Below are 144,179 nucleotides of genomic sequence, written 5' to 3'. Positions count from 1 at the left end.
GGGTGCACTGTGAACAAACCTGCTTTAGTTCACCAAAACATATCAGCAGAGAAGGTGCTCATCGACCAGCGATTCAAACCTTTGCTCTCTAATTCAGGCCTACACAAACTTCTGACCAATGACACAGTCTTCTCAGCACTCAAGGCATGTGCTGCCATGGGATATCTAGCTCCCGAGTACACCAACACAGGCCGGTTCACAGAGAAAAGCGACATTTATGCTTTTGGTGTACTTGTCTTACAGATCCTATCAGGGAAGAGGAAACTTGTGAGCTCCATACGAGTTGCTGCTGAGTTATGCAGATTTGCTGATTTCATTGATCCAAATCTTCATGGCCGGTTCTCTGAATACGAAGCTGCAAAGCTTGCGAAAGTTGCTTTGATGTGCACCAATGAATCTCCAGATCAGAGGCCGTGTATGGATGCAATCGTAGCAATCATTCTTGAACTAGGTAACTGCACTAACTGTTTCTGATTTTTGTGACCGACTTGATTTGATTATTCAGCGATTGCCTGAGAACTGGGTAACTGCACTAACTGTGTCTTCATCACTTGTTCGCGATATTGTTGTTATTTGCTGTGTCCTTTAGCTGAGGACTGAGCTCTGTTGTGAAATGTCTTTATGGTCTAGTTTGTTGTAGCTTAGGTATGGAAGTTTATGGTAGATTTTCACATGTAAACACTTGTATTAATCAAATATTTGCTTTTTTAAAGTGGTGGTTTTCCTAAATTAGTGAAACTGTTATATGATAGATCTTTTTGAATCTTTCAAGGATGTAGTTGTTCCATTCATGATGTTGTTCTTGCTAGATGACATTCTAGTCACAGAACGCTGTGAGGCAGATCATCTAATGTTTTGTGATTCTGTGAAAGAAGTCTGCACAAGTTGTTCGTATTTGACCATCTGATTTAATGTTTAACAGTAAAGACACCTTGAGTTTGTTCCACTTGAGTTGGAACAACCTTTTTTTCTTTAATTTTTTTTTCCCTTTTTTTTTTTTTGGTGATTTAGAGGAAGGTTCAAAACAGAACAGAAAAGCAAGAAACACCACAGGAAGATTGGGGGGTTAACAAACACCAGTCATGTCAGCAACTGGTGAGAGGTGAGGGTCTTTTCACACTCATATGCTCAACGGCGATGTGGGACTTCATTTTACAGCCTCACCCCTAGCGTGCTCAATCGGCAACACATACAGGCTAACAACACGTATCCTATCCATTCCTAAGGACTCCGACTCTCATACAATGTTACATATTTTTGGGTAGAATATAACTCAAAAAACTAGCTTAAGAGATGCGACTGTCTTTATATTTTTGTACTTAACATTACATTAGGATTCAGATGAGGGATTTCTTTTCACACGATTCAAAAATTCGCGTCTTGTTTGGATTCTTTGAACCCCATTTGCTGCCATGGTCAATGGTCGCCGTGCAGTGCAGTTGAGTGATGTTGCCATCACATGTTCACAGATAGAGCAGAGAGTAGATAGGACATGCTATCATAAATTGTCATGAGAACAATGGGAAAGACCATTTATGACTTTTAGACCCTACTGAGCCCATCACATGCCAACTATAATAATAGACAAGGCCAATAGTTTATATCAGTTACATGTGGCTTTGATTATTTCTCAAGGCAACCAATGGAATCCTTTAGTTATAGCTCCATTTAAATATTTGTATTTTTTTAATTTTTGATATGATGAAAAATAAATTCAATGAAAACTTTCTTCTTGTGTCAAAGAAAACAAGTTTGTTAATGTCCTCACATTACTATCGGCATTGCCAACGCCACTACCACAAGTTTGGATCCTCGGATGTCCTCTCTTGCGGCCCTTCTAGTGGCGCTCCAAAACGACGTCGTTTTGGAGGAAAATTTCAATTAAAAAAAAAAATGCAAAACAGAGCAAACCAGAGAGGGGAAGAAGAAAGAATGGAGAAGGAGGAAGGCAGCAGAAGAATGAAGGGATTAGAAGGAAGGTAGTCGTCGTGGCCCAATCATCTGTTACCTGTGTATGTTCAATGGGTCGAATAAACAACAAAGATGAATAGAACACAAAATTTCCTCAACAACAAATTATCAAAATTCCAAATCATCAACACTTCATAAACATATATAAGAAAAACCCACAAAATTAAACACACAAAAAAAAAAAATTGAAAACCCACCAACCATTCAACAAAGCCAAAAAGGACAAAAACCACAAATGCAAGCAAAAGTATACACTGTACCTGAAGAAACCACCAATCAGTAAAGGAAAAAGAGGATCCAGAATTTGAGTTAGCATCAAATTCACCTTCTCATCCAAATCTATCAAATACCCACAACACCAAATCATTCACCGTCCATTTATATCAATCAACCACCATAACCCACCTCCTCCACCACCAGCGTTGCCATCAACCCATAGTTCACTAGCAAAACCCAGGAAAAAAACCTGATTTTTTAAAGAAAACCGGCCACCTGGTGGTTCAGTTTGGCGGTGGTGGAGGCCTGCGAAACCGGGTTGGTTCTTCAATTGCTATTGCGTATGTTTGAGAGATAGAACGAGGAAGAGAGTGTGTACTTATACAATGAGGTGATTGGGCGACGGCGGCGACTAGGGAGTGGAAGCGGCCAAACCCTAGATCTAGATCGAGATGGTGGGAAGAGACCAAGGGTCTGCCGCTACCTTCCTTCTTCTCCCTTCTCTGGTTTGCTCTGTTCTGTCTTTTCTTTTCTTTTTAATTTTTTTAATTAAAATTTTGTCCCAAAACGACGTTGTTTTGAGACACCGCAGGAGAGGGCCGCAGAGAGGGCGACCGAGGATCCGAACTCCATTACCACCATCTCTTTCTCTCCGAAACCTAGCCTCTACTTCTTTCACTATTGCTGTCATTCTATCACCACTACTTCCACCACCTTCACGGTCCAACTAATCTTTAGTGTGTTAGTTTCAAAGTTGTAACTAAGGGTTTGTTTGAGATAATTTAAATAAGTATACTTTATAATTTTTTACGAAAAGATGTGTAGAAAAGTAAAGAATTAATGTGAGATAATTTATGTCAAATAGTGCCTAAACATAAAAAAATAAAAAAATTTATACGAAAATTTTCTAAAAAAGTTTTTCGTTAGAGAATTTTTCTACGAAACAAACGGCACATTAGTGTTGAAATGAATTCAGCTATGTCTACATTTGTCTCTTTCCCTGAATCAAGAATAGATCACTAAAAACCCAAATGAGAAAATATTGAAAACAATACAAGAACTAAAAAAAAAACTTGACTTTGTTAGGTAGCATTTGGTAACGTTTACGTTTTTTATTTATATTTATAAAATTTTTATAAATTAATTTTTGTTTATTTTTAGAAAAATATAAACTACAAATACGTTTGATTTGAACAAAATATTTGAAATTTTTTAAAAACATAAACTAAAAAATATGTTTATCCAAACCTAAAATATTTATATTTATTATTTATGATTTATGACAATGGAATCCTACATATTATAATTGGAAAAAAAAATATTTGAAAAACAAAATTATTTGAGAAAAAAATTGAAAAAAAAAATAATTGAAAAAAAAATTGTTAGTTAAAATTTTAAATTTGTGTTTAAAAACCAACGTAAATTCATTTTTTGAGTTTACGTTTTTTCCTTAAATTTACAAATTAAGACAACTATTTATAAACCAAAAAAATTATCAAAAAAATTTTTATGACAATTTTTAAAATTTTTATAAATATAAATTAAAAACTAATAATGAAATTGTTACAGACCTATTTGGGGTAAACGTTTTTAGTCATTTTTTTGACCTGGCTCGATCTGAAGTCCATATATTATATTTTAAGCCCTAGTCTAAAATAATATTACCATTCTAAATTGTTGTAGTTATATGTAATTTTTATAGTTTAGTTGACGCGATCACTTTAAATATTTATATTAAAGTAATATTTGCAAGTGCAATGAAAACTTCATCATAATATTTATTTTCACGTTTTATTCAATAAAAAATAATTAAAATATATATTATGAATAAAATTATTATTCATTATAAAAAAATATTATTTCATAAGAAATCTAAAAAAATAAATATTTTATTCTATTCTAAACACAACTTAAAGTTTTAATCTTGGTGGATGAATTTCCTTAAATATATTTTCTTTACTTAAAAATTATAAAACTACATAAATTATACATACACTATGGTATATACCCATATATATATATATATATATATATATACATATATTTTATATATAATATAAGATAATAATTGGACTAGGCCAAGCTGCAAGGACTATTTCAAAGTCCGAAGGGCCAAATATTCAACCCAACCCCCTTTTGTGTTTTTGATCCATGTGTGGTGTAGAGCGGTGTTTTGGAAAGTTAGTAAAAAATTAATTTTTTAATTTTTTTTTTTTGTAATTTTTTGACTTTTTGTGTTAAAAAAGTTGGGTTTTTTAATGATATTTTGTGATTTTTTTGTATAAAAAAATTAAAAAATCAAAAAATTGACTTTTTATTGTCTTCCCAAAACAACCCAGATTACTTTTAAGCATAGATTTTATTATACAAAAATACCTTTGAATCACACAATACATTTCTAAGGCATAGTTCTGGAAGTTGGTTTTGGTGGGTTAGGGGTTAAAATAGTCACAAAAAATAAAATAGGCTATTTTAGCCACAAAAAATAAAGCATCAAATCTAATCCATAATCATTACACTCTTCTCGTACAAAAAAAAAGTCAAAAAAATTAAAAAGTCAAAAAATCTTTTCCAAACTAGACTTTTTAACCTGAGGCTAAAATAGCCAAAAAATCAACCCACTTCTCAAACGGAGGCTACGTAAATTTTTGAACACATTATGTGTCTCTAACTTTATGCTTACAATTTTTTAAGCAAAAATGAAGACTTATCTATCCACACCATATGAATACTGGTAGAATTCTAATAATCTTTTCGAGTCCAGAATGTTGTTTATTTTTTATAGCATGATTTTTTTTTTGGTTTGCGACTTGCGAGTTTGCGGTCTTTGTCTTTGTACTCTCTCCGTTTCAAATTATTTGTCCGGCACAAAAAATAATAATTTTAAAAAACATATATTTTCATATTGAAAGTTTTAATTTTTTTCACTAATTAAAAGATTTTATTAAGTACTTTCAATTTGTGAAAAAAAATCTAAAAATTTTGACACAAAAAATACATTTTATTTTAAGTTTTCATTTTCTATACCGGTCAAATAATTTGAGATCGAGATAGTAGATGTTTTCCCTCAAGAATTTGTATATTTAGTTGTATAATAAAATGAAAATAAAAGAAGAGTAATGTTAGATCTCAAAAGATTTATTAAAATTTCTACTAAATATCTCATATGAATGTGAGTGTCTAATATTTTTCATAAAAAGAAAAAAAGAAAAAGTCCCATTTTGAGAAGCGACTTCCAGATTCCGGTCCAGATTAATCCTAAAATCTGATCCTCTTTTAGAATCGGCTTATTTTTTAAAAATCACTCTAAACCATGATTAAACCGGTCAACCCGCTACAAGTTCAAACAAACCGCAGTCCATGCACGGCTTCAAAATGTAAAATGCTACATTAAAATGTTCATGGGAAACCCAATCCATTATGGGAATGTAAGTACAACACAACCACCAAGCTAACTTTGTAATTATGCCGTACATATGAAAAGTTTAATATTTGTGTCTAATTTTTTTAAACATTTTTAAATGCATAATAATATTAAATTTAAAATAAATAAAATATATGTGAATTTAAAATTATATATATTTTATAATTATTTTTGATGTAATTATGACGTCACGGTTTGATCATGTTCAACCCGATGGTTGAACCAGTGATCTATCCGTCCAGTCCCCTTTCTAGTTCGCTCACTAATCCGGATTTTAAAATGGGTGATTCTACTTACACTACTATTTAACATTTTTACACCCTCCATCTCATTACACCACTAAAAAAAAATGTAATTCTCATTACACCTCCAACATATTACCAAAACTAACCTTAAATTAACTATTTCATCTCTTTACACCACTAATTTTGGTAATACGGTACTAAATAATTTACATTATTCCGGTGTTATGTTGCCGGAAAAAATAAATCTCTCTAGCATTTTGTTATTATACATTTACAAAGTCACTTTTTTTTAAACAATGATTTTTTAATTTGTGGTGGGCCTGATCGGTAATACAACGCTAATTAATTTGAATTACTCCAGTGTCATGTTACCAGACAATATTTTTTTCCCTAACATTATGTTGCCGTCCAATTAGATGATAACAAGAAATTAATTTGGATCACTTGTGAAGTGTCTGTTCTGTGATACATTATTATACAAATGGGATTACTCTAGTGTCATATTACCAAACTATGATAGAGTTGTGTAAGCCCCATTCGCTATACATTGAAAGATTACTTTTTCCTTGAAGCATTCATAAAAAAATTCATAAATTAAACACACATCCATAAAATCATACATAAAAAGTATTCATAAAATTTCAAGTGTACAAATATCCATAAAGTATCCACAAAATCTGCCATTGTTTGCATCCATTAATCAAAAATGTTATCACAATTCGTCTTGGTAATTTCTAGGCAATTTTTCTCCCCTTAATAGAAATAGACATCCACATTTTTTAGAACCTGTCAATCTCAAACGTTCCCCCTTGATCTTCCTGTTGTCTCTATAGTAACCACTTTTTACAAGCAAGTGTAAGTCTTGGTTTTCTGTCATTGCTTCCCACATCTGATGTCTTTATAACAATGACAAATCTAGTCTTCTCCCCAACGTCAGAAGCTCATTTAATTAATGATTCACAACTACTAAAAATCTAAAGATAATAAATACATTTATGCGTCAAATTATTAATAAAACTCAATACAAATTAAAAATAATATTCGTAAAAAAAAAAAAACTTAACAAACCTCGTCTATAATGAATTCATGACTAGAGTCCACTAATATTGCAGTACTTGCGTTGTTACAATAAGTATAAGTATAATCATTCTAAGCAAAAAATAAAAAATATAAAAAAAAAATAAAACTGAAAATACATGGTAATGAGAAGCCGAACAAATTAAAAAAATTCGGTTTGGGGTTACCGAAAATATATATATATATATATATTTTATTTGGTAGTTGGTTACCAGACTTATATCTTTTATTCAGCAATGTGATGCCGAACTATTTTATTTTATTCGACTTTAAACCACCGAACAAAACTCGAACACCAGCCCAAAAAAAGAAACAAAAACCTACCAAATAAATTTTAAAAAAAAAACTCACAATATCACCTTTTTGATAATTCTTCACCACCGTTTCTTCATCTATTATTTTTTTTAATGATCAAAATACTATGATTCTTACTTTTTGAAAAGAGATGTGTAAGAGAAAAGAAAAATTAAGAAAGGAAAAAGAGGAGTAAGGATTGAAAACTAAGGGGTGTAAGAAGATAACAAAATATATTTAATTTTAATGTTTTATCCTTAAAGGTAATTTCACACATGAATAAAATTAGGAGGGAAAAAAAATTTTCATATAGAGAGTATAAAGTGATAAAATAGTAGTATAAGTAGAATCATTCTTTTAAAATATTGATATAACTCATTATTACCAATCTTAACAACTTGACTCTAACTAATAAATAAATTAAAATTTTAAATATTAGTATCACATTAACAAAAAATAATATAATATGTTTTATGAAAATTGACACAAGCAAAAAATGGACAAGATAGATAATTTGTAAGCAAATGGATAATCATCAATGACAAATTATAAATCTAAATTGAAAAAATATGATAATATCATTTTTTTAAAATTTATTTATATAAATAACAAACTACTGATCAAAGTTAGGTTACATGTTAATTAATTAAAATATTAAATGTGTATAATATAATTATATCAGCTTTATAAGATTTAATATAATTTTTTTAAACTTTAAGAAATATTAATGTAATTTATCTTCTTTAATGATAAAACATGCTCGCTTATCACTAAAAAGTGTAAATTACATTGATCATCCTTGATATTTAGCAAAATATAACAAGTCCCCCAAAATTTGATATAATTACGTTGAATTTTTTGGATAAATTACACAAACCTCCCTTGAATTTTTTTTTTTAAATATAGTAAGTCTCATAATTTTGATATAATTAAACCAATCTCATTTTTAGTAAGGTTAAATGGACTTAAATTAGGACTGCACAAAATACAACCCAATCCGCTAAAATAGCCCAATTAGCATTGATCAACTTACTAACCACGGATTAGTTTGATCCGCAGTTTGAAAACGACTCACCTCGCTATATTTATATATATATATTTTGTCTCCAATGAAATATCAAAGAAAAAAAAAATCAGTAAACGAGAGATTTAAGATATGAATTTGTTGCAAATTAATATTATATATATGAAAAATATCATGTAAAATCAGTAGGAAAAATTATTCATAAATTCCATTTAAAGAAAAGTTATTCTATTTAGTCCTGGAAGTTTTCTTTCAAACCAATTAGTTATTTTAATTTTGGGTATGTTATTTCCTTGATTTGGAGATTTGGATGTTTACTTGTTTGCCCTTGTATGTGATTTTGTTTGGATTTTTTTTCCTAATGTTGGGTGTGCGTGGGTAAAGTAGGTTTTTATGTTTCTATTTTTTTGTAGGGATTTAGTGGAGTGATTTGTAGGTAGAAGATGTTATCCCGTTTGTAGTGTTATTGATGTGGCGTTTGTTTCTTTTTGTGGTGTTCGTCTCTATTTGTCACGACCCAAACCCGCCCCTATGTGTTTAGCACCGTAACCGACCAGTAATTCGTGATTACCAAAGGCCTGCTTAACAGTAAAGACAGTAATACAGAGTACAGGGGCTGGCGGAAGCCAAAACAGTAATAATAAATGTTCAATGAGTTATGACAGTCTGTATGCAAAAGACTTTTCCGAACATATTCACATTCATAAGCAAAACATATATACACCATATGTACAAACATTCAGGTTAGGGACCAAATCTCTAACTAGCACAGTACAGTACAAGTCTTAAACAGTATTACAAAACAGAGACAGAAGGGTGAAACTGAGACACCCTAAAATAGCCTTAGCTCGGTCAGACTTGGAACCTCGAGGTGAGGCACAATGGTTGGCTTGACGAAAAGGGAGTTAACCCGATGCTCCTAGCATTGATCTGGTGCCTGAACACCCACATATAAATATAAACAGTAAGCTAAAGCCCAGTGAATAACAATTGTATAAAGAGGTTAAGAATGAATGTCCTTTCAGTAAATAAACAGTCATATCAGTCACTTAGAAAACATAGCAGTCACATGTGGTGCATCCCATAGCAAAACAGTACAGTAGGTCTTAACAGACCGAACAGTCAGTTAATGGCCATTATAATAGTAAACAATAGTGGTTCCAAAACATGGGAACCGACAGAGATCTCTATAATAGTAGCAGTAACAGTACAGTAATAGTAGATTGCTATGGATGCCACGAATTCAGTGCACAAATAGGACAAACATTCATTTAGTAAGAAATAGCATTTTCAGAAAGCAGTACAGTAGATCATTCAAAAAATATTCATGATTGAACATATCTTTACAACATTGTTACTCACAGAGCACTGGGCTATAGGCAGCTAATGAACGTCCTCAGATGCCAACCCTACACAGTTACAGAACGGACACACACTAAGTTACACACTTGGGAATCAACAACTTAGTCCCTATCTTGACTTGATGTGGTTCTGCATCAATAACCTCATTAAGATGCCTTAAACTAGGCCTATGAATGCCTAGGATGAAATGAGGATGCAAAGATATACTTTAAAACACTTTTCAAAATTTTCAGAAAACAGGGGTCTCGCTCGAGCGTGACTTTCTTCCCTCGAGCGAGCTTGTCAAGACAGTGGGGTCGCTCGAGCATGGACTTCCTCGCTCGAGCGGTCTGTAAAAATGCAAAAAGTGCTGGATGTTGAAAATCTCCACTCGACGCTCGCTCGAGCGTGAGACACAGTCCTCGCTCAAGCGTAGGTTCTCTCGCTCGAGCGTGCGTCTGCGTGCACCAAAAACCTGAGAGCTTGCAATCTACGCTCGAGTGAGCATTCCTTCGCTCAAGCGGAGCTCTGAACAAAAGACGGTCGCTCGAGCGTAGAATCCTTCGCTCGAGCGTGGAAACCAAAATCTGGGATTTCCAGATTTGCCTCCCAAGCTCAAACCAAGCATTCAACACATCAAAACTCAATCTTTTGGGCCAATTTTCTGGAAAACACTTGGAAACCTACAATATAACATGTTTTGAAGATCAATTTGTAAGATCAAAGCCCAAGGGTGAGTCAATTGAACACCATTTCAAAGAAGTTTTCATGAATTATGTAAAAACATAACATGCAAGAACTTTTATGAACTCTAGTGCTCTAAAACTTGATCAAATACAAGATTAGGCTCAAAACTATGGTGAATTCATGGACTATAACATAAACATGAACATGCATGTGGAAATTCATGAAGAACAACCTCAAAATACAAGAATATGTATATGCATGTATGGATTAAGCCTCAATTCAACACTTTAATTTAATTCTTGACCTTAAGCTCCTATTCCTCCATGAATCATGCAAGAAATGACTTGAATGCATAAACAATAAGGTAATATCCTACCTTAGGTCTTCAATTTTAGGTATAGAAGCTCAATTATGCAATCTCTCTTCAATTTCTTCTAGTTCCCAAGCTAAATTTGATGAACTCAAGTTTTCTCCTAACTCTCTAGCTCTCTCTCACGTTTTTAGCCTAGGAAGTGGCTGAAGTAAAGATGCATCAATTGGTATGAACTACACTCCTACAATGCTTCTAAAGTGGTCCACTTAGTGGCAAAAATACAATTAATTCAAGTTGATGTATTTTAACTTTATTTATCTAATTTAATCATACCAAATCAATTTCAAATTAAATTTACCATAAAATCACATAAAGTCTAATTAGCATAAAATACCAAACAATTTCTGAATCGGCCGCCGATAAGGCCTTCAATTCGCAATTCGAAATTAAAAACAGAAATAGATCAATTTATGACAAACAGATAGAAAATGCAATCAAGCAACCTACTCATGCATTCAGTTCAGAATTTCAGTCTGTTCAATTATTTATCATGCTTAATCATCGATTAGCACTAATCAGAGGTGAGAGTTGTCACACTATTGTAACATTGACTTTAATTAACATCCAAACGTAACACTAATGTAACACATAAAAAAAAAACTCCTTATTGTATTTTTCTCAAACGTAATACTCCAAAAAAAATTCCTTAGTATAACACTCTAAAGTAACACTCAAAAAAATTTCTTATTGTAACACTCTAATATAACACACAAAAAAATTTCTTAGTGTATTTTTCTCAAACGTAACACTAATATAATACACAAAAAAACTCCTTAATGTAACACTCTAATGTAATACATACAAAAACTTCCTAGTGTAACACTCTAACATAATACACAAAAAAACTCCTTAGTGTATTTTTCTCAAACGTAACACTCTAATATAACACACAAAAAAACTCCTTAATGTAATACTCTAACGTAACACACACAAAAACTCATTTGTGTAACACTCTAATGTAACATACAAAAAAAACGTATTGATATACTTTTTCCAAATGTAACATTCTAATATAATACTCTAAAAAAACTCCTTAGTCTAACACTGTAATGTAACACACAAAAATTCCTTAGTGTAACATTCTAATCAAAAAAATCCCTTAGTATACTTTTTCTAAACATAATATTTCAATATAACACTCCAAAAAAATTCCTTAGTGTAACACTTTAATTTAACACACACAAAAAAAAAAAGCTCTTTGGTGTACTTTTTCCAAATGTAACGTTCCAATGTAACACATAAAAATAAAAATAAAAACTTCTTAGTGTATTTTTCCTAAACATAATACTCCAATATAGCACTAAAAAAAGAAAAGAAAAGAAAAGAAAAGAATGTGAGATTCTTCAAACCATTCCAAAAGAAAGTACAAATATTCCTTAATAAGTTTTGAACAAATGTATAATTTCAAACTGTGAGTGTCACGTTTGAAAAAAGTACACTAAAGAGTTTTTTTTGTTGGAATATATTACATTGAAGTGCTACGTTGAGATTACACTGATTGAAGTGTTACATTTGGAAAAAGTACACTAAGAATTTTTTTTACATTGGAGCATTACATTTGGGAAAAGTATATCAAAGAATTTTTTTGAGTGTTACGTTATTACGGTTGAGAAAAGTACACCAATTTTTTTTTAATGTGTTATATTGAAGTGTTACGTTATTAGAGTTTTATATTAGAATGTTAGGTTTTTTGTTCATAATGTGGGATTGGTTCTAGAATGAGGGAAAATCCAAAACTTCTATAGTTCAAATTACCCAAATGTGTAATTTTACATTTTGAGAAAATCACTTTTATTTCTAAAAAATTAAACCCAAATATATAAGTGACTACCTTTTTATGTAATTTTCACTTTAATGGGACTTTTGAGTTTATAAGAAAAAAGAGAGGAGTAAACCGTTCACAAGATCACATTTTGGGATTTATTGGTGCTTCACCAAAATTAGTATTATACTATGCAAATTCTTGACAATTGTTTAAATTTATTCTTCAATCAACTAATAAGTTGAAATCTCTCAAACCATGGTTTGATTATTTGTCAATCCGTCATTCATGGTTTGATTTATAATTTTACCCTTAAACGGCACCGAACTTGTAACAACCCTCACCTTACTCTTGCCATATTTGTGTACATTCTTGCATGGTCTTGCTTGTTATGTTAATTTGAAGGTTTTATCTTGCCTTGGTTCGCTTAAGTTGTTTTCGCGATTTTGTTCCTTGCTTAGTGTGTGTGCGTAGCCGAGATCATCTTGAGCTTAGTCCGCCTTTGACCCTTGTACTTAGAACCATCTTGAGGTCTTGTTCAACCCCATCTTCACATCGGGCATTCTTTGCCGAGATGTTTCGCACTTGAACCTTGTCCGCAGGCAGGTATGGCCTAGGCCGAGATGTGGCGCACCCCGGCCAAGGTGTGGCACAGCTTAGTCAAGTGTCGTCCTCCCTAGCCGATGTTTTTCTATCCCGTTGCTGGACCCTTGTTTTGAGCCGATGTCATCTCTTTGCCGATGTGTTCTACCCGAGCTTGCTGCATACGTTTTGTCAGAGGCTGTCTTGTCTATCAATCACCTTTTTGGAGCTGAACCAACCCGATAATGCCACGTGTCCGAGCTGTTTGTTAAAGCAGCCGACAGACCTTGAAACAAATCATTTCTTATCTCAAATCTTTGTTTTAGAGAGAGAAGCTCTAGAAAGGAGGAAGAAGAGTTCTTGAGTGAGAGTAGTCTTCCAACCTTGATCTTTGTGGCTTGAACCGTTAGATCCGAGTTTTGAGGTTAGAATCTTGATCTCCTTGGGTCGTTCTTGCTGAATATCTAGCTGCATTGCATGATCGGATTTGTTTTGCATGTCATGCATCGTTTTGAAGTTGGTTTGGAAAGAGAAAATGGTTTTTCATGTGTTCTTGAACAAAGTCTTATTTTGATCGAAAAGTTGGAACGAAAACCATGCTTTTGCGTTTGTTCTTGCATGACTTTCTTTAATGGGTACCCAGGTCCCTATTTTGCACTCTTGGCATGAAAACTCAGATTTTTATAACAAGTTGTGAACTTGCATCCATCTTTCAAATGATCATGTTCTTCATATTCTTCAAAGGGAAACCCAGGTTTTTCTGACTTTGTTTAGCGGGACCTCGGCGTAGTCCTGGACGGTACCCAGTGTGTTTTCTTGAACGGGAGCAGTGTCTAAGCTCCCAGCTTGTTTTGTTTTGTCCTTGACTTAGACCTGGCATGAATGCCGAGATCATTTGCATGTATATATAGAGCTTGCTTTGAGAATGTGACTTGCCATGTGATTGTAGGTCCTTGATATTGCTTTGAGTCTGCACCTGAAGAACTAGGTGAGTGGTATTATTGATAAAGCTATGTTATACTTGTTTTGATAAACCTTGCTTGCCTTGTTTTGACAAAAGTATTTTGTTAGCATGAATAAATAGCTCTTGTTTGATGTGCCAAGTATACTCCTTGTTGATGCCACCTTTGAAAAGGATACGGTCCTTGTTAAATCGAGCTACGGGCCTAAGTAACACAAGTCCCTTGTGCTGGAGGACTCTAAACTTTCGCAGTACTATGTGTAAAGGATACGGTCCTTGTTAAATCGGGCTACGGGCCTAAGTAACACAAGTCCCTTGTGCTGGAGGACTCTAAACTTTCGCAGTACTATGTGTAAAGGATACGGTCCTTGTTAAATCGGGCTACGGGCCTAAGTAACACAAGTCCCTTGTATTGGAGGACTCTAAACTTTCGCAATACTTTTGACCAAACGATTACGGATCGTACAGCCCTTGATACTTGACTGATGAATACGGTTCATCCCTTGCTTCGCCGATGTTATGATAATTGACTGATGAATACGGTTCATCCCTTGCTTCGCCGATGTTATGATAATTGAATGATGAATACGGTTCATCCCTTGTTTTGCCGATGTTATGATAATTGACTGATGAATACGGTTCATCCCTTGCTTCGCCGATGTTATGATAATCGAATGATGAATACGGTTCATCCCTTGTTTTGCCGATGTTATGATACTTGACTGATGAATACGGTTCATCCCTTGTTTCGCCGATGTTATGATACTTGACTGATGAATACGGTTCATCCCTTGTTTCGCCGATGTTATGATACTTGACTGATGAATACGGTTCATCCCTTGTTTTGCCGATGTTATGATACTTGTATGATGAATACGGTTCATCCCTTGTTTTGCCTATGTCAGTGAACACCCTTGGATACTTGTAATATTTGATTGATGAATACGGTTCATCCCTTGCCTTGCTAAGTTTGATGTGTTTCGTTTTGAAGGACTCCGGCTTTATTCATGCAAACCTTTATTTTTAGTACCATTCACTGAGTTTTGTACTCACCCCTCTATATATATGTAGGTGATGAGCAGGACGGCGGCGACGCCTAGATCGTTTGGATGCTTGTTTTGGATTTGTACTTATGTCGGCTTGCTTTTGCATTTACGTCGGCGATGCCTACCTTGCATGTCGGCAAATCTTGAAAATCATGCTTCTTGACTTGTATTAGCTGTATTTTGTATATGTCGGCTCGAGAAGCCTTTTGATCAAGATGTAACATGTAATTTTACCTTGTTGTATTTAAGTTGTGAAGTTAATTGGAATGTTTGGCATTGCTTTGATCTACGCACAGCTCTTACGGACCACTTGTATTTGATTTATTGCTTCCGCATTTGTGAGCCCCCTATATTCATACTCTGATTGTGTTAAGTTTCGAAAAGTTGGCCTTCGGTAATTACGAATTACTGGCCATCACGGCACCAAACTACTAGGGGCGGTTTGGGGTCGTGACAGAACTATACCACGCACGCCTATAATTGAAACTAATGCAGATGGTACGAAAATACAAAATAAATAACGCAAAGCATACAATTTTATATAAAAGATATAACATTATTTTTTGATCTATATAACTAACAAATTATTAACAAAAATAGTTTAAGTGTTATATGAATTAAAATTTTAAAAGAGCTCAATTTAATTATGTCATAACTATGAGACTGATTATATTTCTTTCAAATCTCAATAGAAGTCAATATAATTTATCTTTTTATTTAATAAAGACAAACAATTAAAATTGTGTTGGCACCAGAATAAATAATAGTAAAACATATATTTTAATATAAAAAAATATTTTTTAATCAGTATGGCTAATAAATTATTAATAAAAATAAATTAAGTGTTATGTGAATTAAATTTTTATAAGGGTATATATACATATATTATGTCAAATTAAAGGGGGCTAAATATATTTCTTGAAATCTGAAGGGATATTAGTGTAATTTAACCCAAAATTAGTATCTTCTTCTTCTTCTTCTTTTTTTTTTTTTTTTTAATTTTTTTTTTTTTTTAAGATGGGCCCAAAATAAATATCTTTATATATAACAAATAACCTTGAGGACCCGCGAAGTCGGTTTGTGTTTGAGTTGGATTGAAGAAGAAGAAGAAGATGGGGAATACGTTCTGTCTGTTTTGTGGATGCGTAGACCAAGCGAACATCGGCGTGGTGGAGAGTTGGGGAAGATTCCAGAAGCTAGCCCAACCTGGTTTCCACTTCTTCAACCCTTTAGCCGGCGAATGCCTCGCCGGCGTTCTCTCCACCAGGATCAGCTCTCTCGATGTACGCATCGAGACCAAAACCAAGGTCTATACTATACTAAACCCTACTTTTTTCAATTTTACTTTCATTTTAATCCAATCCACAAACATTTTCATGAATCTTCGCAATATTGTATTTTTTTATTGAAACCGATGGAGATCGGAATTCGCTTTATCTTAATTCCGATTTATTTTAGCAATTTATGATTGTTGCTTTGGTCTCGTGATCGTTGTTTTCGTTGTTGACTCACGATTCTGCTTATGATTGCTGTGCTGTGCTGTGCTGTGCTGAGTTAAGAAAATTAGGTTGCTTTTGGATGATGGATTTGGAATTAATGAATTTGAGGTCGAATTTTATTAAAATATATGGAGATTAAACTATTAGAGGTTTATTTTTTGAGAAACTAAAGGGAAATAAATTAGAGTTAGTAGAAGAGAATTATTTTATGAAATCCTTGTTGAATTGGAACCCTTTGTATGTAAGACTTTGAACAACCACTTTTACATTGTTATTTCAAATACACCAAGACCGAGCTCTCAAATTCAGTCTCGAAATTCATATCAAAACTATAAAATATAAATTCAATTCATTCTCCTAGAATGATTAGTGTCAAATCTTTTTGTTTCAAATCCTTAAATCCGTACATAAATAGTGTTATGGTTGATAACTGAGGCAAGTAGTGCCCGGCAAAGTTGAGTAAAGAAAAAAAAGAAAAAGAAAGAGTGCAATTGTCTAATTATAACTCAGATGAATTGAAATGTTTTCTGTTGTCATCTTTTCAACAGTATTCATTGTGGCCTTTCTGTGTTTCAAAATTGTTAAATTAACATTTACTCTGTTATTCCTCTAGGCAGCAGTGTATGCCCAAGAAGTAGGCTGTCTGTCTGATTCATATACATCTTATCTTTCGTTTGAACCTTAACTCGATTCATTGGCAACTAGATGTAAAGGGACATCATTGCTTAATTAAAATATAATTTCATAAAATCCACACTCAAGCTGAAATCGTATGATGAATTTTTAGGAGATGGTGCCGTAGTTGTTGATAGGGTTATTGATTTATTTTTTTCCTCTGCAGGACAATGTCTTTGTGCAACTGCTTTGCTCAATTCAGTACCGAGTCATTAAAGAAAATGCTGATGACGCATTTTATGAGTTGCAAAATCCCAAGGAACAGATTCAAGCTTACGTCTTTGATGGTAATTTACATTATTCAGCAAACATATTCCCAATTTTATATTTTTCCCTTTTTCCTTCCCTCTATTCTGATGGTGCATCTATTTTTTTCTTCAGTGGTTCGAGCTCATGTTCCAAGAATGACTCTTGATGAGCTCTTTGAGCAAAAAGGTGATGTCGCTCAAGCTGTTTTGGAGGAACTTGAGAAGGTTGGTTGTTGCTTACGCTGTTATTGGATTGTTATGACTTGTTAGAAATTACTCATTGTTTATGGGAAGAAATTATTTATTTATTTATTTATTTATGGAAACTGTCATTTCGATTGCTTAGTTATGTTACTTGTTTTCAATTGTCCATTCTGGTGACTGGGATTTGAAAGATTATAAGGGTATAGGTATATGCTTGTTTTGATAGATTTCACTAATTATTCCCACATCCAGAGTTGTGAAAGTTATTTGCAAAGCTGGTGTTTGGGAACCAGAATTTCTGTAGTTTATATTTTGGAATCTTAATTATGTGAAGGTCTGAAGGTAGATGCACATCCACCATTAAGTAAATTTTGTGTAATGAAACCTTGTAAGGTTGATTAGATAGGAAGCAGAAGGAAAAACTGGTGTCTGGGTCCACCGGCTACCCAAAAGCTCAACAGTACAACTTGTATATAAAGACATTGCAACCCCGAGCTGTGATTAGGCAGAAGAACCAAACCTATTATATTGTTAGGGGCATTTGATGTATGTCAATCATGTTTCGACTATTTTAAGTTTTATATGCTAGTTTCAAATTTCAACCAATTCCCCATTAATTTTTGGGATGGTAGTTTTACCCCTCAATCCAGTTTGGTTTCCTATTCTTAGTTGCCTGCTTCTATTGTAGCATTATGTCACTTATCTTCACAGACGACTTGAGTTAGTTCTGGTTCCCAGTTGGGTTTGCAGATAATTGTGTAATATATGAACTTTTTACTAATATGATTAGTTATTTTGCGAGAGCTGTTCTGGCTCTTTGCAATGACCACTCATTTAAAAATATAGTGCTTGCTAGGTTCAGTAATTGACCTTTTTGTATAACCCAAAAAATTCATTCAGAAACCTCGTATTGGTGCTGTAAGTGTCCAACATGTTGCAGAAAGGTCTTTCAGTATTATGTTAGTTTATGGTAAGAGTTATTACGCTTTCAACAAAGTATGCCTTTGTCATGTAATGAAATTAATCTGAAATTCAGTGAGTCATATCATGTAAGTATTGTGCTCTGTCCAGGAGATGGAATGTGTAGATTGGAATGGTCCTGAGTATTTTCCAGTAACCTTTATTATTCCATCTGTTTATCTGACATTCATCCTATATTCCTACTAACAAGGTCAGCTTGTGTGTATGTCAAGATTTGACACTTTTGTATGTTGCATTCTGTATATTTGAAATGTCAACATCTCAGAGATCTCATATCTATTTTGATTACGAACACCTGTCTTTCAATCTCTGATCCATAACCTTAATAAATGGAGCAACTGACAATTCAAAAATAAAGATCTCGCGCAAATGATTGATTGGGTTTTGGCAAGGGTAAATGATATTTGCTAGCCAACTTTATCATCTCACCACATGGAAAAGGCCAGTGATCTAAACACTTAATTTGTGCGGCAATATTATTGAACTTGTGATATTTGTTTTGTCTCCCTTTGATACCTCAAAAGGTCCCCTACATTCAAAATGAATAGACTTACAGTTTATCTGAGTTCTGCCATTCTCATTTTTATACTGTCTGCAAATTCTGAAATGGGCCTGGTTTGGGTATGTGGTAAAAAGCAGCGTTTGTGCGTTTTGGTAAAAAGCCAAACGTTGGCTTTTTTGTCCAGAATCCCATTTGGAAAGCAGCTTAAAGACAATATGGCAATTTACAAATATACCCTCCCCGTTCACTTTAGGTTCGCAGAAACACTTCACCAAATGGGATTGGGGTATTTTGGTCAATTTATAGTAAGGCATGGTGATGTGACAACATAAAAAAATATTAAGCAAAAAGCCAAAAAGTAACTTTTTACCATCTTCCCAAATGACTTTTTGAAAAAGCCAAAAAGCTTGGTTAAAAGTCAAAAAGTCACTTTTTATCATCTTCCCGAAACACCCCATGGTTGCATAGGTGTATCTATACATTCTTTTACATATATTGCCTGTGTGTTTTCCCCAAAAAAGTTCTTATTCTGACTAAATTCATGTTCGGTGTTATTTGTGTATGTAACTTGGAGAAAAAAGGGAAAGAAATGAGGAATTTTGGATTGCATTGTTTCATGTTTTCAAACAGATAAATACATTGTTTGGTCAGTATGGATTGTAAACTAGATTTTACTCCAGTTTCTTTTGAACTCCCAGATTTGTTGCATCACTGTGCGCGCGCAAGCACACACACACATATAATAGCAATTGTGCACACATGCGATGCATGTGCAAAAGCGAATGATGGTTACATCCATCTAGAATGTGGCCTTATTTTGGGGCAAATTGAGAAATCAAAAAAGCATGACAACTTTGGGTGTTCACTTTATATAATAGTATATATATGTATATAAATATTTGTAGGTTTTACTTCTGGATATTCTTTTTTGGATAGCTTGAGATGGTTTCACTTTGTAAACATGACATTAGTATCAAGCTTGTGTAGCTTAACTTATGTGTTTTTTGCATCAGGGAACCTTGTTTTGAATGTTAGTTTAAAGTTTATTACATGGATCAGGTGATGGGAGCATATGGATACAACATAGAGCACATACTGATGGTTGATATAATACCTGATCCCTCTGTGCGCAGGGCAATGAATGAGATCAATGCAGGTTAGGAACTTTCGGACAGTAGACTTAGCACTTTCATCCTCATAAAACTATTATATTTTCACTGGAATTTAATTTACCATTTATTGATGCATTTGTAATTAGTTTTGAATTTTAGAATATTGCAAATCTGTGAATAATCCCCAAATTTGGCTAATTGATTCTATGCCCTATCATTCCACGCTAAGAAACACACACTTCGAAATGGGGTGTTCAGTCTGTGCCTGACTCGTATTGGACACCATCACGCCATGTGTCGGACACGGAACGTGACATGTTGAATTTTTAAATATTATTTTTTACAGACACGTTGGGGACACTTCACAAGCATGTGTGTGCTATGTTTCGACATGCCTCAAGACACTTCACAAACACGTGTATACTATTATTTTTTACTGTATTATCCGTATCCTTATCCTAATTTTCTTCAAAATCATTGTTTACCGTGACCGTGTTTCTTAGACTCCAAGGGATGAGTTGACCTGGACATGACTAAGCAATGCCTTCTATTTTATTACAGCTCAACGGCTTCAGCTTGCAAGTGTGTACAAAGGTGAAGCAGAGAAGATTCTCCAAGTTAAAAAAGCAGAAGCTGAGGCTGAAGCCAAGTACCTAGGTGGGGTTGGTGTGGCAAGGCAGAGGCAGGCAATAACAGACGGCTTGAGAGAGAACATCTTGAACTTCTCTCACAAGGTGGAGGGCACGTCAGCGAAGGAGGTGATGGATCTTATAATGATCACCCAATACTTCGACACAATCAAGGATCTCGGGAACTCATCAAAGAACACAACTGTGTTTATACCACATGGTCCTGGTCATGTTAGGGATATTGGGGATCAGATACGCAACGGTATGATGGAAGCAGCCAGTTCTCAAATCAATGAAGAGTGATTTATCTGATTTTATGGGTAACTTCTGAAAGTATCTTCCCTCATTTGGTATTTGAATACGCGTATATGTGGGAAATAAATTCAAACAAAGGACGAAAATATTTGAGTTGAAATAGTACGTTTATTATTTTTGTGTAAAGTTTTTATTTGCTTATGCTATATTTGATTGAGAAATTTGAGAATGAATTTGCAAAAGGAAAAGAGAAAAGGAAAATATGTGTGAAACTAGGTAAAATATAGACATTTTGTTCACATTTTATTTATCTTTTTCTTTTTCCTTTCTAAATACCTTTTTAAATTACTCAACCAAACACAGCGTTTGTGAATTGCGATGAAATAGATTTTATGCAAAAAGTTTCCCGTTATGTGGCTTCCAAGTTACGTTATTTTTTTATTCTGTTATGGAAATTGCAGTATGGAATATAGTTTTGATAAGGGAGTGAATGTGAAATACTGAACCACAGGGTAGAAGAAAGATTGATTCATTGGAAGCCAGGGATAGAATCAAGCCTGAGTTCTTGGGTTGAAACGAGCCGAGTCAAGTTAAGTAGTAGGTTGTTCAAACTTGTTTTGACAACTTAAAAAGCTTAAAGTTATGTTTAAGTTTGGCTTGTTTATATAACAAATGAATTACAAATAAGTTTTTAATGAGTTGAGCACAAATCGAGTTCAAATAGCTCGATTTTTTACAGTGCATATAAACTTATCGAGCTGAGTAATATATTATTTAAGCTCGGCTTGAAAATTTATCAAGTTTAAAATTGTGTAATAAATTTGACTTGTTTATATAACGAGTCAATCTCAAACAAATTTTTAATGAGTCGAATACAAGTTGAACTCAAACTTCATTCACAAAATGGCTTTCTAGATTATATTTTATTTTATTTTTTTGGTATTTGCCTTTTGGGTTCTTTTTTTTTTATTAATATTTTACTGATCTGACTATATTGTGTTAAGAAGTGGATCCCACTTTGCTATGTTGTACATCGACCCCGCTACGTAGTTCGAAATCCGCTTGGCCCGACTGACTCGAAAATCAAAACGACGTTGTTTTGATATATATATATATATATTTTTTTTTTCTGATCTGTGTCTTCTCTTCTTCAACAAAGAAGAAGAATAAGAAGAAGAAGAAGAAAGAAAGAAAGAAAGAAAGAAGAAAGAAGAAAGAAGAGGAAAGGGAGAAGAAAGAGAGAATTTAAACCAAAACATCATCATCATCAAAACCAGATCTATATATATATATATCCACATATATGATCAAAAGTTCAACACAGAAAACTAAAAATAATTTAAAAAAACACACACACAAGAATCACAAATGAGACGGAAAATTTGGGACATTGTGAAGAATATCTATACTATTACAATATCTAAACACATACAGAGAGAAGACTTTTTCAGTCCAAATCCAAAGAGAAGAAAAAGAACACAAAAGAAGTTAAAGGGCTGAATCTTCATCAACATCATCATCATCATCATCATCAACACATTATCATCATCAACAATTTTATTTTATTTTTTTTCAGATCCAGATCTGCCTGAAGAAAAAAAAAAAAAAAAAAGTCTGATCAACAACAACTCACTCGATTGGGCTTAGCAGAAGGAAGAGCGACTACCCTCTCTCGATCCAAAGTAGGCAAGGGAGCAAATGGAACCAGTCCTACCTTTAAGTCGCCACCGGTATCACCAGCATCACCGCCTCACTCGATTGGGCTTAGCAGAAGGAAGAGCGACTGCCCTCTCTCGATCCAGAGTAGGAAATTGAGCAAATGGAACCAGTCCTACCTTTAAGTCGCCACCGGCATCACCGCCATCGCCTCTTCTCTCTTCCTCTTCTCTTCTCTCTCTCTCCCTCTCTCTCTCTCCCTCCTCTTCCCTTCCCTCTGTGTTCGAAAGAAAAGCAAAAACAAAAAAAGAATACCCAAAACGATGTCGTTTTGGGTATTCGAGCCACTATTCGAGCCATCAATTTCGAGCTACGAAGTATTTTCCGTTGTACATTTTGGCTGTGTTTGTTTTCCAAAGTGGACCTCCGGACTGGATTGTTAGTCGATTGGAGAGGAACAATATCATGTTTGTTTGTAAAATGAAAGTTTGTATTGAGAGCCTGTTCAGACTATAAAAGTGTTTGGATGAGCGAATTAGTAGTTTGAATAAGAAGATAATATTCAGAAATAATCCGTATGGATTATAGGGATTGAACATCTAGGTGGATGTTTTGTTGAGTCGTCATGCTAAGTGCACATCAATAAACATTATTCAGTGTGTTTAGTTTCAATTTTTTAAATTCAGTTTTTTAAAAATTGAATATTTTGATTTTTATATTTTTTTTTGTTTTTAGTGAATATTTTTTAATTTTTATGCAATTTTTTTACTTTTTTAGACATACCTTACTTAGATATGTCTAAATAGTAAATTATTTGTAAAAAAAATATTTTAAAAAATTAATAAATACACAAATATTTATTTATTTATTTTTGTATTTTTTGTATTTAGTGAATTTTTTAAAGTTTTTTTTTCACAAATATTATACTTTCTAAGTGTATTTATGTTAGGTGTGTCTAAAAATTAAAAAAATTGCTTAAAATATTAAAAAAAAATTTAGTGAAAACAAAAAAATACAAAAAACGAAAAAGTAAGGCTCCGTTTGGCACAATTCTCAAATTATAGTTCCACCCATTGATTTGAGCGTATTGTTTGTTTTGAGCTTTCAAATTATAATTCTACACTTATTTTTCAAAACTCAATTCAAAACATAATCATTACTTTTCAAAACTCATAACCAAACACATAATTCAAAACTCTTTTCAAAACTCAATTCAAATCAATATTTTAATTTTTTAAATATTTTAACATTTAAATATGTTACGATTTTTTTAATTTTTTAATTTTTTGAATATTTTTAAATATTTTAATTTCAAAATATTACGATTTTAATTTTTAAAATTTTAAAATATTTTATAAAAATAAATTCAAACTCTATTTTATAAAAATATTTTTATATATTTTAATTTTTTTGTTATGTATTTGGTTACGATTTAAGTGTAGAGTTGTGAAAATAATATGGAGTTTCGAGTTATGTGTTTGGTTATGAGTTTTAAAAATAATTTATTAATTGAGTTTTATTTTATGTGTTTGCTTACAATTTGAGTGTAGAGTTATTTTTAAATTTAAAATATTAACATTTTAAATTATTTAAATTTTTTCAATATTTAAATTACTTAAATTTTTACGATTTAAATTTTTTGAATATTTATTTTAATTTTTTACTTATTAAATTTTTTAGATTATTTAAATTATTTAAATATTTATGATTTAAATTTTTTGAATATTTATTTTGAAAAAAAATTATTTCCTTTGTAGTATTTTCAATTAAAAAATTGATTAATGTTATTTTCTGTTAATAATAATTTTTTTAATTGAATTTTAAAAATAGTTTGGTTATGAGTGTTAATCAGAATTTTCAATAATGTGAAAGTAGTGTGTTTTGTTATGAGTTACAACAATTTGAATTAAGTTTTGAAAACTCTTTCCAAAACTCATAACCAAACAAATTTTCTTACTTCACATGTCAAATCAAACATTCAAAACTCAATTTCACACTCAATTCAAAACTCAATTCAACACTCTATTCAAAAATCATAACCAAATAAATTTTTTACACTCAAATCATAATTCCACAACTCACAAACTCAAAATACAACTCATACTTTTAAATCATATTTATAAAACTCTACCAAACGCAAACTAAAATTTTCTAAAAAATGAATTTTGAAAACTGAAAACAAACAAAGTGATTTTTATTATTATTTTGGCAAGTAAAAACCATGATTTCAAGTGAAGAAACCTAACAAAAATGTGACTGATTTCTTTTTTCTCTCTCTAGGATGAGAGCGTCTCTGTCCTAGGACGGTCTCTCTGGGCTCATCCCAGGTTGCCGGTATCTTCATCCCTGTTTACCAAGCTCCATTCTTTCATCCCACTCGTTACCCACCTTAGCTTCCCTTTCTCTCTATCTTAGTCTAACCCTAACCTTCCTCTACCCCAACTCCCTATTCATCCAATCTCTACCCGCTCTCTCTCTATCCTTCTTCTCTCTCCCGTTTATCACTCTGCCACCCACCTTTCCCTTTTCAACCCAAATACTGTCTGCTCCTACCCTTTCACCATTACCTCTATCTTTGCCTCTCTATGGCGTCTACCACACTGGAGACCCCAGAGCTCAACGGTCTGTCCCTTGAAGGATCGGGCGCAAGGTTTTAAAAAGCGGCCGCAACCGTTACGTAACGCCGTTACGTAACGGTTTTGGCGGTTACCGCCACCCGTTACGGCCGCTTTTGCAGTGTGATTGAAATTCACAGGTATGTCGGCCGTAGTGGCTGCCATAGCGGTCGTAACGGCCTGTTACACACCGTTACCTAATAGTTCCAAACTGTTTCTTTCGAAAAAACACAAAAAAATTGAAAATGGGAGAAGAGGGATAAAGAGAAGAGGGAAGATAAAAGAGAAAATAGAGGAACAAGAGATAGAGAGAGAGAGAGAGAGAGAGAAGAGGGATGATGAAGAACATGTTATTGATTTGTTGAAACTATAAGACCTATGCTATCCTATTCAGCTGCTATCACTAAACCATTTTGTTTGTGTGTGTCTATCTATATATTGTTTGAAAATAATAATAATAATAATAAGTGTGGTCATTATCTATTTGGCTTGGTTAATATATATATATATATATTTAGGCTCTTATTTATTCTCTTACTTTTGTCATTATTTATCTTATATATAATAGTTAGTGATTAATTTTTTATAAAATATAAAGTCATTAATTTTTAAAATAAAATGTAAAAAACTCAGTTTATAATAATTTAAAAATATGAAATATATTGGATCATACTTAAAAATTTATAAAAATTGATCAATATTTATTTTTAACCCAATAAATATGATCATGGGAAAAAAATATGCGTATCGGTAAGTTTTTTTCAAATTGTGCGAAAAATAAAAAAATTCACGGTTCCGGTTATCGCAACCGTTACACTACGGCCTTTACACTCCACAACCACAACCGCGTCACCGCCACCGTTACGGCGACCGCAACCGCTTTTCAGAACCTTGATCGGGCGAGAATGAGGATCTTTCCCACTTCTATCTCCTGGGGAAGGTACTGGCCCCAAAACCATTGAATCGGAATGCCGTCACCAACATTATCCATAACGCTTGGCGAAATTGGGGTGAGTTTTCGATTTCCCCATGGATGGAAAACGCCTTTCGCTTCCAATTTACTGATGAGGAAGATCGTAATAAAATCTTGAGGTATAGCCCCTGGTCTGTCATGGGTTTTCTGTTAGCTCTTTAACCATTAGTCGTAGGATAAACCATGGAAGAAACTGATTTCAAGTGGGTCCAGATCTGGGTTCAAGTTCATAGGCTACCTTTTAACAAGCTCACTAAGAAAAATGGCGAGATCATTGGTAACCACGTGGGGCGATTGGTTCGGGTAGAAGCTCATACAGAGGGGTTGTTATTGTATCGCAATTTTTTGCGTATCCGAGTGGAAGTTGACTCAACGAAGCCCTTACCTCAAGGCTTTTGGCTTAAACGACCATCAGAAGGCAATGATATCTGGATTTCCTACAAGTTCGAAAAACTTTCGGACTTTCTGTTATGCGTGTGGAAGACTAGGCCATGATCGTAATGGATGTAAGTTTGTGTCCAAAAAGGTAAGGGAGCAATCAAGGTATGGTCCAGACTTAAGAATAGGACTAGCTCGGCCTACAGGCCTTCCCGTTGAACACTACCGTCGGCAAGTTAATGAGGCGAAAAACAGACTCCAGGGTTTGCTTCATTGCCAGCCACCACCTTGTGAACCACATCCAATAGTACCACCGATGCATGATCCTCCTACAGTCGTGGTACTGAACCAATCAGCCTCGGGATCGCACACTCCACCTGCTTGTTCAGACAAGGATATAACCCCACGTTTTTCTGAAACCTCTGTTGCCATTGGATCGTATGAACACTCAACACGTGGAAACCCACCGTTGCATCCAGCTCCACACCTAGGGCTGGCCCAATACCCACTACAGCCCACCAAATACTCTGACCAAACCTTCTCCACCACCATAGGCCTAGTGGTTACCTTTACCTACATCAGCCCACCCCCCAGCCATACCCACACTGAAATTGCCCCTGCTTTATCCCAGATTGGGCCCACTTATTTTGTTACCGAGCCCCCAGATAGCCCCAAAGGAGGCCTTTCCCATGAAGCTAATGAACTATCCAGTAGGCTTCTCCTGGCTGATATGCTGGACCCATCTACCACCCCCCCAGTAGCCTATCCCACCCAACTTATGGATGTCGGTCTCTCCAAAGCCCTTCAACATCTGACTTTGAAAAGAAAATCTCTTGAGGATGATGACCTACCCACTCGCTATCCAAAGCTTTTGAAATTAGAGGAAACTGCAGACCATGGCACTCAGATGATCACTACCAATCCTCCTCTCTCTTCAAAGGCCCCAAGTAAGAATTCGGATCCTCGGCCGCCCTACCCGGCAGCCCCCAAAACGACGTCGTTTTGGGGGTTTTTTGTTTTTGTTTTTTTTCTTTTCTTCTTCTTCGTTCTGGCTTTCTCTCTCTTCGAAACCAGAGGGGAGGGGAGAGGGAGAAGAGGGAGGAAGGAGGAGGGAGGAGGCTGCGAGCTCGCCATTGCAGCTCGTCGCCTCGCCGCCGGCCGTCGCAGCCGTCCGATCGTCGCCCGATCCGGATCGTCGCAGCAGTTGCACCGCCGTCGCCTCCGCCTCCTCCTCCTCCTCCTCCCCCACTGGTTATGGCCCCCTCCAGTCCGGCCCTTCCCTCCCTCCTCCTCCTCCTCCTCCCTCTTCCTTCCTCCCTCTTCCTCTCCTTCCTCCCTCTCTTCCTCTGCGTTTTTTTTTTTTTGAAAATTTGCCCCCAAAACGACGTCGTTTTGGGGGCTGCCGGGTAGGGCGGCTGAGTATCCGAACTCCCCAAGTAAGTGCAAATATATTCGGAAAAAAGGTAAGTTTTCAACCACTCAAACTCTCATAGTCACTCGAGAACCTCTTAGCACCGGCTCTAGTCCGGTTGATATCCCCATTCAGCAGTCTGCTGCCTATGAGGTAGCTGGGAGTATATTTCCTGCATTTGTAAGCCCTCTGCCTAATGCTGATGATGAGTTTGAGTCCCAAGTTCCCAGTACCTATCCCGAGGTGGATAATGGCTCTGTTACAAGGGCGTTGGTGGCTGGCCCTAAACAACCACACTCTCCATGTTGATTTTGAGCTGGAATTGTCAGGGGATGGGACGTCCCCTGACAATCCAAATCCTCCGAGGGTTGTGTAATATCCATTGTCCTGCAATAATCTTCTTAATGGAGACAAAAAATAAACAGCCCATGCTAGAGAGAATCAAAAGACGCTTGGGTTTTCCTAATACTAGCTATGTGGATCCAGTGGGTGTTTCTGGGGGCTTAGCATTGTGGTAGAGAGAGGAAGTGAATTTACAAGTCCGTTACAAATCCACAAACATCTTCAAGTGTTTTGTTACTTTGGGCACTGTTCTTGATGGGTGGATAGCGGCATTTGTCTATGCCCCTCCTAGATGGCCTGACCGAAATTTTTTTTGGCAACACCTCAAACCTTTAGCTGCTGCAAACTATTATCCTTGGGTTTGTTTAGGGGACTTTAAGGAGGTTGGAAGCATGCAAGAGAAGCAAAGAGCCGCGGGCTACAACTTTTCTAGAATTCAGCAATTTCAGAATTTGCTTTCCGAGTATGAGCTCATGGACCTAGAGTTTAAGGGTCATCCGTATACATGGACCAACAATCAAGATGTCATTCATAATGTCTGCGAAAGGATTGACAAAGCCTTAGCTTCGGTAGAATGGAGGCAAAAATTCCCCTATACATAAGTTATTCATGAAGTTTAATTGGTTCCAATCATTGTCCCTTACTTCTTCAGTGTCATGTGCCTCCCAAGAAAACACCACGTTTGTTCAAGTTTGACTCAATGTGGACCACCCATTTGAATTGTGTTGAAGTTATCAAGTCCAATTGGTTGCACTGTACAGTGGGCTCCTCCATGTACAACTTAGTCCACATACTCAAATTGTGTCAACGTGGGCTTTCTTCGTAGAGCAAAACTGAGTTTGGAGATAATCGCATCAAGCTTGCAACCCTTAAAGCAAAACTCTTAGACGTTCAAATGCTTCCTTTCTCCGATGACAATATGAGTCTTATCCAATCTCTGCAAGCTAATATTGAGGAAGTCTTATTGAGAGAAGAGATGTTTCAACACCAACGATCCTGGATCAATTGGTTAACATATGGGGACACAAATTCTACCTTTTTCCATGCTACGGTCACCCAACGCATACAAAGGAATCAGTTGATCAAACTTCAAACAACAAATAGGGAATGGTTAGAGTCAGATGAGGCTATAAATGGGCATTTACGAGACTACTTCCAAACTCTCTATCAAGCCCTACCAAATAGGGACTTGAGTGAAGCCCTGGAGGTGGTCCACACTACCGTCAATGCAGATATGAATAGAGCTCTCACTTGCTCTGTGACTGATGATGAAATTAAGGCAGCAACCTTTCAACTAGGGGCCTTAAAAGCCCCTGGACACGACGGCTTTCCTGGGATTTTCTATCATAAGCATTGGGAGGTGGTAGAAGGGGCTGTGTGTGCAGCAGTTAAAATATTTTCCTATAACAGCTTTGTGCTCCGAGAATTGAATCATACCAATCTAGTGCTTATCCCAAAAACCGCGGCCCCAGTAAAACTCACACAGTATCGACCCATTAGTTTGTGTAATTTCTCTATGAAAATCATCACCAAAGTGCTGGCTAACCGCCTTAAACATATTCTTCGCAGTCTTGTCACTCCTAATCAATCGGCCTTTGTGTCGGGACAACTGATCCAAGACAATAGTTGTAACGCCCTCAAAATAATACATAAACCTAACATTCAAGATATCCATAGACATATGAGAATGAAGCATATTTTCATTTATCAGAGTATTCATTACAAAAGTATTACATGTTGACAACAAAAGTAAATGCCCTACGGGCTTATAACTTTCCAAGCCAACACTTGGTTACAAAAAGAGAATACTAACTCAAATAAACATTAAGCCCTTGGCTTGAATTTACATGTAATACCAAAAGAGAACAACAAAAGGATCTATCAGCCTCAAAGTCTCCTAAGCTACGTCTTTGGAGGTAGCATATCACCTGAACCTGAAAATGATGTCCTATATAGGGTAAGCCAAAGCTCAGTAGAGATATACTAAACCAAATATGAGAAATAACTAAAATATTAGCATTCGTTAAATAATTAACACTTGTAAATCAACTTACAACATATCCCAGTTTCATGACAAGTACGTACGTGTTCCATTCCACTTTCCTTTATTCATCCAATTCAAGTATATAAACATGGCTCATTATCTAGCCAACAATTAAATGAGCCTACAACTCATATTAAAGCACTTCCATTTTTTCACAATTCCAATGAGACAACAACTCATATAATAACACTTCAATACTTCAATTATCTACGTTATGCAAACACAATTTGGATTTTGGGACTTTCACCTTGGACACTCCGGCCAACTTAGTTATCAATGGAGTCCATCCCCTATCTCCTCCCAAATAGGTTTGAGAGTGCATCCCCTATCTCCTCTCAAACCATGGAGTAAATCCCCTATCTTCTCCCACACAATATACATATATAATGTATTTAAACACTTATCATATACAATGATCAATCAATACACATATTCGATGTATTATTCCAACTGTCATATTCAATGTGATTAGTTTCAGTTTTCTCTAATCAACATACAGTGTCTACAGCAATCAAGACTATCCTCCACCGATAGCCCAAAGCAGCTATCTCTAAGCAGATAATAAATTTATCAAACAGATAAAATATCAACATTGTAATAAGTGAGTGATTAATCAATCCGACTACACCATTCAATCTCATAAATTTCCAATTTCATTTCTAACTCAATTCCATATTTTCCCAAATTAATTATTCAAATTAATTATTCAATATAATTAGGGCATTCTCCCCCCTTTTTCAAATATTAACCCTAAGGTTCAATTTCATCAATTTAACAACAATAATTCCATTTTCCAAGGTCTCATTTACACATGGAGTTTAACAATTTAAAACTCCTTTTTATGACTTTAAAACAAACCCTAACTTTTCCAAAATTACCATAATCCACCAACTAATCAAAATGACTAAAATTTATGTCAAAACCCATAATAAGGAGTAGGGTATCCCTACCTCAAATGAAGAAACCAAATAGAGAAGATGATGAAAACTCAAGATGCTCCAAACTCAATAATTTTCAGATTAAAATGTAGCCCACACCAAGCTCCACCTTTCTTACAAAGGGATTAGGGTAGGAGACTCCTAGAACATGGAGTATTTGTAGAGAGAAGGTATGTGTAGAGAGAGAGGAAGCCAGATCTAGGGTTTGAGATGTAAAGTGGATCAAGAAGTGGTGAAGGAGACTATTGCTGCGAACTGATATTTTCGAGGCTCACTCGAGCGAAGAAGTGGTCGCTCAAGCGACCAGACACAAAGAAACCTCGCTCGAGCTAACAACACAAAGCTTCAAGTCTGCAACCCAGAAGCACGCTCGAGCGCAAGAATGCTCGCTCGAGCGAAGAAACCCAAAACACAGTCCTCGCTCGCTCGAGCCAAGAAATGCAACCTTCAGGTCCAAAACTAGACGCAGACGCAAGCTCGAGAGCAAGACTTCTCGTTCGAGCCAAAAGACACACCACTCAACTCTCACTCGAGCGAAGTAACCCTGGCTCAAGCGAAGAAACTAAAACACAAAGCTCGTTCGAGCTAAGACACCATAATCTGGGCAGTAACACTTTGTTTCTAATCCCAACCAACCTGTTACAAACCTGCCCAACATATCCTAAAACTCATATACAAAGAATTAAAGGACGAAAATGAAACATATGCAACAACCGACATCCACAAAACCAAGTCCGGAATACAACAACCAATGGAGGGAAAACCGGGATCGCTATAACCTCCCCCCTTAAAGAATTTCGTCCCCGAAATTAGATATAAGTTTCAAAAACATGATTTCTCAATTCTCAACAATGTTACCATTTAATGTTCAACATCCCGACTCATTACCGGTCATCCCATCTCTTTTTAAGAGGCAATTCACAATATAATTCAATATGCATTAACAACATGCTTTTCTTTGAAATTCAACCATTTCCAATACCATATTCCATCATTCCATAACATACTCAATGTTAATGATATATTTGCATTTCTACAATACATTTAATATATACAATGTCAAATTAAACTTCCATTTTCAAGGCATATTCAATATACTTCCATAAACTGAAACATATACAACGTTTTACAACTTAAGACATATTCAATGTTCTTAAAGTTTATCAATACAACAAAATATCCAACATATGCTCAAACATCCACAAATAGATCCGGATACTTCTCTCGGACCTCCAATTCACGTTCCCAAGTGGCTTCCTCCACCTCGTGATGTTTCCACAAAACTTTTACCAAAGGTATCGTCTTGCCTCGCAAGACTTGGTCCCACCTATCCAAGACCTGCACCGGTCTCTCCTCATACGAGGCATCCTCATCAACCTCTAAGTCTGTCCAATCCAATACATGCGACGGATCTGGTTCGTACTTCTAAAGCATACTAACATGAAACACATCATGCACTCCGGACAACTGCGGCGACAAGGCTAAATGATAGGCAACCTCGCCAATCCTCTCAAGGATCTCAAAAGGGTCAATAAACCGAGGGGACAACTTCCCAAACCTCATCAAACCCCGCCTAGGTGATATTTTCAGAAAGACGTGATCGCCCACCTCAAATGACAAAGGCCTCCTCCTACGGTCGGCATAACTCTTTTGGCGACTCTGGGCTGTAACAAGTCTCTTACGGATAAGCTCAACTTTCTCCGTCATCTCTCGAACCAACAACGGGCGCAACAAAGGTGCATCACCCACCTCGGCCTAACACACTGGAGACCTACACGGTCGACCATACAAAGCCTCAAACGGTGCCATACCGATACTCGATTGGAAACTGTTGTTGTAGGCAAACTCCATTAAGGGCAAGTGCCTCTCCCACGACCCACTAAAGTCAAGGACACAGCCTCGAAACATATCCTCAAGGATCTGAATAGTACGCTCGGACTGCCTGTCAGTCTGAGGATGATAAGCCGTGCTAAAGGTCAACCTAGTGCCCAAGGTACTCTGCAAACTCTGCTATAACCTAGCAGTAAAACGTAGATCTCTATCTAAGACGATCGACACTGGGACCCCGTGCAACCTCACTATGTCCCGAATATACAAGTCGGCAAGATGATCTATCGAACCTCTCACGCGCATAGGAATGAAGTGCACCGACTTAGTCAACCGGTCTACAACTACCCAAATAACATCACTACCCCGTTGAGTCCTCGGAAGACCTACAACGAAGTCCATCGTGACATCCTCCCACTTCCACTCGACTATAGGCAAGGGTTGCAACAAACCCGCTGGCCTCTGATGCTCGGCCTTCACTTACTGACAAGTAAGGCACTTAGACACAAAAACAACCATATCTTTCTTCATACCCTGCCACCAAAATTGGTGACCCAAATCACGATACATCTTAGTGCCTCTCGGATGCACCGCAAGGCGTGAATGGTGAAACTCTCGGAGTACTTCCTCTCGGCAAGACTCTGGCACAAACAAACGGTCTCGGTACCTCACACTTAGGTCGGGATATATAATCAAACCCTTCTCAACTTTCTCACTGGAGATCTTCTCCCGGAGGGATTCTACCTCATGGTCACCCCTTTGTGCCTCTAACACTCGATTCACAAGTGTAGGCTGCGCAACTACTGAAAACAAGGCCGCATACTCAACAGATTCGCCCAGAAGCAAATCAAACTCGCCAAATGCACCCAATATTTCCCACCCTCGGATGGCTATGCAAGCTACATTACTAATGGATTTCCTGCTAAGGGCATCGGTCACAACATTGGCCTTCCCCGGATGGTAATGCAACTCGAAGTCGTAATCCTTAATAAACTCCATCCACCTCCTCTGCCTCAAATTCAAGTCTTTTTGTGTAAACAGATATTTCAAACTCTTATGATCAGAGAACACCTCGAACCTCTCACCATAAAGGTAGTGCGTCCAAATCTTCAAGGCAAAAATCATAGCTGCTAACTCTAGGTCATGTGTAGGGTAATTTCTCTCATGTGTTTTCAACTGCCGTGAGCCATAGGCTACCATTTTCCCCTCTTGCATCAACACACAACCCAAACCCTCTCGTGAAGCATCACAGTACACTACATAACCCAAACCTCTCTCCGAAATAGTCAAAATCGGAGTGGTGGTACGTCTAACTTTCAACTCTTGGAACGACTTTTCACAAGTCTCACTCCATACAAACTTGACCCTTTTCCGCGTCAATCTAGTCAACGGCGAAGCTAGCTTAGAGAAATCTTTCGCAAACCGACGGTAATACCCGGCCAATCCCAGAAAACTGTGGATCTCAAAAACACTCTTAAGCTGTGCCCAATCTTGCACTGCCTCTATCTTGGATGTATCAACAGACACCCCTTCCCTAGAGACTACATGGCCTAAGAACTTAACCTCTCTTAGCCAAAACTCACATTTCCCAAACTTAGCATACAGCTTATGGGCTCTAAGCAACTCAAGCACCACTCTCAAGTGTTCCTCGTGCTCCTCCTCCTCCTCCAAAGGTGAATAAATTAGAATGTCATCCACAAAGACGACCACAAAGCAATCTAAGAACTCCCGGAATATCCGGTTCATCAAATCCATAAACACTGCCAGTGCATTGGTGAGCCCAAAAGGCATCACCAGAAACTCATAATGACCATACCGCGTACGGAATGCCGTCTTTGAGATATCCTCCTCCCTGACCCTCAACTGATGGTAGCCCAATCTCAAGTCTATCTTAGAGAAACAACAGGACCCTTTCAACTGATCAAACAGATCATCTATACGGAGCATAGGGTACTTGTTTCGGTAATCAATATAAAGTCTCAAAGCCCCATCTTTTTTTTTAGCAAAAAAAGGCTGGTGCTCCCCACGACAAAGTACTAGGGCGGATAAAGCCCTTATCTAGCAACTCCTGGAGTTGAATCTTCAACTCACTCAACTCGGCTGGGGCAAAACGATACGGTGCCATAGAAATCGGTGTCGTGCCAAGCACTAAGTTGATAGAGAACTCGACTTCTTGATGGGGTGGTAAACTAACAAGATCCTTAGGAAAGACGTTCGAGTACTCACAAACCACTTTCGGCAATACAGTCTGGGTCTCATCACACTCACTACTCATATAGCTAGCGAGAAGACAACTAAGCTCACTCCGCCCTCGCGGATCATACACTGGTGGCAAAACTCTTCTAACTCGATCCCCGCAGAAATGAAAACAATCCCCGCTCAAAGTACATACAGTAACCCTCTGGTGGTAACAATCAATAACAGCCCGGTATGACGATAACCAGTCTATATCCAAAATCACATCAAAACCCGACATAGCCATAATTACAAAAGAAAATAGAAGCCGGCGGTCGGCGACCTCAATATCACACCCTCTACATCCTTGCTTCAAAATCATTTCACCCTCAACAGGTGATACAACACAACTAGGAGATGCTAACTGCGCCAACTCCAATCCCAAAATAGATGCAAATGCAACAGATATAAAGGAATGGGATACACCTGTATCAATCAACACATTAGCAACAAAGTTGCAAAACAAAAAGGTACCTCTCACAACAGATGGAGCCCGTACAAGATCCTACGCTGTAACAGCATACACGCGCCCTGAAGGTCTTTGATCTACCTGCTCACCTCTCGGAGCATAAGACTGCTGCACCGACTGAGACGAAGAGGCTCCCTGATTGGCCCTCGAGGCCTGAACTGACTGAGCTGGCTGATGGCTCTGAGTCTGTCTCGAACCAGATGCACCAGATGTGCCACTCAACTACAGGCAAAACCTCTTCAGGTGTCCCGCCTGACCACAATGGTAACAAGAAAACGGCTGACCTCTGCCCTAACTCTGGCTCTGAGGACGAGCCGAAGATGAAGCTGGTCTCTGCCCTCCTCCCCTCTACGGGCAAGCTGGAGACTTGTGGCCTAGCTGACCACATTTGTAACAAGTAAAGTCTCCCTAACTGCCTCTCCCAGAACCTTCACTCAGCACTGGAAAGGTAGATCTCGCAAATACACCCTGGGACTGCTGAGGATTAGAACCCCTCTGCCTCTTACCATCCCCCTGGCCATCCTGACTCCTCTTGGAGCCCCTCATCCTCTCCTCCTCCTCATGCATAATAATCTCAAGATGCGCTGCAGCATCCATAAGGCGCCCATACTCCCGAGTCATGGATGCTGCAACTCTAAGCTTAAGCCTGGTCCTTAACTTCTTCTCGAACTCAAGACAACGGCGTTCCTCAGACGCCACTAACTCAGGGGCAAACCTCGATAAATTTGTAAATGTGGCCTCAAACTCGGCCACTGGTGCATTCAGCTGCTTGAGCCGACAGAATTGATCCCTTAACTTCTCCTTAACAGCGGGAGGCAAAAACTTCTCCTGGAAAGCATCTACAAAGGCCTCTCAAGTTCCACCAATACGGCCTCGAACAAACTTCCACCACTGACCTGCGTCTCCCTTCAGCAGGAAGGACGCCAAGGTCACCCGTAAACCTCTGTCTTCGATGCCAAGCATCTCAAACGTCTTTGTCATCTACTTAAGCTACTCATCAGCCTTAAGTGGCTATTTTGGATCACCCACAAACTTGTCTGGATTTGACCGGAAGAACTCCCTTTTTAGAAAAGAAGGCCCTGCCTCAGCAACATGGGCCTGGACTTGATTCTCAGCTCTGAGAATGTCCATGGATTCTCTCAATGCTCCTGTCATCTCGCAGGCTAAGGCGTCCATGGCCTGCTGACCTACTGGCTCGGCCACATTGGCCTGACCAACACCCTCCTGCTGCGCCGGAATCTCATCCGATATAGGTATCTCCTGCCTCCCAAGCCTACCATGCCTACCACCACGTCTTCGTCTTGACATCCTAATAAAGGTAACAAGAACATTAGCACATTTACAAATGTGCCGAAACTATTTCACTCGCGTCCTAGTGCATTGGATAACAATAATTCATTCCATGTAAGCACATAATCACATAAGCACTTACGAATTTCGTTCCCAGATAATGATAGTCTCGAGGCGTTGCTAGAGTTCCGGTTAAAAACAGCATTGATCAAGTGCTTTTCCAACAGGACTCCCAGAAACCCAAGGATCCAATCAACATCCTAAAAACTAAACTTCATACCCATTTAGTCACATAAACATGTTATCAAATAAATGCATAACATTACACATAAGTCTCTAATAAGCGAGACAAACCCATTGTGGTACTAACCACTTCCCACGTATCCAAAGTATTCAAAACCGGTACGCTCTGATACCAAGTTGTAACACCCTCAAAATAATACATAAACCTAACATTCAAGATATCCATAGACATGTGAGAATAAAGCATATTTTCATTTATCAGAGTATTCATTACAAAAGTATTACATGTTGACAACAAAAGTAAATGCCCTACGGGTTTACAACTTTCCAAGCCAACACTTGGTTACAAAAAGAGAGTACTAACTCAAATACACATTAAGCCCTTGGCTTGAATTTACATATATTACCAAAAGAGAACAACAAAAGGATCTATCAGCCTCAAAGTCTCCCAAGCTACGTCCTTGGAGGTGGCATATCACCTGAAGCTGAAAATAATGTCTCATATAGGATGAGCCAAAGCCCAGTAGAGATATACTAAACCAAATATGAGAAATAACTAAAACATTAGCATTCGTTAAATGGTTAACACTTGTAAATCAACTTACAACATATCCCAGTTCCATGACAAGTACGTACATGTTCCATTCCAATTTCCTTTATTCATCCAATTCATGTATATAAACATGGCTCATTATCTAACCAGCAATTAAATGACCCTACAACTCATATTAAAGCACCTCTATTTTTCCACAATTCTAATGAGACAACAACTTATATAATAACACTTCAATATTTCAATTATCTACGTTATACAAACGCAATTTGGATTTTGGGACTTTCACCTTGGACACTCCGGCCAACTTAGTTATCAATGAAGTCCATCCCATATCTCCTCCCAAACAGGTTTGAGAGTGCATCCTTTATCTCCTCTCAAACCATGGAGTACATCTCCTATCTCCTCCCACACAATATACATATACAATGTATTTAAACACTTATCATGTACAATGATCAATCAATACACATATTCGATGTATTATTCCAACTGTCATATTCAATGACATATTCAATGTAATTAGTTTCAGTTTTTCCTAATCAACATACAGTGTCTACAACAATCAAGACTATCCTCCACCGATAGTTCAAAGCAGTTATCTCTAAACAGATAATAAATTTATCAAACAGATAAAATATCAACATTGTCATAGGTAAGTGATAAATCAATCTGACTACACCATTCAATCTCATAAATTCCCAATTTCAAGATTTCCAACTCAATTCCATATTTCCCCAAATTAATTATTCAATATAATTAGGGTGTTCTCCCCCCTTTTTCAAATATCAACCCTAAGGTTTAATTTCATCAATTTAACAACAATAATTCCATTTTCCAAGATCGTACTTACACATCGAGTTTAACAATTTAAAACCCCTTTTTATAACTTTAAAACAAACCCTAACTTTTCCAAAATTACCATAATCCACAAACTAATCAAAATGACTAAAATTTATGTCAAAACCCATAAGAAGGAGTAGGGTATCCCTACCTCAAATGAAGAGACCAAATGGAGAAGATGATGAAAACTCAAGATGCTCCAAACTAAATAATTTTCAGATTAAAACGTAGCCCACACCAAGCTCCACATTTCTTACAAAGGGATTAGGGTAGGAGACTCCTAGAACATGGAGTATTTGTAGAGAGAAGGTATGTGTAGAGAGAGAGGGAGCCGGATCTAGAGTTTGAGATGTAAAGTGGATCAAAAAGTGATGAAGGAGACTGTTGCTGCGAACTGATGTTTTCGAGGCTCGCTCGAGCGAAAGAGTGGTCGCTCGAGCTACCAGACACAAAGAAACCTCGCTCGAGCGCAAAAAGCCTCGCTCGAGCCAACAACACAAAGCTTCAGGGCTGCAACCCAGAAGCACCCTCGAGCGAAGAAACCCAAAACATAGTCCTCGCTCGCTCGAGCCAAGAAGTGCAACTTTCAGGTCTAAAACTAGACGCAGACGCAAGCTCGAGTGCAAGACTTCTTGCTCGAGCCAAAAGACACACCACTCAACTCTCGCTCGAGCAAAGTAGCCTTGGCTCGAGCGAAAGAACTAAAACATAGAGCTCGCTCGAGCGACAAAAGCCTTGCTTGAGTGAAGACACCAAAATCTGGGCAACAACACTTTGTTTCTAATCCCAACCAACCTGTTACAAACCTGCCCAACACATCCTAAAACTCATATACAAAAAATTAAAGGACGAAAATGAAACATTTGCAACAACCGACATCCACGGAACCGAGTCCGGAATACAACAACCAATGGAGGGAAAACCGGGATTGCTATAATTTTAGTGGCTCACGAAGCTTTCCACTTCCTCAGGCACAAGAGGGAAGGGAGAAGAATGGATATTGCTTTGAAACTTGACCTTAACAAGGCATATGATTGAATCCAGTGGGATTTCCTGGAAGCAGTCCTTCATAAAATGGGGTTTGACTGGCGATAGATTCAGTGGGTCATGCAATGTGTCACTACAGTTCAATTCTCCATTTTTGCGAACGGGGCAAAGCATGCGTCAGTCTCTCCTTTTTGTGGCCTCCGCCAAGGCAACCCTATCTCCCCATAGCTCTTTCTTCTTATGGTTGATGTTTTATCTAAATTATTGCTTCGGAGCCTCTATCGGAGAGATATCTCGAGCCTTCGGATGACGGGAACTTGTCCCATCTTATCGCACCTATTCTTTGCTGATGATGCTATTCTTTTTCTTCAGGGCGAGCAAAGGGAATGTCAAGCTTTACTGGCCATTTTGCGACTCTACAATAAGGCATCGAGACAAGTCCTGAATTTTGATAAATCCGGTATCATTTTCTCGGCAAATGCTAGCATGGCTGTGAGGGGGGCTCTTTGTTCGACTTTGGGGATCTCTGAGGTGGACCCGAATGCAAAATACCTAGGTTTGCCTTCTCTCTGGGGCAGATCCAAGACTGTTGTGTTTGGGTTTTTTATTAAGAGGGTGCTATCCAAATTGCAAGGCTAGAAGAGCAAGCTTCTCTCCCCTGCCGGGCGTGAAACTTTGATTAAGGTAGTGGCACAAGCCATCCCTTCTTACACCATGGCTTGTTTCTCTTTCCCTTAACGCTTTTGTAACAAGCTGAATGCCTACATTCAGAACTTTTGGTGGAAAGAAGACCCAGAGAGTAGAGGCATTCGCTGGGCTCGTTGGGACTCCCTGACAACCTCCAAAGCTGCTGGGGGTATGGTTTTTCGAGACTTTAAGGCTTTCAATCAAGCCATGTTGGCCCGCTAAGGATTGCGACTGCTTCAGAACCCTTCTTCCTATTGGGCCAGAATTTTCAAAGGCTTACATTTTCCTCAATCAAACTTCATGACAGCCACTAGAGGCACTCAGCCATCATGGGCATGGACAAGCTTATTAAAAGGCAGAGAATTGCTTCAAAGGGGCACCAGATGACAAATTCATAATGGGCAATCTGTCAACTTTTGGGAGGATAAGTGGATTTCGTCCGTCCCTTGCTTCCAGAAATCAACTATCAAACCACTCCATACCCCTATCCATGTTGTGACAGATGCTATTGATCCAACATGCATGTGTTGGAAGATGGAGGTTCTGCAATAGTTTATTACCCCAGAGGAAATCCAGGTTATTAGTCTTATCCCTATCTCCATGGAAAATAAACAAGACGTGGTGGTATGGCACCCATCCAAATATGGTATTTTTTCAGTAAAATCGGGGTATGCTCTGGCTCGTGCATTATAGGACCAGCAACAACAGAATTGTCCTTCAACTTCCTTCCAGCTCCCACACAATTTTTGGAAACAGATTTGGCATCTTGATGTACCTCCCAAGCTTAAGCATTTTTGGTAGAAAGCTTGCAACAATTTTTTAGCTACCAAGGCCAACCTCCTCAAGCGCAAATGCTCTGCCTTTGGGATGTGCCCAATCTGTCTTCTAGATTTAGAAATAGTGGAGCACTTGTTTTTTGATTGCCCTTGGACCCAATCGGTGTGGTTCGGAAGCCAACTAAACTTGCGCATCGTAAGGGGTATGGTAAGCAATCTAACAGTTTGGTTGAGTCAACAGTTAGCTTTACTTGCTTCCTCGCCCAGTTGGCGCCTTTTTTTAAGTCAGCTAATCATGATTGCTTGGCAAATCTGGAAAACAAGAAATGCGTTCATCTTTACTCATGTTCCAGTTAATCCAGTGGAAACTGTAGCTCGTGCAGCCCTTGCTTGGAAGGAACTTGTCCAGCTTCAGTAGAGCCCAGTACATGTGCAAAATGGCTCTCCTTCTCCACAGGTGAGGCCAAATAGTTGGCAACCTCTTCCTCCTGGCTCTCTAAAAGCAAATTGTGATGCGGCTTTCTGCAAACAATCCAACCAAGCCTCCTTAGCCGTTGTCTTTTGTGACTCAAGACGGCAAATTATTGATGGACTCACTCTCAAGACCCATACTACCTCACCCTTCCAAGCTGAGGCCCAAGCAATTCGGTTGGCTTGCCTCATGGCAAAACAGCAACATTGGAGGAATGTAGTCGTTGAGAGTGACAATTTGCTAGCTATCAAGCTCTGAGTTTCTGAATAGGTGCCCCCTTGGGACAACTTGGCAGTCTTCTCTGACATTAGATGCATTTCCCAGGCTTGGCTCCTATTTTTTTGTTGGACCAGGCCCACCTCTGACAAAGTAGTACATTGGGTTGCCCATGCATGTGCTTTGTCACAGTTACCTATAAATTGGGTTGCTTTGCAACCCCAGGCCTTGACTTGTTTGGCTCACCTGGATGTTTCTTCTTCTACAAATTAGTAGTCTTTTTGTGCTCAAAAAAGTGAAGAAACCTGTTTTGAAAAAATGTGATCTCTCATTATTTTACATTTATTTTATATAAAAATAATTTAACAATTTTCACATTAACAATTATCATCAAACAAAAATAATTTTATTTAATTTCCTCACTAATAATCCCATCCATCCTATCTCTGAAAATAAATGACACCTTCGGGTATATTTTTGGGTTTGAGTTCTGTTTGGGTAAAGCAAACTCCCTTTTTAGACAAGCACAAGGCTTAGTTAAGTAGAACTAGGTTGCGCTGCTACACGCTCCAATCGACGATTTTGCTAATTCCTGATCGTTTAGATTTACACAACTGGAGAAACAGATGATTATCATCTAAAAAAAGAAAGGACCAGTAAAAAATGCAACAAACGCCACAAAAAAGAGCACAAAATCAATCTAGAGGCTTAGAAAAAAATTTAAAAAAACAGAAGAAAGAGCAAAACTCGTATGCTTCTTAGGCAGTGTCCCAATAACCAGAGTAGGCCCATTCATATGGGGTCAGCTGTAGAGACAATACCTTAGCCTTAGGGTCGTATTCTACGGTTATGATTTTATATATGCTTTTTTTAAAAAAATTTATTTTCCTGTCAGAAACCAATATATATATAGTTCACATTCTGTCAAAAATTGATTTTATGATATTTGCCTATGACCTCCCCGCTGCCTTGCGGTAATAATTCCCCTCGCATTACAACATCTGTCCATAGATAAATCATTTCGTAGATTAGATTTCACTTGATTGTCAACGGTTCCATTGCGTGTGCTGAAGTTAGAAGTTTTGTATAAATGTATTACCATGCTATTAAGTATTTTGATTTAAGGAGTGCTGCGTATACACTCCATGCAACCACGGACAAAATACGGAATTAGGATACTAGTTTTAAAAGTGAGGGACTACTAAATAAGCAAATCTCTTGCAAATTGTAGTAATAACATAAAACTGCCCAACTCCTGACTGAATATGGTATATGCAGTCGGTCCAAAACAATCTATAACCAGGAGATGATTAAAAAAAATGAACAAGTTAATCTTTACAAAACAGATGTGTTTTGGGGGTAGGTGTGCTTCATTGCCTCGATAACGAGCACCAAAAACCCTAAAGTGCTTTTATTTCATTCTCATTCTCATTCCAGTAATTTCTCAGTGGTATGCCCTCCCAGCAGGTAGATGTACTCTGCTGCCTTGATAGTAACTACCGACACTGCTACCACCCTGCATGCCGTCACAAGCAGATGATATTATTAATATTCAATTGTTGATTAGAGGAAGGTGCGCACATAGAACACAGGTTTGTCTTAAAAGCGTAGCCTTCAACTATAACCGACTGATCTTGAAGAAGAGAAGAAATGTGAGATCGAAGAGTACTAGCTAGCTGGATGTGGATTGTCAGAGCTTTCATGATGTGCAGTTTTTAGGCAAGACATGTAAACAAAGTAAGATTCAATAAAAATTAACTGCCTCGCATCACTTAACAATTGTTTCATCCAACCGTGACTTTCAAGCTGTAAATACTGACAAAGAATGCCCCAAATCCAAAAAAATAGCCCTCAATCAAGGATGCTCTTATGCCCCCAACAGATAGTCATATCTGTGTGCACATATGCTGTATCGTATCGTACAAAATATATAAACTAAAATATGTGTGTGCGCGTGTGAGAGAGAGAGAGAGAGAGAGACCTCATATGCAGCATAGCTTGTGTAATTTGGAACAGGAGGAGGTAGACGGGAAGATCCTACAATATAAACAACAAATTATCAGAATAAATTACTAGCATTACACAAGAATAATATACACAATTCAACTTGAATATCTAATAATTGCACAAAACAAGTTCTGATTAAAAATAAATTTCATATTTTTACCATGTATTCAATCATTTTACCTAATGCACAAAAACTAAGAAGTATCATGCACCACAAAAGCATAAATTTAACTTTAGAACATTTATAACATTGGGAGACAAATTTGATTTGGACCAAAATTTATTTCATAATATACACAAACTAGGAACTCATATCTATCCCGAATCAGATTTGACGGCTGAACCTAATTGAAAGCAATTAATGCATCGCAATTGAAACTACAAAGACCAAAGTGAATTTGTCCCAAACTACAGGGGTGCCACACGGAAGCCTTCTGGTACACTTAAAAGCTACCTGGAAAGATAAAAAAATCTACTCAACTACCAGCCGTTCCAACCTCATTAACATTTGACAGCCATCAAGAAACATGATAGACAGATATATGTGTTGAATGTATTACCTGCCACAGAAGCAGAGTGACCACTGCCATGTTCACCAGCTCTGTCAACAGGGCAACTGTTATGTCTATCGATCAAAGTAACAAAAATTGCAACTCAAACTGGAAAATGAAAATGTATAACAAAAAAACCTTCTCAATGCAAGGGCATATGGATCGTGACCATGTTTTCCAGCGGCAGATTCAAAATATCCTGCATGAGATTGACCTTGTCTTCGAACAGCAGGTTCAAGGTATCCAGCGTGAGGTTGACTGTGTAATCCAAGAGCAGGTTCACGGAATCCTCCATGAGGCCTGCCATGTGTTCCAACAGGAGGTTCATGGTATCCTCTATGAGGTCGGCTTTGTGTCCCAACAGAATGTTCAAGGTATTCCACATGAGGTTGATACTGCATTCTAACAGGAGGTTCAGTGTACTCTGAATAAGTTCGGCCTCGCTTTTGAGCAACGGGCTCAATATATCCAGCATGTGGCTCCTGGAAAGCACCATTTTAGACAATCGGACCAAATATAATAATTGCAAGACTGATGAATGAAAAAGAATGCAGTGTACCATATCTGCATGGGGCCTTTTATATCCATACACAGTGTTATAGGCATGACTCTGGTAACTAACAGCAGGTCCCGGTGCATCTGAATTTCTATGTCTGGCGAAATCTGCACCATAATCTGGCCCTTTTCTAACGTAAGGATCTCTCTTTGGCTTCCTGAAATTTTTGCTCTCCCTTTCCTTGTTGCCTACAAATTTAGGAAGAAAAAATTCATTCAACAGAACCTAGTACAGAAGAAGTTAAATCTTAGTTTCACAAAGTGAGGGCAGGGACGGGAGCCGGAGTGGGGACAAGAAAGCGAGGGCATATAGAAGTTTACAAGGTTGGAAGTGCCTACGAGAGCGTGTCTATGTTTTGTATAGTAAATATATAAATATATTCTAACAACTATTTTTTCAACTCCTTTTTTTTTTTTTTTTGTGATAAATAACAACTATTTTTTCTACTTCATGGTAATGTGTGTTAAAATATAAATAAATATTAGAGATTGATGTCAACTACAAATTGTCTTTGTTAAGTATAAATAAATACTGTGTAAATAGAAAGTACTAAAATAAGTTTGAGTTGGTTTTCTTTTGTTTCTTTGAGATTTGTATGTTTAAGAAGTTGGGTCTCATTTGAATTAGTAACTAATCTAAGCCTCAGCAGGTAATAACATACCTTGTGGTTTCTTTGATGGCCTTTTATTATGACCATGTTCAGCTCCTATCTTTCCACGACCCTCGGCATTTAAATGTAGATTCTTTCTCTTGCGATTTTTCCTTTCCAACTTGGGTTGATCTTCAGTGACAGTTCGGGATTTCTTTGGCTTACCTCCTCCACCAATTTCTGACTCAGAAAGAGTCTTCCCCTTATCTTCAGCCACTGTCTTTCCCTTTCTTTTTGACTGTTTAGACTTTGCATGTCCTTTCATCTTTGAAGATCCAGCTTTGTTTTCTCTTTCACTCTCATCTTTTGTTGATGGGGCCATTCCCATCTTTGAAGATCCAGCTTTGTTTTCTCTTTCACTCTCTTCTTTTGTTGATGGGGCCATTCCCTTTTCCTTTACTTTGAAGCTCCCATGAGTATCTTGCTTTTGAAGCTGACCCTTTGAATGAGGCTTTGCAATGCTGGCTTTTACCTGAAACGGTTATTACAGGTAAGAATACTGTTTCCCAAAGCAAATTATAGAAAAATGAAGAGAATAAAAATAAACTTTTACCACCTTGACTTCTTCTCCAATATGAGCATTATTGATCCCCTCCACACAAGCTAGAGCACCTTCTTGAGAAGTGAAGGTAATAAACCCAAAATCTTTGCTTTTGGTGCCTATATTCCGAGATAACTTAATTTCCACAAGCTCACCGTACTGTTTACAAAGTTCATTTACTTTCCCTTTATTCCAATCATCAGTTAGGCCTTCCAAATAGACTGTCTTAAGCTACAACAGAAAAATGTAAATGCGTCATTTATATGCACCAATGATGAAATCAAGCAACTTCAAGAACCATATGGTATATGCAATGATCTGTTTAAAAAGTACAGAATGCATCTATTATGGTGGCAGAAACTGACATGCATTTATTAGTGAATCACAGTTTTTTCCAATACTTCAGACATACAGGCATGACTTTGCACAAATTTTGTCTAAGCCCCTTAAACTGAACTTAGATGCACAAATAGAAGTGGATCCAAAAGCTTAACTATCTCAACAATTTTTTGTTTAAGCCCCTTAAACTGAACTTAGATGCACAAATAGAGCTGGATCCAAAAACTTAACCATCTTGTGGAAGTATAAAGTCATTCATAATGACTTCCAGCAAACTATCAAATCACGTGTCACAAGACAGAACATTAAATAGCACACTTGATCCTTAAATAATAATTTTTTGGGTTCTAGAAATTACAAATATCCCCTTATCATAATTTTTTTATCTAAATTAACAGAAAAATGACATTCCTAACTACTTTCTCATACAACAATAAAAATCACCTGAATTGTTAATTGAAATGTATTTATGATATTTTAAAAACTATAATTGACTTGATGATTTATTAATAAAAGGGGTCATTTGTTATGAGATTAGAAGCTTGAAGGGGCAGAATGTAATTTGCAAAACCACATGGGACAATCTATATTTTAAGCAAATCTCAAGGAGTGTATTTGTAATTTACCCTAATTTTTTTATTAACTAATATACAGTTCATGCGTAGTATGACCTTGCAGACATCTTCACAAAATATCCATGAAAACTTGATTTGCATTGCATAGCAAATATCCTACTAGCTTAAGTTTTGCCGCAAGTGGTTGTCTAACAGGGTATTAGAGCTTTGTTTTATGGAGGTTTTCAGTTAAGAGTCTTTTCCAATTGCATATCTTTCCAGTGTTCATCTATTTGTACTTCATTTTATCTAAAAGGGAGTGACTCACCCTGTTTTTGGCATGGACCAAAAAAATCTGGAGAATCTTTGTACTAGTTTGAAAAGGCTAATGTGTGTACACCTTTGGAAGGGTAAAATGGGAAATTCAAGCAAAAATAAAAGTATGACATAAGCCATTCACATTTTTCCATACAACTAAAAAAGCTACTCCCAAACATATTAACTTTTTTATTTACTAAAAAGCTAAAAAGTCACTAAAAAAGCTAATCCCAAACACCCACTCAGTACACGAGGTTGCCACTAAAGCGGGGATATTGGGACGAGGGCAAGATGTATAAAAAATTCTAGCCTCTTTAAATTCTAAATCTTAAAATATAGAGATATGTATCCAATAATTACGTAAGGATTAACTATATTGCATATTATCTAATATTATAAAAGACGATATTGAAATTATTAAGGATCTAGTGTTTAATTTAGGTATGGGGTTGGAATGCAAGTCTATTCTTTGTTAAACGTCACAAAACTTAGAGGATCTTAGTGTTTAATTTGGGTATGGGGGTTGGACACTCACCCTGTACCCTTACCCTTGTTACATAAAGTGGACACACGGGTTCATGGAGGGGAATAGAAGAGTCCATGTAACACTGGTTATATAATAGAAGCCTCAGTTTCAAAGAGGCTACTCAAAGAAGAAATCTCAAACCTACGGGGGCACAACCCACCTTCACCCATACAGGTTATCCATTGAAAAGGACCAGGGTCACCTTATTCTACAAGACATTAGTAGTCCCTTACATAAAATATTAATATAAGTGACAAAAAAATAGGACCTTTTTCGAACAATATTATTGAATAGGTTTAAGAACAATTATTTACCATAAAAACCATTTTCTCGCTTTCCAGGTGGAAATGTGCAACCACGCTGTGTTCCCCAAAGAATTGTGTTTCAAAAAAGATAAAAATAAAAATAAAACAAAAAATAGTTATGGCAAGGGTGACCATTGATTGCCATACAATACCAACAAAACCACTTTTACTAGATTAATATGGATTAACAGTTAAAGAGATGAATTAACTTTTCATAATGACACTAAATACAACCAAGTTTCAAGTTCAGATGCACATGAGAAAGTTTCATGCGATTCATCATTAAGAATCATAGTAAATTTTTGCTAGCACTATATTTTATCAAATTATGAATTTCAGTAAGCAAGAGTAGGATTAGATCTCTAACCTCAGACAAAACATCTTGATTGGGACGCAATGGGGTTTGTGCAAATGCAACCTTAGCACTTATATCACGGCCAAAGACAACATCTGGCTTTCTTAGTCGTTGAATTGCTTCCATTGCATCCGAGTGGGTGCTGAACTCCAAAAGAGCAAAACCTTTGATCTTTCCTCCTTTTCGGGGATCATCTGGCAAATGCATCTCCACAATATTTTCAATTCCATAGCTTTTCAATGCTCCTAGTACCTTCAGAGAAAAAGAAAAAAAAATGTTTGTTCAGCAACTAAGAAGCACAAACACTTCTATAGAGAAAGTGTATTGTGTCGGACAAGATACTCTATAGACATTCCTAAAAGCGTGTTGGGACACTTCTTCAACGCGTTTAATTAATATTTTAAATTCATAATATTACACACTTTACAGATGCTTCGGCAACACTTTGAACATGGCCTATTTGATGAATACTCATACTAACAATGTTTAGCATTCTTCAAAATGCCACTTGTGCACTCTAAATATGTTTTGAAACATTTGTATGTTAATATTCTACAATTGTTTTTTAGGTAATTAAAGATGCAATTATTACGTAAATAATATCTCGATGTTTAAGTTATGGCATACATGAATTTTTTTATTTTTTTATAATTAGTGTTATATTATTTTTTTTTTATTACCTTTCAATAAACTATTCATATATTAGACATATAATAAATTTAAAAAAATATAAATTTTTAACATGTCACAGGCGTATCGTGTCTTGCATTTTAAATATATATATATATATATATATATATATCATTGTATCGATGTGTTTGTTGTTGGAGATAAGATTATATTGTCAAATACATCAAAAGTTATTAGAATATATGGAGATCCCATAATTTATTTCAATTCCTTAACTAAAAGGATTTGATTTATCTTCTACTTTATATATATGGTGTATCATGTAAACAAGAGTATAAATTTAAGTGAATGAAAGATAAAACCCATACGACTTTGTGTGTGTGGATTTAAGCCAAATATTGGCAGAATCACGTTAAACCTTTGTATTATTTCTTTTCTTTTTTCTGTATCTATTATCTCTCCATATTCAATCTTCCTGCCTTGTTACAAAATTCAACTTGGTATCAAAGCCTACTAAACCCTAGCCATGTTTCTCTAAAGAGTGCTCTCTCACTCCACATTTTTTGTTATCAAGGTGTTTTTCCTTCTTTCTTGATTTGATCACTAGTTTGCTGATGTGGTAAGCAAACTTTATAATTTTTACTTATTTTGGGACTATCGGTGTGTTCGGTAGCATTATTCTGTGATACGCTGAGTTTTTCGGCTACTTCTCTACCCTTTTACGGTCCCTATGCAGATGTGGTAAGCACAAATTTGATTTTTTTTATTTTTGTTTTGGGCTACCCATGTGCTCGGTAGCATTCTTTGTGGGATGCTGTTTTTTCGGTCCTTTTGTTTGTGGTGATTTGCCGTTGCTTTGCTTAGTTGCTTTCTCTTTCTCAGTTGGTTTCTCTTACTACCATCTTGATTGATTCAATACACGTTTCTCTGTTGCAAGATGTTGATTCCTTAGCTATATTCATTAAAATTGTCATTGAAGGGAATTATTACAATTGTTGTTGTCTTTTGGAAACTTCATTGTAGTTGTTTGTAATGACCATCCTATTTTTGAGTTCAAGTTGGATACTTCACTTCAACCGCTCTGTGTTCCAATTTAAGGGGGAGTGTTGGAGATAAAATTATATTATTAAAGATATCAAAAGATATGGAAGATATTAGAATATATGGAGATCCCATGATTTGTGCTTATCAATGTTATGATGAAAACCGGACCGAACCGGCCGATCAGATCGGTTAACTCGTCAACTGGTCCGGATAAACTTCCATACCTGTTCAGAGAAGAAAACCGACCTATTTTCAAAAACTCATTGAGAACCGCAGTCAAGCTGGTTGCCCGCTCCAACTGAAAGTTGGTTGACTTAAAAAATTAAAGAAAGGAGACAAGAACTTGAGGCGCCAAGACTCGAACACTTTTTCGAAAAATCACTGAGAACTACGGTCAAACTGGTTGCCCACTCCAACCGGAAGTCAGTTGACTTCAAAACGTAAAGAAAGGAGACAAGAACTTGAGGCAAGACTCGAACTCATGACCAATTGTCAGAGATGTGAAGCAACAACCATTGCACCATGGTACCAACTTGTGATTATTAAATAAACATTTACTATTTAATAACATATTTCATTTTTTGGTCAAAACATGTATAATTATTATTTTTTACAAACAATTAATATAAAAGCAATTTAACTAATATATTTTTGAGAGTATACATGTACCTTAAATATAAATATATGCATTATAAAAGTGTTCTCGCATTTAACATATCTTAATATTTATTTTTTAGACATTGAATTAATGTAGAGGATAAGAAAATTATGGGTTTCATTTTCAATAGAATATTGAGAGACCCAACCATCAGTAATTTTTGAGTTTGAAATGGATGAGTAAAAATTCAATATAATAGGACTGAAATGGTGACTGGGGGTAGGGACGCACCTCGTCGAAGGATTCTCTTCCTCGGAGGTCGTACTTTTGAGCTTGAGGAAGAAGGGAAAGATCAGATTGGGTGGTGGCGATTAGCGATTGTGGAACGCAAGCAAGTCCTTTGCAAAGCTATTGTTCTCTGCAGTTATAAGGTACGCTAGTGTTGTCAAAAATTCTGGAGGGCCTCACGGGAACCAGGGCGACTGGCGTACTTGGGGCTTTGATCGGGGGGTGTCGGAGCGTGGCTGTGTGGATTCGAGGAGAGGAGGATGGCCGCTCTTCGGTGCAGATCGTGGCTACGACGAGTGGTAGACGGGAACAAATTTTTGTGCCGAAATCTGGTTTTGGTGGTGGCTGGGAGGGATTTGCTTTGGTTATGGAGGGTTTTGCCTTTGGAGATGGCTGGGTTAGCAGAAACAAGTGTCCACAGCGGGTGGCTGTATCACGTGGGTTACCACTGATGAGTGAGGCAGTACTTCGGGATGGGAATGAGGGGGATGTGGTGGTTCAGGCAGGAACTTAAGGGGAGTGGTTTCAAAAGTTGGATCGAACAGTGGTGGGGAGGGTGGGGGTATGGAGGGCTAAAGGGTTGGACACGGTGATGGTTGCCGCCTGGGCACATCGATGGTGGAAGTCGTTGGGGGAAGTGGGGGTTCATGGAATCGGAGGTTAATTTTACCTATTTGTCTTTCGATCGCGGCGTGAGGCGGATAGTGTGATGCGTCTGCAGTGGACGATTACTGGTCAAGATCTGACTCTCAGTTGGTGGTCACCGGATTTGCTTTGTATTGATGGTAGGAAACCTGCTTTGGTTCGCAGCAACTGGATACAGATATTGGGACTTCCGATTCATCTTCGTAGCATTGGGGTGTATCGACAAATCGGGGATAGATGTGATGGTTTTGTGACGATGGATGAGTCGTTAGACCTGTTAGGGTGTGTTCAGATGAAGGTTCATGGCCTGGTTGGAGGGATTCCGTCGCGGATTTTAATCCGATGGGGTTCACAGCGTTACAAGCTTCCAATTTGGTCGGAAACTGGACCGGTGGTGGTGAATGCTTCGACAGCGGGAGGTTCTTCGGGTGAGATTTGGTCGGCTAAGGTAGGCGTGAATCATGAACGGCAGGTGTGACGAGGATTTCGGGGAGCAGATCAGACTCAGAGATTTGGGGATCGGAGGAGATTTCCACCTAACTTTCCAAGATTTGGGACCGGAAGGGTCAGTCGTCAACGAAGGCCTGACTTAAAAGGCAGAGGTCTTAGGCAGTTTTGGAGGCCCAATAACCCAGCAAGAGGTGGGCCAAATTATTCAGGCTCACAGAGATGGCGAGACTAAGGTAGTTGGGCCTCTGGGTATGACTAAAGGGGGCCTAGGAGGTGATTTGGGAGAGTTTCATTTGGCCCATGAGTTTGGGGGTGGGTTGGACCTTCTTTCTAATGGGCCGCTGATATAGCCTACAGGTCATACAGAGGATCCTTATGTGGAGCGGATCTTTGAGAGGTTACATCGGAGTGTGGGTTCGCGATCCATTAAGGGGTCTTCATCGGCAGTGGAGAACCAACGGCAGTCGGAGGCGCTCCATTTGCCGACGGGGGAGCGCGCTGGTCCAATTCGTGGCCAGTCCGACAGCGAGTAGGGACGAGGCAAGGTCTCCTCTGGTTCTTTCTCAGTTGATGGTTTATTGGCCTGATATTTGTGATCAGGAGGGAGAGTGGTCGGGGTGCATGGTTGATTCTGAAATTAGGATGGACTTTGTGATCCAGCAGGTCATTGGGCTAAGGAGGATGAAAGTTTTCCTCTAGTTTTGCACCCATTGGCGATGGAGGTTAGGAAATCTGAGGTCGGTGCGCCGGCTACTGATACGGAGCCCATGGCAGCTGGGTTTGCTGGCGATGAGCCTCTTGGTCCGAGAGAGGTGTCTAATTGGGTGTTATCGTAGATTAAGGAGGTAAGTTCTCTACTTGGGGTCTCCTTTGTTGGCCATGAAGATGAAGCTATGAAGTTGTTTTCGGCCATTGAAGCTTCATGGAGGGGGACTACTCCTGTGGGGAAGCAGTTACAAGTTGTTAGGCAAAAGGCCAAGGGTGCTAGAGAGCCACGGAACTTACAGTGCACTATCAATTATGATCGGCGGGCACAAGAAGGTGGTCGGGTCGTCAGGAAGGACCGTGTTACTCATTCATTGTTGCCATTCAGTTAAAAAATTTATCTTGAAATGTGCGTGGACTAAATGATAGAGGAAAAAGGATGATGGTCAGGGAAGTGTTACGGATGGTGAAAGCAAATGTCGTTTGTTTTCAGGAGACTAAAATGGAGCATATTGATGGAGAGGTGGTTAGGGAGGTTGGGGGGAGGGGGGCGGTTTGTGGATTGGACATTCTTGCCAGCTGTTGGGGTGACTGGGGGAATTCTAGTATGCTGGGATCAGCGGGTGGTTGACAAAGAGGAGGAGGAGGAGATGGGTGGTTTCTCATTGTCTTGTCTTTTTCGCTATATTGGGGATGACTTCCGATGGATGTTTACAAGCGTGTATGGGCTGGTGAGGGGGTCAGGCCGGGCTTTTTTTGGAAAGAATTACGGAGTATTGCTTTTCGATGGGCGGCGCTGTGGTGTGTAAGGGGGATTTCAATGTGGTGCGTTGTGTGGAGGAGAAGTTGGGTTTGGGTCCAGTAGCGGGTCCTATGCGGGATTTCTCCTTATTAATTGACTACTTGGAGTTGATTGATTTGCCGATGCAGGGGAGTAGCTTCACTTGGTCTGGAGACCGGGTGTTTTTGCGTCTGGATCGCTTTCTGATTTCTGGCAATTGGGAGGAGCATTTTCCTCGTGTGATTCAGTAAAGATTGGAGCATCCTATTTCAAATCAATGGCCGGTGTTGTTGGATAGTGGTGGGATTCGAAGTGGTCCGATGCCATTTCGGTTTAAAAATATGTGATTGCAGTCAGCAGGGTTTGTGGATATAGTTCAGTCGTAGTGGGTAAGTTATGATGTGGTAGGAGATCCACGTAACAGGCTGGCTCAGAAATTAAAGACTTGTGCCGATGGAATAGGGAGGTGTTCGGTCAATTGGAAACTCAGAAGTCTAATATTTTGACGGCATTGCAGGGATAGGATGATAAGGAGGTTGAAAGGAACTTGTCTGCTGAGGACTTGGCGGCCTGTGAGGGGGTGTGAAAACAATTTGGCCAGGTGGCTCATATAGAGGAGGTTAGTTATCGCCAGAGGTCGCGATGTTTGTGGTTGAAAGATGGGGATCAGAATACCAATTTTTCTCACCGTATGGCGAATGCTCATCGTTAGGTGAATCAGATTGGGAACATTCGGGTTAACGATGTGTTGTTATCCTCAGAGGAGGAGGTAAGGGAAGGTGTTGTAAGCTTCTATCAGCACCTGTTTCGAGGAGAAGATGACTGTTAGAGGCCTGGGTTGGATGGTGTTCAGTTTGCTGCTATTTCGGAGGTGGATGGGCACATGCTAGAGAGGCCATTTTCAGAGGAGGAGGTTTCAGGGGCTTTGCAGAAAATGCCTAGGGACAAGGCGCCAGGACCGATCGTTTTACTATGCTTTTCTTCTAGCAGTGTTGGGATGCAGTGAAGGCAGATGTATTAGCTTTGTTTGCTTAGTTCCATCAGACAGGGCAATTCGAACGGAGTCTTAATGCTACTTTCATAGCTTTGATTCCGAAGAAAGGCGGGGCAGAGGATATTCAGGATTTTCGTCCTATTAGCCTGTTGGGAAGTGTGTACAAGCTTCTCGCGAAAGTTATGGCGAACAGACTGCGAGGTGTCTTGGAGGGGTTGGTGTCAGAATCCCAAAATGCCTTTGTGGGTGGGCATCAGATTTTGGATGCTATGTTGGTAGCTAACGAGTGTGTTGACTCGCGGATTTGGCAAGGGCAACCTGGCATTATTTGCAAGTTAGACATTGAAAAGGCGTATGATAATGTGAATTGGCGGTTTCTCTTGTATATGTTGGAGCGGATGAGGTTTGGGGTGTTGTGGAGGCAGTGGATTCAGTTTTGTATTTCAACAGTTCGGATGTCTATTCTAGTTAACGGGACGCCAGCAAGATTTTTCCCGACTTATAGAGGTTTGCAGCAGGGGTCCTTTGTCTCCTTTATTGTTTATTTTGATTATGGAGGCCTTGGGGCAATTGTTATGTAATGTCGTTCAGAGGGGTTTGCTGACTGGTTTCGAGGTGGGCATGGCTCCGCAAACTAGTTTAGTGGTGTCTCATTTGTTTTATGCGAATAATGCTCTTATTTTTTGCGGAGCGGAGGGTGGTAAGGTTGGTTATTTGAGGTGTGTACTTCTCTGTTTTGAGGCGGTTTCAAGGCTCCGGGTGAATCTGGGAAAGTCTGAGAAGATTCCGATTGGTGAAGTGGGTCGTCTTTCTACATTGGCTGCTATTTTGGGGTGCAAGATGGTGGCTCTGCCCACAATGTATTTAGGATTACCTTTGGGTGCTTCTTTTAGGTATGGGATGGGGTGGTGGATAGTATGCAATGTCGACTAGCAGGTTAGAAGTGGCAATATTTGTCAAAAGGAGGGCGACTCACTCTGATAAAGAGTGTCCTCTCCAGTATCCCGACTTATTTCATGTTAGTTCACGTCATTCTTGTGTCGGTTGCAAAGAGGCTAGAGCAGTTACAGAGGGATTTCTTATAGGGTGGAGGGTCTGCATCTTTCCATTATCATGTAGTAGCCTGGGAGCAGATTTGCTTGCCTAAGGCGATGGAGGGGTTGGGGATTTGGAGTTTGGTTTCTTTTAATTTGGCTCTTCTGGGGAAGTAGTTATGGCGGTTTGGGATAGAGAGGGAGCGGTTGTGGAGGAAAGTGATAGGGGCTAAATATGGGTTGGGTTGGGGGGATTGTAAGTACGGAGGAGGTTAGCCAGTAGTATGATCGTGGTTTGTGGAAAGGTATTTGCTTGGGACGAGAGGAGTTTTGGTCGAGAGTAAGTTTTCGGGCGGGGGTAAGGGCCCGGGTTCGGTTTTAGAGGGACAAATGGTGTGGTGAGCTTCCATTGGAGGTGATGTTCCCGTTGATTTTTCATGTTGTGATTGATCGGGAGGCGACAGTGGCTTCATATGCTCTAGTGCAAGGCCATGTGGTAATGTGGCAAGTTAGGTTGCGTCAGGAAGTGTAAGATTGGGAGGTGGGTCAGTTGTTGGATTTGCTGAGCTTTTTGTATGGGCTTAGGTTTGGAGGGGTGGGCGAGGATACTCTTAGGTGGGAGTGCCCGAAGTCCAAAGGGGTATTTTTTGTGTCTTCCTTTCACCATGGGCTTACGGGTGGGGCTGGGGGGACATTTCCATGGAAGAGTGTTTGGGTGGTGGGTTATCCATCCAAAGTCGCTTTCTTTGTGTGGACAACAGCGTTAGGCCATATTTTGACGATTGATAACTTGATTCGTCGTGGGCATATTTTGGTAAATTGGTATTGTATGTGTTATGGAGCTGCGGAGACGGTGGACCATTCGCTAATTTGCTGTCCGTTTGCTTCACGTCTTTGGATATCAATAGTTGCTATTTTTGGTTTGGCTTGGGTTCAACCGAGAACAGTCAGGGCGCTGTTGCAAAGCTGGGGTGGGGGGGAGGGTTGGGAAGAGAAGAGAGAAGGCATGGATTATGGCTGGTCATTGTCTTATGTGGCTAGTTTGGTTGGAGAACGTAATAGGAGGGTTTTTTTGGAGGAAATGTGACTGGTGGCCTGGTTGGAGAGGTGACTGTTCATAGTGTTACATAGTTGGATTTCATTGGCAATGGATCCGGATATTTTGTCTTTTGCTGATTTTGTAGAGGACTTGCTTCCATAGTAGTTTTGTTTTGTTTCTTTGCCTTGATGTTTCCAATAGTTTGGTTTGTTGCTTTCTAGCGGCTTAGGATCTCTTGTATTCTTTGCTTCGTCTTGATACTCATTTATTAAAAAAAAAATAATAATAATAATATTTATTTTTATTATTTATGTATAATTTTTAATATATTTTTAGAAAGTATTTATGACATCACGGTTCGATTCCAGTTGACCCAACGGTTGGACTAGTAACCATTGACCCGGTCCCTTTTCCGGTTTGCTAAACGTTCCGGGTTTCAAAACATTAGTGCTTATTATGATTTTTTGTATCTTTGATCTATTTCAATTCTTTAACTAAAGGGATTTGATTGTATCTCCTACTCTATATATATGGTGTATCATGTAAACAAAAGTATGAAGTTAAGTGAATGCAAGATGTAGCCCAGAGGACTTTGTGTGTGTGGATGTACGCCAATATTGGTTGAACCATGTTAAACCTTTGTGTTACAAAATTCAACTTCTGTGTCGTGTCGGATGTCCATGTTCGTGCTACTTAAGTAATCAATGGAAGGATCACTTGCAGTAACAACCTCAATAGACGAAGACAACAAAGAAGTTGAAGAAGGTATGACTACAATACATAGAATGGAATTCATATTTGCAGCTATCCAAATCATCAAAAGACATTGTGATATGCACATGAAAAAGCAGATGTGAATTTAAAGCTTACACGCTCCTTTGTCCACGATTTGCAAATGTTTCCCATGTAAAGCGTATCATTGCCTTCACTTGCCGACATTTTAACATGCTTGCCTCTCACCTTGCCAGCAGAAAAGATCATGTTATTAATATGTTAAATTAACAAGTGGAATATCTTGCTTCTATTTTTTTCCTTTTCTAGGAGAAATTTATATATCAAAAATCAACATTTAAAACCTCAATCCCGTCCTTCGATGCAGAAAGAGCATTCTTGGCTTGCTCGACAGTTGCATATCGAATAAATGCAAATCCTTTGCTCTTATTTGTAGTTGATTTCCTTACTATCTTAGCTTCTCTTATTTCCCCAAACTTTCCAAAGACTTTGATCAGATCATCCTCAACAACCTCTTTATCCAGTCTTCCAATAAAAATTTCCAAATCCTTTTCTTTCTTCCTGTCGGTAATGTGATTATGGATAAATTCAGCAGGGTGTTCATCAATTTCGTTACCTTCCTTATTCTTTCCATCCCCCTCACCCTCTCCTTCCCCATCTCTACCCTCATTGAGAACAAGAACATTGCTATTGTCCTCAAGTGCCTCAGCATCATTAATTTGAGCAGCAGCAATTTCTTCTTCAGATGAGTGCTGTTCTGCAACTATAACAACGAATTTTTGTCAACACTGATGACCCTAAACATCGTATACAAAGGATTTCCAGACAGATTCACAAGTTATGCAGAATAGAAAAATGAGAAACAGAATCAATAAAGAAAACAATCACAAATGTGGATAAAAAAAAGAAAGAAAAAAAAAAGCAAGTTAAACAGATAGGATTAGACGGGAAACGTAACTAGCCTGAGAAATACAGTCATGTGCTTGTCTAACATTAGACACTTGTAGCAGGGAGCACCACGTTCTTTCAAGGGGGAAAAAAACTATAACGTGCAAGACTTGCTAGTCTCCCTCCAAACTAGGTATAAAAATTATAATAGTGGCTGAGTGCAGAGGGTGAGTTGGTAGCACAATTGCCATAATTAAATTTTGTCATGACTATATTATTTGTTGTTAAACCTTGTTTACCAACAAATTCACTATAACAAAAAATAGTTTTATCCTTCCCTTCCCTCTTGGCTAAAAGAATTCTTCTTCATTGGCATGTTACAAAGAACTTCAAACTTGAAAGGAGTCCAACATCAACTACAATTTAAGAGCAGTGACGACCCATTTAAAAAGGGACTGTGACTACAAAACCCATGAACAGTGTGGCCCTAATGTGCCTCAATCACCCACACAGAAGCACAGATTCTTTCTATTCATTAATAGAAAAAAGTCACTGTGCAGTACAGTCCAATCAATATGGGGTGTTGGAAGTGGTAGATTACTTAGGAAACTGACCACTGGCTTTATTTGCACCAAGTAACTGGCATACACTCAAATTCACAGTGTCATACTCAACAATCTGAGGTTTACCACCGCCCAAGGTTTCAAAAAGTGGTGTTACGTAACGGTTGTGGTGGTAGGTTGTGATACCCCTGTTCCGTAATATGCTAATCGGTCCTTAATTTAAATATGATTGTGTGTTTGATATAATTTTGTGTGTCAATTATGTGAATATATGTGATTTTGAAGTTCTATCTGTTCACCGTAGGAATATCTATTTGAATAATCTTTTTTGGAAATTAAATTGAGGGCCTTATCGGCCACAGAACCCGGAATTGATTTCGCCATTGTGATTGGCATAATTTTTAGAGCCTACGGTGAAATTTAATTGAAAAATTGATTCGGACCAGATTAAGCTGAGTTAAGTGATGAATTGGTGCCCAATTATTTTATTCTTATTATATTGACTTAGGGGGATTTGTTGTGTTTTAGCATTACACCTCATTTCTCTCCCTTAAATGATTTAGGCTGATCAAACTCTAAGAAAAGAAAAGAGAGGGCTGGCTGTCAGAGAGAGAGGGAGAGAATTTGGGTGATTTTGGCTCAAGGCTTGGGAATCTTGAAGATTAAGTCCAAGAATTGACTAGGGTTTGGAAGATTAAACTCCTAGGTGAGTAAATTCATGAGATTGAACTTGTAATTTTGTGAATTAAAGACTGATTGGTGATCAAGAACAAGAGTTGTGCTATAATTGATGAATTTGAAGCTAATGTGCACATGCATGTGTAGGATCACCATGATTTTGCATAATCAAGCATGTATTAAGTTGAATATGGAAAGGTAAATGTTGAATCATACATGCAAGCATGTTTTTGTTGAGCTACATGAGAATGAACACCATTTGCATTATTTGGAATGGAAATGAAGTCAAGATTAGCATGCATGTTTGAATAATTAAAGATAGGAGCTTTGAATGCATGAATGTGTATGATAGAATTGAGCTTGAATTAAATTGAGCCATACATGTATTTGATTTATGAAATTGGGCTCCATGAAGATGTGTTTTGATGTTTATACCATGTTAGTTAAAGGCAAGAAATGATGGTTTGAATGTTGAAGGGAGCTCAAGAACTCAATCTGGAAAACCCAGATTTTTGATGTCCGCTCGAGCGGGGTGATTGTCGCTCGAGTGGGAAAATCGTGCTCCCAGCACTTTTTGCAGAGTTGGATGTCCGCTCGAGCGGGATATTTAACGCTCGAGCAGGGAGCTTTTATAGACAAGCCTTCCGCTCGAGCGCCCTAACTCACGCTCGAGCGCCCTAACTCACGCTCGAGCGTAATTGAGGTAACCAGTACTTTTGCAGGCCTCTTGGGTCCGCTCGAGCGGGTAAGTCCACGCTCGAGCGTGGACCCTGCTTTCTGAAATTTTGTATGCTCGTTCTGTGTTTCGTTTTCCGTTCTCTTTCACTTGTAAGCACTCTTAGGCATGCATTGAGCATTGTAAATGAGTTAACGAGATAAGAATAAAGCCTAAAGAGAAATGTGTGAATTAAAGAACGGATTGAACTGTTAGTGACCCTTTTGTGTTCATGAAATGTGTAGGGTCAAGTTCCAGGGCAAATCCACAAGCCGATCACTGTGAGTAATATCGATATTTGAAAGCCTAGCAATGTCCAACTGTTTATTCCCTTATAAGCTTTATGAGTTGCTAATTGGGATTGTGGACAAAAGTCTGATATGAACGAATGAATGGACTGAAGGTCGTTTCGATAGAAATAAACGGACCTAAGGTCGTTTTGAAATGAATGAGTGGGCCGAAGGCCGTTTTGACACGAATGTATGGGCCGAAGGTCGTTTTGACACGAATGTATGGGCCGAAGGCCGTTTTGACGTAAGCGAATGGACCGAAAGTCGTTTTGACAAAAATGAATGGACCGAAAGTCGTTTTGATAGAAATGAATGGGCCGAAGTCCGCTTTGACATTAATGATTGGGCCGAAGGCCGTTTTGACATGAATGATTGGGCCGAAGGTCGTTTTGGCACAAATGAATGAACCTAAGGTCGTTTTGACATAAATGAACGGACCGAAGGTCGTTTTGACATAAATGAATGGACCGAAGGTCGTTTTGACAAGACATGAATGAATAGGCCAGAGGCCGTTTCGACACGAAAGTGTAAATAGACCTAAAGGCCAGTTTGATATGAAAGTTTGAAAAGGCTGAAGGCCAGTTTGACACGAGTAATGGTTTGACAATGAAACGAACAAATTGGGCCCGAGGCCGTATGATATGTTTGGAACCACAGTTACTTAACTTACATATGTCTATGTGTGTATGTATTAGTTAGAAACGCAAATTGGGCCCGAGGCCGTTTGATGTATATTGTTCCAATGTATATTCTTTATTTGATATTATTCACTGGGCTATCGCTCACGCTCATTCATGTGCTTGTAGGTGAGCCAAGAGAGGTCCAGACCCAGCCTCAGTGAAGTCAGTATGGGACAACCGAGTTTTGGAGAGTCAGCCCTTGCGTCTCACGTACGAGACCCATCTTCGTCCCTTTGCTGTGTATTTATATTTTGTCATGTCGGTGAAGATTTTGCATCTGTGGTATATAGTTTTGACGGGTTGACTTACGTTTGAATGATCCTGTCTGTACAGAATTTTATGTTGCTGTATCTTTTTGACGTGAGTTATTAACATGTTTTCGTATGGATTGTTATGATGTGCCATGTAAGCACAGCTCTATGGACAAAGTTTAAAATTTGCTTCCGTTTGGCCCCTTTACTCTGATGAGTTTTGTCTGGTTTGATTTGAGGCCGTAGGTAATCTCACGATTACTGGCCGGTTATGGCCTTAACCCATGGGGGCGGGTTCAGGTCGTGACAGAGTGGTATCAGAGCACGAGTTAATAACTCACGCACTTGTCCAAAAGAGCAATAAGCGTCTAGAAAAGATCTAGGATGCATTCATGTGATAAGTATGAATTTGAAAGCATCAAAAATACGCTTAAATGTTTAATGTGAACAATTATGTGCTATGAATTTGTGGATTGCCTGCATTGTGAACCATTGGAATATGTATGCTTTCTGGTATATGCATACTCGTGAATTTTTGTATAAAGTATAATGCAAGTTCAATCGGATGGTGAGTAAGAACTCTATAAAGTTACGTTTAGCCTTAATTATGTTATGATGATATGAAATGACAAAGTCCCCTGAAATGTTATGTTTGTATGAATTAATGATTGTTCAAAATTTTCCTTGAACATAATTGTGGTATCCTTAGTAGAGGCCCTCGCCCAGGGGACATAATACTGTGGCTTATGGTCATGAGGCCCTAGCCCGGGGAAAATAATACCGTGGCCTATGTATGAGACATGTTGCCGGTACCGAAGATTCCATTATGGAACTTGATATGCTTGACCAGTATGATATGTTACGCTAAGGGAAATACCACACATGACTTGAATATGAGATATGAATTGTTACACTAATGTGTACAACAAGTTTGTTTTGTTGAAATGCACACCCATGAATATATGAATCATGAAAAGTTGTTTATGTGCATTCAATTCTGCCTACGGGTGTCTATGTGAAATATGAACATGATTTGAGTATATAATTACTTAGTAAATGTTCAGCATGCGATATCTAATAAGTACGCAATCATCTGTTACGTGTGTGATTAATTGTGCCTTGTCAATGTATAAAATGAGAATATAATAATGTACGAATGTACCCATGTATATCTGTGATTGTCTTTGTGTTGGGTATCCCAATATTTGGCAGGGCTTAGTAAGGATTTGTGTAAAGTATGAATAAGGTAAGGGCATGCGAGTTGGCAGACTCTTTCACAGCCCGACTTGATAGACTGGAAAGAATAGTACAAGAAATGACAGGGGTCTTGAGACAACAACGTCAGTTGCCGCTACGGCAAGAACTCTTGCCACCATCAGTGTAAGAAACACTGGGGAGTTTGTTATCAGATTTCTGGGGCTGGTTATAGGTGTGGTAAAATGGACCATATGGTAAAGAAGGGTTCCCGAACTAAGCAAATGTGAATAAATGTTCTGCCTCAGCTAGATTCATACCAGTGGTAGGAATTGCTACTCAGGATAGAGTAACTACACTCATCCCAGGAAGCACTCAGAATACTGTGATTGTTATCCCAGGTATCTATACTGTTTACGAATGAATGCTTATGTATTAGTTGATTTTGAATCAGTACATGTGTATGTCCTTGCTTGGGATCTTAATTGATTCGGATCAGCATATTCTTTCATATCTGCTGCATGAGTATCTAGATTGGTTAGACCCACATGATCGAGACCGTACTCATTGGAGGTATATGCCCCGTTTGGGAGAATTGTGAAGTACGTTTTGGAATATTGATGAACTCTATAAATGTTAGACCATGTATTTTGATTGGTAGAAAATTGACTGGATTATGTGACTATACTGAGCTCGACTCATAAACCTATGTATTGTAACTAATTTGGAACTTTTGCGTAACAGACCCTATCTTACGTACAGCCGAGGAACTTGGTTTAATGTGTTACTGTGTACTATGTGTTCGCATCTAAGACCTGTTTGAGAACTGCTATACTGATCATGATATGTGCCTCCTGATACGAATAACTGCATGTATATGCAACTACACCTGAACTTATGTGAACAATACTATATTGTACATGACTTGAAATACTTTGACATGAACAGTTGAGATAAATGACTTCGATTTGACTTTGAGAACTGATGAACTTAGGACAGTTGTGGACCTATTAACCATGTACCTAAGCAAATGAAGTGTGCCTTACAGAACCAAATATACCCTATGTGAGAAAACTTTGATGTGATTCGATCTGATAGAATCTTGTCTAGTTTGGCCTGATAGAACCCTTATTGGATATAATTTGATAGGACCTTTGCTTGATTTGATTTGGCAAGACCTTTGACGGGATTAATTCGATAAGACCCTCTATCTAATCTGACCTTGTTAAAGGGAATTAAGAATTGCTTGTAAATGAATAGCTAGATTATTCTTGGCAGGAAAACTGATAGACCCAAAACTTGAATCCGTTTGGAGCACTTGACCGATTTGAAAGACCTTTGGTGGGCTATCAACAGATTGATCTAACCATGAACACCATTGAGGACATATGTGTTATAGATGAACTGAATTGTGCAAATCTAGTGATTGGGTGTCTTAGGGAACAATGCTGGTGTGTTGTCGTATTCTTGCTTGTTTGATGCTATGGAAACCGATGACAACGGATTGGTTTGATTGTGAACCGTACTGAATATTTATCCTCGACTAATCAGAATACGTTTCATGTGTTTGCTTCAGTGTTATCGAATTTTGAGAAATCAGGTTATAGTAAGTGGAATTGTGTTTGTTTTGATGACATTCTTGAGACGTCCTTTCGTGCTAGGGGACGTTAAGCCTATGTAGCACCTTTGTTGAGGAATCTCTTTTGCCACCGACGGTTTTGTACAGGTGGGTTTGCCTAATCGATCTCAAGTTGGCCACCGACGGTCGTGAACGGGTGTGCTTTGATTCCGAGACGATTATTCTTTTGTTCTGTCCAGAATGTCATCCTTTGGTATTATGGAGATGCCATTAACATCCAAGAAGCTTTAAAAAACCCTGATTATCCGAAAGTGTGTGAATTCAGTACGTCTTGTGTAATAACTGCTCATAGTAAGTGGAATTGTGTTTGTTTTGATGACATTCTTGAGACGTCCTTTCGTGCTAGGGGACGTTAAGCCTATGTAGCACCTTTGTTGAGGAATCTCTTTTGCCACCGACGGTTTTGTACGGGTGGGTTTGCCTAATCGATCTCGAGTCGGCCACCGACGGTCGTGAACGGGTGTGCTTTGATTCCGAGACGATTATTCCTTTGTTCTGTCCAGAATGTCATCCTTTGGTATTATGGAGATGCCATTAACATCCAAGAAGCTTTGAAAAACCCTGATTATCCGAAAGTGTGTGAATTCAATACGTCTTGTGTAATAACTGCTCAGTGCCATTATATTCTGCAATTGGGATTCTGAGGATGTGTAAATTGTGTTCAACATGTGATTGACTGTTTCTGATAATATCCTTGAAGCCATGGGAATTAATATATGAATTGCCTTATACTTTTGACAACTATCAGATAATGTAGAAAGACTCGATGGAACAGGGAATTGAATATTGAACCGAATGGCAAACTGTAAACCATTGAATGAAGTGAGAACACGTGTATTATGTTAGAAGTCGACTGCTTTGATGTTATTGTGCTTTATAATTGGTACTATGGGGATAAGTGAGTTACGTATATCGCGTGGTTAATTGCTTCGATACCACCATTGTTAATTCGAGAATTAGTATCTGAATCCACCTTATATTCCTGTAGACTTTCGATTGACTTTGGATAACTGTGATCAGTCACTGAACTAAATACCGAATTGGATTGTGGATTGTGGGATTGTTAGAGAATGAATTGAACTTCTGTGATAAGGAAATGGACCAAACTTCTATGATAAAGTTAGTTTGGCATTTGATATATATGTGCTGGCAACCTATCGTGAAGAAGGAAATTGTTGAATTGTGTTTAAAAAATTTTCAGTGCCAACAGGTTGAGGTCGAATATCGGATAGTAGTGGAACTACTTTGACCTCTCCCTATTTCGGAATGGAGAGAGAATTATGTGGCTACGAATTTCATTGTGGGGGGCTACCTTGAACACCCAAGGTATAAGTCCCGTTTGGGTTATTGTATATAGAATTACTAAGTTTGCTCATTTCCTCTCTGTGAAGTTTCGTATGATGCTTATAGACTAACCACTGTTACATCGGTAAGATTGCTCGTTGTATGGAATCCTAGTATCTATTGTTTTAGACAGGAATCCTAAGAGGTGTCTGAATTTTGAGAAGCCTTCAAGAGGCAATGGGGACTGAATTGTGATACGGCGCTGCTTTCCGTCCGCAAATTGACGCATAATCAGAAAGAACTTTTTGGATTTTGGGAGAAATACTCCAAATTTATGCAGTAGATTTTTCAGGGAATTTGAAATATCTATCCATTGTTGGCAGACTTTGCTTACAACCATAGCTTACACTCTAGATTGGTATGACACCATACAAGCCTTGTATGGAGAAAAAGTTGAGTCTTTGACTGATTGAGAACAGAGTGTTGCTTGATTTTGAGACTGAGCAGATAACTATCAAAAGGAATGGAACCGTTGAATAAGAAAGTATTCCGAACTGTTTTCAGCTACAGGTAAATTAAGTTTGGAGGACCAAACTTCCTAAAGGGGGAAAGACTGTGATACCCATGTTCCGTAATATGCTAATCGGTCCTTAATTTAAATATGATTGTGTGTTTGATATAATTTTGTGTGCCAATTATGTGAATATATGTGATTTTGAAGTTCTATCTGTTCACCGTAGGAATATCTGTTTGAATAATCTTTTTTGGAAATTAAATTGAGGGCCTTATCGGCCACAGAACCCGGAATTGATTTCGCCATTGTGATTGGCATAATTTTTAGAGCCTATGGTGAAATTTAATTGAAAAATTGATTCGGACCAGATTAAGCTGAGTTAAGTGATGAATTGGTACCCAATTATTTTATTCTTATTGTATTGACTTAGGGGGATTTGTTGTGTTTTAGCATTACACTCCATTTCTCTCCCTTAGATGATTTAGGCTAATCAAACTCTAAGAAAAGAAAAGAGAGGGCCGGCTGTTAGAGAGAGAGGGAGAGAATTTGGGTGATTTTGGCTCAAGGCTTGGGAATCTTGAAGATTAAGTCCAAGAATTGACTAGGGTTTGGAAGATTAAACTCCTAGGTGAGTAAATTCATGAGATTGAACTTGTAATTTTGTGAATTAAAGACTGATTGGTGATCAAGAACAAGAGTTGTGCTACAATTGATGAATTTGAAGCTAATGTGCACATGCATGTGCAGGATCACCATGATTTTGCATAATCAAGCATGTATTAAGTTGAATATGGAAAGGTAAATGTTGAATCATACATGCAAGCATGTTTTTGTTGAGCTACATGAGAATGAACACCATTTGCATTATTTGGAATGGAAATGAAGTCAAGATTAGCATGCATGTTTGAATAATTAAAGATAGGAGCTTTGAATGCATGAATGTGTATGATAGAATTGAGCTTGAATTAAATTGAGCCATGCATGTATTTGATTTATGAAATTGGGCTCCATGAAGATGTGTTTTGATGTTTATACCATGTTAGTACAAGTATATGTGAAATTGGAGCCATTAAAGGCAAGAAATGATGGTTTAAATGTTGAAGGGAGCTCAAGAACTCAATCTGGAAAACCCAGATTTTTGATGTCCGCTCGAGCGGGGTGATTGCCGCTCGAGCAGGAAAATCGTGCTCCCAACACTTTTTGCAGAGTTGGATGTCCGCTCGAGCGGGATATTTAACGCTCGAGCGGGGAGCTTTTATAGACAAGCCTTCCGCTCGAGCGCCCTAACTCACATTCGAGCGTAATTTTGAGGTAACCAGTACTTTTGCAGGCCTCTTGGGTTCGCTCGAGCGGGTAAGTCCACGCTCGAGCGTGGACCTTGTTTTCTGAAATTTTGTATGCTCGTTCTGTGTTTCGTTTTCCGTTCTCTTTCACTTGTAAGCACTCTTAGACATGCATTGAGCATTGTAAATGAGTTAACGAGATAAGAATAAAGCCTAAAGAGAAATGTGTGAATTAAAGAACGGATTGAACTGTTAGTGACCCTTTTGTGTTCATGAAATGTGTAGGGTCAAGTTCCAGGACAAATCCATAAGCCGATCACTGTGAGTAATATCGATATTTGAAAGCCTAGCAATGTCCAACTGTTTATTCCCTTATAAGCTTTATGAGTTGCTAATTGGGATTGTGGACAAAAGTCTGATATGAACGAATGAATGGACCCCGAAGGTCGTTTCGATAGAAATAAACGGACCTAAGGTCGTTTTGAAATGAATGAGTGGGCCGAAGGCCGTTTTGACACGAATGTATGGGCCGAAGGCCGTTTTGACGTAAGCGAATGGACCGAAGGTCATTTTGACAGAAATGAATGGACCGAAGGTCGTTTTGATAGAAATGAATGGGCCGAAGGCCAATTTGACATAAATGATTGGGCCGAAGGCCGTTTTGACATGAATGATTGGGCCGAAGGTCGTTTTGGCACAAATGAATGGACCGAAGGTCGTTTTGACATAAATGAACGGACCGAAGGTCGTTTTGACATAAATGAATGGACCGAAGGTCGTTTTGACAAGACATGAATGAATGGGCCAGAGGCCGTTTCGACACGAAAGTGTAAATAGGCCTAAAGGCCAGTTTGATATGAAAGTTTGAAAAGGCATAAGGCCAGTTTGACACGAGTAATGGTTTGACAATGAAACGAACAAATTGGGCCCGAGGCCGTATGATGTGTTTGGAACCACAGTTACTTAACTTACATATGTCTATGTGTGTATGTATTAGTTAAAAACGCAAATTGGGCCCGAGGCCGTTTGATGTATGTTGTTCCAATGTATATTCTTTATTTGATATTATTCACTGGGCTATCGCTCACGCTCATTCATGTGCTTGTAGGTGAGCCAAGAGAGGTCCAGACCCAGCCTCAGTGAAGTAAGTATGGGACAACCGAGTTTTGGAGAGTCAGCCCTTACGTCTCACGTACGAGACCCGTCTTCGTCCCTTTGCTGTGTATTTATATTTTGTCATGTCGGTGAAGATTTTACATTTATGGTATATAGTTTTGACGGGTTGACTTACGCTTGAATGATCCTGTCTGTACAGAATTTTATGTTGCTGTATCTTTTTGACATGAGTTATTAACATGTTTTCGTATGGATTGTTATGATGTGCCATGTAAGCACAGCTCTATGGACAAAGTTTAAAATTTGCTTCCGTTTGGCCCCTTTACTCTGACGAGTTTTGTCTGGTTTGATTTGAGGCCGTAGGTAATCTCACGATTACTGGCCGGTTATGGCCTTAACCCATGGGCGTGGGTTCGGGTCGTGACATAGGTGCTACCCGTTACACCCACTTTTACAGTGTGACGAAAATTTGCATGTGTAAGAGCCGTTTCGGCGTTACGTAATGGCCATAATGGCCCGTCACACACCTTTACAATATTTTGAACAATTTCTTTTCCAAAAAATAAAAACAAAAGCTTACAAAATATGCATTATATTGTATATTTACATATGCTTCCACATGTATAATAATTAAAAAAAATTTACATATGCCACAAGCGTATGTACATATGCTTCCACAAGTATTTTTAAAACTATTCAAGTTAAAATTTACATATGCTTCCACAAGTATAATAATTAAATAAATAATTATATACATCCAAGTCCAAAAAAAGAAAATTTTACCACAAGTGTAAAAGAAATTTTTGCTACAATTAGTATTTGTCATTTTACTTGCTTCTTGTCTTTTTTAGCCTTTTGTATTTAAACATCTACAAGTTTGAAACATAACACAATAGTATAAATTATGAACTCTATATTATATAACAATTAATAACAAAATAAATAAAAATAAAAGGTGCAATATGGATTTATGACATATAAACTCATTAACTATTGAAACAAAATATAAAAAACTCCTTTTATAGTGATTTAAAAATATAAAATATATTGGATCATACTAAAAACTAACAAAAATTAATCAAAATCTATTTTAAACCTCAATAAATATGATTTTGAAAAGAAAAAAAATTATGTGTATCAGTAAGTTTTTTTTCAAATTACGCGGATAAATAAATAAATAAATATTCACGATTTCGGTTACCGCAATTGTTACACTACAGCTTTTATACCCCGCAACTGCGTCTGCGACACCACAACCGTTACGGCGACCACAACCGCTTTTCGAAACCTTGCCACCACCTAATTGGGATTTATTCACTCATGACTGTGTTTCTTTATCAGGGGGAGAGGGAGAATCGCAAATTGGGAAGTCTGGAGGGTGCAGACAAATTATGGTTGGGCTTTCATCCATTAGTATTTAGTAGTTAGGGACATTGATATATATATATATACAGAGAGAGAGAGAGAGAGAGAGAGAGAGAGAGAGTGTTTCAGCATAAATCAAATAGATGATAATTTGCAATACCAAAGGTAAAGGTCAATCTTAATATCTCATCGTAGAGATGTATGCAATGCACAAAAAATGCCTGGATGGGTTGTTCAATCCTCTCTCTCTCTTTTTGTTCTTTTTCATTCTTTCTTTTTTTCCTTCACTTCATAATGGGAAATAGAACCTTTATCGTGTTATATAGCTGCTATGTCTTTTTATGAAGCACAAATGAGAGAATTTATCCCAGAAGCAGAACAAATAAAACTGCGTGAAACCCTCACAAGGGTTTATCTACAAATAACAGGAAAATCTTTATGGGTAGTATCCGAAGACATTTAAAGAGATATTTTAACATCGTTGGAACTTCCTATAACTTGAATAACCTAATAAATCAGTAATCTTTGAAAAAGGGGGAGATTCAACATTCATTGATTTCAAAGCAACATTATCAATCATGCAAGACCATCTCCAACCCCTCACCAATTTTTTCATCTAATTTGATTCCAAATTTGAGTAAAAAGCTTGATTAGATATGAACTACTCCAATCCTCTCATCAAATTTTCATCAAAATCTTTTTAAAAAATTCCCCTCTTATCCCAAGTTTCCATTTTCATCAAATTTGATGGGGAAAAAAAATTATCTCCAATACTTCATCTTTTTAATTTTTCATCAAATTCAAATTTGATGAGTTCTCAATTTGATTAAAAAAAATTGACTCTTTTAAAAACTTTTTCATCAAATGTTAATTTGATGAAAGAAAAGGTGAACGATTGGAGATGCTAAAAAAAAGGGCAATTTTTAATGTAGAGCTCATCAAATCAGAATTCAGAAGAATCAGTAACTGCTAACGATAAAGTTAAAATTAATACCTGGGACACCATCTATGCCCTCCTTTTGTTTCTGTTCATCATCCACTGTTTTCCCCTCAATTGCATCATCATCATCTTCCATATTCGCATCATTACTCTTATCCAAACCCTCCATTCTCTCTCCTTCCTCCTCCACAACACGACTCTGTTCAACGCTCTCAACATTCACATGATCTGCAATTACAGCTTCAACATTCGTCGCCTCCTCCTTGGAATCCACCACCGTTCCCTCAACCTCCTCCATTGAATTTGTGATAATTTCTTTGTTGATTTGCTGTGCGGCGGCCTCTTCGTCTTCTTCTTTAACCTTCGGTTCAGATGATGATTCAGCTTCTTGTTGGGTTTCCAATTCTTGATCTTTGTTTTCCAATTTCAACACAACTGTGTTGTTCTGATCGTCGAGACTCAATTCGATGTCTGATTGTTTCGATTTACTTGCCCTCGCCGACGTCGGTTTCTTGCCAGGCGGCATTCTCTCTCTCTCTCTCTGGACTCTGTCTTCTCTTTCTACAAAGGATATGTTTATCGAGCTGAGTTTGGGAAGTTTTCTTGACGCACAGGTCTTTTTCTGCGTTCACACTGCTTGTTTGGATATTAATTATAAAATTAAAAACAAAATTAATCACAGGAATATAAACAAGAGTGTGCCACCCTAGGCCTCTCTTTTAACCCTTCTGTTAAGTGTGCCGTTGAGGAGGGGTTTAGGCCGTCGACCTCCTCACTTTACCCTTTTTTTTTTTTTTTTTTTTTATATTTTATTTTATTTTATTTTATTTAACAATATTAGAAACTTGTCTTTTCAATTCTTTCTCACATTATCACCGTCACAATGTTATTATATCTGTCCCTTTCCTGCCTCATGGAACCACCCTTATTAGATTTGCTTCATCTCCTCCAGATCTGTCTCTAACCACCGGTATTAATGTCGCCTCTCTCTCTTTTTAATCTTTCGGATATAATGTTTGGTTTGTGCTTAAACTTTTACTCTTGCGCCCAAAATTTCTGATTTCAAATTTTCTCGCAATTCAAAGACCGACGTTGTTTAACATGTTCGTTTCAAGTTAGGCGACCACTTCAACCTCAATATTCCATCTTAACCAGCGAAGGTAGAGTCTTCAAATTTCAAATTGAAGGTTACGATTTAATGGAATTTTGGATGCATTTGGCAACTTGAATTTAGTTATGTTGGGTTTGTTTTTTTATTTATTTTTAGTATTTACCTTAATAACCCTTCCTGTGTGAAGATTGTGTCCTTTCTTTGTGATGATTTTTTTTCCACTTCTATGGAGGCTAGAATTCTTCCTCTTATGGAAATTTGTTTTCTCTTTATAAGATCTTTTGCTACCACAATCGAGATTAATCCGATTTTTTATCAATTTTGAAATGAAAATTTTCTTCTCGATCTATATATATATATATATATACAAACTAGAGAAAATTGTTAAAAAGTCCAATCTAAGGAGGGTATTAGACATTAGGTCTAATAGATATTTTTTTTTGTTGATAAAAGGTCAACCTTTGTAACATAGTTTGGTGAGAAGTATTTTTGTTGGTTTTAAAGGATATTTTATTTTTAATTTTATCCCTTAATGTATCTGTTGACTTTTTTTACCTATCTGTTCAAATTTATATCTATTTGTTCAAATTAGTTTTTATCTGTTTAAATTTTTGAATATCTGTTCAAATTTGTTCCCTTATTTGTTCAAAATTTACCACCTGATCTGTTGAAATTTTGCTATTTGTTGAATTTTATGTGTTAAACCAAAAATTGAATATGTTTCTTTTTATCTATGTGTTCCATCTGTTCAATAACAACAAAGAAAGAAAAATAGATACCAAATTTCAAATAAAATTTTATCTGTTTAATTTTTGTAGAGAGAGCGGAGAAGCAGCCACCATTGTGACCACCGCCACCCTCAAAGCAGATACCACTAACAATACCGAGGATTAACAAAAACAAAAATCACAAACTAAGAGAAGACCTATATCTGAGTTGAGTTTCTCTTTTAATCACACCAAGAAATTCGAAATATACTCTCATCTCTCTCTATATATACAGAGAGATATATGAATCTTTGTTTAGTTTATAGAAAAATCACTGCCTAAAGCAACAACAACTAAGCTTCAACAAAAACTCGATGCATTCAAAGAACATCTTATCGAGACTCTCAAAATACCTAAACCTATATCCCAAAACCATCTAGTTTCGTCGGAGACACCCAGAATCGACAGCAAATTGAAAAGGCCCAAGTTAGATAGGAAGATAGAGAACAATAACAATAGTAGCGGCAGTACGTTGAAACAATTTTTTGTGTAGAGAAATGAAACTTGAAATAACAAAAATAAAATACTTATTGTAATATTCTTGTACCGAAAAGTTAGAACATAAACTTTTGATCAAGTCGAGTGTGTGAAATTATGTCTTTAAGATAGATTCGCCACCGCACAAGTGCGTATGGGTTATTGACGTCTATCTCCTAGAATACAATGATCAGAAAACGCAGATCATATCAACACTACAAATAATCTGCCAAGCGAATCAAATCTATGTTCTGCAACTCTTTGAAATCTCTATAAACTAGTATGAAGAATATAAAAAGAATGCTAGAATTTGAGGAATTTTAGAATGAATAAAATTGGAATGAGGTTACCTTTATATAGATTTGGTTAGCACCTATTCAGTTTGAATAGAAAAAGCATGAAGAAGGGACATGACACTTCTTTTAAAATAAAGAGACGCCATGAAATGGTGGCACCCTTTCATTCAAATGGAGGGTTGGCCCTTCTTTTAAAATAAAGAGACACCATGAAAGGCTGCACCCTTTCAGTCAAATAGAGTCAATTTCAATTCACCACTGCCTTTATAAATTTTTCAATAATCCCCCACATGAATGAAATTGACGGAGAGAAAATACAACAACATGATGTTTTTACAGAGAGTATAAAAATTGAAGATATTCTGCAAAGGATAGGTAGCTTTTGGCTTTGAGCCTTCTCTTGTGAGACACTATCGAATTTACTAGCTAATCAGTGAACATGATGTCTTAAAATGATAAACCATTTGTGTAAACCAAGACAATAGAACTCACACAACATATTTCTAGACACAATTTAGTTCTCACTGTTGTGTTTATTTTGGCTCTACACAACCTGATTTTTCATGAGTGCTCTAGAGAATTGTAGCCCGTTACAAATCTCATAGAACCGTCCGAATCCACACTCATATAGGTGATTTTTATGAAGAGTATCCTACCGTATTTCATTAGGTATTTCTAGATATAAGAATTATTGAAAGTATTACTTAACCTAAAACGCTGCAGACGTCACTATTTTATCATAGAAATTGGTAGGAGTTTGACTCCCCAGTGATCTTTATGAATCATACACAACTCGATTGTCCCTTTGAACCTAGATCTTGGGATCTCCAATCAACTAGGTTGGGTTGCCGTTGTGGTAACTCTTATTTAATAGGCTTAAGTCTCATTCCCCTCGACGAATTTTCAACTAACTCTCCTATTAACCCTTTGGTTAGTGGATCCGCTATATTGTCTTTAGACTTCACATATTCAATAGAAATAATTCCATTAGAGAGTAGTTCTCTCACGGTGTTATATCGACGACGAATGTATCGTGACTTACCGTTATACTTATGACTCTGTGTTCTACCTATTGCTGATTAACTATCACAATGTATGCATATAGAAGGCACCGATTTTGTCCACATTGGAATATCTTCAAGGAAGTAACGAAGCCATTCTGCTTCTTCCCCAACTTTATCTAAAGCTATAAACTCTTATTCCATAATAGACCTAGCAATGTAAGTCTATTTGGAAGATTTCCAAGATACAGCTGCACCACCAAGAGTAAAGACATACCTACTGGTAGATTTTGAGTCTTTTGTATCTGATATCCAATTTGCATCACAGTATCCTTCAAGTATTGCTGGATATCTAATATAATTTAGCCCAATGTTACGAGTAAATCGGAGATATCTTAGAACCCTTATAATAGTTTTCCAGTGTTCTACTCCTAGATTACTTGTATATCTATTTAATTTACTTACTACATAGTGTAAACACCCCATTTTTGACCGTCCTCAAGACTTGGACGTCACCGCTTGAACACTCGGTGATCATCCATGTTCGTGTTTGTTTTGAGTTCCTGGAGGCCTTGGTTACGCGCCTTGCCTTAGGATCTCTCGACTTGTTTGTCCTGTGCTTGGTTTTACCCCAAGGATTGGTTTGTTTTTGCATTTGAGGGTAGAGCTTGTTAGCTACCCCTGACACCCACCGGCCTTGGATTGAGGCCATCGGCCGTGTGTTCTTGCTACCGGCCATTGGTGAAATATATCATTAGCCGGTCGGCACTTAGTGTGGTCGGCCGACCATCTGTTTGGCCGATGGCCTCCTTTTTTGGCCGGTGCCACCTTTTTGCCTTTTTCAGGCATGGTGCATGCCAGTTGTGCCAGCTGGAATGTACAAACCCTGCCCCCGTGCACGAGTGTGGCTGTTTTGCCCCTGTTGCACCTTTTTGGTCTAGCTTCTTGAGGAAGCTTGGATCTTTGTCTTAGCTTCCTCAAGAAGCTTGGACACCTGTCCCAGCTTCCTAAGGAAGCCTTGGCTTCTTTAGGAAGCCTTGACCCTTTTTGAAAAGCTTCCCTTGGCATGGTCTATATAAGGAGACCTCTCCTCTCCTTTGTTGCGGTTGAGCAAAAAACCAGATCTTACATATATATTCTAATATATATCACCTTCTCTCTCTACATCTTCCTCTCTCTTCCCTTTTGTGTGTGTTAGAGGCCCCAAAAGTGTGTTTTGACCTTAGTTTTGCACTAAGTCACCTACTATTACACCATACTTCGACTTTGGAGGCTTTGAGAGTTTGTTTTTGAGGTTTTGGGTTGGTTTTGATCAGAAGAAGGGACCTGAGCTTGCTGTTCTTGAGGTGTTCTTCAAGGGTAACACTTTTGCTTTAGATTCCCCAATCTTGCACTAGTCTTTAACCTATCTTTCTTACTGATTTAGACTTTGTGTATAACTAAAAAAAGTCTTGTATTTGCATGCTTAAGATACTTCATTAAGGTTGTTTTGGTGTTGGGGGTCGACCTCCCCCTCTAAGGCCTTGTTTGGCCCTTTTTGTGCCTCCATTGTTAAGCTTTGGTTATTTTGGTGTATTGACCTTCTCACCACTGAAATCCAGTGGATTTTCAGTGGTGAAGAAGGGGGTTTGAAGTCTTGCATAGGGGAGGGACACCCCTCTCCCTTTGTCTCTCATTTGTTTGTTCTTTTGGCTCACAAGGGTAGCATGCATGATTAGTTGTCTTTGGCTCCATTTCAGAGGTTTTTGGGTGTCATTAGGTCATAATATGCCTCTGTTTTTGGTCGGATTAATGGCCCCTCTCATGCTTAATACACTTGCTTTGTATTCCCCCATTTTGCCTAGAAATGCATCTTGCCATTAGACCATCATGCTTGCATATTTTTGCCTAACTTTGTGAAGCTTTTAGTCATATTTTTCCATGCTCGAGGTCTGTTGGGTGTTGATTTGGTCATGCATTTCATGCTTTGCATAACCCCTTTGCATTCTAGCATGTTGGCATCAGATGTGTGAGTCATTATCATGCACTATCTTGGCTATTTTAGTGATTTGGAATCACTTATTACGTCATTTCAGTCCACGCTTTATGCTTGCATGTTTGCATTTTGTTATCCTTTCAATGCTTCGGAGAGACATGATCCTATGCTCCATGTATGGCCTTTTGTGCATGCCTCTTGTTTTGTGTCTCTTAGCTGCCATATCAGGGGGTTTTGGGACTTATTTTGGTGCATTAAAACTCTGTTTTTGGTTGTATAGCTCATACCATGCTTGCTTTGGGTAGGTGTTGAGTAATGCTCCCGTTTGTGGCCTTGAATGCCTTTCATTTTGCATCTATTCCCTAGCATGATTGGGCATCATCATTCACATTTTTTTTCTAGAAGTTAACATGAGTGTTTAATGTCCATACTTACCACCTTTGAGTGTTCTTGAGAGTAGCCTTCCATGCTTGGGTTTTTGGCTCATTGGTGTGCATGTTTGCGTGAGTACTTGTCCACCATTTTTGGCACTTTTGGCCACTGTTTATGGCAAGGCTGAGGTCTGTCCTTTATGGTTTAAGTCTACCATTGCATGTTTGTCATATGTTTGTTGCATATTTGGCTCATTATGTGTTGCCACATGCTAGTCCCATTGCATATTTGTCTATGTTTACTACATTACATGTTGCATGCTTTAGTACATTTCACATTGGCATGTTTAGTTTGCATTGCATTTGACATGCCTTGCTTACTTAGCTTCACATTGCATATTTGACCCATGTTGCATATGTGAGGTACATTGCATACTTGCATTACATTTTGCTTGGTTTGGGGTGTCAAACCAAGCATGAGAATTAAGGAGTGTTCGTACTTAAAGTGACGAAACACGTCTCATTTCTCGGTCCCCGACGCCCTTGATCTCAACATGATAGGGTGTTAGCATTCATTTGTTTATAGCATGCATTTACATTAAGTTGCAAACTTGGTACCTTTGGCCATCATGCATTGAAATGCGTGACTGGTGGCCCGAGTACCAAAAGCCGCACTCCCTTGAGTCCTTAGCATGATAGGGAGAGTGGCCATGCACACATTTGCTTGAAAATTTCATGCCATACACTGCTTGCCCTCTGCTACTGTTAAATGCAGGATTCTACAGGAAGCAATGGCCGACCGGCCATCCTTAGTGCCGACCGGCCATCAGTCCCCAGCTGATGACACCATCTTTGGCCGATAACCTTATTCCCATGGCCGGTGGCCTTTTGCTCTGGCCGGTGACACTCCACAGAACTCAAAAGGAAGCTCATAACAGTTCTGGAGACCTTCATAATTTTCAGAGGGGTGAGGCAGTGTAAATAGAGGCAACAGTAGCATGGTACGGGTTTCCGGGCAAGGCGGATCGAGCATGCATCATTCACGCATCCCGAGGCAGGGCTGCGGCCACCTTTCTTTTGCATTTCATTTGTTAATTAATTAGAAGTTCTGCAATAATTAATTTAGTAGTATTCATTTGGTTGTGTAATATTTATTCAGACCCTCCGAGCGAGGGCAATTGTGTAATAAGTGTGCGTGAGTGTGTGTATGTCTTCCAACCCCGCGTCTTTCTTCCCTTTTATTTACCTGCTTTCAATGGTTAGTATTAGGGTATATTTAAATTAGCATACCTTATGCTATGCATGCGTGCATTCATACATTTGTCTTGCATGCACCGGGCTCGGCGCATCATGCTAACTGCATTGTATTTCAATCCCAAATTGAATACATGTTATCTGTTGCATTTCACATGCCATGTTTAGAATAGTCGAGCCTGTCTAGATTGCATCTTTGCATGCGTTGCATTAGCCATTTTTAAACACGAACTAGGATCATGCATATGATTACTAACTAGTTTCTGTTTTGGCTTGGAGTACTAGGTAAGCTTTTTATGCTTTAGCATGCTACATGTGTGTGAATGCTGCCATGATAGCATAATTACCATGAGGCTAGCTGCTTATGTGATATAACTGTCTGAATGCCTGTGGGTGGAGGTTGGGTTATTTGAATTGGAACAACGCATTAAATGCGAGTTTTAAGCCCACTTGGAAGTGGCAAAACCATATTTTCTAAGGCCCACTTAAGGGTGGCAAAATTCATGTCTTAGCCTACTTGCTTGTAGCACCATCAAACCATTTTCAAACAAACAAACATGAAATGTTTTGTTCCAATTTGGGCGACCCAGTAGTAAATCTAGGCTAAATAACCGGAGTAAGAACATGTAATGTTTTCAAAACAAGATATCATGGTTAGTAGAGGCTGATCTTTGATCGGGCGAGAGGGGGTGCTCATAGCTGACCTTCCCCAATCGTACCCAAGTTCCCGAGCCGAGGCAACTTTGGTGATGACGGACACGTGGCCTTAGGCAACGAGTCAGGGTTTCCTAAATTTCTCCAAAAATAAAATATTTAGGTGGTGACTCTGCATCTGGCAAAGCAGTCCATGTTTGGCACTTCTTTTCTAAAAAAATCTATTTTTTTCTCAAAACAATTTGCCAGATTTGGACTCTTTGGTTCTTTGGTTCAGATTAAGAACCGTGACAATTTACGAGTCCGAACTGTAGTAAACCTACAAATGAACAGAACGGGACTCATCCTCCCGGGGCGTTCGGGGACGTCTACAGTTTCTAGAGACTTTGCTGGGGAGAATGTTTGGAGAACTTGACTCGAACTCATGATATCTTGTTTTGACTACACTTATGTGTTTCTTTGCATTGCATGTGCATTGGTACGCCTAGGATACTGTGTTTGCCATCTGTCATTCCTGAACGGTTTGCCGGAGGCTTGTCTTGTCAAGGCATGACCATAAGGCTGACCAGTTGCAGGCTCTGCCAGTATGGGAACACAAACCACGGTTTTTACCGGGGCACCCTTTTTGACCATTCGACCTAGTGCATATCGAAACCCTTAGTGACCATTCCAAACTAGGACAGGTTGCTTACCCGATGTTAGGTTGTTTGAAAACGCTGCGTGCGTAGTGAAACCCTTGCTCCTAACAAAATAGGACAGGGAAACCCTACCCCAACATAGGGGTGCTTTGGCTCTCACTTAGCTGCTATGTGCTTTAGAGTGTGTCTCTACAAGAATGCGTGTATCAGTTTGCAAGTTTGGGCATCAGGCCTGCGGACGCCAGTTCAGTGTTTGAGAATCAATTATTTGCGGGTATTAGGTTCAGTTTTGGGAACAGTGATTCGGGGACAATAATCAGTATTAAGGAACAGTGTACTCAGCTTCTCAACCATGTGTTGTGATACCTGACTATGTGTTGTGTGTATTTATTTTACGCTGTTATGCTGCCCGTTTGTCTGGTTATTTATTTCCTTATTGCTTTATTTATCTTTTTGCTAGGTAGTTTAGCACGATTGCTTCCGACTCAATAGATATTCCCCAAGCACTTTGGACTAGAGGTCGTTGGCTCAATCGATCTGAGGATCTGGTTGACGGACAACTAGTGTTTTATTCTCTACCCCCGGTTATCAGACGAAAGCCGAGAAGACACAGTGTGTCTAAGCAGAGATCGCCCGAGCAGTGGTCGACCTTACCAGTGGACAATCAGGCTGAGGTATCAATTTTCACCACAGAAAGGGAATATATACCAGTAATTCAATCAAAACAAAGCTGTATGGAAAGCTTAGAGGAGATAGTGCGCCAACTCCAGGAGAGCATGAAAGTTATGCAGCAAGATGCTGTCTGACAGGCGAAGTTCGCCAAGCAGCAGGCCACGGTTATGACTGATATAAGCAGAGTTAATCGTAAGGCTACAGCAGTAAGCCGAGGCATCTGCTTCGCATCAAGCCCCTCCCCCACCAAGGGTTCCGATAACCGAGGAGACACCAAATGTTCAAAATGTCCAAGAGGATGCAGATATTCCAACGAGGTCGGCTCTGCCCTCGATTCCACCGCAACTATCCAAGGCGCCCACGTCTATCAATGTACCCGACTCTCCCTTCGAGTTCGAAATGGACCCCACAGCGCTGAAGCTGAGTAAGCTGGAAAAGATGTTTAAGAAATCCCAAGGAGTCAAGTCCATTCCCGACATTGAGGACGGATATACGGACGCAGCTGTGACGCTGCCAGATCGGTTCAAAATGCCACAAATTGACCGATTTGATGGGTCCGGTGACCCCATGGTGCACCTGAGGTTGTTTTCAGATATCTTAAGGTCAATGGGCCTCACCAGACTACAGAAGCTGTCTCTATTTGGCCAGACCCTATCAGGTGTGGCGGCCATATGGTACACCAAATTAGAAGATGACGTCAAGAGAAACTGGGATGAGATGGCTGAGGCCTTCATTGCACAATACTCATATAACACGCAAATCGAGATTACGACCCGTGACCTCAAGACGATAAGGCAGGAGCCTAAGGAGAGCTTCTCAGAGTTCGTGACCAAATGGAGGGCCAAGGCCTCGATGATGACCCTAAGGCCCACAGATAAAGATCAGATTATGATGATTGTGCGCAATCTCCAGCCTAAGCTGATGCAGAAAATGATCGTGCTCCCCTTCCCTACCTTTTCAGATCTGCATGAGATGGGAGTACAGATTGAGGATGCCTTGAAGCAGGGCTTAATTGATAATGACCGGGAGCAACCCTGAAGAACTTTCAATCGTAACAACAATGCAGGCCCGAGCAGTGCTACAACTACAAGGGCCTCCGAAGTGAGCATGGTCACCACCGTTCCCCCTCCAAGAACCGCGGCAGCTATGCCATTCTCTGGTACGTCCGGAAGCAACACATAAACAGCAAAATACCAACTCAAAAACCAAAGAATCTTCGCTCCACTATATATGCCCCTGTCCAAAGCTCTAGGGGTTTTAATCAGAAAAGGGCACTTGAAGCCCCTAGAGCCGAGGCCATTGCCGGAAAAACTTCCCCCTACCCACAACCCAACCAAATAGTGCGCATTCCACCAACAGCACGGTCACGACACCGACCAATGCTATCGATTACGTCATGAGATCCAGGATCTCATTGACAATAGAGTGATTGTGCCTCCAGAAAAACCCAATGTCACGACAAACCCTCTCCCACCGCACCACCAAGCTCCACCTCCCAAAAGAATCAATTTCATCCAGACTGGGGTCGTGTCTTACGATCCTAGCATATATATCACTCCTTCCCACCTACCCAAGCCGGAGGTGCTCTTTCCTGACTGCACCGACTTGTGCATGATGGACATCTCCAGAACCCAACCCAAACCAATGGTGGTGACTGTCGAAGACAAAACAGGGGAGTTTGCCAGGGAGAATGAGATTGTTGGGACAGAATTTGAGGAGTTTGGGATTTTTTCCAGGAAAGTGCACAGTCTGAGCGACTACATTTGGTCGGCAGGCCGAGATAGATCGAGTGTGGAGTCGCCAGAAAGGGCAGAACTCTGTGTGATACAGGGAGATGGGTTGGATAAGAGATCAGAGGACTTAGCGGCCATGGAAGGAGACTTTGCTGACTTCCAATTTTTCAACGAACAAGGCCCAGAGGATGTGGAAGTCAACTGGTCAGATTTCGAGGGATCAGTGGAAGTTACCGGGTAGCTCGATGACCTACCAGACGTTGTTGAAGAATCTCAGTTAGGACAGGGCCCGGCAGGGGCAAGAATAACAGTTGTGGCCGGAAGGGCCAGAAATCAGGATACATCGTCGGAGAGCGCTGGTGTCAAGAATTTTGCTCAGGGTATGAGCAGTTTGAATACAGGAATCGTTGAACAGACAGCTGTACTAACGCAACTGGAAGAGGAAAGGTTTGGGGATTCTAAGGGGATCAAGAAAGCTGAAGCCCATGTGGGAACTAAAACTACTGTGTGCACAGGGACAGAGAATGCTGCGAGCATGTGGATGGGGGGTACTGCGAGTACAAGAACGGTCATACCGGAGCCGGACAGGCATCTGTCGGCTGCCGATGGAATGTAGTGGGAGGACGATGATTTATGTCTTGCCCACACGGACGAGGATTGGGGAAGTGACCAACCAGATGATACCTGGTATATCGACGAAGTCGATCACATGACTAGGAGTGGATGATATTTCAAGCCTCCACACCTAGATCAACTAGAGGCGTCTGGGAAAGATAGGGAAGCAGAGAAGCAGAAAGAAAAGCAACTTGAAGATGAGGCTATGCTCAAACAATTGAAAAAGATACAGGCAGACATCTCCATCTGGGGACTGCTTATGGCATCACGGGTGCATCGACAAGCTGTCTTATCGGCCATGGACAAGGCCAAGCTCTCAATAGACACCACGCCCAAGCAGCTGGCGGGCTTAGTTTTTCCGGGAGGAGCTACCCTGATGTTAACTTTTTCCGACAAGGAATTGCCACCTGAGGGTGCGAATCACAACAAGCCACTCTACATCTCTGTGGAGTGTAGAAACAAATAGATACCCGTGGTGCTTGTCGACACAAGGTCCGCCATCAATGTGTGTCCAGCAAGGACCGCCTATGCAATCGGTTTGAAGACCGCGAACTTTGTGCCAACAGCCCAGGTGATTCGGGCATACGACAACACAAGTAGAGACGTTATGGGAACAGCAAAAATTTAGACCAAGGTTGGGCCGAGGCAGCATGAAATTGACTTTCACGTCCTAGAGGTTCCCGCCACTTTCAATCTACTCTTGAGGCGGCCGTGGCTGCATCAAGTGAAGGCAATTTCTTCTACCTTGCATCAAATGGTGAAATACCCCCATGGAAAAAGAGTAGCCATTGTCTTTGGGAATTCATCGATCCATCCACCACCGGAGGTGTCTACACCAGTCCTAGAAATTGAGCACGGTATGGAGGATGTGTTCTTATCTGGTTTTACTCTGGTTGAGGCCCGGGTCATGCAGGACATTTTGCCTATTAATGAGGGGGTGTATGTCAGTGCTCAATCAATATACCTCATGAACAAGCTTTAACACATCCCCGGGATGGGATTGGGAAAGAGCGGCCAGAAGGACGTTGCAACATTGGCCGAGGTGCCACATAACCCACATACCTTTGGCTTAGGTTATCTGCCCACCAAAGAAAATTGGATAAGGAATGGTAAGGAGATGGCTGGGAGAGCCAGAGTGAAGAAGGCGGGGAAGCCCTTTGACTTAATGCACCGGCCCATTTAGGGCACCCTAAACGGACGCTTCGTCCGGGAGGGGGAGGACTTTCCGTTTTGTGGCTTTCCAGAGCCGTGGTTGAACGCGGAAAGGAAGCGCGTGCCGGGGTTTGAGATCTTCTTTGACCTGCAGTTATTCGGGGATGACGTTGCCAAAGAGCAGACAGACCCGTTAGCTGAGGTTGAGCAGAGCGAGAAAGTGGAGTTGAGGACGCCAAAAGTGAAATGGGGGTAGCGCTGGCGTGTCTACTTTCAGATCCTCCGATCGAACAGAAGTGCTTGGGGGATAACTTCTCGGTGTGCGTGATTGAGAATGGAACGGCTACGAGCCTACCAGCAAATATTTTGGATGCATCTATCGCACCCTCTCTCATCTGGCAGTATGAAGAGGGATTTTTGTCAAGCAGCACTGGGTCAGGTAGTGAGCTGGAGTCTGATTCCACCGAGTCTTATGAGTCGGAATCAGGTTCCAGCTCGATTGAGTCTGAGTCCGGTATTCCTGGGGGTGACAACCCGGATGCCACAGTCCTGTCCAGGTCGTCTTTTTCTTTCTCTTTTGAGTCTATTATAACAGAAGGATCGGACGGTTTGGAAGTACTTAATGAGAATGATGTGGATGTGGTTTCGGAGTACTTTTCTGTGCCTTTGATTTATTGTTTGAATCAGGAGACTTTCAAAATTTTGACAAAAACGATAAGGAAGAAATTCCTCCGGTTTTGCAACGATTAATTGATCAAGAGCAGGAAAGATTTGTTAAACCTCTAGTTGATGAAATCACTACTGTGAATATTGGTACTGAGAAGGACCCGCGGCTGGTCCAAATCGGGTCCACGTTGTCTTCAGAGGAACGCGAGCGCTTAGTCGCTTTATTAAAAGATTTCAAAGATGTTTTCGTGTGGTCCTACGAAGACATGCTTGGAATCGATCCTGAGATTGTACAGCACCGGATCCCTCTTGACCCCGAGGCCCGACCCATCAAGCAAAAACTCAGAAGGATCCGCCCCGACTGGGCCATCAAGATTAAGGAAGAGGTCACCAAGCAAATCGACGCAGGCTTCCTGCTGGTGTCCGAATATCCGACTTGGTTGGTCAATATCGTTCCAGTGCCGAAGAAGGATGGTAGGATCAGGGTATGCGTGGATTTCAGGGACTTGAACAGAGCCAGTCCGAAGGACGACTTTCCCTTACCCCATATTGATGAGTTGGTAGACTTCATAGCGGGACATGCTTTGCTTTCGTTCATGGATGGCTTCTCAAGCCATAATCAGATAGCGATGGCACCTGAAGACCGGGAAAAGACTGCATTCACCCCCCAGTGGGAGACATACTGCTACAGAGTAATGCCGTTTGGGTTAAAGAATGCAGGAGCTACATATCAACGGGCTGCGACCACAATATTGCATGACATGATCCACAAAGAGGTCGAGGTGTACGTAGATGACATGATCGTCAAATCCAAAGAAAGAAATGGCCACTACACCGCCTTGCAAAATTTCTTTCAAAGGATCAGAGAATTTCGGTTGCGGCTGAATCCTCAGAAGTGTACGTTTGGTGTTACAGCAGGAAAGATGCTGGGGTTTCTAATTACACAAAGAGGTATCGAAGTCGACCCTTCCAAAATCAAGGCCATCTTAGAAATGCCACCACCAAGGACTAAAAAAGAGGTGCGAGGCTTTCTGGGTAAAGTGCAATTCATAAGGCGGTTTATCTCGAAATTAACGTTGACTTGTGAACCACTTTTTGGCCTCCTGAAGAAAGGAAAGAAATTCCAGTGAGACGGCCGATGCCAAGCTGCTTTTGAACAGATCAAGGAATACCTACAGAACCCACCTGTGCTATCACCACCTGAGCCGGGGAAGCCATTAATTCTGTATCTTTCAGTAACTGAAGCTACAATAGGTTGTATGCTTGCACAAGAATCAGAGGACAAAGTGGAAAGAGTCATCTACTATCTGAGCAAGAAGATGCTAGAGTATGAGACTCGTGACACGTCATTGGAGAAAGCTTGCCTAGCTTTGATATGGGCTACCAAGAAGCTGCGGCACTACCTGTTAGCTCACTCCGTAATGTTGGTTTCACGACTGGATCCCATCAAATATCTTTTCGAGAAACCGGCGCTTACGGGTAGGCTGGCTCGCTGGTTGCTGTTACTTTCCGAATTCGATCTGAAATATGTGACGCGCAAGTCAGTCAAGGGAAGAGCAGTGGCAGAATTTTTAGCTGATCATCCGGTAAAAGGGGGTGAAGCAGTCGAGTACTTATTCCCAGATGAGACCATTTTACATATCGAAGACGAAACTTGGACGATGTACTTTGACGAAGCGTCAAACCAGTACGGGTATGGGATAGGGGTGTTGCTAATAGCACCCGACAATTCCCGTATCCCTTTAGCCTTCAAACTCTGATTCAAAGTCTCAAACAACGAAGCAGAATATGAGGCGTGCATTGTCGGTTTAGAAGCAGCCCTGGAACTAGGGGCAAAACGGTTGGACATCATCGAGGACTCGAACCTTGTTGTGTCTCAAGCAAAAGGAGATTGGAAAGTCAAAGAAGAAAAGATGATGATGTACCACCAGACCTTGGACTTGTTGATTCCTCAGTTTGAGAAGTTAAACTTTACTCATCTAGTAAGAGAGAACAATAGGTTCGCAGATTCACTAGCAACTCTATCTTCCATGATAGACATCCCGTTTGGAGTCCAGATGCGTCCGATCATCATTGACCAAAAGTTTGCACCGACATATGAATCAATTGCTACCATAGATGAGGTTCAAGACGAGAACCCTTAGTATTACGATATTTGGAATTTCTTGGAGAGAGAGGCGTATCCACCAGGGGCGAATGCCAAGGATAAAAGGACAATCAAAAGAATGGTCGTTCAGTTCATCATTTGCGGAGGTAAATTGTATAAAAGAGGTCATCTGGGAATGCATAAGTTGTGCATTGAAGCTGAAAAATCAAAATGCCTGATGAAGGCCATTCATGGAGGGGAATGCAGTGCGCATATGAACGGGGTAATGCTAGCCAGGAAGATCCTCAGACAGGGTTACTACTGGTCCACCATGGAGGAGGATTGTATCGGTTTTGTTCGGCGATGCCACAAATGTCAAATCCATGCAAATCGCATGAACATTCCGCCGTCGAAGCTATACAATATGACTTTGCCGTGGCCATTTTCGGTTTGGGAAATTGACGTGATCGGAGCTGTTACTCTGAAAGGGACAAATGGGCATGAGTTCATCCTAGTTGCGATAGATTATTTCACAAAGTGGGTTGAGGCCCAATCTTATGTGGTGTTGAAAGCATCGCATGTTGTAAAGTTCATCAGAAACAACATCATCTGTCGCTACGGGGTCCCGAACGAGATTATTTCAAATAATGGTTCACACTTCAAGAAGGAAGTGATTGACTTGTTGGAAAAATACAACGTGGCTTTTCATAAGTCATCCACATACCGGCCGCAAACCAATGGAGCAGTTGAGGCCGCCAACAAGAATATCAAACACATACTGCAGAAGATGGTGGAAACCTACCGGGACTGGACAGATAAGCTGTCGTTTGCTCTGTGGGGTTACCAGACTTCAATCAGAACTTCTACTGGGGCGACTCCATATTCGTTGGTTTATGGAATGGAGGCCGTTCTACCCATTGAAATTGAGGTTCCATCTTTGAGAGTACTGGCCGAGTGTCAGATAGCCGAAGCAGATTGGTAGCAGAACAGATTTGAGGAACTCATGCTCTTTGATGAGAGAAGACTAAAAGCACTGTACCATGTTCAAGGTTATCATCGCAGAATTGCCCGGACTTTCAACAAGAAGGTTAAGTCCAGGAACTTGAAGGAAGGAGATCTGGTGCTCAAGGACAACCGAGCTCCCATCCACGATCCTAGAGGCAAGTTCAGACCCAATTGGACTGGTCCCTACATCATCAAGTCTATTTGGTCAGGTGGAGCTGTGGTTCTGATGGATCTAGATGGCCTAGAGTTTTCACAACCGATCAACATGGACAAGTTGAAGAAATATTACCCCTGAGAGGTTCGCTAGGCCGAAAATCCAAAAGGGCGACCTAGGCAAAAGTTAGAGCAATGAAAAATTTGAAATTATAAAAACTGAGCTCGCAAGGTTAAAAACCCGCAAAGGGCGGCCTTGGCAAAAGTTAGATCGTAAAAGGAGAGTGAAAATACTCGAGTGAACCCAAGCCTGAACTACGTAAGGCTTGATTCCCATCTTTGGGATACGTAGGCAACTTCATCCTGAAGTTCAGCCATAAACCTTTTCCCAATCAACTTAGTCCATTTGATCATCTCGGCCATCTTTGTCCATTCAGCATTCAAGAGTTCGGTTATGATCTCCGGTGCAGTGCTTTTCAGACTAGGGGCAACTTTCCGTTGCCATGCAGTGCCGCGGTACTATTCAAACTAAGGGAAACTTTCCAGTTGCTGGAATCCGATGTTGTGCATCTCAGTGACAGATTTTAGGCATGTCCAGTTCTGATCCATATCGAAAATGGTTTTGAAAAGTTTTAATAAAAGATTGACTTTGTTCAAATTAATCTTTTTACAACTTAGACCATTTTTTGGATCAAAGCGGAAAATTTTCAGTACCCACAACCTTCAATTTCATTGATTTCAATACAGAGTTCTCCTGCTCTTGCATACAAATTGAAGTTGCTTTTTATTATTATATTCATAAAGAAAACTTGAAAGTTCTAATAAATCAATAAATCCGGGGTATAGATGAGTCAGGTGCTCCTGCGCCCCCTCCCAGAGCTGGTCGAAGCCTCTAATGCCAAGCTGGGCCCAATCTGCACCTCTTCATTGAGCCAATCTATGCACTCGTCAGACAAAGTGCAACTGAAAGTAGGAGCGGGGGCCAGGAGCTCTCTAGTCCTCCACGCTGCGGCCTGACAAGCAAGCTGCGCACTTCGGGCCGGGAATGCAGCTGGATACTCTATCCCCTCTGTCGGGCAAGTCTGATCATGGCTGAACTGGCGCTGGAACCGGAATGGGAAATAGAACACACAGTGAGTAAGGCCAATCAACTGAATCCCAGTCTGTCGGGACATGCTATAGCCTATTGCCAGTAGGTTAAGCCAAGGGCATCGCCAAGTAATACGGTCTGCGGACAAGCGACACATCCAATCAAACCACCATCCCTCATCAAAGGCATTGACTAGACGTTGCCGGAAGAAGTAACCACGAGCTGAGTATGCTGGGCAAGAGTCCACAACTTGCAACTTGTCCATCAACCACACCTGGGAAGGGATTGAAAAAATGAGAGAATAAAGAATAGAGAGATGTACGATGAGAGAAAAGTGAAAAAAGGGCTTTGTGAGAAAAACCAAGCCTGAGGGCTGAGTGATGTGAGCCATACATATGTAAGATTGGGTGGGAAGCGTTACATGCAGTAGAAGTGGACTCCCTACAAATCTGGTCGTCTCTCGGTGATAGAAGGCGTCTAAGCCCATCAATGTCTTAGCCAGAGTCATGGCAATGCAGCTCTTGCCCTCTTTTAAGCCTTGGGCAATCTCGATCAACCGGACGTTAGATCCTCCCAAGTCCGAGACAAACAGGAAATGAGATAACATGCACAAACAGAGGGCATGTCGCCAAAAGTCTTGCCAATGATGGTCACTACGGTCGCCAGCATCAGAAAACCGACAAATCAAACTCGAAATATCCAACATTCCGTCACAAATCAAAGATCGAGCGTCGTGCATAGTAAGTCCACACATTCGCCCTAAGGCTTGGGCATGGCCAAAGCGAAGCTGAGGCAAGATTTCCTCATCGCGCTCGGATTCCATCCAAGCTTGAAAGTCTTCGAAGGTAGGACACACCTCTTGCCCGCCAAAGCTAAAGACATGTGTTACCGGATTCCAAAACCTTGCCGTGGCATGGAGAAATGGAAAGTGCAGCAGAGTGCGACTCAGCGTGAATAGTGCATTCATGCCGAAACCCCGGAAGTTCAACTTTTCCGAGCCGTCCAAGTTGGCAATCCAAGCTGTGAGATTTTGGGCAAGAAATTCTTCCATTTGGAGCAAATTAGTGTGGAATTAAGAAAAACTATGAAGCTGAAGCCTTTTGTAGGGGATAAGGTTGAGTGGAGGACAGATGTCAGCATTCTGCTGGTCTCTGCCATTTATGGCCGGCCGGCCAAGTATAGTGCCGACCGACCACAACTTTTGGCCGATTATCAAAGATGCTGGCCGATGGCCACTTTTTGAGGCCGATGGTTTTCCCCTGTGGCCAGTGGTATTCCTTCTTGCTCCCTAAGCTGTTTACATGTTGAACATGCTGAGGATTTGCGGAATACCACCACTTCCAATGCCCTCCGATGATGACTTTTGCGGCGTCACGCCCATTTGCTTGTCGAGTTGTTGTAAATTTGCTTATCAAGTTGTATTTCACATTCCTTATGTCTTTGTGTTGCTTATCGAGTTGTACTCACTCTTGGCTAGCTAATCAAGTTCTTTGTTTATCGAGTTGTAAGTCGGTTCACTACCTGATTATTACGATGCAAGTGCTTGATTTTCAAACCAAGTTCAATTTCATTCACATTGCTATGTGATACCATGCAATGCGATGCATAGAAAGCACAAATGTAACACCTTTTTGAACAAAATAGATGTTTCATTTCCCTTATGTGTTTTGCAAAAATACACACTTTTGAAAAAGTAAAACCTGCCCGAGGTAGTGCAATGTGCTAAAAACTAACAGTAGAAAAAAGTAAAGCAAAAGGAGAGCAGGGCAGCAAAGTATCGGGATTGATACCAGTAACCTCCCCTTGCGGTCGATGCACCTCCTGCGCCCTTGTTCAGGTCAATTATACGGTTTGGCACCTTCATTACTCGAGACAATACAAGGAAGTGCACTTTCGGAACATCAGTAGGCCTTCGAGTTGACCTCAAGCCGCATCTTCTATGAGCAATGCTCGGTTCGTGCGAGGAACATCCCTTCCTGTATCCTTTTCGTATCTTGTGAATTCCACAAATCGCTTCAATTATACTGTGTTGCAGTGCTTTGCATTTCAAATTTCATGAATAACATGTCTTTACCATGCTTCAAAATTGAATCGGCCTGTTCAAGTTTCTATACACATTGCATGCGTTGTCACGTTATGCTTTACTTATATGTGTTCAAGTTTCTTTCTATACACATTGCATACGTTGTCGCGTTATGCTTTACTTACATGTGTTCAAATTCCTTTCTATACACATTGCATGCGTTGTCGCGTTATGCTTTACTTACATGTGTTCAAGTTTCTTTCTATACACATTGCATACGTTGTCACGTTATGCTTTACTTACATGTGTTCAAATTCCTTTCTATACACATTGCATGCGTTGTCGCGTTATGCTTTACTTACATGTGTTCAAGTTTCTTTCTATACACATTGCATGCATTGTCGCGTTATGCTTTACTTACATGTGTTCAAATTCCTTTCTATACACATTGCATGCGTTGTCGCATTATGCTTTACTTATATGTGTTCAAATTCCTTTCTATACACATTACATGCGTTGTCGCGTTATGCTTTACTTACATGTGTTCAAGTTTCTTTCTATACACATTGTATGCGTTGTCGCGTTATGCTTTACTTACATGTGTTCAAGTTCCTTTCCATATACATTGCATGCGTTGTCGCGTCGTGCTTTACTTACATGTGTTCAAGTTCCTTTTTATACACATTGCATGTGTTGTCACGTATTGCTTTACTCACATGTGTTCAAGTTCCCCATCACACACATTGTACACATTGTCACGTGTTCTTTACTTATATGTGTTTGTGCCTTCATAGCATTGTTATGCTTGCCCCAAATTGCATTGTTATGCGTCCTACTCGACTTACGTTGTCACGCACTTTTAATTTCATTGATTGCATACTGCTAACAATATTGTACCTATTAAGTTTTTTTTCTCTTTCAGGCACGATATTGTATGTACGGTTCATTTGAAGCTGGTGCAACCGGACGAACCGCACAGGTATTATATTCTCCGCGTGAAACGTTGCGAGAATTACATAATTCTCTTACATCCTTTCTGCATTGTAATTTAGTTAGATTTCTGTTGATTGCTTAAAACTATTGCATGTTATGCTTCGTTACAGCTTTCTTTGCATGATCATAAGTTATGTTCGGCTTCTTGCATTGTCAGTTGCATTTTGCCCCTGCCTTCGGGCGCATATCTTATCTGTAGCTTATATGTTTGTCTAAATCTTCAGCCTTGTCAAAAATGGGCCGTCACTGGGCTTTGACACTCACTCCCGTCATTGTTATGACTTTCGAGTTCTGTCAAAGAGGGGCAACTGTAGACACCCCATTTTTGACCGTCCTCAAGACTTGGACGTCACTGCTTGAACACTCGGTGATCATCCATGTTCGTGTTTGTTTTGAGTTCCCGGAGGCCTTGGCTACGCACCTTGCCTCAGGATCTTTCGACTTGTTTGTTCTGTGCTTGGTTTTACCCCAAGGACTGGTTTGTTTTTGCACCTGAGGGTAGAGAGTAGCTTGTTAGCTACCCTAGACACCCACCGGCCTTGGATTGAGGCCATCGGCCGTGTGTTCTTGCTACTGGCCATTGGTGAAATATACCATTGGCCGGTCGGCACTTAGTGTGGTCGGCCGACCATCTGTTTGGCCAATGGCCTCCTTTTTTGGCCGGTGCCACCTTTTTGCCTTTTTCAGGCATGGTGCATGCCAGCTGTGCCAGCTAGAATGCACAAACCCTATCCCCGTGCACAAGTGTGGCTGTTTTGCCCCTTTTGCACCTTTTTGGTCTAGCTTCTTGAGGAAGCTTGGACTTTTGTCTTAGCTTCCTCAAGAACCTTGGACACCTGTCCCGGCTTCCTAAGGAAGCCTTGGCCCCTTTGCCTTGGCTTCTTTAGGAAGCCTTGACCCTTTTTGAATAGCTTCCCTTGGAAGCTTAGTCTTGGCATGGTCTATATAAGGAGACCTCCCCTCTCCTTTGTTGTGGTTGAGCAAAAAACCAGAGCTTACATATATATTCTGATATGTATCACCTTCTCTCTCTACATCTTCCTCTCTCTCCCCTTTTGTGCGTGTTAGAGGCGCCAAAAGTGTGTTTTGACCTTAGTTTTGCACTAAGTCACCTACTACTACACCATACTTCGACTTTGAAGGCTTTGAGAGTTTGTTTTTGAGGTTTTGGGTTGGTTTTGATCAGAAGAAGGGGCCTCAGCTTACTGTTCTTGAGGTGTTCTTCAAGGGTAACACTTTTGCTTTAGATTCCACAATCTTGCACTAGTCTTTAACCTATCTTGCTTACTGATTTAGACTTTGTGTATAACTAAAAAAAGTCTTGTATTTGCATGCTTAAGATACTTCATTAAGATTGTTTTGGTGTTGGGGGTCGACCTCCCCCTCTAAGGCCTTGTTTGGCCCTTTTTGTGCCTTCATTGTTAAGCTTTGGTTATTTTGGTATATTGGCCTTCTCACCACTGAAATCCAGTGGATTTTCAGTGGTGAAGAAGGGGGTTTGAAGTCTTGCATAGGAGATGGACACCCCTCTCCCTTTGTCTCTCTTTTGTTTGCACTTTTGGCTCACAAGGGTAGCATGCATGATTAGTTGTCTTTGGCTCCATTTCAGAGGTTTTTGGGTGTCATTAGGTCATAATATGCCTCTGTTTTTGGTCAGATTAATGGCCTCTCTCATGCTTAATACACTTGCTTTGTATTTTCCCATTTTGCCTAGAAATGCATCTTGCCATTAGACCATCATGCTTGCACATTTTTGCCTAACTTTGTGAAGCTTTTAGTCATATTTTGCCATGCTCGAGGTCTGTTGAGTGTTGATTTGGTCATGCATTTCATGCTTTGTATAACCCCTTTGCATTCTAGCATGTTGGCATCGGATGTGTGAGTCATTAGCATGCACTATCTTGGCTATTTTAGTGATTTGGAATCACTTATTACGTCATTTCAGTCCACGCTTTATGCTTGCATGTTTGCATTTTGTTATCCTTTCAATGCTTCGGAGAGACATGATCCTATGCTCTATGTATGGCCTTTTGTGCATGCCTCTTGTTTTGTGTCTCTTAGCTGCCATATCAGGGGGTTTTGGGACTTATTTTGGTGCATTAAAACTCTATTTTTGGTTGTATAGCTCATACCATGCTTGCTTTGGGTAGGTGTTGAGTAATGCCCCCGTTTGTGGTCTTGAATGCCTTTCATTTTGCATCTATTCCCTAGCATGATTGGGCATCATCATTCACATTTTTTTTCTAGAAGTTAACATGAGTGTTTAATGTCCATACTTACCACCTTTGAGTGTTCTTGAGAGTAGCCTTCCATGCTTGGGTTTTTGGCTCATTGGTGTGCATGTTTGCATGAGTACTTGTCCACCATTTTTGGCACTTTTGGCCACTGTTTATGGCAAGGCTGAGGTCTGTCCTTTATTGTTTAAGTCCACCATTACATGTTTGTCATATGTTTGTTACATATTTGGCTCATTATGTGTTGCCACATGCTAGTCCCATTGCATATTTGTCCATGTTTACTACATTGCATTTTGCATGCTTTAGTACATTACACATTGGCATGTTTAGTTTGCATTGCATTTGACATGCCTTGCTTACTTAGCTTCACATTGCATATTTGACCCATGTTGCATATGTGAGGTACAATGCATACTTGCATTACATTTTGCTTGGTTTGGGGTGTCAAACCAAGCATAAGAATTGAGGAGTGTTCGTACTTAAAGTAACGAAACACGTCTCAATCCTCGGTCGCCGACGCCCTTGATCTCAACATGATAGGGTGTTAGCATTCATTTGTTCGTAGCATGCCTTTGCATTAAGTTGCAAACTTGGTACCTTTGGCCATCATGCATCGAAATGCGTGACTGGTGGCCTAAGTACCAAGAGCCGCACTCCCTTGAGTCCTTAGCATGATAAGGAGAGTGGCCATGCACACATTTGCTTGAAAATTTCATGCCATACACTGCTTGCCCTCTGCTGCTGTCAATTGCAGGATTCTACAGGAAGCAATGGCCGACCGGCCATCCTTAGTGCCGACCGGCCATCAGTCCCCAGCCGATGACACCATCTTTGGCCGATAACCTTATTCCCATGGCCGGTGGCCTTTTGCTCTGGCCGGTGACACTCCACAGAACTCAAAAGGAAGCTCATACAGTTCTGGAGACCTTCATAATTTTCAGAGGGGTGAGGCAGTGTAAATAGAGGCAACAGTGGCATGGTACGGGTTTCCGGGCAAGGCGGATCGAGCATGCCTCATTCACGCATCTCGAGGCAGGGCTGCGGCCACCTTTCTTTTGCATTTCATTTGTTAATTAATTAGAAGTTCTGTAATAATTAATTTAGTAGTATTCATTTGGTTGTGTAATATTTATTCAGACCCTCCGAGCGAGGGCAATTGTGTAATAAGTGTGCGTGAGTGTGTGTATGTCTTCCAACCCCGCGTCTTTCTTCCCTTTTATTTACCTACTTTCAATGGTTAGTATTAGGGTATATTTAAATTAGCATACCTTATGCTATGCATGCGTGCATTCATACATTTTTCTTGCATGCACCGGGCTCGGCGCATCATACTAACTGCATTGTATTTCAATCCCAAATTGAATACATGTTATCTATTGCATTTCACATGCCATGTTTAGAATAGTCGAGCCTGTCTAGATTGCATCTTTGCATGCGTTGCATTAGCCATTTTTAAACACGAACTAGGATCATGCATATGATTACTAACTAGTTTCTGTTTTGGCTTGGAGTACTAGGTAAGCTTTTTATGCTTTAGCATGCTACATGTGTGTGAATGTTGCCATGATAGCATAATTACCATGAGGCTAGCTGCTTATGTGATATAACTGTCTGAATGCCTATGGGTGGAGGTTGGGTTATTTGAATTGGAACAACGCATTAAATGCGAGTTTTAAGCCCACTTGGAAGTGGCAAAACCATATTTTCTAAGGCCCACTTAAGGGTGGCAAAATTCATGTCTTAGCCTACTTGCGGGTAGCACCATCAAACCATTTTCAAACAAACAAACATGAAATGTTTTGTTAAAATTTGGGCGACCCAGTCTATACTCGTTTGTTGTGCGCATAACATAGTAAATCTAGGCTAAATAACCGGAGTAAGAACATGTAATGTTTTCAAAACAAGATATCATGGTTAGTAGAGGCCGATCTTTGATCGGGCGAGAGGGGGTGCTCATAGCTGACCTTCCCAATCGTACCCAAGTTCCCGAGCCGAGGCAACTTTGGTGATGACGGACACGTAGCCTTAGGCAACGAGTCAGGATTTCCTAAATTTCTCCAAAAATAAAATATTTAGGTGGCGACTCTGCATCTGGCAAAACAGTCCATGTTTGGCACTTCTTTTCTAAAAAAATCTGTTTTTTTCTCAAAACAATTTGCCGGGTTTGGACTCTTTGGTTCAGATTAAGAACCGTGACAATTTGAGAGTCCGAACTGTAGTAGACCCACAAATGAACAGAACGGGACTCATCCTCCCAGGGCGTTCGGGGACGTCTACACGTAGGCTATATCTAGGCGAGTACAATTCATCAAGTACATTAAGCTTCCAATAATTTGGGCATACTCTAATTGAGAAATTTTTTCTTGTACATTCTTAGAAAGAAACAAATTAATATCCATAGGTGTTCTAGCAAGATGATCATCATCTTTACTAAATTTGTTAAGTATTTTCTCAATGTAATGTGATTGTGACAAAGCATATCCTTCTGATGTTTTGGTAATTTTCATACCAAAAATTATATCAGCAATCCTTATGTCCTTCATGTCAAAATGTTTGTTCAAAATTTTCTTGATTGTTTTAATCATGTCATTATTACTACCCATGATGAGCATATCATCCACATAAAGACATACTATAATATAACCTTTGTTTGTGTTTTTAATATAAACACATTTGTCGCATTCATTAATTTTAAATCCATTTGATATCATTGTCTTGTCAAATTTCTCATGCCATTGCTTTGGTGCTTGTTTTAAACCACATAATGATTTAACCAATTTACACACTTTCTTTTCTTTTTCTAGAGCAGATAATCCTTCTGGTTGTTCTATGTAAATTTCTTCATTTAACTCACCATTTAAGAAAGTTGTTTTCACATCCATTTGAAGAATTTCTAGATTGTACAAAGATGTAATGGCAATTACCATTCTAATAGATGTTATTCTAGTAACTGGTAAGTATGTGTCAAAATAATTAAAACGTTCTTTTTGTCCATATCCTTTAACCACAAGTCTTACCTTGCATTTGTCAATTGATCCATCTACTTTCATTTTTCTCTTGAAAATCCAATTTTACCTAAGTGGTTTACAACCTGGTGACAAATCCACCAATTCCTATGTATAATTTTGCAAGATAGATTCAACTTCGCTATTTACAGTTTCTTTCCATAAAGGAGCCTCATGACTGGACATAGCTTCTTTAAAAGTTAAAGGCTCATTTTCTAACAAAAAAGTTAGAAAATCTAGACCAAAAGATCTTGAGATTCTAGCTTGTTTACTACGGGTTCATCTTTCTCATTTTGATCTTACTCTTGCTCTTTTTCTTGATTATGACTAGTAATAGCATCATAAGATTTTTTGTTAGTACTAGTCTCTTGACCAATTTTATTAAGAAACACATGTTCAAAGAATGATGCATTCTTTGATTTAATAATAGTATTTACGTGCATTTCTAAATGTTCTGAGTTATGAATCAAAAATCGATATGCATTACTATTCTTGGCATAACCAATGAATATGCAATCAACAGTTTTAGGACCCATCTTAGTCTTTTTAGGACTAGGAATAACCACTTTAACCAAACACCCCCACACTTTTAAGTATTTGTAAGATGGTACTCTCTCATGTCACATTTCATAAGGTGTTTGATTCACTTTCTTTCGGGATATTTTATTAAGAATATAATTAGCAGAAAGTATTGCTTCCCCCCCACAAGTTTTAAGGTAATCTAAAACTTATTAATAGGGCATTCATCGTTTCTTTCAAAGTCCTATTTTTTCTTTTAGCAATTTCATTTTGCTGAGGTGTGTAAGGAGCGGTGGTTTGATAAATTATTCCATGTTCTTTATAAAACTCACCAAAATGTGATTCATATTCACTACCTCTATCACTTCTTAGAATTTTAATTTTCTTGCCAAGTTGATTTTCAACTTCATTCTTATATTGAATGAAAGTTTCCAAAACTTCATCTTTGGTTCGAATTGAATAACATAATTATATCTAGTATATTCATCTATGAAAGTAATAAAATATTTTTTTCCATCTCTAATTTGAATTGATTTAAAATCACAAATGTCACTATAAATTAATTCAAGTGGTTTTGTACTTCTTTCAATTGAATGAAAATGAGTTTTAGCTAATTTTGCCTCAACACAAATTTCACATTTATAAGTTGGATCAATTTCAAATTTAGGCAAATATTCTATATTAACTAATCTACGCATAGATCCATAATTAACATATTCCAACCTACCATGCCATAATTTAGAAGGCTCATACAAGTAAGAAGAAGATGTAGTTTTATTAATCATAAAATGCAACATTTTCCTACATGCATCCTATTTTTGATAAGTACAAATTTGTCACTTTCAAAAACTAGCCTAAACCCATTCTTGCTCAACAGAGATCCGGAAACAAGATTCTTGCGAATCTCTGGTACATGCAGCACATTGTTGAGGGTGAGTTTCTTTCCAGATGCCATCTTCAGAATTACCTTTCCTTGTCCTTTAACTTTAAAAGTTGAGGAGTTGCCCATGAATAGTTCTTCTCCATTGTCCACCACTGAATAGGAGGAGAACATCTTTTTGTCAACACAAATGTGACGAGTGGCTCCAATGTCCATCCACTATTCTTTGAGATTTTCGACAAGGTTGACATTGGAAACAATGGCTGAAAGGTTTATGTCATCGACACTGTTGGAGATTGTGTCCACTTCGGTGACATTGACTTGAGCAGGTTTCTTACTTGACTTTCCTTTACCTTTGCACTTGTTACGACAATCTTTGGCCCGGTGTCCCTCTTTGGCACAAATGTAGCATTTGCCATTAAGCTTAAATTTCTTGGTATCCGCCCCCCCTCTTAGAACCTTGCGAAGATCTTTCTCTGAAGAATTTTTGTTTCTTTGCTTTTGGAGCATGTTCCACCATATTAGCCTTTGACTTCATAGGATGCTTGCCAACCTTTGTAATAACCCCATCATGTAATAGTTTATATTTAATTAATGACGGAGATTTGAATTTTAATTGCCTACTATTCTGAATTGGGAATTATGAAAATTATGGAGAGTGATTTGTATACAATTCTATTGAAGATTATTTGGAATTAGAAATTGAAAGCCTATTGGCTCAAGGAAGAATAAGTAATGAGTCAAATTATTTTAATTTCGAGTATCAGACCATATGGGAGCTTAATTAAATATTCGATTCAGAATTGTAAAATTGAGATTTGATTAATTGGATCTAAATTGGAGTTAATTACGTTATGAGGAGTAGGAATTAGGATTATTACGAATTAAATTTATTTATGAGGTATTCAATCTGAGTATATAATTTATTACCGGAGACCTTGAGTTTGACTTGAAATTGAGGGCCTTATTGATGTGGGAAACCACAATTGATGATGGAAATAAGTTTAATTCGATATTTGGAGCTTTTTGGAAGTTTGATTAAAAATCTGATTTGAACTGATAAATTTAAATATAATTAATTGGGCTCTAATGGAAGTCAAATTAGGTTAATTAAATTATATGGGACTTGTGATTAGTCATGATTAGGCTAATTATGTGGTTGTTGCGGAATTGCATGTCTAAAGATGTGAATTATAAGGATTTGAAGTTATATCTGCTGATTGTAGAAAAATTTGTTAAACTTATAGCTTTAAACTGAAAATTAAAAGGCTTAGAAGTGAGATAAACCAAAACCGACTTCATATCTGTCTTTAGCGTAATTTTTAGAGCTTGTAGTAAAATTTGGCAAAATTACGATTCGTAGTAAAATTTGGCAAAATTACGATTCGTAATAAATTAATTGAGTTTAATTAAAATAAACCTTAGATTAAGCTAACCTACGTAATTAGCTTAACTTATGTATGTATATATGACAACCTTGGTTGTTTAGGCTCAAAAATATCTCCTAGAGAGATAGAAACAAGAGAGGAGGAGAGAAAGAAGAGAGTTCTTGAATTCTAGAAGGAAGGCTTGGAAATTGAAGAGATTCAAGGGGGATTCAAAGATTTGAGCTAAGGTATGTGAATTCAACTATAATCTTTGTAGATACTTCATCTATTGCATGGAATCAAGAGGAAATTTGAAGACTAAACACTTAAATAAGCTAGGGTTTTGAGTTATGAGTTCTTGGAGTTAATAGAGCCTTATCTCTTTTGAATTTGTTTGATTTGAGTTTAATATGAAGAAATAACATGAGATGGATTCTAGATTTTACATGGAACTAGTTGATTGAAGAAATCCAACATGAATTTACATGAAACGGAAACTTTATGTTGAAAACTTTGAATTCGTGGAAGTTAATATTTTGAATTTGGAATCAAAGCAAGTTGAGGCAATTGAGCTTCAATTACCCTTGAAATATGTTGGTTTATCATGTTTTAAAGAAAGATTACATGAGAATTTGGGTTTGACAACTCAATCTTTGATGAATTTTTGGATTGTCTGATTTTTCCCAAACCGCACGAGCGGCCACGAGTTTCACACGAGCGGAACATGAACAAAATAGGGAATTTCATTCTGCTTAAACCATCGCTCGAGCGGCCAAGTCCACCGCTCGAGCGGTCCAGTCACCGCACGAGCGGTCAAAGTGGGCACACATGCATCATGTCCTGTTTCAGCTTATACTTGATAACTTCAAATAAGTATATCTCCTTCATTCAGACTCCTTTTTAAGTGATTCTTGAAACTAAATTCAAGCTCTGGAAGTCTAGTTTCCAATGGTGATGGTATCACAACCAAATTCTAAGTACACAAATAAATATGTTCAAATTAGTGAAGGCTGTTCACTTTCTTTCCAACCGTTTCAAGCTATTTTTTCTCCTAACCCAGTTTCCTTTCGTTTTTTCCTATTTTCCTAGACACGGATTATGACTTATTGAGAATTAATGATTTTATAACCAACATAAAGAATTGGTTAAGGAGCAAAGTAAGGAATTGATTTATTGGATTAAGAGAAGTAAATTGGATCAAGAGAGTAATTCTATGTTTCGATATGTTGTGCTATGTGCATTGTGATTGCAGGTCAAGATTCGAGGACCGGTCAACCATTTTTGGAAACCACTGTGAGTAATAACTCTATAAAGATATGATCTCTTTATTTATTTAACTATTCCTAATTGTTATATTTTTTGAAGATTTTATTTATTCGACATGAGTGGATTTCACGAACTAAATTATTATTATGTTGGGCCTAAGGCTGTTCTGTTATTATGTTGGGCCCGAGGCCGTTCTATTATTATGTTAGGCCTAAGGTTGCTCTGTTAATATGTTGGACCTAAGGCCATTCTGTTATTATGTTGAGCCTAAAGTCGTTCTGTTGTTATGTTGGCCCCGAGGTCGTTCTGTTAATTTGTTGGGCTCGAGGTCGTTCCGTAATATGTTGGGCCCAAGGCCGTTCTGTAAGTGTGAATATGGATGTTTGTAAATTGTCATATGAATCATGTTTATGAAATGTTATTTTATATGAATGAATGGATGTCCCTTTTTTGAAATGTGATCCTGACCTTTTGCTTAATCCTTGTGGTCCCTTTGGTACGCCTTCGAGCTCTTTGTATATGAACGGATTTTGATACGATAAGTGTTTGGCATGAAAAGGATAGTTGAAAATAATTTAAGATATATATTTCGCAATTTTAAGTCATGTTTACATAATGTGGTAGACACCATTCACTAACCTCTTTATTTTGGTATTACTCATTGGGTTCTAACTCACCCTTTTTTTTGTATATATATGTATATAGGTGTGGAATCGGAGGATTAGCAGTAGAGTTGATCCCAGAGTCCGCCTCTCCATCAAGCCACCCATGAAGTGCCTCCGTGTAGAGGCGTAGTGTTATTTCGCCAAGCCTAGTTTTGTTTGAAGTCTTTCATATAGTGTGTGAGATCTGTATAAGCTCTATCATTGTATATGTAAATATAGAAAGTGTAGTTAAATGGTTTAATTATTTCAGGTCATCATGTATGCACAACTCAATGGACATTATTATTTGATTTGCTTCCACTTTAGGTCCCGAAATGATTTGAATATATATTAAAATTTTGTTTTTAAGGCCGAAGGTAATCTAAGGTTACTGGCCGGTCGTGATCCAAACTTTTAGGGGCAGGTTTGGGTTGTGACAGTTGGTATTAGAGCACGAGTTTAGATCTCACACACGTGTTCATTGAGCATTAGCGTGTCTAACATACATTTAAGTTTCACGTATTAAGCTGCACGTATTTCGTGACAAAGTGATATGTTGTGTGTTTCGAAAGATGTAAGGGAGCTTGTGTAAATGGCTCATACATTATGTCTTTCGCCACATCAACCTTATGCATATTAAACAATTTTCTAGCTCTCAATCACTATAATTCCATACGCCATTGATCATCAAATATCTCAATCACTATAGTTTCACATACTTCATTGATAATCAAATGGCTCAATCTCCCACATATTCTCATAGTCTAATTTAACATGCAACCCATATAATTTCTTGGCTTCAAGCGAAGATCGAAATCTTTTATCCTATTACGTTTCCGCAAATCAACATGCTTGTACTCACCATTGTTCTAATCAAAACATCAAAATTCCATAATCATTCCTAACTTTAGCCTCAATACCACATTTATTAAGCAAACATATTCCCATTTCCTTATGATTATCAAATTGTCAAATCACTTCAATCCTTAGCCTCAATACTTAAACTTAAAAAAAAAAAAAAAAAAAACACATCTTGATCTCCTTTTATCGTCAAAATCCCATGATTGGATTAAGAAAAGATTAAGAGAAGTAAATTCGAGCAAGAGAGTAATTCTATGTTTCGATATGTTGTGCTATGTGCATTGTGATTGCAGGTCAAGATTCAAGGACCAGTCAACTATTTCTGGAAACCACTGTGAGTAATAACTCTATAAAGATATGTTCTGTTCATTTATTTAACTATTCCTAATTGTTATATTTTCTGAAGATTGTATTTATTCGACATGAATGAATTTCACGAACTAAATTGTTATTATGTTGGGCTCGAGGTCGTCCTGTTAATTTGCTGGGCCTAAGGCCGTCCCGTAATATGTTGGGTCCAAGGCCGTTCTGTAAGTGTGAATATGGATGTTTGTAAATTGTCATATGACTTATGTTTATGAAATGTTATTTTATATGAATGAATGAATGTCCCTTTTTTGAAATGTGATCCTAGCCCTTTGCTTGACCTTTGTGGTCCCTTTGATACGCCTTCGGGCTCTTTGTATATGAACGGATTTTGATACGATAAGTGTTTTGCATGAAAAGGATAGTTGAAAATAATTTAAGATATATATTTCGCAATTGTAAGTCATGTTTACATAATGTGGTAGACACCATTCGCTAACCTCTTTATTTTGGTATTACTCACTGGCTCTAGCTTACCCCATTTTTTTGTATATATATGTATGTAGGTGTGCAATCGGAGGGTCAGCAGTAGAGTTTATCCCAGAGTCCGCCTCTCCGTCAAGCTACCCATAAAGTGCCTCCATGTAGAGGCGTAGTGTTATTTCGCCAAGCCTAGTTTTGTTTGAATATAGTGTATGAGATCTATATGAGCTCTATCATTGTATATGTAAATATGGAAAGTGTAGTTAAATGGTTTAACTATTTCAGGTCATCATGTATACACAGCTCAATGGACATTATTATTTGATTTGCTTCCGTTTTAGGCCCCGATATGATTTGAATATATATTAAAATTTTGTTTTTAAGGTCGAAGGTAATCTAAGGTTACTGGCCGGTCATGATCTAAACTTTTACGGGCAGGTTTAGGTCATGACAACCTTCTTCTTAGAAGTCCGGTTGTCTTCCTCAATTCTCAATCGCACCATTAATTCTTCCAAAGTCATTTATTTGCGTTTATGCTTGAGATAGTTCTTGAATTCTTTCCATCCTTGTGGTAATTTTTCAATTAGAGCAACGACTTGGAAGGACTCGCGTAGTGTAGACACCCTATTTTTGACCGACCTTAAGACTCAGACGTCACCGATTGAGCGCTTGGTGATATTGCATATCGTGCTCATTCAGAAGTCTCAGAGTCGCGGCCGTGAGCCCTGCCTCTGGATTTCCGAATCCTCTTCTGTGCCTTGCCTCGGTTTGCGAACCAGACTCGATTTTCTCTGCTTCTTTTCCTGAAGGGAGGGAAAGGTCCTGTAGACCATCTCTCAGTGGCCGTGGGCTACATTTTGTGGCTATAGGCCATTTTGCCCATTTCGGGGCCCGGTTCCCGGTTTTCAGAGCCGTCAGGCCGTGTGCCTCGGTTCGAGACCGCTTAACCATCTCCATTTGCTCTGATTTTTGGCATACATCTTATTTTCTCCCTTTTAAGGGACACTGAGGTCTGAGAGACCCACTTCGTGGTCGAATACCACTTTCGGTGTTTAACAGGCAGTTTTCGGGGCCTCGAACTGCGCGTTTTGGCCCCCGAGCATTCGTTTTGCATCGGTTTTCGTTCATTTTTGGTAGGTACCTCTGTTTCATCACCAGGAAGGCCGTAGAAGGGTGGGAGGCCAGCAATTGTTTCAGCAACCAATTATATATCCTCCGGCGCCCTCCGACGCCCGTTTTTCTCACTTTCGAGCCAATGTTGAACACCCCTGGGCCATTTTCTTGAACTTTTAACCACATATTTGTGATGTACACACATGGGAGGACCCTAAAAGTTGGTGGCCGGGCATTAATTCCACCTGACCCTTTTGACCCCCTCCTAAAAATGGCCTATTCTCTCTCCTGTTTTACAGTTTCCAAATTCGAACCACAGGGTTGTGATGAGGGGACCTGAGAGGACATCTTTTTGTGGTGGCCGGCCAGAAAATCAACTTGACCTTTTTGACCCCTAGCCGGCCGGCTAGGGGGGGTGGCCGGCCGGCCACCTGCAGCTTTGAAAGTTGGCCGGCCTTAATCCTCACAATATGCACTTTACAGCTGTATAACTGTTGTCCCCCAGAAATATCTACATCCGGGGGACACCTTTTGGGGAAAGGACTTGGTCCTTTTCCCCTACCCTTTCCCTCCATGCTCCCCCTCTCCTTGGTCCATATAACCAGCTGCCATCTCTTGTATTAAGGGTTAGAAAAATTGCTTCAAGCATATACATACATATCTCCATCCATCTCTCTCATTTTCCTTGAAAACTCCTAAGTTCTACCTCATTTCTTCACCACCACCAAGCACCACCACCACTACTCCATTTCCAGCAGCTTGAGAGGCTTTCCAGCAGCTAGGAGGCATCACTTCTCAAGCCAAGAAGCAACCAAAGACTTGTCTTCAAGGGTGAGTTTCATTTCCCCTTTTTTGGTTCATTTCTTGTGTCATTTTTAAGCCATATATGCTTGTTGTTTTGAGCTCCGGCCCTAACTGAAAGTGGCCTTCTTTTGAGCTCTTTTTCACTTTTGCTTAAGGGCTCAACACTGTTTGAGGCCCCCATATTGCACTTGCTTCAATATCCTCCTTGAATGCCATTTTCTTGCATGATGTTTTTAGCCTATATGTGATCTGTTTTGGAGCATGATGTAAACTGTAAATAGGCTTATTTTGATCCCCTCTTCAACATTGAAGAAGGGATCATCACTGTTTGGGACCTCCATCTGCCACTTCATGTTATATCCCTCTTTGGTCCCCTTTTCTTGCATGCTTTGGCAGCCCATTGTGCTTCTGTTTTTGGCATTTTTACAGTACTGAAAATAGTCTTATTTTGGCCCATTATTCATGTTTCATTAAGGGCCTTTCATGGTTTTAGGTATATTTTATACACTTCGTGTTATATCTCTCTTTTGGTCCCCATTTTTGCATGCTTTGGCAGCCCCTGATGTTGCTGTTTTTGGACTTTGGTCCGAACTGAAAACAGCCATATTTTGACCCCCTTGTCATGTTTCATTAAGGGTCTTTGGCTTTTTGTTGAATATTTTGTATACTTTGTGTTATAGCCACTTTTGAGCCTCATTTTGCATTGCATTTCTAGCATGTTTGTATACTGTTTTGGGGGCTGCCATAAACTGTAAATAGTCATATTTTTGGCCCCTCTTCAGTGTTATAGAAGAGTCTTTTTCTGTTTGGGTTTTTCATTTACCACTTGCTTCTTTGTCCATTTTTCGGTCCAATTCTTGCATAAGAACTTAGCCATACCTATGTTTGTTTTTGGGGTTTTTACAGTTCTGAAAAATGTCATATTTTGGGCCCCTCTTCAATGTTGTTGAAGGGCCCTAACCTGTTTTGGGTCAGCAACTGTGAGTTGCTTCATTATCTCACATTTAGGGCCATTTTTGCATACTAGTTTTGCCCTATCTTTGCTTGCTGTTTGGCCATGATTTGTACTGGTAAAATGCTAATTTTGGGGCTGCCTTGCTACTGTCTATTCATTTCATGTCCATATTGTGCATATTTGGTATAGCTATAGGCCATTTCGGGTGCCAAAATTTATGCTTCAGGGCTATTCCATGCATCGGGTGCACTTTCGCCTCATTTCGGGCTGTTTTCCCCCACATTTCAGTGCTGAAATTCCATTAGCATGTTTGCGTATCATTTTCCATGCTATTGCATTGCATATGCCATCGCCTCGATTTGCGTGCCCGTGTGCACGCGTTTCGAGGCACTTCATTTTCATCCATCGGCCTCTTATGTGAGTGTAGCTGAGGCTCTCTCATGTTAGGATAAGTCCATGTTGTATTCTATATGCCATTTTAGCCATATTGCATTGTATATGCCATTGCCTCGATTTGCGTGCCCGTGTGCACGCGTTTCGAGGCACTTCATTTTCATCCATCGGCCTCTTATGTGAGCGTGGCTGAGGCTCTCTCATGTTAGTGTAAGCCCATGTCATATTTCCATGTCATTTGCATTGCGTATGTCATTTTCTCGATTTGCGAGCCCGTGTGCACGCATTTCTAGGCATCTCTTTTTTACAGCATAGTGCATACTAGGTTGTATCTTAGATCGCATTCTGTCATTTTCTCAATTTGCGTGCCCGTGTGCACGCATTTCGAGACATCTCATTTTCATAGCATTGTGCATACTAGGTTGTATCTTAGTTGCATTCATGCATATCATGCATATTGCATCGTGTTCGGGATAGGAGTTAGCCCAGGCACGGGAAACGAGGTGCATTTCGTACTCCGAGTGACGGAACGTGTCTCAATTCCCAGTCACCGACACTCCGGATTACCCATGATGGAGTTAGGTTCTTGTTGTGTTTACACGTGCATTCATTCTATATTAAGTTGCACATTTCGACTCCTCTGACATCATGCATTGATATGCGTGATTGGTGGCCGAGGATCGAGGCATGCATATATCTGTGAAAATACATTGCCATGCCCCTTTCCTGCTCTCTGTTGCAGCAAAATGAAGAATCAGCAACTTTTTGGAGTTTGGCGCGCATTTCAAGAAAAGGTGTAAACAGAGGCTAATTGGGGCATCCCAGTGGATTTCCGCGCAAGGCAGCCCAGACATGCATCATTCATCAGGAGCAAGGCAGTCCCTGGCTTGCACGCCAGTTTTACAACTTTCTTAGTCAATTTGATTAATTAATTAGGAATTTGTATATTATTTGGACTGTAATATTTATTTGGACTGTAATATTCTTTTATTTGAGACTGTACTATTTATTCGGACCCTCTGTGCGAGGGCATAATTGTAATAAGTGTGCGTGTGTGTGTCGTATGTCTTCCAACCCCACGTCTTTCTCCCTTTTATTTACCTGCTTATAATGGTTAGATTAGGGCATATTTCAATTAGCATACAGTATGATAGCATATTTGCATTCATTCATCTGTTTTACATGCACCGGGCTCGGCGCATCATACTAACTGCATTGTATTTTCAATTCTAAGATTGAATACATGTTAGCTGTAGCATTCCATATGCCATGTTTAGAATAGCTGAGCCTGCTATAGTTTGCATTTTTGCATGTGTTGCATTAGGCATTTCTGTATACTTAGAATTCATGCATGATTTCTAATGAGTTTTTGTTTTGGCTTGGAGTACCCGGTGAGCTTTATGCTTTAGCATCCTTGCATGCGTGTAAGTGAATGCCATGATAGCATGCTTACCATGAGGCAATATGCTTATGTGATATAACTGCATGAATGCCTGTGGGTGAAGGTTGGGTTATTTGAATTGGAAAAAATCATTGACTGTGAGTTTTAAGCCCACTAGATAGTGGCAAAACCATCTTTTCTAAGCCCACCCGAGGGTGGCAAATCCACGTCTTAGCCTACTTGCGAGTAGCACCATCAAACCATCTTTCAAAAACAAACATGAAATATTTTGTTCCAATTCAGGCGATCCAGTCTATACTTGTATGCTGTGCGCATCACATAGTAAATCTAGGCTAATAACCGAAATAAGAACACACAATGTTTTCAAAAATAGATATCACGGTTAGTAGAGGCCGATCTTTGATCAGACGAGCGGGGGTGCTCACGAAGTGACCTTCCCCAATCGTACCCAAGTTCCCGAGCCGAGGCAACTTTGGTGATGACGGACACGTGGCCTTAGGCAACGAGTCAGGGTTTCCTAAATTTCCCAAAATAAAATATTTAGGTGGCGACTCTGTATCTGGCAAAGCAGTCCATGTTTGGCACTTCTTTTCTAAAAATCTGTTTTCTCAAAACGATTTGCCGGATTTAGACTCTTTGGTTCAGATTAAGAACCGTGACATTTGAGAGTCCGAGCTGTAGTGACCCCAAATGAACAGAACGGGAGCTAACCCTCCCGGGGCGTTCGGGGACGTCTACACGTAGTGACATGCCTTCTGCATGGATGTCATGCAGAATGAGTTGGAGATCTTGAATTTGGCTGATCACAGTCTTTGAATCAACCATCACAAAGTCTAGAAATTTGCCCACCACGAATTTCTTCAAGCCAACATTTTTTGTTTTGCACTTTTTCCCCAATGAATCCCATAATTCCTTTGCCGTTTTGACAGAGCTATATATGTTGTACAGTGTATTATCAAACCCATTCAAGCTATAGTTACGGCAAAAGAAATCCGCATGTTTCCATGCATCGACCGTAGCAACCACTTGCCGGTCGATTTCATTCTCTTTTAGCACAGGAGCATTCTCACGAAGGAAACTTGAAAGATTCAATGTAGTAAGATAAAACTGCACCTTCTGCTGCCATCTTTTAAAGTCAGTTCCTTGCAACTTTTCTGGCTTTTTCCCGTGATTTACTAGGATTGTCACAATAGCAGGAGAGATCGGGGCAGTCGCAACACCGATCAGATTAGAGGTTTGAGTAGTTTCAGTAGCCATGAATTCTAAATTATAAAACAAAATTAGAATTAAAATTCTATACTACACAGAAAATTAAACCATAAAACACAGAATTTAATTCTGTAAAAAAAAAACAGAGACAAAATTGTAACTTTTATTTCAAATTAATTTGAAAACAACTTTTTATTTAAGCAAATTAATTCCACACAGAAAATTATTTCTGTAAACTTCAAAAATTAAAATACTTAAAATAAAATTTTAATTAATGAAAGCTCAGAATATTATTTCTAAAAAACAAAATTAATTTCTGACCAATTTCACACATAACAAAATAATCACAATTTAATATTCTGGAAAAAACCAATAACAAATAGTAAATTACTACTATTTGTCAAAGAAAATAAACAGTATATTACTATTATTTTTCAAACAACATATTACTACTATTTGTATTTTCTAACCAGAATATTACTTTGTAGAATATAAATTCTGTAAAACCAAATCCAATGTCAATAATTTACAAAACTGAAAATCATAATTTTAATTGTTGAACAAACCCGTAAATTTTATTTCCGAAAAAATCAAAATTTGAATTATGAAAAAAACCCCACAGAAAATAAATTCTGTAAAGAACAGAGAAAAGGAAACAAACGAAAAATTCTGTATAAACAGAATAATTCGAGTCTATCTCAAGATTGTTGAAATAATTTTCTATGTAGAGAAATGAAACTTGAAATAACAAAAATAAAATACTTACTGTAATATTCTTGTACCGGAAAATTAGAACATAAACTTTTGATCAAGTCGAGTGTGTCTGTTGTTAAGATAAATTCACTGTCGCACAGGTGCTTACGGGTTATTGGCGTCTATCTCCCAAGATACAATGATCAGAAAACGCAGATTATAGCAGCACTACAAATAATCTGCCAGGCGAATCAAACATATGTTTTGTAACTCTCTAGGAACTAGTATGAAGAATATAGAAAGAATGCTAGAATTTGAGGAATTTTGGAATGAATAAAATTGGAATGTGATTGCTTTTATATAGATTTTGTTGGCACCTATTCAGTTTGAATAGAAAAGGCGTGAAAAATGGACATGACCTTTCCTTTAAAATAAAGAGACACCATGAAAGGGTGGAACCCTTTCATTCAAATGGAGGGTTGACCCTTCCTTTAAAACAAAGAGACGTCATTAAAGGTTGCACCCTTTCATTCAAATGGAATCTATTTCAATTCAACACTGCCTTTATAAATTTTCTAACATGCGGTGATGACGCTGAGGAACAAAACCACCTTACACCACTGTTTCTCTCTATATCACATCTCTCTTTCAAATCGTCAATGTAGCGGCGAAGGAAATGGAGGAGAAACTTACTCACTGCATCACATAAACCCCTATTCTTTATTAATATTTCATATTAATTTATCTACCAACAAAAACCCTAGACACCATCTACTATTTCTCTCTCTCTTTCTCTCTTTCCTCATCAATGGTGATTCTAAAGAAACCTCACGAGGGCGAGGTGTTCGAGTCATTCTACTCTGTGATCACTATGCTTGCATCGACCTCTGTGATGTTGTTTCCATCATTAACGGCTCCCCTCTTATCCAGTACGATCTCGCTGGAGTTCTCTTTGGATCTCAGCTTGCCTCCCTCAACCACCACTTTGGTTCTTCAATCCTCATTTCCAGCGTCGATCTTTCATGGTGCAGAATCATGAGGCGGCACCGAAGAGAGGGAAGCAAGTGAGATAAAGAGAAGAGGAGATAGAGAGAGAGAGAAAGAGAGAGATGCTACATGAGGCTAGAGTTTGAAGAGAGAAAGAGAGAGGGGGCGTTTAAAGAAATGGGCCAAGTTCTCACATGTCGTTTTCAACAGATCGTTTATAGAGAGAGAGAGAGAGGATATTTTAGTCATTTTGTAAAAACTTGTCCTTATTGACTTGATATTTTAGCGTCTAGGCCTTTGGACAAAGAAGATCGTTGTGTGTGATGGATATTTTAGTCATTTTGTAAAAATTTGTCCTTATGGACTTATATTTTAACATCTGGACCTTTGGACAAAGAAAATTTAAATTTGAATTATTGCCCAAGCGCCCTACAAACTATTGAATAGAATTTTTTTAAAAAATTTTTGATAAAGAGATAAAGTTTTATTTATGGAAATATACTATTTTTTAATATACTGTTGTCATTATTTAAAAAAGATTTTACAAAGTAAGAAGGTTGAGGATATATTTCAAGAGATCTATGCAAAAATAACTTTAGCTAAGGGTAATTCTATTTCCACACACTAATTTTTCTCAGTACATACACTTAATGAACACATTCTCAATACACACATTATAAAAATATAAATTCTTAATACATATCTCTATATTCTAATATTACCCTTATTTTTAATTTCAAAACCCTAAGAATGTTTGAATCAATTTTTTAAAAAATTTCTAAGAAAATTATAAATTAATTTGACAAAAATAAATACCAAAAAAATATTTTTAAAATTTTAAATTTTTTTGCCCCTAAAAAGATAAAACCATATTGAAATAAGAAATTTTATTTATTTGTTTTTGAAAACATATTCTAAAACTAGATCAAACAGTGACTATTTTTTTTTTTTTTTTCATTGACCCACTCTTCCTCTATTATCGTTGCCGCTACTTTCAACCCTCCATCGCCACCACTGCCACTTCTAGCTCATCCTCCTCCATCCTAGACCTTCACAGTTAACCTTGAGTGATTCGCGTTGGAAGACTTGTGAGAGTGCATTGTAACAACTTGAAAATTTAAGTTGTCCCTTAAATTTTATATTAGTATTATTTAATAAATGATTTCAAAAAAAAAATTTAACTTTATATTATTATTCGATATTATTTTATGAATATTATGGCATTTTTATTATATTTTTCTCTATATTTTTTTCTAGACCAAAATACACTAAAATGTAACATTTTCTGTACCAAAAAGGAAAACGCCAGTGTCTTGCTCCCCACGCTTTGTTGCCTATATATATAGATGACCATCAGTTAATGCATCTCACCAATTCTAACTCTCTCATTCTCCCTCTCGGCTCTTTAGGTAGTTTTATAAACCTTTGAGTTTAGTTTGGAGTATCTTGTGGGTCGCAGTGAACAAAAAGTAATAGTTAGAATTAAAGTTAAGGAAACATGTAATTCAGAAATAGCTTTTGGAGAGTCTTCAACGCCGGGCTACGGAATAAACATACATAGCATTTTTATAGTATTTATAATTTCTAATTTTCATATGTAAATATCGGTTTTTTTTGTCAATAAATTTTGTTATAAAAGTAGAAGTTCCAACGATTATTTTGGTACCCTCACTTAAGTATTTTTCACTGTGTTTAGTAATTTGTTTAAGAATTGCCTGGAGGTAACTTCAGTTACTGGCTATCACGATACTTAACCCTTGGATATGGGGAGCGGGTCATGACAAGTGGTATCAGAACCTAGGTTTTTAAAATTATTTTTATAAAAACATCAGAGCATAAGACACCTGTACAAATAGGATTGGGGAAACATTGAGCTAGATTATAGGTTGTATTTAAATTAAATATTTGTGTAGCTAAGATGAGTTATTTGTTACTCTATATATAATTGTGTATATCTTTCATGTATATGTTACATAATTAGAAGGAAAAAAAAAATTCACTCAGGTATACTAAATCTTTAAAAAAAAAAATTCATTTTGATGTTTTAGAAATGAGTCCAAATCTATAATCTTTCAAAATTTATAATTTTTTTTTTTATAAAGATACTAATTTTGAAACTATTTCCCATCAATGGAAAGTTTACGGATAAAAGAAATGGAAATTCATCTCAAATTCCTTTAACTCTTGCATATGATTCTGTCATTCCATTTCCAATCGATTGTTTAATTGTGTTCTCATTTTATTTATTTATCATTTTTAGAAACAAAACCAATGAAAAGTTTTTAAAGTCACCCATTGTTTCTCATTTTGGCCCAAAAAAAAAGTTTTGACAAATAAATAGCGAGTTGTTTTTGGTAAAGTTTTTGTTGAGGTAATATTTTGTTGGACCAATCTTCTGTGTAAATAAAATAACTCCAAATAAATTCAAACAAAATAAATAAAAACATACCAGATTTATTTTGTCAAACCAAATAAAAATTACAAGACGAAGTCGAGTGTGTGACACTCTGTCCTTAAGACAGATTCTCCCCGCTAAGGTGCTTACGGTTGAATGGCGTCTATCTCCCAGGATACAATGATCTTCACAAATTTATAGAAGCACTTCAAATAAATTTGTTCGGCGAACCAAACCTGTGATCTATACTCTCTTTAATATATTCTAAAACTAAATATGAAGAATAAATGCACTCAAAGAAAAATTGGACAGTAAAGAGACAAAAATATCAGACTATATTTCGAACTGCAAAATAAGATTACACGGACTGAATTTTTCCTGGGGTACAAGAATGCTGGATTTAAGGCTATATATATAGGCAACCAAATTTAGCCCCGAACAGTTCCCAACCAAAGTAAAAAGGTGCAAACTGTTGCATGAATTCTTTTTCAAAAAGGTTTGAATTTCAAACAATTTGAAAAATGTAAGAACAAATTTCAAACAATTTGAAAATAATGCCGTTGGAGAGTTTCAAACTGTTGGTCCTATATTATTATATAAACTATTTGAACATATATATATATATATTAAACTATTAAATATATATATATATATATATAACAAATTGAATAATATAATAAATAAAGAAAAGAAGTATAAATTTTAGGAAACCACTTAGGAACCCAAAATTTGAATTTAGAATTAAATTAAATTCCCACAATAATTTTTATTGAAAAAATTCAAAAGAATTTTATCTAAAAAATTAATGTTAAACCCGAAAACGACGTCATCTTCCCATTCACTCATAAATGGTTTTGACGTTCCGTCTTCACCACTTCACCTTTTCGGACCCACCTCAAAACACATTTGGGGTCCACCCAAATTGGGTTAAAAAATATGCCTATATAAAACTATTTTTTCCAACAATCCCCCACATGAATGGAAGTTGACGGAGAGAAAATGCAACAACATGATCTAATCAGAGAGTTTAGAAATTGGAAATATTCTGCAAAGGATAGGTAGCTTTTGGCTTTGAACCTTCCCTTGTGAGACACTATCGGATTTACTAGCTAAACAGTGAACATGATGTCTTGAACTGTTCAGCCGTTTGTGTAAACCAAGACAATAGAACTCACACAGATTATCTCCAGACACAGTTTAGTTCTCACTATTGTGTTCATTTTGGCCCTGAACAACCTGGTCTTCATGAGTGCTTTAGAGAATTGTAGCCTTTCACAAATCTCATAGAACCGGCCCAGTTCACACTCACATAGGTGATTCTTATGAAGAGTATTCTGCCATACTCCACGAGGTTTACCTAGATATAAAAATCATTAAAATTTTACTTAACCTCAAACGCTGCAGACATCACTATTTCATCGTAGAAATGGGTAGGAGTTGGACTCCACAGTGATCCTTCTGAGTCAATCACAACTCGGTTGTCCCTTTGAACCTAGATCTTGGGATCTCCAGTCAACTAGGTTGAGTTGCCGTTGTGGTAACTCTTATTTAATAGGCTTTAGTCCCATTCCCCTCGATGAATTCTCAACTAACTCTCTTGCTAACCCTTTGGTTAGTGGATCCGCTATGTTGTCTTTAGACTTAACATATTCTATGGAAATAATTCCATTAGAGAGTAGTTGTCTTACGGTATTATGTCGACGACGAATGTGTCGAGACTTACCGTTATACATATGACTCTGTGCTCTACCTATTGCTGATTGACTATCACAATGTATGCATATAGCAGGCACCGGTTTTGGCCAAATTGGAATATCTTCAAGGAAGTGGCGAAGCCATTCTGCCTCTTCCCCTGCTTTGTCTAAAGCTATGAATTCAGATTCCATAGTAGACCTAGCAATACAAGTCTGTTTGGAAGATTTCCAAGATACAACCGCGCCACCAAGAGTAAAGACATACCCACTGGTGGACTTCGAGTCTCTAGTATCCGATATCCAATTTGCATCACAGTATCCTTCAAGTACTGCTGGATATCTAGTATAGTTAAGCCCAGTGTTACGAGTAAATCGGAGATATCTTAGAACCTTTATCAGTGCTTTCCAGTGTTCTACTCCCAGATTACTCGTATATCTACTTAATTTACTTACTGCATATGCTATATCTGGGCGGGTGCAGTTCATCAAGTACATTAAGCTCCCAATAATTTGGGCATACTCTAATTGAGGAATACTTTCCTGTACATTTTTAGAAAGATACAAATTAACATCTACAGGAGTTCTAGCAAGATGATCATCATCTTTGCTGAATTTGTCAAGTATTTTCTCAATGTAATGAGATTGTGACAAAGCATATCCTTCTGATGTTTTGGTAATTTTCATACCAAGAATTACATCAGCAATGCCCATGTCCTTCATGTCAAAATGTTTATTCAACATTTTCTTGGTAGTTTTAATCATATCATTATTACTACCTATGATGAGCATATCATCTACATAAAGACATACAATGACATAACCTTTATCTGTGTTTTTAATATAAACACATTTGTCACATTCATTAATTTTAAATCCATTTGACATCATTGCCTTGTCAAATTTCTCATGCCATTGCTTTGGCGCTTGTTTTAAACCATATAACGATTTAACCAATTTACACACTTCCTTTTCTTTCCTTGGAACAGAAAACCCTTCTGGTTGTTCCATGTAAATTTCTTCATTTAACTCACCATTTAAGAAAGCGGTTTTAACATCCATTTGATGAATTTCTAGATTGTATAGAGATGCAATGGCAATTAGCATTCTAATGGGTGTTATTCTAGTAACCGGTGAGTACGTGTCAAAGTAATCAAGACCTTCTTTTTGTCTAAATCCTTTGACTACAAGTCTTGCCTTGTATTTGTCAATTGATCCATCCGTTTTCATTTTCCTTTTGAAAATCCACTTATATACAAGAGGTTTACAACCTGGTGGTAAGTCCACTAGTTCCCAAGTGTGATTTTGCAAGATGGATTCAACTTCACTGTTGACAGCTTCTTTCCATAAAGGAGCTACAGGACTAGACATAGCCTCTTTAAAAGTTAAAGGCTCATTTTCTACCATATATGTTAGAAAATCTGGACCAAAAGATTTTGAGGTTCTAGCACGTTTACTACGCCTAGGTTCCTCTTCTTCATTTTGATCTAACTCTTGTTCTTGATCATGTTCTTGATCATTACTAGTAATAGCATCAAAAGATCTTTTCTTATTACTAGTCTCTTGTCCAATCTTATTCGGAAATACATGTTCAAAGAACGATGCATTCCGAGATTCAATAATAGTATTTACATGCATTTCGGAATGTTCTGATTTATGAATCAAAAACCGATATGCACTACTATTCTTGGCATAACCAATGAAAATGCAATCAATGGTCTTAGGACCTATCTTAGTCTTTTTAGGACTAGGAATAGCTACTTTAGCCAAACACCCCCACACTTTTAAGTATTTGTAGGATGGTACTCTTCCATGCCACAATTCATAAGGTGTTTGATTTATTTTCTTTCGGGGTACTTTATTTAAAATATAATTAGCAGAAAATATTGCTTCCCCCCACAAGTTCTGAGGTAATCCAGAACTAATTAACATGGCATTCATCATTTCTTTTAAAGTCCTATTTTTCCTTTCAGCAATTCCATTTTGCTGAGGTGAGTAAGGAGCGGTGGTTTGATGAATTATTCCATGTTCTTTACAAAACTCACCAAAAGGTGATTCATATTCACCCCCTCTATCACTTCTAAGTTTCTTGATTTTCTTACCAAGTTGATTTTCAACTTCATTCTTATATTGAATGAAAGTTTCCAGAGCTTCATCTTTGGTTCGAATTAAATAAGCATAACTATATCTAGTATAGTCATCTATAAAAGTGATAAAATATTTTTTCCCACCTCTAGTTTGAATTGATTTAAAATCACAAATGTCACTATGAATTAATTCAAGTGGTTCCGTACTTCTTTCAATTAAATGAAAAGGAGTTTTAGATAATTTTGCCTCAACGCAAACTTCACATTTATGATTTGAATCAATGTTAAATTTAGGTAAACATTCCATATTAATTAATCTACGCAAAGATCCGTAATTAACATGTCCTAGTCTACCATGCCATAAATTTGAAGACTCAAGCAAGTAAGAAGAAAATGTAGTATTATTAATAATTGAGGGTACAACGGTCATTATATTTAACTTGAAAAAGCCATCAGACATGTAACCTTTTCCTACATACATCCCATTCTTAGTAAGTACAAATTTATCACTTTCAAATACTAGCCTAAACCCATTCTTACTCAACAAAGATCCGGAAACAAGATTCTTGCGAATGTCCGGTACATGCAGCACATTGTTGAGAGTGAGTTCCTTTCCAGATGTCATCTTGAGTACAATTTTTCCTTGTCCTTCAACTTTGGAAGTTGAGGAGTTGCCAATAAAGAGTTGTTCACCATTATCCACTGAAGAATAAGATGTGAACATCTTTTTGTCGGCACAGATATGGCGAGTAGTACCAGTGTCCACCCACCATTCTTTAGGATTTCCGACAAGATTTGCCTCGGAAACAACTGCAGAAAGATTGATGTCATCGACACCATTGGAAATATTATCCACTTCGGTCATGTGGGCTTAAGCAGGCTTCTTGCTTGTTCTTCTTTTGCTTTTGCCTTTGCTACGGCAATCTTTGGCCCGATGTCCCTCTTTGTCACAGATGTAACATTTGCCATTAAACTTGTACTTTTTATTTCCCCCCCCCCCCCTTTAGAGCCTTGTGATGAACTTTCTCCAAAAGACTTTCGTTTCTTGGTTTTTGAAGCATGTTCCACCACATTTGCCTTAGACTCCATAGGAAGCTTACCAGCTCGCTTTTCCGAATTGCGGTTGTCCTCCTCAATCCTCAAACGCACAATTAACTCGTCCATAGAAATTTCTTTGCGCTTGTGTTTGAGGTAGTTCTTGAATTCCTTCCAGCCTTTTGGTAATTTTTCAATTAAGGCTGCAACTTGAAAGGATTCACTGAGAGACATACCTTCTGCGTGAATGTCATGCAGGATGAGTTGGAAATCTTGAGCTTGGCTGATCACAGTTTTTGAATCAACCATTACAAAATCTAAAAATCTGCTAACCACAAATTTCTTTGAGCCGGCATCTTCCGTTTTGTACTTTTTCTCCAACGATTTCCAAAGTTCCTTTGCTGTCTTGATTGGACTGTAGACGTTGTATAATGTGTTTTCAAGTCCGTTCAAGACATAATTCCGGCAAAGGAAATCGGCATGTTTCCAAGCATCAACCGCAGCAACCACTTGCCGGTCGGTTTTATCCTCTTTCAGGATAGGAGCATCTTCACGGAGAAAACGAGCCAGGTTCAGAGTTGTAAGATAAAACAACATTTTTTGTTGCCATCTTTTAAAGTCAGTTCCTAAGAACTTCTCTGGCTTTTCACCATGATTTACCGGTACTGTTACAACAGGAGAGGGGATTGGCGTCATTGCAGCCACCACAGTAGTACTTGTTTGGGCATTAGTTTCAGTAGCCATCAATTCTAATATATAAAACAAAATTATAATTAGAATTTACACTACACAGAAAATTAAACCAAATTCACAGAATTAAATTCAGTAAAAAATAAAAGAAACAAGAATGTAACTTTTATTTTCCAATTAATTTGAAAATAAAATAAAATTTTATTTAAACAAATTAATTCCACACAGAAAATTAAATTCTGTAAAATAAAAGAAATAAAACTATAACTTTTATTTTTTCAATTAATTTGGAAATAAAATAAAATTTTATTTAACCAAAATAATTCCACACAGAAAATTAAATTCTGTAAAATAAAAGAAATAAGAATATAACTTTTATTTTTCAATTAATTTGGAAATAAAATAAAACTTTATTTAACCAAATTAATTCCACACAAGAAATTAAATTTTGTAAAATAAAAGAAATAAAAACTATAACTTTTATTTTTCTAATTAATTTGGAAATAAAATAAAATTTTATTTAACCAAATTAATTCCACACAAGAATTTAAATCTCTTGTAACACTCCAATAATTAAAATACTGAAAACAGAATTTTAATTAATGAAAAACTCAGAAAATAATTTCTAAAACCCAAAATTAATTTCTGAAAAAATTCCACAAAAATATATTCTGAATTGTTAATGACACCAGTATCGTACTACTAGTTGTTTGTCAAAGAAAAGAGACAGTATATTACTACTATCTGTCAAATAGCATATAATCACTATTTGTTTTTCCAACCAGAATATTATTTTGTAAATCCACAGAAAATAATTTTCTTTCGAAATTATTTACGAAGAATGAAAAAAAAAACAAACGAAAAATTCTGTAAACAGAATAATTCGAATCTGTCTTAAGATTGTTGGACCAATCTTCTGTGTAAATAAAATAACTCCAAATAAATTCAAACAAAATAAATAAAAACATACCAGATTTATTTTGTCAAACCAAATAAAAATTACAAGACGAAGTCGAGTGTGTGACACTCTGTCCTTAAGACAGATTCGCCCCGCTAAGGTGCTTACGGTTGAATGGCGTCTATCTCCCAGGATACAATGATCTTCACAAATTTATAGAAGCACTTCAAATAAATTTGTTCGGCGAACCAAACATGTGATCTATACTCTCTTTAATATATTCTAAAACTAAATATGAAGAATAAATGCACTCAAAGAAAAATTGGACAGCAAAGAGACAAAAATATCAAACTATATTTTGTACTGCAAAATAAGATTACACGGACTGAATTTTTCCTGGGGTACAAGAATGCTGGATTAAAGGCTATATATATAGGCAACCAAATTTAGCCCCGAACAGTTCCCAACCAAAGTAAAAAGGTGCAAACTGTTGCATGAATTCTTTTTCAAAAAGGTTTGAAAATTGTAAGAACAAATTTCAAACAATTTGAAAATAATGCCGTTGGAGAGTTTCAAACTGTTGGTCCTATATTATTATATAAACTATTTGAACATATATATATATATATATATTAAACTATTAAATATATATATATAACAAATTGAATAATATAATAAATAAAGAAAAGAAGTATAAATTTTAGGAAACCATTTAGGAATCCAAAATTTGAATTTAGAATTAAATTAAATTCCCACAATAATTTTTATTGAAAAAATTCAAAAGAATTTTATCTAAAAAATTAATGTTAAACCCGAAAACGACGTCATCTTCCCATTCACTCATAAATGGTTTTGATGTTCCATCTTCACCACTTCACCTTTTCGGACCCACCCCAAAACACGTTTGGGGTCCACCCAAATTGGGTTAAAAAATATGCCTATATAAAACCATTTTTTCCAACATATTTTATATCAAATTAATCATCAAATACATATTTATCAGAGTGCGTAGCAGATAGTTTACACATATGACAAATTTTGAGAACAAAATTTTTAAAATGAGAGAAGATTGTAACAACCTAAAAATTTAAGTTGTCCCTTAAATTTTATATTAGTATTATTTAATAAATGATTTCAAAAAAAATAATTTTAACTTTATATTATTGTTCGATATTATTTTCTGAATATTATTGTATTTTTATTATATTTTTTCTAGACCAAAATACAATAAAATGTAACATTTTCTGCACAAAAAAAGTAAGCGTACCCCACAAGTGTCTTGCTCCCCACACTTTGTCGTCTATATATATAGACGACCATCGGTTAATGTATCTCACCAACTCTAACTCTCTCGTTCTCCCTCTTGGCTCTCTAGTTAGTTTTATGAACCTTCGAGTTTAGTTTAGAGTATCTAGTGGGTCGCAATGAACGAAAGATAAAAGTTGGAATTAAAGTTAAGAAAACAATGCAATTCAGAAATAGCTTTTGGAGAGTCTTCGACGCGGAGCTGTGGAATAGACACACATAGCACTTTTGTAGTATTTATAATTTCTAATTTTCATGTGTAAATATCGGTCTTTTTTGTCAATAAATTTTGTTATAAAAATAGAAGTTCTAATGATTATTTTGATACCCTTACTTAAATATTTTCTGCTCGTGTTTAGTAATTTGTTTAAGAATTGGCCGGAGGTAACTTTAGTTACTGGTCATCACGATACTTAACCCTTGGGTACGGGGAGCGGGTGATGACATGTATGATTCATGGCAGAAAGTGATCGCAGGCAGAGAGGGAAAAAGGGAAGGAAGGGATGGCGAATGAGGTGGCACTGGCAATAGAAAATGATTGCGATGTTTTAGAATTAGGGTTTGGGTAGAAGAAGATGAGGGTATCATAGTATTTTTATTTTAGGACAAAATTGTATTAATGAAAATTTTCATTAAGTGTGTGAAATGAGGAGAATTTGTGTGTAGAAATAGAATTACCCTTTAGCTAATTTGTCCACAATAGTGTGTGGCTCTTGATAGGTATGCAGAATAGAGGTATTCCAATCACGCCCAAGAAGAGACTTGCAATCAGATATAAGAGGTTGAATTCATGGTGAAGTGTTGTGATTTGAATTCAATAAAGCGATGTGTCAAGCCCAAAATTTGGATAATTAAATATAAAATTAAGACTAAACCCCAACCAATATTCCATCATTCAAATCCTAGGGGTGAAACAAAATCTAAATGTTCTTGTCTCCATAAGGTTAAGTAAATTTCAATGCTTAAAAAAAAATAAAAAAAAAATAGAAGGGATAAAAAAAAATTAACAAACACCAGCCAAACCATCCATAATAAATTCATGACTATCCAATACCTCCAACATTAAAGTAGTAACAAATATTTTAAAAAACTTAAATAATATAAAGTTATAAAATAACCCATAATGCCAAATTGTTAGAATACTAAAGTCAAAAATAAATAAATAAATAAACTAATATCAGCCATAAACTCTAGAAAACAAAAGAAGTTTGAAAGACATGTCCTAAAATCGTAGTTATTTGCCCCAACTAATCCTGCAAATGAAGCTCGGCTACGCTCAAATAGAACGCACCCAAGATGGCAAGAGACAAAACAGGTCAGTATACAAATATACTAGTATGAGTACAAGATGTGACACCCATGTGTCCACTAGACACAAATAAAAGCATATTTAATTCTTGTTATGAGAAAAGACAAGTAGTTCCATCTACACCGAGAAGAAGGGATAGTTTTCCAAGATACGGTGGCATTTAGTTTCTTGCCCGTACACAACTAAATATAAATTGAGTATACAAAAAAAATAAACAAAATAAAAATAAAAATATGGTAGGTCAGCCCTGTATAAAAAGTTAGTAAGACCTACCATTCTGCAAAAATAAAGTTAGTATAATTTAATTATAATTAAATTGCTGAAGAAGTATAAAAACGCACCGTTTGATACTTAAATCATTCAAATTGATCAAAACTCAAAGAACAAAAGTTATACAGACTCAAATTTCCTAAAAGGCACCATGAACGAATTTAGTAGAAACTGAACAGGTTGAGAGAAAAATTTGATAGAAGAACCTAGACGGAATTCGACCGAAAAATCTGAAACTGAAAATGAAAATAAACTACCCTAAGATGATTTTTTTTGAAAAAGTTCAAAACATAAAAAGTGTTCAGAATAATATTTTACTTCAGTTTCTGCAAAATCAATAAAAATGAGCTCGTTTTGTGGGTTTAAATAGAATCTAAAATCTACATTGCTAAAATGAATAAAAACTATTGTAACCAAGATCATCCGATTACAAGCTCTAATCGATTCTTTTAGTAACAAATTAAAATATAAAAATTGTTTAGAATTACATAAACATGCCTCTACCCAAATTTCGTAATTTGTCGAGGTCGTTTACTATTTTTCAACGTGTACAAATCAATACAATTCACACTGTATCAATAAACTCATAATTAAATCTTTACACCTCAACTCCACCACTTCAGCCCTTCACTTCCGGCCTACACATATATCACATGTGCTTCCCGTATACCTAACACCGCTTCGAAGCCAAACTTGCATGGGAATATTGTCCCGAGTTTGACCCACACTCCCCAGACAGATAGCATATAAATAAGCGTGTAAATCAAAGTACTCGTCTATTCCTAAGAACGAGGCAACAATATATATATACAACACCTTATCTACTCATGAGAACAAATATAACAATGTCGAGCCTAAGGTATTCAAATAAATCTCATAATCCTTACTTCTTTTTTTTTAATACACTTTTTCTCACCAGCACTCAAATAAAGTAACAATCCATGGAGTCATGGTGGAGTATTCGGAATTTATTTATGGGTTCCTAGTTTATTTTAATTTCATATATCCATGACTGTGATTACAACCACAAAATATATATATATATTTATAGGTTCCTAGTTTATTTTAATTTCATATATATATATATATATATATAAACCCTAAACTTTGCATACATAACTAATCAAAATAATTGAAATCAATCCATCATCTTCATGCAAATACAAAATCAAACCGACATCAAATAAATAAATGAAAACAACGAATTAAATATAAATCAAGAGAAGTGAGTTTTGCACTCACAATTATTTTTTTGAAGATCAAAGAAATACTTGGGGAATAATAAAGCCATCAAAATAAAACCCTAACCCATTTTTTCCTTCTCCTCTTCTGCCGTCTCTTTTTTCTCTCTCCCAGTTGCACTCTCTCTCTCTCTCTCTCTCTCTCTCAACTGCTGCTAAATTGAAAATTCTCTCTCTCTCTCAACTGCTGCTAAATTGAAAATTCTTCCACACTTTTATAATTATAACCTATGTTTAATATATTATAATCTAATTTCCTATTATACTTATATAACATAAATATTACATACATAAATATGATATATATTTATCAATATATAAAATACTTTTTTTATATATAAAAAAATATAAACATATAAATATTCGGATTAATTATATATAATTTACGATCACTTTAAATTAATTAAATAACACATTAAATTCTCATGTAACCACGCAATTAATAAAGCAAAAAATAAAATAAAGTAATGATAAATAAATAATGACTTACAAAAAATTAGGGTCGCTAGAATATGCACATCTCAAAAGAATCTTATCTCGAGATTCGATAGAAGAGAGTACTAAGCAAAAAGCTCCGGGTGCATACGCCAAACTTTCTCTTCCAATTCCCAAGTGATATCATTCTCATCCTTGTTTCATTGCACTTTCACCAAGTTCACTTTCTTACGCCGCAACTTCTTTACATCCCGGTCTAGAATAGTATCCGGTGGCACTACATACATTAGATCGTCACTAATCTCCAGCACTTCTGGTGATACTACTTGGGAAAGCTCTTGCACACACTTCCGTAATAAAAATATATTGAACACATTATGAATCATAGCTAAAGCAGGTGGTAGAGCTAATTTGTAAGCCACACTGCTAATCCTCTTAGTGATCTCATATGGTCCCACAAATTTAGGTGCCGACTTTTCCTTCTTTCCGAACCACATGATACCATTCATCGGTAAGACCTTTAAAAATATAAATCTCCAACATTCAACTCAACCCCCTTACGTTTTCTATGAACGTAACTCTTCTGACGACTCTGTGCAGTCTTAATGTGTTCCTGAATAATGTTCACCTTCTCTATGGCCTCTCTCACTAACTCTGGCCCTAATAATGACGCATCTCCTACCTCCATCCAATAAGCAGGTGATCGACATAACCTCCTATACAAAGCCTCAAAAGGTGCCATCTCGATACTTGAGTGATAGCTATTATTATAAGCAGACTCCACCAATGGCAAGTGTTCTTCTCAACTACCACCAAGATCGAAGACACAAGCTCTCAACATATCCTCCAAAATCTGATTTATCCACTCAGTTTAACTATCCGTTTGAGGATGATAAGCCGTGTTCAGGTCTAACCTAGCACCCAAAGCATGCTGAAAACTCTCATAAAAATCTGCCACAAACAACGGATCACGATCTGAAACTATAGAAATTGGTGCACCATAAAGTCGCACCACCTCTCGAATATACAGCCTAGCCAGTTTATCCGTAGTTCGGTGAACACTAATAGGAATAAAATGGGTAGACTTAGTGAGTCGATCCACTATTACCCAAATAGATTCATTACCTCGCTTAGACCGCATCAATCCATCCACAAAGTCCATAGAGATGTACTCCCATTTCCAAGTAGGGGTCTCAAGAGGCTGCAAAAGTCTAAACGGTTGTTGGTGTTCTGCCTTACCTACTGACACACATAGCTTCGAGAAACATACTCTCTTACGTCCTTCTTCATACCTTTCCACCAAACGTCCTCTTTAGGTCATGATACATCTTAGTCCCACCAGAGTGAATGGTATATTGGGACCTATGGGCATCATCCATAATCTCTTTCCCTAATTCAACAATGTTAGGTACACATAACCTGTCCCTGAATCGCAATCCCCCCTCTGAGTCCACAGACCAATCAGTAAGAAAATCATCGATCAAATCCACTACAAGGTCATTGAGCTTACTGACGAGGAACTCATCCAAATACTGCATCTGACGAACTTTACCTAGTAATGTCGGTTGTATAATCAAACTACCAATGTATGCCCTCTCGGCACTCTCTATTGGTTGAACATCATGCATCGAAACGAACTCCAAGGAATTTTATTCCTGAACGATCAAAGAAGCTATAATCCCATGTTGTCGACTAAGTGCATCTGCGACCACATTTCCTTTCCCCGGGTGGTAAAAGATCTCGAAATCATAACTATTGATGAATTTAACCCACCTTGGTTGCCTCATGTTCAACTCTTTTTAAGAAAAAGTATATTTGAGGCTTTTGTGATTTGTATATAACTCAAAATGCTCCCTGAACAAGTAGTGTCGCCACACTTTCAACGCAAAAAAAAACTGTTGCCAGCTCTAAGTCATGAGTAGGGTATTGTCTCTCATGAGATTTTAACTGTCGAGAAGCATAAGATATAACCTTTTGATGTTACATCAACACACATCCCAACCCAGTTCCACTCGCATCAGTAAACACTGTTAACTTTTCCTCTTGTACCGGTATAGTTAACACAGGAGCTGTGGTCAACCGCTGCTTTAACTCTTGGAAAGCTCTCTCGCAATCATCTGTCTATAAGAACTTCACATTCTTGTGGGTCAACTTGGTCATGGATGCTGCAATAATAGAAAACTTCTCTATAAATCTTCTGTAATAACTGGCTAGTCCTAAAAAACTCTTCACCTCTGAAGGTTTCATGGGTTGCTTCCATTCTTTAACCACAACAACTTTCTCAGGATTTACCGCTATCCTCTGATTGGACACAACATGTCCCAAAAACTGAACTTCTTTCTCCCAAAAGTGACACTTATTGAACATAGCGTGTAATTGCTACACCCTCAAAGTCTACAACACGACTTCCAAGTGTTCTCTATGCTCTTCTGCATTCTTAGAATACACCAGGATATTATCTATGAAGATAATCACAAACTTATTTAGATACGGTTGAAAAATTCTGTTCATCAAGTCCATGAAATAGCCAGGAGCATTGGTCAAACCAAAAGGCATTAAAGGAAATTCGTACAACCCATACCGGGTCCGAAAAGTAGTAAGCGTTATACTTTCCTCTGACACACCCATTTGATGGTAACCTGTTTTGAGATTAAACTGAGAGAACACAGCTGCCCCCTTTAACTAATCAAACAAGTCATCAATTCTAGGTGGCGGATACTTATCCTTGACAGTCACCTTGTTCAGCTCTTTGTAATTTATGCACATGCGGAGAGTGCCATCTTTCTTGAAGAAAAAGATCGCAGGTGCTCCCCACGGGGAGTTACTTGAATGAATAAACCCTTTCTGAAGCATCTCTTTCAGCTGCTTCTTCATCTCCACAAGCTCTTTAAGCGCCATTATGTATACTGCCTTAGAAATTGGTGCAATTCTTGGCATTAAATCAATGCGAAATTCTACTACCCGTCAAGGTGGAGGTCCACGTATCTCCTGAAATACATCATCAAACTCACGTACCACATCTACCTCACTAATATCTTGCTTAGGGATTTCTACCGAGCACAGAAAACTAGTCATCACCGACTCTTCTCCATCACTAGAAGTATGGGTAAGCCGTGGCATACCAGGAATATCCATATTTACAGTCCTTCTAGCACAATCTAAAGTCACAAAGTGTTTTTGCAGCCAATCCATACCCAACTTCTTACAAACCCCTCAAACCCTAACACAATTAGGTCCGTATACAAGACTCTGCCCGCAAAATTAACCTCAAAATCTTTACACGTCTCATAAAGGGTAACTGCCCCTCCCAAAGGGGCCTCAACACGAATAGGTCTAGACAAGGAAGTAGTTACAAGGTGTTCTCTTTCTACAAACTATCTAGATATGAAAGAATGATAGGCACCAGTATCAAAAAGTACTCTAATGGGTTCTTGAAAAAGATTAAAATACCTTGTACTTTGTCATTTCCTGGCATCATTGCAAATGCCCTGACTAGAGTTGCTTGACCCTGTCGCGCCTGTTGTTTCTGAGGGCAATCCTTGACTACATGTCCCAACTGCTGACACCCAAAACACTTCATATTGATTAGTTAAGGTGCTACTGCTCTGATAGGTGGGGGTTCCTTCAACGAAGGTACGGGAGGACAATAACCCAACTGTGGCACCTGCTACCGCTGTCCTTGATAACCATGTGGGCGCAGACCACGCTGTCTCTGATAATAGTGCCCCTAGGGCTGGAAATTTCCCTAAGGCCTGAAATTACCCTAAGGTCTGAAATTTCCCTGACTACGCTGTTGCTGTGGCCTTTGAAACTGTTGACCCCTATGCCTTTGATCATAGGGTCGGTATCTGTTCCCATCACGCTACTAGAAGTGACTATCTCTGGAAGTCTCTCTGACCCCGGCCTTCCTTTCTTTAAACTGTTTCTCCTTTTCCTCATACTTCAGTGCCAAGTCAAGAACTCTGTCAAACGGTTCAGCATCAAAAGAAATAAGGGACTTAAACAGTTAATGGTTTAATCTCTTAATAAACTTCTCATTCTTTTTCTTCTGCGTGTTAACCAAGTAAGGGGTATAACGAGACAACTTAATAAATTTGGTGACATACTCGATCATTATTCTACCTTCTTGAGTCAACTTCAAAAATTCATCACTCAGCTGAGACTGAATAGCAGCAGGAACAAACTTTCGATCAAAACGGGTCTTGAAATCTGCCCAAGTCAAAGTCGTCAAATCAAGACTCTTCTTCCACGAGTTCCACCAAAATAGGGTTGCTCCCTCAAGATGATATGTAGCCAATTCCTTTTTTTGGACCTCGGTCAGCTGCATACGACCAAACACCATCTCACATTTTTAGACCCAAGCATCAACTGTAGTGGGTCCTCTATCTCCAAAGAATTTTTGACCTCCCAAAGAACCAAAGTCTTTCTTTCCCTTCACAAAAGGATATGCTGGCCTTGATTATTATTCTGCACAACCTGAAGTACTTGAGCCATTATCTCCTCCACATTAACCTGCACAGTATTGGTTGCCCCGGCAGCAACTGTAGATGTGCCTGAACGCCATGGGCCCCGCGTGCAAAATTGGCGTGAAATCCGGTTTGTTCATTAGCATACTACTACAGTTCGGATTCATGTCACGGTTCTGAATCTAATTTCGCAAAATGCAATGCAAGACCGATAAATCACCAAAGAGTCCAAATCCGGCAAATCGTTTTAGAAAATTGATTTTTATAAAGAAGTGTCAAACATGGACTGCTTTGCCAGATACAGAGTCGCCACCTAAATATTTTGTTTTAGGGGAATTTAGGAAACCCTAACTCGTGCCGAAGGCCACGTGTCCATCATCACCAAAGTTGCCTCGGCTCAGGAACTTGGGTACGAGAGGGGAAGGTCATGCAATGAGCACCCCCGCTCGCCCGATCAAAGATCGGCCTTTACTAACATGATATCTTATTTTTGAAAACACATGTGCTCTTATTCCGATTAATTAGCTAATCTTACTACGTGATGCGCACATCAAACAAGTATAGACTAGATCGCCTAATTTGGAACAAAACATTACATATCCGTTTGTTTGAAATGGTTTGAAGTTTGTTACTCGCAAGTAGGCTAAATCAGGGATTTGATGAATTGTTCCAATTCAAGTAATCCAACCTTCACCCACAAGCATTCAGGCAGTTATATCATTTAAGCAAATGGCCTCATGGTAAGCATGCTATCATGTCAATCAATAACACACATGTAGTATGCTAAAGCGTAAAAGCTTACCTAGTACTCCGAGCCAAAACAATAGCTAGTTAGTAATCAATGCATGATCCTAGCTATGTTAAGATGGCTAATGCAACACATGCAAAATGCAACTAGAAATAGGCTCGGCTATTCAAAGGTGGCATATGAGATGCAACTTGATAATCATGTATTCAAATCGGAATTGAAATACAATGCGGTTAGTATGATGCGCCGAGCCCAGTGCATGCAAAACAGATGAATGGATGGATGCATGCATGCAAGCATAAGGATGCTAATTGAAATATGCCCTAAAACTAACCACTGAAAGCAGGTAAGTAAAAGGGATAAAGAAATGGGGGTTGGAAAACATGCATCGCACGCACGCACACTTATTACAAAATTCGCCCTCTCGACGGAGGGTCCGAATAAATAATACAAACCAACTAATTAACTAACTAACAAGCTAATTAATTATTACACAACCAAATTGAATAATAAGTAAATCTACTTACTAATTATTACAACACTTAATTAAATAACAAATTAACTAATTGAATCACAAATTGAAGCTAACTAACAAAGTAAGCATTAGACTAAGCTGCTCCAGCTTTGCTTGAAGAAGTAGAAGATGCATGCTCGGTTTCCGTCCCGTAAGCTCTCCAAATGCTCTTTAGAGGCTCTGTTTGCAGGGTGTCTTCCAGTGCTTGCTGCTGAAACTTACCAAAACAGTGCTGAGGAGTACACCAGTGGCCTGTCGGCCATAAGGAGCTTCTGCCGACCCCTCTGCCGACCAAGAACAGGTACTGCCGGCCAAGAATGAAGGACTGCCGGCCAACAACAAAATGGTGCCGGCCACTGGTGTGCTGTAACATCAAACTGCAGCAGAGCACAAAATAGAGAAAATGCAGGGTCTCTCAAGGATATGTATGCACTATGCCAGTCTATGTCACCTCAAAGCACCAAGGGAGAGGCATAATCGGATCCAAGACCATCAATCACGCATCTCGATGCATGATGGCCAAAGATCCAATCATGTGCGAATTTCAATAAATGCATGACAAATAAGACACCAAGACCATCTCCTTGTCACGAAGAATCAAAAGAAATGGAGACTAAGGGAGATTGGCTCATTTCATCACTTCAAATCTGAAATGAACCAATCTTCCTCGCGTTCAATACGACATCCGATTGAACGCAACGCAAAACATGCAAGTATGATGCAATGTAACAACATGGAACAATATGCAATGGAACTAGCATGCAACAACATGCAATGTACCAAGTATGCAACAAGCATGCGACAATATGCATGACAAGCATGCAACAACAGGCAAAGATAGACTTAAACCAAAATGGACAGACCTCAATCATGTCCAAATCAGTGGCCAGGACACAAAAGTGAAGGCACTAAAGGCATATATAAGCATGCACATGCAATGGCCCATCAAAGAGGCCTAAGAGCACAACTCTCGAGAGTGCTCAAAGAGTGACAAACATGTAAGTGTAACAATACCAAATGCACTAAAATGAGGTAAGGAATGATGCCAAATCATTCAAATAAAGCAAGTAAGGCATGAAGCTAGCAAAGAGGACTACAAAAGAGGCATGCAATACATGGAAAATATGCATGAACCAATCATGGACAGAGCTCTAGTAGGTCAAAACAAAGACCTAAACATGCTGAGATGAGGGCTTAAACACCTAGGCAAGATGGCATACATGCTAGGCCACAAACTAGGCAACGATGCACAACACTCAAAGGCATTTAAAACATGAAAGAAGTGGGAATATAGTCATGCTATGAGCTCTGAAATGAAGTATTAAATGATGCCAAATCATCTAAATAGCTTAAAGATAGCATGCATGAGTCAACAAAACACAAAACTAGCAAGGCCAATTACACTATAGCTATACAAAGCATGAAGCATATGGCAACGGCAACCCAAAACAATCCTAGAACATGTCAAAATGAGTCTAAAACATGCATGAAAGGAAACCAAAACAAGCTATAATGAAGGGCATAAGGCATGGTGCATACAAGGCAAATAAGGTGGATTACACTACACCTATTAAGACCAAACATGGGATGACTTAACCAACAAAAATCAGAGTTATATCATGGCAAAATAACCCCAAATAAGCACTGAAATGATGGCTCGCAAACTAAGGCATGAAGGCATACACAATGGTTCATGTTAAGGTATAAAGAGGTCAACCCTCCAACGCATTGAATGAGTGACAAATGTGAATACATGGTCATGAACCATGAACTGAAATCACATTATGAATGATGCCAAATCATTGAAATAGTCCACGTAATGCATGCTAGAAGACTCAATACACAAAGCTAACAAGCTAGATTGAACCAAGGCTATACAAAGCAAGTTATGTATGACCAAGACAACATAAATCAAACCTTAAACATGCTAAAACATGAACAAAGTCCTCTCAGAGCTAAGTCAAAAGCATGCTAAAATGACATGTCAAAGCATGATGCATGTTAGGCTATTTCATGGAATTGCACTGCAAGTGCATGAAGCATGCAAGAAGCTATTAAACCAAACCCTAACAGAGGTATGACATGGTAAAACAACACCAAGAACATGCTGAAATGGACTCAAATCAAGCTACAATGACATGCTACTTCATGAAGCACACAAGACTAGTTTGTGTGATTTACATTACAAGTGCATTAGGCATGCATGGAGTGACAAAACCAAGCAAAAAAAAATGGCATGCCACGGCAAAATAACCACAAATACATCTTAAGATATGGCCACCATAAACTTAACAAACATGCTCACACATGAGACATTCAAAACAAGTAAACAAGACACAATGAGAGGGGAGAGGATTTTCAGTGGTAGAAAGGTCATGCAAAGGTTGCAACAAGAGCCTAAAGGGATGGCTCAAAACAAGGCCTAACAAAACCTAAGAGGGGGGTAGATCACCCTAAACGAAAAAGTGACCTTAGACAAACTTTTTAAGCATGCAAAAACAAAACTTTTTCTAGTAAAAAGCTAAGCTTAAAACAGCATGCAAGAAGGGCTAAAAGCTTAAGCAAGAATGGGGGTTTTAAGGGATAAAAACTCACCCTTGAAGACCTTCTTTAAAACAGCAGCTCCAGCAAGCTTTTCAAGCTCAAATCAACCCAAGAACACCAAAAAACAACTTCAAGAAACCTCAACAACACAAGCAAGGTGTTTGAGTGTGTGTTTGTGTGTTAAACTAAGACAAAGCTACATTTTTGAAGCACAAAACAAGAACAAAGAGAGACATAGATACAAAGCTATATCTATAACTCTCAGCCTATTTTTCTGAACCTCTGAAATGAAGAAGGAGCCTCTCATTATATAGAAGAAAGGCAATGCAAAGCTTGTTAAACAAGCTTGAAAAGAGCTTCATCCCTCCATACACGTTTATAGAAGAGAGATAAGTGGAAACTAGCTGGCTCAAAAGATCTGGAGTGAAATCTACTGAGACAAAGTGTTCTGCCGGCTATCAGTTGTGGCCGGCAGTGCCTCATTGATGGCCGGCAAGCTTCATCAATAGCAGCATGGCCAGCAGTGGCAGGGAGTGGCCGGCAGTGCACCAAGAGGAGCATGCTGAAAGGACCAACACATGGTCCAAAAATGGGGCAGAAAGGATACAGGGTTTGGAAAACTCAAACCTGTGACGTTCTTCCGCGAAAGCCGAGTACTCGACGAGCAATCAAACTTGTGGATGGATGTACCTGCAAGCACAACCAAGTCTTGAGGACGGTCAAAAATGGGGTGTCTACACCGTCACTGCCGCGTTAGCAGTTGTTTCTTTCCCTGTGCCACTAGGCTCAACATTTCTCAAATTATACCTTACAGCCATCACCTTCAAGTTAAATATACAAAAACGAATTTATTCATAAATACTTAGAATAAATTCAAGCACCAACTAAACCAGCTAACCCATGTTTCTACAATCCGAGAATCACCTAAACTCTTACAAGTTTAGGGTAACCTAAAGCTCTGATACCAAACTGTCAAGCCCCAAAATTTGGACAATTAAATATTAAATTAGGATTAAACCCCAACCAATATTCCATCATCCAAATCCTAAGGGTAAAACAAAATCTAAATATTCTCGTCTTCATAAGGTTAAGTAAATTTCAATGCTCAAAAAAAAAATAAATAAATAAAAAATGCAAGGGATAAAAAAAATAAATTAACAAACACCAACCAAACCATCCATCATAAATTCATAACTATCTAATACCTCTAACATTAAAGTAGCAACAAATAGTCAAAACAACTTAAATAATGTAAAGTTATAAAATAATCCACAATGCCAAATTGTCAATGTACTAAGGTCAAAAATAAATAAATAAATAAACTAATATCAATCCTAAACTCAAGAAAACAAAAGAAGTCTGAAAGACATGTCCTACAATCATAGTTATTTCTCGTCATCACCCTAGCCCCAACTAATCTTGCAAATGAAGCTTGGCTACGCTTAAATAGAACGCACCCGAGATAACAAGAGACAAAACGAGTTAGTATACAAGTATACTGGTATGAGTACAAGATATGACACCCACGTGTCCACCAGACACAAACAAAAGTACATTTAATTCTTCTTATGGGACAAGACAAGTAGTTCCACCCGCACCGAGACGAAGGGGTAGCTTCTCGAGATACGGTGACATTTAGTTTCTTACTCGTATACAACTAAATATAAATTAAGTATACAAAAAAAAAAGTAAACAAAATAAAAATAAAAATATGGTGGGTTACCCTGCATAAAAAGTTAGTAAGACCCACCATTCAAAAAAACTAAAGTTAGTATAATTTAATCATAAGTAAATTGTTGAAAAAGTATAAAAACGCACCGTTTCATACTTAAATTATTCGAATTGACCAAAACTCAAAGAATAAAAGTTGTACAGAATCAAATTTCTTAAAAGGCAATGTGAATGAATTTAGTAGAAATTAAACAAGTTGAGAGAAAAACTTGATAGAAGAACCTAGACAAAATTCGATCGAAAAATCTGAAACTGAAAACGAAAAGAAACTGTCCTAAGATGATTTTTTTCAGAAAAGTTAAAGACACGAAAAATGTTCAGAATAATATTTTACTTTAATTTACGCGAAGTCAATAAAAATGAGCTCGTTTCGTGGGTTAAAACAATATTTAAAATCTGCAGTACTAAAATGAATAAAAACTATTGTAACCAAAATCATCCAATTACAAGTTTAATAGATGTTTTTAGTAATAAGTTAAAATACAAAAGTTGTCTAGAATTACGTATACATGCCTTTACCCAAATTTCGTAATTTATCGAAATCACTTACTATTTTTTAACATGTACAATTCAATACAATTCACATTATACCAATAAACTCATAATTAAATATTTGTACCTGAACTCCACCACTTTGACCCTTCACTTCCGGCCTACACATATATCTCATGTGTCTCCCGTGTACCTAACACCGCTCCGAAGCCAAACTTGCACGAGGACATCATCCCGAATTTGAGCCACACTCCCCAGACGGTTAGCATATACGTACGAGCGTAAATCAAAGCACTCGTCTACTTTTGAGAACGGGACAACAATATATATACACAATACCTCATCTACTCATGAGAACAAATATAATAATGCTGAGCCTAAGGCATTCAAATAAATCTCATAATCCTCACTTTTTTTTTTCTTTTTTTATACACTCTTTCTCACCAACACTAAAATAAAACAACAATCTATGGAGTCGTGATGGAGTATTCAGAATTTATTTATGGATTTCTAGTTTATTTTAAGGGAGCTTTTTTGATAAATCCATTTTCTAAGAGCTTTATTCCATCCAACCCATATTCTTTTTGACTATTCCATTAGGTCCAATTTGAGATAAGAAGACCAAAATACCCTTTTCTTATATTCCATCTACTTATGTTCTATTTAGTTCACATTATTTTCTTATATTTCAATAAGTCCTATGGGTGACATAATTACCAAAATACCCCTAATATGAATGTTCACACCGTCAATGTGAATGTTCATATCGTCGATGTGTAGGGGCCCGGCCCGTGTCGATCCTCGTGGGTGCCCAGAAAAATTCGAGTCGGGCTGGGCTGGCCCACAGGCCAAAAAAATAGGCCCGGCCGGGCTCGTTGATAATGTGAATATTCACATTGACAAGTTAACATTCACATTGATAGAAGTGTAAAATTGGCCCGCGGCCCGTGGGCGGCCCGAAGCCAGCCCGCCGCCCGGGGCGAGCCTGGGCCGGCCCGTCCATAATGTGAATATTTACATTGACATATTAACATTAACATTGATAAGAGTGTAAAATTAGCCCGTGACACGTGGGCAGCCCGAAGCCCGGGCCGGGCCCGGGCCGTTGACAATGTGAATATTCACATTGACATGTTAACATTCACATTTAAGAGTGTAAAATTAGCCTGCGGCCTGTAGCCGGCCCGAAACCCGCCAGCAACTCGTGGGCTGCCTTGGCCGGGCCCGGCCCGACCCGTTGATAATGTGAATATTCACATTGACATGTTAACATTCACATTGATAAGAGTATAAAATTAACCCGCGCCCCGTGGCTGCCCGAAACCAGCCCACGCCCCGTGGGCGCCCCGGGCGGGCCCGGCCCGGCCTGTTGACAATGTGAATATTCGCATTGACATATTAACATTCACATTGATAAGAGTGTAAAATTGACTCGCGCTCCATGGGTGGCCCGAAGTCCGTGGGCGGCCCGGAGTGAGCCCGGCCCGGCCAGTTGACAATGTGAATATTCACATTGACATATTAACATTCACATTGATAGGAGTGCAAAATTGGCCCGTGGCCCGTGGGCGGCCCGAAGCCCGCGCGCTGCCCAGGGCGGGCCCGGCCCAGCCCGTTGACAATGTGAATATTCACATTGACATATTAACATTAACATTGATAACAGTGTAAAATTGGCCCTGACCCATGGGCAGCCCGAAGCCCGACCCGTTGACAACGTGAATATTCACATTGACATGTTAACATTCACATTGATAAGAGTGTAACATTAACCCGTGCCCCGTGGCTGCCCGAAACCAGCCCACGGCCCGAGGCGGGCCCGGCCCGGCTTGTTGACAATGTGAATATTCACATTGACATGTTAACATTCACATTGATAAGAGTGTAAAATTGACTCGCGTCCTATGGGCGGCCCGGGGTGGCCCGGGTTTGGGTCCGGGCCTACAGCGGGCCGCGAGCGAGCTTCGGGCAGCAGACAAATTTTACACTCCTATCAATGTTAATGTTAACATGTCAATGTGAATATTCACATTGTTACAGGTCGGGCCAAGCTCGCTTCGGGCTGTTGTCTGGCTTCGGGCCGCCCACGGGCTGCGGGCCAATTTTACACTCTTATCAATGTGAATGTTAACATGTCAATGTGAATATTCACATTGCCAACGGGCCGGGCCCGCCCAGCCCGAGGTCGGGCTTCGGGCTGTCCACGGGTCACGGGCTAATTTTACACTCTTATCATTGTGAATGTTAACATGTCAATGTGAATATTCACATTGTCAACAGGTTGGGCCGGGCCCGCCCCGGGACTCCCATGGGCCGTTGGCGGGTTTCGAGTAGCCACGGGGCGCGGGCTAATTTTACACTCCTATCAATGTGAATGTTAACATGTCAATGTGAATATTCACATTGTCATGGGTCGGGCCAAGCCCGCCTCGGGTTTCGGTCGGGCTTCGGGCCGCCCACGGGCTGCGGGCCAATTTTACACTTTTATCCATGTGAATGTTAACATGTCAATGTGAATATTCACATTGTTAACGGGCCAGGCCGGGCCGGGCTTTTGGCCGCCCATGGGCCGCAGGCCAATTTTATACTCTTATCAATGTAAATGTTAACATGTCAATGTGAATATTCACATTGTCAACGGGCCGGACCGGGCCCGCCCTGGGTCGCCCATGGTCCGCGGGCAGGTTTCGCGCCGCCACGGGATGGGGGGCCAATTTTACACTCCTATTAATGTGAATGTTAACATGTCAATGTGAATATTCACAATTTCAACGGGCCGGGCCGGGTCGGGCCCGCCCTGGGCTGCAGACCAATTTTATACTCTTATCAATGTGAATGTTAACATATCAATGTGAATATTCACATTGTCAACCGGCCGGGCCGAGCCCGCCCCGGGCCGCCCACGGGCCGTGGGCGGATTTCGGGTAGTCACGAGGCGTGGGCTAATTTTACACTCCTATCAATGTGAATGTTAGCATGTCAATGTGAATATTCACATTGTCAACGGACCGGGCCGGGCCCTCCCCGTGCCGTGGGCAGGCTTTTGGCCGCCCATGGGCCGCGGGCCAATTTTATACTCTTATCAATGTGAAAGTTAACATGTCAATGTGAATATTCACATTGTCAATGGGACGGACTGGGCCCGTCCCGGGCCGCCCGTGGGCCGCGAGCGGATTTCGCGCCGCCATGGGACGCGGGCCAATTTTACACTCCTATTAATGTGAATATTAACATGTCAATGTGAATATTCACATTGTCAACGGGCCGGGCCCGCCCCGGCTTCCGGGCGGGTTTCGGGCCGCCCACGGGCCAATTTTACATTCCTACCAATGTGAATTTTAAAATATGAATGTTCACATCATTAAATTGCTATTCGTTCAAAAAATATTTATAAGGGTATCAAAATTGAATATAAGGACATAAGTGTCCAAGAAAATAGTGTAAATCAAGAAAATGGGACTAAATGGGTTAAAAAATTCCTTCATGGACTTCTTGGGTTAAAACACTTCTAAATTGGACTTATCAATAAAAATCCCTTATTTTAATTTCATATATCCATGAGTGTGATTATAATTATAAAATAAATATATATATATATATATATATATACCCTAAACCTTACATACATAACTAACCAAAATAATTAAAATCAATCCACCATCTTCATATAAATACAAAATCAAACCAACATCAAATAAATAAAAATAAATAAATAATAACAACAAGTTAAACATAAATCAAGAAAAATGAATTTTGTACTCACAATTATTTTTTTAAAGATAAAAAAAAATACTTAAATAATAATAAAGTCACCAAAATAAAATCCTAATCCTTTTTTTTTTTTGTTCTCCTCTTCCGTCGTCTCTCTTTTCTCTCGGTTGCACTCCCTCTCTCTCTCTCTGCTTTCTCAGAGTGCATTTTTGCTTTTTTGTTTAATCTCTCTCTCGCCTTCTGCTAGCCTGATGATTCTTCTACACTTTTATGATTATAACCTAAGTTTAATATATTATAATTTAATTTCCTATTATATTTATATTATACAAATATAACATAAATATCACGTACATAAATATGATATATATTTTATAAATATATAAACATTTTTTTTATATATATATATATAAATATAAATACATAAATATTTAAATTAATTATATATAATTAATTATCATATTATATTCTCATATAACCATGTAATTAATAAAGTCAAAAATAAAATAAAATAATAATAAATAAATAATGATTTACAAAAAAATTAACATCACTACATGATATCCATATACAGCCGTGATCCATACACCCAGTGGGGGTCGCGCCCCCAGTGACGTGGCACGCCCCCACTGGCTGAAAACTTAAAAAAAAAAAATAATAATAATTTTTTTTTTAGACCAATACGGAGCCAACACCTCACTGGGGGTCATCCATATATGTGGGTGATAATAACACCAGGACGGATAGCCCATAATTCGGCTATCATACTTGTGGATGTGCCAATGTGTTGGGCAAAACCCAGTAGTTATTTGTTTGTGGGAGGTTTGGCAGACACCTAACAAATATTTTTCAAATATTTTCATTTTTAATATAAAAAAATTCAAAATTTATGCCAATTTTTTTTAGCTTTTTGGTTTATATTGTTTAGATTGTGTAGACAAATTTAAAAACTTAAAAAAAAAAAAAAAAATTGAAAAAAGTCACACACAAAAAAAGTGAATTGATTTTTTACTTTTTTTTTGGTCCTTTTTGGATTTTATTTTTTTCAATTTGTTTAAAAAATAATTTACTTTTTCGTCTAATTGAGTAGAATCTAAAAACTTAATTTTTTTTTGAATTTTTTTAATAAAAACAATCACTAAATATAAGGAAAAAATTACAAAAAAAAAAAAAAACAAGCTAGTAACATTTTTAAACTGGAGTTGAGTTGGACTGGAACATAATCAAATTCTTTTGAATAGATTTGTTTGAAAATTAATATTTATTTTTAATAATTTAACTATAGTTTATTTTTAAAAAAATAATTTATTTCTTTGTATATATTTTGTTTTTTTACAAATTTATATATTTAATTGTTGAATTTATTAATAATATATGAGTATTCTTTTATATTTTGTTAATATATTTTTTCTGTCTTTCTCTTTTTCTCTCTTTAAGGTCTCTTTTGACAACATAAAAAAGTCAACTTATTAGTTTATTTAAGTTACATCATTTCTCTACTTTTTCTACACGTTTGTTAGTAAGTAAAAAGCCAACTTATAAGTTATACTCAAAACAATGTGCATATTAACTTAAGTTTTGATTTTATTTTTTTTAGCTCAAAATTAGTTCATTTATATAATAAAGTTAGTTGGACTCAAGTTTGAATTTCTCAAATTTTTAACTTGTGACAAACTGAGCTCAAGTTCAATTTTGAAATCAAGTTGATTCCAGCTAAATTCTTTAACTATAGTGCTTGAACTTAATTAATTTTCAACAAACTCGAATATCTCAAAGTTTAACTTGTTTTTGACTCGTTTCCAACTTTACATGACCTTGGAATTAAGCTTACCTTGACTAATTAGCAATCCAATAAACATGTAAATCACATAAATCATATTTATGCAAAGGTTTTGTTTATTCAGATTGGGTAGGGGAGATTGCAGTGTAATTGACTATTCATCATGAGATAAAGAAAAATGCTTGGGATCCCAAATATTTTTATCAAATATTTTATTAAATATCTTACATGAGTCTGGGACCTACCATGTCGGTTTTATGTAGGCCCCACACCCATATGAGACATTTAAAATAATATTTGATAAATAGTCCTAGGAATAAATGATATTGTATCTCATATTTGTTTTGTTATGAAATTAAATGTTTGGAAATGATTATTCTAATGAATTATATATTTAGGCCTTGTTTGAGAATATATTTTTTTAGTAACTTTTTGGCATTTTGGCTAAAATATGATGGAAAAAAACGAGTATGTTTGAGATGAATTTTTGATTTTTTACGAAAAGATGTGCAAAAAGTAGAGAGAAGAGGAAATCTTAGACTTTTTTGTATAGATTTTTGATTTTTTAGTTTTTTTTAATGACTTTTTGACTAAAATCACCATTTGCTAAATGAGACCTTAGTTGAAAAATATGAAAAAGAATAAGTACACAAAGGACATTGGGAAATTCTACCCACACCATAATTTTATCACTTTACACCTATTTTCTCATTACACTTTTAAGAAATATTAAAATTTTCATTACACCCTTTATAATCCCAAAACTAATCATAAACTAAAAGCTCATACAGATTTTTCTCATTACACTTATTCCTTTTGAATTACTCTGGTGTTATGTTAGCAAACAAACTATATTTGTCCAGTTATTTGTTGCTACATGTTTACAAATTCACTTTCTTTAAAATATCATTTTTTTTTCTAAATTTATGATGAGCCTGTTTGGTTATACATTGCCAAACAATTTAGATTATTTCAGTATTATATTGCCGAACAAACTAGTTTTGTCTAGCCATACGTTGCCACACATTTATAAATTCACTTTTCTTAAAATATCAAGTATTCATAAAAACATGAAGTATATAAATATTCATAAAATTTGTCAATACAAATATCTTCAAATTTCTCATTACAAACATCTATAAAAATATACTGAGATGTTATCACAATCCATCTATGTTGATAGTTTCGGTAAAATGAATCAAATTATACTTTCTCCTATCTAGTAGCACACAGGTGATGAAAATGTATGAAATTGATCAATACATGTAGTATATACTTTCTCTAAAAATGTATAAAATTGATCAATACATGTAGTATATACTTTCTCCTATCTATTAGTACACATGTGATGAAAATGAATCAAATTATTTGCTTTCAGGGGTACTGGATGACCAGGAAACAGATAAATCTAACAAATCTCGTATGTAATGAATTTATGACTGTAATCCATTAACAATACACTATTAGCCCTACTACAATGAATATAAGCATAATCTTTTCAAAGCAAAAAAATACAAAAATGTCAAGAAAATGAAGCTGAAATGTTTAGTAGTGAGTTATCAGATATGTATTTTTTGTTTGGCAGTAGGTTACTAAATAAGTATTTTTTGTTTGGCAGTAGGTTACTGGATATGTATTTTTTGTTTTGTAATGTGATTCCGGGCTAATTGATTTTGTTTGATTCTAGTACACTAAACAAAAATCAAACAATTTTTTTTAAAAATAAAACGAAAACATAAAAAATAAAGGAAAAAAAAACTCAAAATTTCACATTTTTGCTAGTCATTCATCACTATTATTCGTCTATTGCTCTTTTTTTTTTTTATGATAAAAACACTATAACTTTCACGTTTTTAAAGTACATGTATAGTAGAGAAGAATAAATGAGAAAGGAGAAAAAGAAGTAGAGATTGAAGTGTAATGGATGTAAAGAAATCAAATCTATTTACTTTTTATCTTTTGTTCTTAAAAGTAATTTGACACATGGGTAAAATTGAAAAATGTAAAAAGGTAAATGTGTTGCATAAGTAGATTTTTCTAAGACCATTTTGTTATTTTAAATTGTTTACTAAGCTATGACAATACTAAATTTGACGTTTTAATTTTATTTTACTTTTGGTGGGGACTTTTAACGTGTTTTAAATTCCACTAATTAACATAGTTTTAGCTCATTAGAAGTATATTTCCTTTAATAATTTTGCTAATACCAAAAAAAAATTAGAAATAAGAGAAGATTGTTATATATCATGAAATTAATATAAACATGTTAAAAAAAGAGAAGTTACGCGTGTTATGCTACAAAAAATGCTTCAACAAACACAAGATAGTTTCGTCATTTAAGAACCTAATAATTCGAAGTCGAATTGAATATGACTATTTCTATCCTACTTCCCATCAGATTGAGTTGTTCCAAATATGGATGATAATTAATTTGACTTTCACTTTTCTAACCTAGCATTGAATTATTCATTTTATTAGACCTTATCTAATTCTATGTCTAATCTCACCAAACAAACACTCCAAAAGTGGGCTAAATTGTTACTATTGGATATGGAGTTCAAAGAACAACAATGTAGTGCATGGTCATTGATTGATCCATTTATTTATTTTTTGGATACATTTGGTGCATTACCAAACCGTTACAAAAGATGTCAGGGCCCAAATTAATAGAAGCATGCAGTCCAGGTCCTGTCATATGGGCCTGGCATAGATCCAAAAGAGAAAAGGTCGGCCACAACAAAACTAGAACAAATGAAACTAACCTGGCTAATTTTTATTTTTTATTTTTTTTTTAAGATGGCGGATATTAAAATTTTATAAAATAAAGAATATATAATTTTTTTATAGTAATTAAGGTATTTTAATATTTTTATAAAGAAAATTTAACTTAAATTTTTTTTTGTCTAACTTAGAAAAATTTCAGTCCCAATTCAAAAAAATTTCAATTTTTACAGAGAAATTTTTTTAATTTTTTTTCTGTGAAAATTGAAATTTCTTTGAGTCAGGATAAAAAAAATTTCTGAGTTGGATGAAATTTTTCGAAGTCGGGTAAAATTTTATTTTGAGTCAAATTTTTCCTGTAAAAATATTGAGAAATCTTAGCAAATAAAAAAATATATATCTTAAATCTCTCCTACTCTATAAAGTTGGAGTGGAATATTTGACTAATTTTTCTCCAACTAACATCTTACAATATTGATAAAAAAAATTAAGAAAATACAGAGGATAGGATCATTCGTGCAATGAGCAGGCATCGAACCTTTAGGTTTGTTTGGGAGGACATCCCTTCCGATTAGATTAATAATTTAATAAAATACATAATTTTATATTTGGCTAAATAAAATTAACTAATAGGAGACTATTGAATTCAAAAAAAAAATAGGTGTCATACAAAATGAAGATTAAGAGATTCAGGTTAATTGGTTAAATTACAAAGATGGTAGGATTTTGTTATGGAAGATTTGGTTAAAATCATTTCATAATAAAATTTTAATGCATTAAGGATAAATACAACAAAAAAAAAAAAAATAATAAAATTCTTAAGAAGTTTAACACATTATTATTACCAAAATATACTTAATAAGTAATTTAATATTTTAAATTTTAAAATAATATAACTATTAATATAAATGTTGATTTTTAATAAAATTAGTATTTTTAAGATTCTCTCATCAAGATCTATTAAATAAGATGCACATTGACTATGAAATTCTTAAAAAAATAATAATAAATAAAAATACTGTCGAAATTAATGTAAACTGTAACATGTTTGTTGGTTTTTTGGTTTTCGAAAGTTATTTTCGTAATTGTGAGCGTGCCAGTAAGGATCAATCAGTCCTTACAGAATGTTAATTGCCAACCAATTATTAGACGATTG

General features: G+C 38.0%; 4 protein-coding genes across 7 annotated transcripts in view; 2 read left to right on the top strand and 2 right to left on the bottom strand.

Moving 5' to 3' along the window:
* The window catches only part of LOC114313091 (Leucine-rich repeat protein kinase family protein), a 9,701-nt gene extending 8,989 nt beyond the window's left edge, over positions 1-712 (top strand). The window contains exon 4 of the mRNA XM_028259433.2: positions 1-712. This exon is cut by the window's left edge and continues 17 nt beyond it. Coding sequence (XP_028115234.2) covers positions 1-474 — 474 coding nt within the window. The 3' untranslated portion in view covers positions 475-712.
* Positions 713-15,914: 15,202 nt separating this feature from the next.
* On the top strand, positions 15,915-21,520 carry LOC114313090 (SPFH/Band 7/PHB domain-containing membrane-associated protein family). Its single transcript, XM_028259431.2, has 5 exons — positions 15,915-16,310; positions 17,344-17,464; positions 17,559-17,650; positions 20,172-20,268; positions 20,786-21,520. Exons 1-5 carry the CDS (start codon positions 16,116-16,118, stop codon positions 21,154-21,156), a joined length of 876 nt encoding a protein of 291 aa, XP_028115232.2. The 5' UTR covers positions 15,915-16,115; the 3' UTR covers positions 21,157-21,520.
* A 21,205-nt stretch (positions 21,521-42,725) lies between these two features.
* On the bottom strand, positions 42,726-43,165 carry LOC145796881 (large ribosomal subunit protein uL2cz/uL2cy-like). Its single transcript, XM_082882434.1, has 2 exons — positions 43,006-43,165; positions 42,726-42,955 (listed from the first exon to the last, which is right to left on the bottom strand). Exons 1-2 carry the CDS (start codon positions 43,163-43,165, stop codon positions 42,822-42,824), a joined length of 294 nt encoding a protein of 97 aa, XP_082738560.1. The 3' UTR covers positions 42,726-42,821.
* An 80-nt stretch (positions 43,166-43,245) lies between these two features.
* Positions 43,246-71,872, bottom strand: LOC114314386 (uncharacterized). Of its 4 annotated transcripts, XM_082882433.1 has the most exons (12): positions 71,159-71,830; positions 58,049-58,467; positions 57,843-57,932; positions 48,777-49,016; positions 46,383-46,598; positions 46,191-46,298; positions 45,839-46,127; positions 45,181-45,365; positions 44,760-45,103; positions 44,631-44,686; positions 44,045-44,100; positions 43,246-43,579 (listed from the first exon to the last, which is right to left on the bottom strand). In XM_082882433.1, exons 1-12 carry the CDS (start codon positions 71,628-71,630, stop codon positions 43,508-43,510), a joined length of 2,547 nt encoding a protein of 848 aa, XP_082738559.1. In that variant the 5' UTR covers positions 71,631-71,830; the 3' UTR covers positions 43,246-43,507. The 4 variants fall into 4 exon arrangements, with proteins under 4 accessions (XP_082738559.1, XP_028116667.2, XP_028116670.2 ...); XM_028260866.2 differs by having other exon boundaries at positions 45,839-46,298; positions 71,159-71,872; XM_028260869.2 differs by having other exon boundaries at positions 44,631-44,671; positions 45,839-46,298; positions 71,159-71,872.
* Positions 71,873-144,179: the final 72,307 nt, after the last annotated feature.

This window comes from Camellia sinensis, chromosome 8, assembly GCF_055761805.1.
Source record: "Camellia sinensis isolate YWXY chromosome 8, ASM5576180v1, whole genome shotgun sequence".
In the NCBI taxonomy this organism is placed as follows: domain Eukaryota; kingdom Viridiplantae; phylum Streptophyta; class Magnoliopsida; order Ericales; family Theaceae; genus Camellia; species Camellia sinensis.
Note: the sequence above shows the minus strand (reverse complement) of the source record. Positions and strands in the feature narration are given on the sequence as shown.

What these genes read in the sequence shown, in the direction of transcription:
- LOC114313090 (XM_028259431.2), top strand. Translation starts at nt 16,116, where the DNA reads ATGGGGAATACGTTCTGTCTGTTTTGTGGATGCGTAGACCAAGCGAAC. An exon ending in GCATCGAGACCAAAACCAAG is followed by an intron (nt 16,311 to 17,343) that starts GTCTATACTATA and finishes TTTCCTCTGCAG; the next exon opens with GACAATGTCTTTGTGCAACT. An exon ending in AATGAATGAGATCAATGCAG is followed by an intron (nt 20,269 to 20,785) that starts GTTAGGAACTTT and finishes ATTTTATTACAG; the next exon opens with CTCAACGGCTTCAGCTTGCA.
- LOC145796881 (XM_082882434.1), bottom strand. Translation starts at nt 43,165, where the DNA reads ATGGTAATACATTTATACAAAACTTCTAACTTCAGCACACGCAATGGA. An exon ending in GGGAGGTCATAGGCAAATAT is followed by an intron (nt 42,956 to 43,005) that starts CATAAAATCAAT and finishes TATTGGTTTCTG; the next exon opens with ACAGGAAAATAAATTTTTTT.
- LOC114314386 (XM_028260866.2), bottom strand. Translation starts at nt 71,630, where the DNA reads ATGCCGCCTGGCAAGAAACCGACGTCGGCGAGGGCAAGTAAATCGAAA. An exon ending in GCCATCAAAGAAACCACAAG is followed by an intron (nt 45,366 to 45,838) that starts GTATGTTATTAC and finishes CTAAATTTGTAG; the next exon opens with GCAACAAGGAAAGGGAGAGC. An exon ending in AAAGGCCCCATGCAGATATG is followed by an intron (nt 45,104 to 45,180) that starts GTACACTGCATT and finishes GGTGCTTTCCAG; the next exon opens with GAGCCACATGCTGGATATAT.